Raw genomic sequence first — 144,179 nt, forward strand, 5'->3', positions numbered from 1 at the left:
TTTTTGTTTCTTTAGAAGCAGTGATCTGCAGGATGATTTTTTTTGTTGTTGTTGTGGTAATATCCATACAAATCCTGGCTTGTATAAGTCATTTCATTGCAGATTATTAAAATTATTTTTTCCAATTCTGTAATTGGTTCTCTATTTATTGATATTCTTCTGTATCTAAATGTTTTCTTGATATGCTGGGGGTAAACCACAGTTAGTTAGTTACTTTTAAGGCAGAATAAATAATTGATAAAATTGGTACCTCCAATGGTAACTTATTTTTTATCTCTTTTTTACTTATTTTAGATCTATGATCTATGGATTTTGTTTATTCAGTATACTACACCAAACATAAGAAGCCATTATAATTTTGGAAACTCAAATTGCCAGAATTTGGCAATGAAGTGGTTCTACAACCTTTTGACACAATCCCATTTGTTCATGGGTTACATTTTGGCATAATAAGATTTTACAATTTCATCTATGCTATAGCTTAAAAACAATCTTTTCCTTTGGAAGAACACAGGTTTCTTTACTAAGGAATGATATCTGCACTATGTTTCATTGCATTCAGATTATCATTGTTTCTACACTCTCAACAGACAGAGATAAGAAATACAGATTTTTCCACATCAATTACACACTCAGCTACTGAAGCGTTAAGTATTTGTATTGAACAAGTTTTAAAAATTAATGTGAGTAGAGCTTACATTTTTATTCAAAAGAGTGGTCCGAGCAGAGGATATGGTATGCCTTCTCTATTGTTGTGCCCAGGAGTTCCACAAAGACCACACTGCCAAACAAGCCGAATTCATAGCAGAGTCCCTGTATTGAAGAGCAGGTCAGCGACTGCCTCAGTGTCCCAACATTGGGTTTTTGAGAGCAGCCCTGAGTGCTTAAGGAGTCAGGTTTTTAAGACTTGGTCTGCATCCTGATTGGCACGCAGGCTGTCCAGGTGCATCCCGGTAGGGTAGCAAGCAAGCATGGTACAGAAGCAGAATTTTACAGTTAGTAGCTATACGTCACACCTCTTTGTTTTAATATTTTCCCCACCTGGTATTTCTTAAAGCTCAGTCCAGGAAGTTGGTACTTCCCGGTTTCTCAGGGAGTTAGTCAAGCAAGAAGTTAGTGAGTACTTTCCCATCTATCTTGGGAGTGAACCAGACTTACTCCATTTTGTTGAGGGCTTGCAGTCTAGAAATTTGCCAGTAGTTCACTGGTATTTTTCTACTTTAGCCTAGGCCTAACACTATTAGCTGATGTTTACTTTTATATCTTTCAGAAGTATTTTAAATTTTTCTTGGAGATTTCTCACATTTCTTGCTCAGTTTATTTCTAAGTATTTTATCCTTGCTTTATTTTTTTGCTATTATAGATGAGTTCTCCATTATGCTTCTAATTTTTTTGTATTTATAAAGAAAATTGATTTTAGTAATGTTAACATATATTGATTTTGTTCTAATTTTTTATTTTATTTTCGGTTTTATTTTATTTTAGCTTTTGAGATAGGGTATTATGACCCCTTCAAACACAAACAATTTTCATTTTCCCTTTCAAATCTTACATATTTAATTGATTATTTTCCTGATTTCATTTGATTATACTTCTAATGTAATTTTATATAGAAATAGACAAACTGGTATTCTCTTTTGTTCTTGGATTTTTTTAGGAAAGGTTTAATAGTTCAACACTTAATGATATTAAGGAGTATTCATTCATTATATTAACATTTTAAAAATCAGAAGAAAATTGCTATATTTTGTTCAATGCATTTTTAGTGTCCAAAGAGATCATGTATTTTTCCTCCTGTATCTATTATTACAGTAGATTATTTTAATGTCTGTCTTAATACTGAGCCGTCCTTGCCTTTCTAGAATAAAAACCACTTTAGCATGATATTGATTTTTTATTTTGCTATTTTTTAGTATTTTATTTGGAATTTCTCTTCATTGTTATTTATGAGTAAGATTCATGAATAGCTTACTTTGGGGGACAAGTGAAGTCATCAAGTTAAATTTGACACTTTTTCAATGCTTCAGGAAATTATAAATAACATTGAGAAGTTTGAAGTTTTGTACAGTTTAGGTAACAATGAGAAGTTTGAAGTTTTGGTAGCATCTAAACTCACTACTTTGGGGGTTGGTATCAGTAGCTCCTTGATAACATTTTCTACTTTTTTAATGGATATTGGCTTGTTTAAACTGCCACTCTCACAGACACATCATAAATAATATGGGCATTTTTTAGCCCAACCAAATTGACACATAAAATTAACCATTAAAATTGAGAATATTCACTTAAAGGGAAAAATCTAGAAGCAGGAATACATGTTAGAAGATTCTAAGTAAACAATGCTGGGAACAATGGTGTCTTGAATTGGATTTGTTTAGTGAAATCCATGAGAAGTGAATGATTTATGGATATTTTGAAAGAAGTGCTAACAGGTCCCAGACTGATTAGATATGGTTTTGAAAGAAAAAGAAAATTCTTGGAGGCCTCCATGGTTAGGACATGTGAAACTAAAAAGAGCAAATTGGGATCCACTGAGATGTAAAAGGCTGTGAATGAATCTGCTTATTTTGTTTTGATTTGTTTGATATAAATTGGGGAGTTTAGAATTGAATTTCTGGATATGTTTGACTTTAAGATATCAGTTAGATAGAACAAGTGGGGCCATTAAAAGGAAGTTGACTGTATGGAATTGAAATTTAGAAAAAGAAGTCTGGGCTACAGTAATCAATTTAGGAATCATTTGCACATTGATTAAAGCAATGAGACCATTGAGGGAGTGTGTACAGATGGACAAGAGAAGTGAACCAAAGACTGGGTTCTGTAGTTTTCCAAATTAAGTTTATGGAGAAAAGTGGAAGTCATTAAATCATACTAAAAGACCAATTAGGGTCAGAAAGAAAACCAAGAAAGTTCCGTAAATCAAGTAAGAAAATAAGTCAATGAGAAAGTAGAGGTGAACTACATGAAATGCTGCTAATGTCCCTGACCTTAAACTAGAAGTCATCCTTGGATCCAACAACCTTGAAAAGGGCAGTGTCGCAGGAAGGGAGGAAGGATGCAAAAGCTCAAATGGGTAGCACTTAGAATGAAAGATTTGGAAGCTGAATATAAACTATCTATTCAAGGATGCTTACTGTAAATGAGAACAATAACTACAACAAAATGCAAAAATAGTGAGTGAAGTGGGACCAGGAAAATGGAGTGTGTGTGGGCATGCTAAGCACATTTACATGTTTATAAATAATAACATATTTGTTTTCTAATTGGATTGCTCAACAGAGAGCTACCCATTGATGACTGCAAAGAGAGTGACAATAAATGCTCCAAGTTAAGTATCTGGAAGGATGGAATACGGTGCTAAATGGAGGAGTCGGTTTAGATGGGCTCACAGAGGGTTCACCCGGTTAACAGTGGAGAAGGCAGAGAGCGTAAGTGCATATGCTGTTTTCTTTTTTCATTGCTCTAATTTTCTCATAAAGTAGGATATAACATCATAAAAGTTGTGAAAGTGTTTTGGTAACTATAAAGAACTGTTAAGGTTATTGTAATTTTGTTTCACAACAGTTTGCTTCATGAATTCAACCTATTTGTTACCCTACCACACACTGTGTTTCTGATGGGCAGTTTCAAAAACCTTTCATGATTACCATCAGTATGAGGTGCAAACTCAGAACATTCAAGGCCATCCAAATCTAGTATACTCTGAACATTACATTTTAGTATTTTTTCCCATGTATTATGTATTCCAATTACATGGGTGCACTCTTCAATATCCAAATAATCTATGGAGAATCAGGGTTCTTTTATTCTGCAATTCTTTTCCATCTTCCTACCCAGTTAATCTCGCAAAAATTTAGTTTGAATTATACATGCTTCAAAACATGAGGGTGTTCCCCAGTCCTCTGGGTTAAATTCGCTAAGAAAAATGTAACATATTGGTGAGAAGACACATATTTCAAAAATGAAACTTGGTTAGAATCTTATGTAACCTTAAGCAAGCTTCTTGCATGAAGAAATAGGTTTAGACTTCCTTTTTCTCATCCATTAAAAAAAAAAGATAGTGATGGTAAGATATAACTTAAAGTATTTTTAAAATTAAATCAAAATATGCTAAAGTTAGCTACAGCAAAATATATTTCTCTTCTTACCTTGCTATGTACTTATATATTCACATGTGATACACCCAAGATTTATCATATTTTTATTGTAACCAGGTTCTAGCATAATTTCTTAAACCTCAACAAATGTTTTATGTTTTGCAATAACTTGATGTTTTGAAATAACTTGAAGAATAGTGGTATTTCTTAATATTCAGTGCTACTATTTAAAGAGAAATTACTAGGGCCCCAACACTGTATTGTTTGTATATCATAAATATTATCACCTTTATCTTCACAATAACTGAATAAAATAGGCTGAACAATACAGATAGAAGTCTGACCTAGATAATTTAAATAAATGGCTCAGTTTGCAAAAGTTTGTGGTAGATTTGCACATATATCCCACTGATTTCAAAGCCTATCTTCTTAATAAATGATTCCTAATTATATCTCTTAAATTTGAAGGAGGAAAGTTTTCAGTGAAAATAAAGGAAGAGAAATGAGTAATTTAGGAGTTGTTATATAATGAATCTCAAATGTATTCGTTTTGTTTGTTTGATAGGCCTGGTAAAATAAATGTATATAGACATCCATGTTTTTCAAAATACGTAAATAATGCTAATTCAATATTTTTGAATCTATTGAAAAAGGACACAATTTTAAATGTTTGGGGGAAAAGGAGAGCAAAGCAATGAATAGCATTCCACCTCACAACTGAGATTCAAGGGCACCAAGCCAGCCGCACAAAGGTTATCATTTTGATAGCATACAAATATTTAGTAGAAACTCGCGTTCAATGTAACACAATGCACTAGTTTGTTATAAATATTTTTTTCCCCTGAAATGTTCCCTTAGGGACGGCAAGATCTGTTGTTCAAACACTGCCACCCACATCCATATGTATCGTCTTCTCTGCCAATGTTTTTTAGTTAGTTGTTTTTTTGTTTTTTGGGTTTTTTTGCTTCAGTTTGTTGTTTTCCTTTGGCCAGACATAAACCTTAAACAGACTACACACACACACACACACACACACAGAGCACTTTATATCATTTGGCACATATGATATAACTTTTTTAAAAAGTACTTTCAATTAGAGTGGAATTGGGAAGGCTTGCCTGCCATACTTGAATTCATTGCTGGCTACTATATTTCTTAATAATATGAAACGGGACCTTCTAGAATCTAGATAATTATTATGAATAACACATTTGGAAACCATGCCAAATTATCACTTCCTTATGAAGGAAATCACTTATTTCTTTGGAAAAAACCTGCCTTCTTGGAATAACTGTTTCACTCTAGTTTTAGCACATTGTTTGGCAGTTTATTAAAACTACAAGTGGGATTCGTCTAAATAGCTTATTTTGCTTTAACACTAGATTTCTGTTAAAGCAGAACAGATCATTATATTCATTCATCATTATTTGACTATAAGCCTGTTGTAAGCCAAAAATCGTCAATACTTGAGGAATAAATAGTAATTGAGAGGAACAGAAGATTACATTTGAAGGGCTTATCAAGGTGAGAATGAGACACTTCAATGCCACTTCTTGCTTCCTTGTTAGGGTATTTGCCAAGCTGAAGCATTTTGAAGATTTATTAAAGAGGGCTTCATGTCACAGGACTTTCTTCCGTAAAGATGTTTACCTAAACTCATTCTTATGTCACAGAGTTACTCTGGATGACACTGACTTTTTCCACCTGAACTGCAGATGATCAAGAATTCCACTTATATTCATGAGATCAAGTGCAATCGCTAAAGCCATATCATTTATTTCATTATTCTATTGCATCTCCTAATTTCTTCCTTCTAGTCTGTAGAAAAATTTATGAGGGACGGAATAAGGAAAACAGAAAGGAACTGGGTTCAAAAATCTTGAGATAATACAAAGGACTATAATAAAAATTCTTTCCATAATAGTTTCCCTCAATTGGAGTCCATAGATTCTCTGAGATAAGCAGATATACCCTGGGGTATTGGAATATTTTCTGCTAGAAAATATTCTTTTAAAGTATAGGTTTTCCTTCTTAAATAATGAAAACTTTTAGTTGTTACATGGAAACCGAAGTAACACCATAATTGTAGGCTAAAGAGAAAAGAATGCAGATAGAATTAATATGTAAATGGTGCCTTCATTCAATAGACACCAGGGTACATGTATTAATGAATGTTTTACAACAGGTCAAAAAGAGATAAGTGGTGGGAGATTTACATCATTATAAGACGCACAGCAGTTTAGCAAAGCCAAACTGGAAAGCACCTGCAGTCAGTCCCTAAACAATGTACTGTGCCATAGTCACATTCACATTTCGATAGCAATTTAATTTCAGCAAAACTAAATCATTCATCATCTTAAATTAACTGTAGTTCATCTGCGTTTTCTTAGTTTTGTATACCTACGTTTAAGTGAGTTGTGATTTTCTATTAGTTTTCTTTTAAGAACTATTAATATGTGGAATTCATATTTAGTTTTATATGTGTTGTGAAAATGAACATATTAACAATATAAACAATTTGTTAACAACACGACTTTTAGATATATTTTCCTTTCAGGAAGGCGAGGTCCTTCACAGAGATATTGAGAAGCCCTCCTCTAAAGCATACTTTCAAGAAATTGTTCAAGGCTTGACAGCACTTGATCATTTGACTAGAAAGTTCCCTATTAATACAATTTTCTAAACATATCACAGTCTTTTAGGAATTTTGGTCTTGGATGCATTGCTTCCATTTCCTAGAATTTCATTCTTTCTCAAAATTTCTCTATGCCTTTTTTCATTGTACGAACTCCTATTTATTCTTTAGGAGTTCTTTAGGAGAAGTAATTACCTCCTGTGTCAACTGTTTTGAAAAGGATGTTTAGAGGAGTCAACTAAACAATACGTTGGGTACAAAATTAATTCAGTTTACATTTCCCAACATGGTCCTTTACCTTTTAAAACTACTCACTCTGTCTTTCCTTCCCTAGTATTCAGGAATGCTGAAATGATGTTTTTCAACTGTTAGAAATGAGAACACATAAGAATTGAAGAACAATATTTGAAAGAACGTTTTCCAGTGGCTATTAGTCTTGGCTTTTTTATTGTTGTTGTTTAATTCTGGAATTGTTAATATAGACACATATACATGGATATATAAATTCATTGAGGCACATATCTATTTTTAAGGGTACTTTGGTCTTACTATAAGTTAAGAAGATTACTTTTACTAAGTAAAGCTCTTCCTAAAGATATGTGATATATTATATTTAATATCTTCAGGAAGTTATTTCTTATACCTAAAGTACTTTGCAAATTGCTGCTGATTAGTAAGGTAATGTGTATAACTTATTTGATTTTGCCATTCCTGGATGGATATATATCTCAAAACATCATATTGCATGCCCATATATATACAATTTATATGCGTCAATTTAAAAAACTAATAGTAAGTGTATAGTTATATTACCTTTTAGGTTTCAGTTAATGACTCTATCATTTTTCATTTTTAATTAAATTGATTCACATATGAATTGTTCCAACATGAGCTATTACTGAGAATTCTTGTGGAATTTAAAAGTTCACGTGCGCTAAAAATACAATAAGTTTCTTATGGGAATAAGATTAAAGAATATTTTACTTTCCTTTGAAAAATGTGATTGAGTAGTTGTTAAGTTGTAGGAGTTGAAGGGAAATCAGAAATTAAGTGCTTTTTCCAAATAAGATAATTTAAAAAATAATGCCGACTTTGCCTATGGATATTTAATTTAATCCTATGCGATTATTTTATACAGGCATTTAAAGCTGTTTTAATGAGCTTCGAGAGAGAAAGAAACTAAACACTTGCATTTTTTTCCTTGAATTTTCCCTCCCTTAGCATCTTTTATACTTATTTTACTTACTAAGCTTTTTCTGTACTACTTTAAAAAAATTCAAAATAAATAACTACCTGTATTTTTTTGTTATTATAAAATTGTCGGTTTGCTAACCCTTTCTTCCCTCCTTGCTTTTTAGTTCTAAGCAAGTCTTTTCAAGTTCTTCTCACATTTCACCACCTCATTCATTTGTAATCCCTTTGTAATTTCCAGGTGCTTGGTCTCTTGGGTAGCATATGCTACCAAGCTGAAATCATGTACAGTCAAATGCCTAATGCAATGCTTTCAGTGGGACGCAATTGTAAATGATTTTGAGCATAATCTGAGGAAAGGTCAATTCATTATTTTAAATCAGAAATAGATGCATTATTGTAAATCAGAAACAGTTTTAAAGGCACTTTCTAAAAAAACAATAATTTCTTTCAGCCTGTTGATATAACTTTGAAAAAAATTCTATAGTTTTAACAACAGCCTTACATCCATAACAAGAGTCAATTATACTAGGTGGTATTGACTGACGAATCTAATAATGTAATAAAGATGTCAACCATGACAGACTTGGTTAGTTCAAAAATAGGGCAAAATGCCCTTTCTTCCACAAACTTGGCTAATGAGGAATATTGCTTGCAATGTGATGAGACCTGTCAAGTAAATTTATGACACGTAAAATTCATTAAGCTTTCAAGTATTTCTTTGGAGTTTGGCAGTGTGGGCAGTCTGTAGTGTACTCTCTGTGTGTAAGGAATACACAAATTGAATGGGGTGAGCTGGCTAGTAATCAGTCCACATTACAATTGATTAATTGGAAATATTTCATTTGCTGTATCCAACTTTTATCTAGAGTGTTCTTTAGAGAGTTCTGTAATTCACATTCAATTTTTATGTTCATGTGCAAGTTCTTCTGGTACAATTCAAAGAGACTCTGTTGAAGGGGAAATTAGAGGCTGTGATTCAGAATTCAGTGAGTCTAGTCCCTGCAGAAACTTGGCAGAGGATAGAATCAGTTCTTGGGATGCCAAATTTAGTGGCCCCAAGCCAGATGCTAATTTTGAATGCATGGCACACATCACTTTGTGTCTCGATTAAGCCATGTCTGTGAGTCTCATGTAAGCCAAGCCACAGATTTAATGCAATGTACGCATTAGCGTTTAAGGCATCGTTGACCTATTTCTGGCTTTAAACATGTGACCAAAATCTTTTCTGTTTATGTTATAACTTTGATCTTTTTGCAAATAGGTAAATAAGGAATGTTAATGACTTCTTGTTATCTATGACCTTCTAAATTTTCATATCAACTTTATTTCTCATAAAGGCATATTCAGAAAGAAAAAACTAAGTTTACCTAAATGTAAAAAGAAGGTAGAAGTACAAGAAGGTAATTTTTTTGCTTCACTTACTTCTTTTTTTATTGTTGCAGTTTTTGGCTGGGGACAGGTTTGAACCCACCACTCTTGGTATGTGGGGCCAGTGCCCCACTCCTTGAGCCACAGGCGCCGCCCCACTTACTTGGTTCTTTAGTATGTTAAAAATGTATTCATAAAATTATATATGTGTATTAAGTTAATGCAGGTCTTAGAGAAGACTAATACAAATAATGGAGCAGAGAAAACCAAATGTCAGTGCATAAAACTGGAGTAAAATGTTATATTTGATTATCAATATTTTTGCTTTATCTATATCATACTGTTATTTTCTCACCTAAGTTTTTCCTGGGGGGGTGGCAGCAGAGTCTCAAGCTGTCACCCTGGGTAGAGTGCTGTGATGTCAGAGCTCACAGCAACCTCAACTCTTGGGCTTAAGTGATTCTCTTGCCTCAGACTCCCTAATAGTTGGGAAACAGGCGCTCACCACAACACCTGGCTATTTTTTTTTTTTTATTGTAGTTGACTTTGGCAGGCCAGGGCAGGATTCAAACCCACCAGCTCTGGTGTATGTGGGTGGCACCCTAGCCGCTGAGCTACAGGTGCCCAGCCTCATCAAAGTATCTTAACGTTTCCTTCTGCTTTCAGAATTGGGAGGGGAAAGTTTTAAGCAGCAGTACCTAAGCCTACAGAAGCATGACCCTTTCCACATAAGTACTTTTGGCATTGTTCTTGTTTGGAAGTCATTTATAAATATATATATATATATTTTTCCTAAATAAAAAACAAAACAACGAAAAGAGAATTTTAAAATGGAAGTTGGAGCCACTGATTAATAGCAGGCTGATGTACTATCTTAATGTACTGACCTTGAACTACTACAACTTGCTCAGTTTGTAGACCAGAGCAAAAGAAAAAGCAGGGTGAATCAGATAAAGCTGGCTCTGAGAGTTACAACAAAGCGTGGAATTCTAGTACCTCTATTGTCTGAGAGCCATACACAAGATAACAGCTACACAAACAATTTAAAGAAAAAAATCAACCAACATATGAGAAACCTGACTTTTTGTTCAGTAAAAAAAAAAAAAAAGAAAGAAAGAAAAAGGAAAGCCCATTAGTTAAATGATTGATTTTGTGCTTAATTTTTTTCTCTTGTTTTCCTCATTTGTGTGCCTTTTTAGTGTGTTTTATGCAACTCTTGAGTATTTAATCACCATTGGATACTTAAAAGAGAAAAGTGAGGAAAAGGTAAGGGCAAAGTTAGAAACCCCTTTTGAATTGTTAGCTTTTATTCCAACCAATCTTCTTCTGAGACGGAAATAATGTTGCCTTTTTTGGAGTAAGGGTGGGGGTGGGGGGTGGGGAGAATTCAGGGAAAATTATAGCATTGTTTTATAACCTGCTTGCATTAGCCTAAGGAAAACACAAATAGAAACTGAAGAAACTTCTGAAGCAATAGTATGAAAAAAGTAATGTTTTCCTTTAATATTGGGTTGAGTTTGGATGGATCTGGTCTACGTTCTAGGGAGCATGCTCATATATAATGGAGATGAGATTGGGGTGGCCTGACATCTCTTAATTTATTTATTCTACTAGTGTAATGCTAGCCACCTCCTGTTTTTATTATACCAATTTAATGCCAGCCATTTCCTGTTTTCATTAGACCATTGTAATGCTAGCCTCCTACTGTTCTCATTAGTGCAGGACTGTGTAATGGCAGCCACCTCATGTTTTCATTATAACAGAGCTGTATGGTGCCAGCTGCCACTTGTTTAACTTTACTGAGAAGCATTTGACCATGGACTACATACTTCCACAAGCTAGTGGCAAACAGGGTAAAGGCCTCCAGGGTTCTGGTGAAATGGTGGTAAATGCTTAAGTGACTTACTGCCTATTAATACGCAAAGAATATAGTTGCATGGTTGGGAAACTGCAGTAAACATTAGTAAATCTTTGAACTGTTTTGTTAATGTTATTGTTTTGCTGTGCTTTGTTTTAGAATAATTTGTTTGACAAAGACCCTCCACAGAATTTTGAAGTTTTTTGCTGTGGTCCTTGTGTGGATAGATTTCTATTCCTGAGAAGAATCCATTTGCAAGAATGAATAACATTTATTGGGAGCTTACTATATATCCAAGAGGTTCTAAGCTTTTCATGTATTACCTCGTGTGTTCCTTGCAATTACCTTAGAAGTTAGTTATCATACACATTTTATAGATGAAGAAACTAAAGTACATGGTGGGTACATAATGCACAGACTAGCAAATTTTCTCTGTAAAGGGCCAGGTAGCATTTATGGCTTGGGGAGAGTATAGTTTTGCTCTAATAACTCAAATCTGTAGCTGTAGAACAGCCAAAGATAACACCTAAACAAGTGAGCATGGCTGGATTCCAACAAGTCTTTATTTACAAAAATAGGTTAGGGGCTGGTTTGGCCTAAAGGCTGTATTTTGCCCAGTGTTCAAGGTCACATTGCTAGAGAGTGGTAGGTGAGAGTTATGATTCTAATTGAGGTAGTCAAGCTACAGATCCCTTGACTTTAACTGATATTCTCTACTTCCTCTCTGTAACTGGAAATATTAATACTTACAATTCCATTCATTTAGAAACCTTTAATTGTGCAGTGATAAAAATTTTCGAAGAGAAAAATGTATGCTTTGATTAAATATATGCTTTAAGGATTTTACTGTTTAGTTTTTAATATTTTTATAGTTTTGTCCCTAATGTTTTTACTTAGAAGCATCTAAGAATTATGTTCAATAATAACATATATAAAAAATTTCTTCTCGATAATTTAGGGAGTTTTTGACTAGGGATAAAAAAGCTTTGAAATATATTTTGACAAACATTTTCTTTTTTGTGTGTAAAGTTTTTATAGAAAAAAAATTTTTAAGTCCAGCACTTTGTTGAATTCAGATTGCCATATCATTAACTTTCCCAAATAGGGTAATTGACAGATGTGTATAAGTTTCCTGAAGTGATTAAAGGCTGTTGAAAATTGTAACCTGTCATGTTCCCTGGGAAAAAAAAGTCCTATCCATTTGTTACAGGACTCTCTAAATGACTGTAATGAGTCACCTTTAAAATGGCAGCTGTCACCCTAGAATTTGAACCTTGATACAGGAAAAATTGCATATATATGTATACACACATATTTAAAATGATGCATGTATGTTAACAAAAAGGTTATATATATATATATATATTCCCAAATGTCATGCTCTTAATAACAAAAGAAGGTGAGGAGAAAAAAAAAGGCTTTATTATGTTAGCCTGTGATCTGTAGTTTGAACTCCTATCTGTTGGAGACCAAAAAAATCAGGTACATGAAAGTGATGTTAAAGGTTGGTAAGTCATTCTTTGTCTGCATGTAACTTCTCACTTGACTTTTAACCTTTCTCAAAATGGAGACATCCTTATAGTGAACTTTGTATGGCTTCGCATCACATGTAGAAATTTCTTTTATTGAACTGCAAGGGTAAAGACAGCAAGAGAAACAGAGAGAGAGAGAGAGAGAGAGAGAGATCAAAATAGAAAGCCAGTACACTCATACATGAAGGAAGACAGCATCAAAAGTCAGGATGCCCTAACCTGGCTGCCAAATTCAGTGTTGCCAAGTGGACATGGGTGGATGAGATGTTTCTAATATTTATTCTCTTCTTCAATTGTTTCTCTTTTCTCTCTTAGTTTTGGTGTTCTATCTGAAATAGGGCAGGTGGAGTTACAATGTCTGCTGTAAAATAAAATGCAAATTATATTATACAAATAAACCAACCATTGGGACATAAATTAGCCTGAACAGTAGTTGTATATTACAGTTATAATGCTTTTTAATACAAAAAGATACGTGCGAGTGTGTGTATGTGCTGAGGAGGTTACAGTCTTCCCTGGAAGGATGCCTCCAAGGCCGAGGTTGTGGTTTTCTCTTATGCCTCTCTGTGAAAGCCTCTGTCTGCATTTCAAAGTGCTCCCGGTCTATTGGTAATGCCAGCATTCACTATAATGTATAATAACTTTATTTTTAACACTCTTAATGCATATGTAGCCAAATAAAATCCAATCTCTAATGTGGATATTGGCTATGGTAATTACTATTTATATTAATTAGCCTGTCAATGTGCAGACTTTCAACTCTGCCACTGGAGTTCTTGTCACCTTTTTAGCACATTACCATTATTATTTTAAAACTAGAGTCACTTCAAGTTCAAATTCATAAAATGTGCATTGGAACCGCCTACCCTGCCTTACAGCATATGTGTCAGAAGAAATAAAACTTTTAAGAAACCATTTGCACTCACCTTCCCCTCATCTCATTTAGAAAGTCAATCAGACATTTTTGGCATTCCACGCATTACTTTGAAAAATTAAAATCAATGTTTATGGTTGGAATATCCCTGGGAGATCCACACTGTTCTCTATTCATTACACAGCATTCAGGTTATACATGGTGACCGAGCTTCAGCTTAAACATCGTCATTTCTTGATCTGCCTCCACCCTATCATCATCACTTTCCTAATATTTGGTCATCACAAACTCCCAATGTCATTGTAGAATCAGATTTCTACGCACTGTTCATACACACTATAGACAGGTGAGGTCAGGCTGGGGATAAATTGTTCATACCAAATGGCCAATTTATTGGCCGATTTCTCTACCAAGAGAAGACAAGATCTTTGAGAAATCAGTCCCAGAGGCAGAATCTTTTCTTTTCTTTTCTTTTATAGTTAGGGAATTCTGTTTTACTCTTCTTTCTTAGGGAGTCAGCTTTGCACCTCTTCAACAGACCAAACAGTCATCAGATAAACACCCTTTCCTTTCATTCCATGGCCATTTTCCCAATATGTGTGCTATTAGTTCTGAAGAGAGCAGGAGAGACTATTACTATTCTCAGCTACAGGGAGACTCTGGTCCCGCCAATCCCAAGAGAAGCACATACCCATTTGAAAGTGGAGAGAGGAATTGACTCTTAAGGAGTTTAGAAGAATTTCTAGAACTTCTCTCTAAACTCCAGATGAAAACATTTCAACCCAATTGTATTCAATACCTGATAACCCAAACCCAGGGTTGTTCACCCCATGCATTTATCTACATCTTTGCAGCGGTTCTCAACCTGTGGGTCACGACCCCTTTGGGGGTCGAATGACCCTTTCACAGGGGTGGCATAAGACCATCCTGCATATCAGATATTTACATTATAATTCATAACAGTAGCAAAATTACAGTTATGAAATAGCAAGGAAAATAATTTTATGCTTGGGGGGTCACCCAACATGAGGAACTGTATTAAAAGGTCGCGGAATTAGGAAGGTTGAGAACCACTGGCCTAGGGCATGATTTCTCAAGCTGAGAATTATTTGGCATTTTGACAGGATAAATCTTTGGTGTAGGGGGCTGTCCTGTGCTTTGCAGAATGTTTAGCAGCACTCCTGGCTTCTACCCATGAGATGCCAGTAGCAACCACTTCTCTACCCCCATGTCTTAAAAACCAAAATTATCTCTAGACACTGCTAAATATCCCTGGAAGAAAAAATTGTCCCCACTTGAGAACTACTGATCTAAGGCTATTATTCTATATTTTAGTGCCTAAATAATCAATAATTATAGGCTCCTGCATGCATAGAATATTATAGAACCACTAAGACAGGGCACCTTGTCAACCTGTGGTCAGGGGAGAAGGATTTTGGGAAAGTGGACATCAAGGAACAACTTTTAATAATAAAATTATTCCACCAAACAGAATTTACACACCTGATTTCAAGAGATGCTTGAAGAATCTAGGAATATTAAAAGGCAAATTTTCCTGGGTGGAAAATTATTTCTGCCCTTGATCGTCACCTTTCTCTTCTGTCTCTTTGCCTCCCTAAGCTTCAAACATAATTTCAGATTTCAAAGGGAGAATTATTTCTGGGAAGTTGGAAACATACATATAAATACTCTGCTGATGGCTTGAAGCTGAGAATTGCAAGATTCAGCAAAGTTGGCATTGCCTCTGGAGAGTTGGACCTGACCCAGGAACAAGGTGCTATTAGGCAGCAGCTTATAAAGAATGGATCACCAGGCAGCAGCAAGCTCTCCTGGTGTTGTTTTCATGAATTCACATTCATCTTGGCAAGCCTTCTGCAATGCTCTCCAAGCTGGTGAGCCCAACTCAGGTGTCCTCAAGTCTCTGTTCCTTAGGATAGACATTCATGTGACAGCCCCTTAACAACACATTTGGAACAATCCCCAATCTATTCTAACCCACCTTTCCCACCTTCTGTAACTTTACAAACTGAGAATAACCCAACTTTATTTAAATGTCTTTGTACAGGCTGCCTCTCTTCTCTGTTCTTCCAGAACGCATTTCCTGTCCTACCTGAAATGCTCAATTCAAATGCTGCTGTCTCCAAGAAGTTATTACTAATTCACTCCCCCAGCTCTTATTTCTTCCACTGAAAGTACTCGCTCTCTCTTTTTTTTTCTTTTTGCCCACTGAAACTTGTGCTTCTTTCCTGGAACCGACTACAATGTGTATTTAATAAATATCTTACTTCCTCAAAATATTGCACACTCTATACATAGAGACTATATTTAGTTAATATTTGTATGCACCCAGGTGTCAAAAATACACAATGCATGCTCCCTGAATTAGCCCTGAATTGAGTCTGGATTTCACAGTCTTAGGAGGGAAAGGCACAAGAGAAGCCACATTTGACCAATTTTCTTTCCTCCTCTGGATTAGGAACAGAGAGTAAATTTTCGTAGTTGTGAAAAATGAAATAAATAAGGAAGTACATATAACAGTTGAATTTTAGAGATGTTTTAGGAAGAGACACAGGCTGAGAGTCACAAGCACATAATCTCAGAGGTTATCTTCTCTTCAATCAAAGGCAAACATTTCACATGATGAAATCTTAAAATGAGTATTTTTTAATATGTAGGAATTGGTGATAATACAGTAAGATGATTTATTTTGTATCACTTTTTCAATCTTTCAAAGAAATAGCTAAGCACTCTTGCATAAAGATTTTATCTATGCTCCTTCTTCCTAAACTATTTATCATTTTGTGTGCCTTCTTGATAAAATTCATAACACGTTTTGTCAATCTTAGCATTCCGTGCAGTTTGTATCTCAAAACTATTGTTAATTTTTTACAGATTTATAAAAGTAGTTTGGATATTTTCCACCTAATGTAATTATTGGCTAAGCCATGACTACCTCCATAATTGATTTATAATGTGGACATATGGGGGTTTATTTTAATGGAGATATAAATAGATGACAAAGAACATATTTAATTGTTGCTGAGAGAGAATTATGAAATGAAAATGAAAATAAGAGAATAATCTCCTAGGGAATAATAGATAAACATTATAGGATATCTAATTAATACTATGAAATAGAAATTTGATTTTCAAAGAAGGATAAAATAGAAATTAGAAAGTCTCACCTAAAAGAAGATTTTTGGATTTAAGACATAGTGTCAGGTCTTATCATTCAGTGGTAAGGATAATAATAGCAAAATATTATTTAATATTGTTAAAAAGGTAATACTGACATATTTAGCAGACAATAAAACTAATAAATGAAAACCACATCCCATCTATTTTAATTTAGATTTTCAAAATATCAAGTAATTAATTAGTGTAAATGGGACATTGAAATTTATTATTAGACCTCTTGAGAATGAGGTGAAATTCTGTATTCAGTGGGGAGAAATATTTAAATAATTTTTTAGTAAATTAAATTCAGACAAGGTCAGACCAACCTCACTTTTGATTAACCACCTTGAAAATGAGTTTGCTAGCAATTTCAATCTCTCCTTTTCATCCAATCATTGAAGAAACCAATAATATAATATTTATTCAATGTGAAAGATACAAGCCTGAAATTTAAAATGCATTATTTATAACTTAACCATATAACTATTGCTTAAATTCTTCCTCCTCTTTATTTTTTGATGTTGGCTTTTGAAATCATTAGACCCTCAAGCCTCTAAGTGTGTATATTAACCACATATATGGGTGTGGATTAATTTCTTTTAATATTACTAAAATTTAAGTAATCATTTCCAAGAAACCAATCTTTAATCCTGTCAATTTAGTATATGCAGAACTTTATGATAGAAAGAATTCAATACCGTCTACATGATGCCATTGAAAATATTTAAAGCTCACTGAAAAACTCCACTGTTTCATAATATTTTTTAGAGACCATGTCACCAATGTTATGAAACGTTTTCATAGATAATAATGAAAAACTGAAGGTTATTTAAAGCAAAATATAATTCTCATAATGTCTTCATTAATGAGTAGGAATACAAGTCCTATTCTCAGGTTCACAGACTAATATTAACTTACAAACCTTTAACAGAGAGGTGATCTTTAAGGTATAATACATGACTGTCAATTAAAAAATGATATTAATGGTATAGTTAAAATTTTTTTTCAGATGATAAATTGAAAATACCAGACAGGTAAGTTATACAATGGCGAGATTGTGGAATTCACAAAATCTAATCAAAGGAGTTGAACTTTTAATTCAAGTCTGAGTAAGAAGTTTCCCATCTAGGTGTTCTTGAGTAATTCAGTCACTTCTTTGAGTTTTAGAATCCTTAACTCTGTAATGTCTTGTATATTTTTGAAAGTACACTGTGAATTGGCAAGCAGAATCTATTAGTATTAAGTTAGGTTTGCGAATCACTCTGCTAGTTGACCAAAATGTCACTGTAAAATCCTAAGGGAAGTAAGCACAAGTTTCATAGAAGCAGCCGTCAATGTCAATTTTCTAAACAAAATGCAATGATAATCAATACAATGTAAATTTAAAAAGTGTTCAAAATTTTGTTCCCCCCCCACGATCTTTGAATAACATTACTATGTAACTTTAGGAAGCTAATTTTTAATGTACATCATATTCAAAATTTAGTTTATTAGATAGCTATAAATAATTTTTATGTGTATAAAAAAAGAGTGTGTATTAGATCATTTAAAAGAAAAGCTCAAATCAATTCAAGGCAGAATAGAGGGGAAAGAGGGATCTGAGATGGGGAGGAGAGAGGACAGGGTTAGCAGTATGGCACACCTCTTGCAGTGGGACACAACTATATGAGGGACTTTACCTAACAAATACAAACAGTGTAACCTAATTCTTTGTACCCTCAATGAACCTGAAGCAATAGAATTAAGAAAGAAAGAAAGAAAGAAAGAGAGAGAGAGAGAGGAAGGGAGGGAGGGAGGGAGGGAGGAGGAGGAGGAGGCAGGAAGGCAGGAAGGCAGGAAGGAAGGAGGGAGGGAGGGAGGGAGGGAAGGAAGGAAGGAAGGAAGGAGGGAGGGAGGGAGGGAGGGAGGGAGGGATGGAAGGAAGGAAGGAAGGAGGGAAGGAAGGAAGGAAGGAAGGCGGGAAGGCGGGAAGGCGGGAAGGAAGGAAGGCGGGAAGGTGGGAAGGAAGGAAGGAAGGAAGGTGGGAAGGAAGGAAGGAAGGAAGGAAGGAGGGAGGGAGGGAAGGAAGGAAGGAAGGAAGGAAGGAAGGAAGGAGGGAGGGAGGGAAGGAAGGAAGGAAGGAAGGAGGGAGGGAAGGAAGGAAGGAAGGAAGGAAGGAAGGAAGGAAGGAAGGAAGGAAGGAGGGAAGGAAGGAAGGCGGGAAGTCAGGAAGGCGGGAAGGAAGGAAGGAAGGCGGGAAGGAAGGAAGGAAGGAAGGAAGGAGTGGAGCAAGTAACAGATTGCTTCTTTGTAAATGGAATATTTCATTTGTAAGAGAACAAATAAAGTACCTGTTTTGTGCTAATGGGTCATAAGTCAACCTGGGTGATAGACACTTTGAATACCATATTTTTTTTTTTACAAATACCATATCTTTAATTTCTAATGTAGAAGAGAACATCTAGTATTTTTAAGGTCTAAAATGAACAGAAAATAAGATATTTCCTTGGTGAACCACATGCCACCATCTTCAGAAGCTGGTAACTAGAAATTTGAAAATGGTCAATTAACTGGTTGATCTATATTGATCCTATAGTGACCTCTGAGAATTAATTCGCCTTGTATACTACAAAGAAATACAAGATTGCCCCAGATTTGCATATTGTAGGCATACCTACTTCCGAAAACATTATCTGGGGCGCTTTAACATTTCATTGACATGCACATAGTCTGTAATTAATGAATGTTCCATTCATAATTTCCTGCTAGTGGCAGGATAGCTAGTTACGGTTCTTCATGGGAAGGACTCAGTGCTCCCCCAACTTTGGTCAGAGAATTCAGACAACTCCGCTAGCAGTTCCATCCACCCTCACACTGGACAGCAGTGAATGGCACGCCAGGCACGTGTGTTTTGCTATTCTTAAAAGTGAAATTATTTTCGTGTCTAGGTATGTTAGTATATATAACCAAGGAAAAACTGTAAGTGTTCTGAGGGCAAAATGAAATTGGCTTAGCCCTTCTTGAACCTTGGGATCTTTGTAAAGTACGAGGCATCCGAATGGTGCTTAATGAAAAAGCCAGAAAATTAATGAAGAAAAGAATGCATATGTAAGTTATTTAATCTATCCAAGAAATCTAACCCATAATGATATTCTTAAATATGGAAAAGCAGTGCATTCTTCTTGATAATGTTATGTTACCAGAAAAAAAAAAGCAAAATTAAAACAATAATAAACAGGCAGAATATCATGTTGATTTGGAATTTAGCTGTTAGTGAGAAATGGGATATGTGCACATTTGTACCTTAACTGAGGGAAAATGCAAGCAACCACGCCTGATTCATAAAAAGTAAGGTACACAAGAATTATATAATTATTTCTCCCACCAGATTGTAACTCAGGCACCATTCCCTGTGTAGTGTTTATTTATGGGGCAGAGTAGTCCAAAGCAAAAACACACAGTAGGAATTATTGAATGAGTAGAAAGACAGGCCTATTATTTTAAAATCCCATGTTAAGTTTACTTTAAAATCCATTTTTAAATATTGTATGTAGGGTTCAGAACTTTCTAGAGTTTCAGGTATCCACTAAAAGTATTGGATACACCCCAAGTGTAAGGGGGGACCACTGTATATGTTTCTAACAATCATGTAAAATGATGAGAGCGTTTATAAACTGACTTTGCCAAAATCCTTTGGGAACTTGTACCAAATTATCTTTAAATCAACTGTAAATATTAAAAACTACAAGTATCATTAGGATGTCACCCTTAGACACTGTTTTACTTGCTAACTTTTCAAGGTATCTGAAAAGTTGCTAATCCCCTCTTTTTTTTTTTTTTTTTTTTTTTTTTTTTTTTGGCCAGGGCTGGGCTTGAACCCGCCACCTCCGGCATATGGGACCGGCGCCCTACCCGTTGAGCCACAGGCGCCGCCCAGCTAATCCCCTCTTAGAGAGAGACTAGTGATATTACTATCAAGTAAATTTTTTAAAACATACTATTTTACTGGCAAACAGATAATTAGCAAAATGAGTTGTGATGCCACAGTTGCTTTTCCAAAATAATTATGATCAGAGTCCCTGTGGTATGAATGTGTAACACATCCCTTCTGTGTTAATGAATTCAAGGGAAGGCAACGCCACCATTAGTAATAGCTTTTTATTCGGAGTCCTCATTTTCCATATAGGTCACATTAAACACAGCCATTAAACAATAGCGTTGAGATAAATCCATACAATGTATTCGGCTTTTGTTGCTGCTGTCCTTATTCACCAATCACTTGGTGCAGCTAAGAACCTTATCGAGCCATGGGGTTGATAATGGGAATAGCCAACCTGCAGACACTGGGGCCAGAAAAGTTAGACTTTAATCAGGTCTCATTCAATTATGTTTCAAATCAACACTTCTCGACAGCCACAACTCTGATTTGAATTAATACTCTGATAAATGCTGTCTGTTGTCAAAAGAATATAATTAGACAATAATGAGTGAGCATATATTATGCCAGACTTGTCTATTTTTTGACCTCAACAACTTCTACTCCATTAAACAACAAACAGCTTTTAACCTGGTTTTTAAAAAGCATAATGCTCTATTAGTACATGACTTTTTTTTTTTTTTGTAATGGTGTCATATTTTAAAATGAGCAGTGTCTAGATTTTTTAAAGGGAAGGCATGTTTTACAAGATCTCAGCTAATTTTGGAAAATAAAACAAGTTAATTTTCCAAGCAGAAATTCAATTAATCTATGGAGTAGTGAGCCAATCTTTGTATATTTGCTGCAATAAGAATGTCAGGTTAAGAAATGACATGAAAGCATTCTTTGAAATTGCATGATATGTCTCTTTAATGTTTACTTTGGTATAGATATATCTAACACTGATTCTCACTACTTTTAACTTGATGAAAAGATTATTCACCATTAACATCTGATGAAAAGATTATTTTGTTACTGACTTTTAATTTTAGTTCATCAGTAAGCAAGTTTTACAACTCTGGGTGTCTTACTAAAATTTCTAAGAACTGATCCTTTTTTTTTTTTTTTCTGTGCTTGATGCAATTACTTAAGGACCTCAAAGACAGTGTGGTATCACATTGTGTATTTTGAACATGTGGGATTTTTTTCAAGGGGTTAATATTGGGGAAAGCTGTGAATTAAGACATTTTTTTTCCATGTTCTAAATGATGCTGAACCCCCTTTGAATCTCACCATCTGATCCTGCATCACCTGTGACAGCAAGTTGCTCCCTACAGGTGTGATTTTGGCATCTCACTGGCTTCCTTGGAAGCCGAGCACCAGAGGTCTGTGATAAAGGCAGTTACCTGCCAAATGAATAAAAGTGAGATTCCCTCAATTCAACTATAAAAGCTAAGAGTCCTGACTGCTGAATTACCACCAACTTGTAAATAAATAATCGCTACTAAATACAGATAATGTGTTAAACAGCTAACACTAGTAAATCACTGGTGACGGAGAGCCTAAAGGTAAATCCCTCACACATTGGCACAACCAATCTTAAAATCTTACGATGTTTAAATGTCTTCAGACACATATAGAATAAATTGAACAACTGGTTACTTAACGTTAATAGTGTTTTAAAAATAAACCCTACTCTCTTTGTTGATTTCATTTACATACTGCTTTAGATTGTACGAAGTGGTTATCTGTCTAGTAAGAGAGAGGCAACACTTGGTAAGACTAAATGGAAATCAGTTTTTCAGCAAATTTCAGCTATCAAGCTAAATGAACCTTAGTCTCCTGGCAAAAAATAACATCATGTACAGAGATGACACATTTTAGATACATAAATTGTCCAAAATACAGAGTCAATTAAGTTCCAAGTTCCCTTCTTTTCTAATTTACACATTTATGAATAATAAAAACCAAGAGTAGAGCTTTGGAAAGGCTGTTACTAGGAACCAAAATATAGTTCTCAAGAGGATAAGGCTGATGGGAGTTGTCTACTCTCTCAAAGCAGTTTTGCAAACGAGGTACAATCTAAAATCTTGACATTATTTGACGGAAATATTTCCAGTAGAATTTTTTTGAGATTGACAACTACAAAATGTAATTTAGTTTAATGTTCGTTTTTGTTTTTGTGTTTTTAATGTAAGGATTTTATGACATTTATGCTGTTTCTACACTGGCGTGGTGGCCAGAGAAGAAGGCACAGATTCTCCACCAGTCTGCAAAGAATGCATTTTTCGGCTCCAGTGCACAAACAGCCTTTATTTAACTCAGCACCACATTTTCGAAGGTATGGGCACGAAACTGTTTGTCATGAAGCTGCAAAATGCCAAAAATTTTAAATGCTGAAGGAAAATGTCAATCAAGGCATTTTCCCATCTGCTGCTACTTCTGCAAGTGCTAATTTTATTTTTCCCAATTCATGAAATTTGAGGTTTCTTAGCCTCACATGGAAGTAACTTTGAAACTCGCTAAATGTCACAAGAAAAGGTGTAACCAAAGGAAGGAATAGAGGTGTGTTGTTCTGAAAGGACGCCAATAAAAAGAGGCAGAGGAGCACTGAGATGAAGGAAACACATTTTTGTTAGACCCAGACCTCTTGAAAAACACTACACAATGCAAGTAACAAGTGCTGGTACCATCCATGCATTAAAGCATTTTTCATGTTTTTGAAATATAATGGGAACACACATCTAGACCACTTAAAGTACTTCTGAGAACCAACCAATGGTATGATATCTACATCTACACAGGCAGAAGCTGTATGTTATTGAAAAAATCATGAGGAGGTTTCAGGTATTGGTACAAAGATAATTCTTGTGATTTAGCATGACTTTAATAAAAGCTTCTACAAGGACTTGCACATAAGCATGAGTGACGGATTTTTTTTTTTTTTGACCTTTCAGTTAGCTCCATCAGCTCACTCAAACACATTTTGAACAGATTATGTACTGTAGTACTTGGTAGACTATACATTAAACAAGAGACTTTGCTCTGAGGCACTGCTTCCCACACTCCATGGGGAAAAGGAAGCAGGGAAAAACAAAACTCATAGAGTTCGACAGCTACTGAGGCAACACTTGCCATTTACAATATAAGCCCAAATATTTTTGCAACACAACTATATATTAATTTAATAAAATACACAATATAGCTCTTATACACTCAACAATTTGGCTCATATGCACTGAATCTGCAATAAATCAATAAAAATATGTCATTTGATGTAAACACATTGAATCTTCTTACATTTGCACATTTAAATGGTCATGTGATTTGTATAAGACATTTTCACTTTCCTGAGCTATTTTAGTGTCCACAAATGAATAAACATACTAATCTTGTTAATTTTCTTTGAATTACAACTCAATGGTTATTATTTTTCAGAACTTTTCTATGTCAAATTTAAAACATACTCATCATGATTTATCTTTTTTGGACACTAAAATGCTAAATAGGCATTTTAAATCTTTAAATTGATTTCTCCTTTAATGAAGTGAATTTGTCTACGTGTGTGCTGGACAAAATGGACTATCTCTTTTTACACTTAACTTTTATACGACATGAGGTGTCTTACAAATGACCAAGTTTTGTTTGTTTGTTTGTTTTTGCTTCTGACTAATGACATGGAATGTCCTTTGTGTTTCTATGTGTGTCAGGGAACTTTATACAGAAATGTTTACCACAGATATGTGTCAATGTTTGGTGTAGCTTGGACTACTGCAAGGTCTGTTGGCGACTCTCAGTAGAAGCTGTGATGACTGCTAGAAATCCACCACAGATCACAGATGAGGACCCTGCTTTGTCTGGGGTTTATAGGTAAACAGTTAAGTCAGCGTAAATCACGGAGGACAGTCTCAGAGTGATCAGAAATCCTTCAGGTCGCACACCGCACGCCTTCCTAACAGATTGTCAAAAGGTAACGCGCCTCCTCATTTTCCTTTCTCTTCTCTCCATCTTCTTCTCCCCCACTTTGTTTTTTTTTACTCTTCTCATTAAGCAATCCATAATTCTGTCCTAATAGATACTAAGTTTGGTCAAAACAAACCATTGTTATCTCTGAAAAAAGAAACAGCAGTGAAAAGAACATACTTGTGGGCACTTCAGATGTTCACTAAAAGCCTTAAAGCAGCATTGGTCTCTCTTCATCCCTGTCAAATGGGTTGTCACCAGGAGGGATCATTTTTAAATCAACAGAAGAGACAAGAAAATGCCAATGCCTTTTTTTTTTTTTTTTTCACTTTCTCACAGCCACAGGGTCATTTCCCCGGCAGTCCTGCAAAAGCTTATCAATTTCTCTCACAACTTCCTCTGCATCCACGGACTCTCTGCCCCGATCCCGGGTTGGGTGGTCAAGCTGCTCCAGGACAGCACCCATCTCACTGGGATCCCGGCTGCCTCTGGGATGCACATCAGCGAAGACCCTCGCCATTTGGTCGGAAGCCGAGAGGGCAGGGTCTCTTGGCTGCTTACTTGGTGACAGATACTGACTGTCAGTAGGCAAGTACTGATTGCTTGCTTCGGCCAGGGCTCCTGGTTTTGCTTCACAACCATCCAGGGAAGCTTTTGCTGAGGTGCAAGGCTCTATGCATGCCTTGGTTGGGCTGCTCGATGCTGAGGGGACCTCTTGGAGGAGAGGGCTCAGGGCACGTTTGGCTTTTAAATAAGGTTTAACATTGGCAATGAGAATAGTGTGCTCTCTCTTGTCTTTTCCAAATGTACAAAAAGTCTTTTTCCCAGTGGGATTCACAGTTTCGTAAGTCTCAGTCTCAACATTAGCTTCAACTGTGGGTACAAAGAGATTTGTGCGGTAATCTGCGTTTTCAGCCTGATTGGCTGCAGGGAACTGTGGCATCCAACACCTGTCAGAATGACCAAGCACTCGGCATTCATCTGTGCAATTAACACACTCTTCCGGTTCTGCAAAACAAAAGAGAAAACAGCAAATCCAATCATTAGGGTTTCCTTTAGATTTCTGCAGAGGCAGTGATCAGCTCTCCGTGGGCTTGCTTGACCTCTGGTCTCTTAATTAAAAAGGAAAAGAAAACAATAATTAAAACATTTCAGGATGGTTGCATAAACCTGCTGGTTGAGACAATGGTTTAATTTAAGTCTAGTCTCTAGATATTTACGAATTCCCATAGCCTGGAAAGATGCAAGAAATGGCCATTGGAGGATCATTCTCACTAGACTGCTGCATCACTGTGAACTAAACTCCTGGGATACCAGTTAGTCTTCGTTCTGTATAACCCACCCTGGAAACAGTGAACTTCAAAAAAGATTATTTAGACTATTTTTTTCAAATCAAATAACAGGCCAAAAACTAGATCGCAAACTTCTATAGCAAGTTATAAGTTGCTTTTTGAAAAAAATATCTTATCCCTATTTTGCTTCTAATTGTCATTTTGGTGACAGTTATGAAATAAATGGTTTCTTCTCAGCTTACTTCTACTGAGAGTGGCACATGGAATTTTCTATCAGAATGTATTATGAATAAGTTTGTCGAAAGTGCACATTCCTGTTTTATTAGCAATGTATACAGATCATGTAATCCATTTTCTTCACTTCAGCTTTTTGTTTTTGGTGTAAGGACTTGAAAATGGATTTACTCACGGAGTTCAGGGTGAATGACAAATCGTGATTTCCCATTTTAAATAATAAGGCTTTCTGGGAGAATTTTTACTTTTCTCCGTTGACAACAGACATACAGAGAATCTAAATAAACCATATTTTAATGATTCCTATTTCGAAATGAACATAGAAATACGAAAGAAAATTCCTTCGTTCAGACAATAGCTGCATAGTTCCATTGACTCCAATGTTTTAAACCATAACTTTAAATTATACCTTCCCAGTTGTTTTCTTCCTCTACAAATGGTTGTTCCCTTATGTTTAATGATCCTTTGTAAATTAGGAACTTTTACTTTTAGGAGAGGATATTTACAATTTACCTGTGTGTGATGGGAATAGAATTCCCTACACATTTAGGAGCCCTGGGGATTGCCTTTTAATTGATGTTAGAGGATCTTTGTAAATGTTTAGTGTCCTATGCTAGAAAAAGAAGTCCACATGAAAGATATTAAAAGTAAAAAGTAGCAAATTTAATAGCATTGATAAATTTGTGTACTTCTCAAAATCATCTATAAAACCGAATTTATATTTAAATGTACAAATGATTATGAAACATCACAACCTGTTTTATCTTAAAGGTTTTTAGAGTAAAATAATTTCCTATGGGACTAAAATTTTTAGGTTTTTTTTTTGGAGTTTTTGGTCAGGCTAGGTTTGAATCCACCACCTTCAGTATTTGGGTTGGCGCCCTATACCTTTAAGCCACAGGTGCCACCCAGGGACTAATATTTTTAAAGAAAGAATCAAAAGGGTATCTTGACAGAACAAAAGTCCTGTGATGTTTCATAGTATGCATCATTCACACTTGTGAAAAGTTAAAAAAGTAAGTATCTTGCTTCTATTTTAATTTTGTCATTTTTAAAACGAACATTTTCTTAGGAGTGAATTAAATATTCACTATTCTCTCTCTCTTTTTTATTTTTTTGGAGACAGAGTCTCACTTTATTGCCCTCAGTAGAGTGCTATGGTGTCACACAGCTCACAGCAACCTCCAACTCCTGGGTTTAGGCAATTCTCTTGTCTCAGCCTCCCAAGTAGCTGGGACTACAGGTGCTCGCCACAATGCCTGGCTTGTTTTTTGCTGCAGCTTGGACAGTACCGGGCTTGAACCAGCCACCCTCAGTATATGGGGCTGGCACCCTACTCACTGAGCCACAGGTGCCGCCCTAAATATTCACTATTATGTTTATTATGTAATACAGGAAAGAATGCTGAAAAGTAGTCTCAAATTGACCTATGCACCCATTAGACTCAAATACTATCTACAGATTGAGAAGTTGGCTCACATACCAGCAGCAGAAGATAGGCATATCATATCTTCTAGAAAGATGTATTTAAATTATAGCAGTGACCAAAAAAAAAAGAATTTCAGAAAAGTTCATGATTGGGTATTTGTTTTCTTTACCTACACTGAATGAGAATCAGAAATATTACCTTATGCATATCTGCCAGTAAGTGTTAGAAAAAAATAACATCATTTCATTCAACAAGTTTTATCCTTTAAAAAGATAGTAAAAAACTTTACAATCCATCTCACTTGGTAATACTTTTGCATCTTTTAGAGCCATGATTTTTTAAAAAATTCATTTACAACTCTCTTTGAAATATGCTAACATAGTTTTATATTCCAATATTGACTAGCCTTCCATTTCAGTTATTTGGATAGCCAACATTGAATGAATTCAATATGAATTTCAAGGGAGAAAGAGGCAGAATAATGCAGATGTATGAAAGTGTAAATCGACCTTGAATCTGAAACCACCAACATGAAATGATTGTTTGTACTTCACTGCTGAAAATCTGCAGCATTTTACTTGAGTCTTTTATGTCACATCCTGGGGAGCAAATTTTGAGTATTGATTATGATACATTATAAGCTGTTCACCTTGTGATTAGACTGTAATTTTGACAGCAGCAGTTCACAGACAGTGAGGAAAATCGAATGGACACTCCTGTACAAACAGCAGAAATCATGAGCACAATGTGAACGACAACAACCGCCAAGGGTCAAGTTAGACTTTATGAGAGAAGGAGATCATTTCTGAAGAAACATAAATAGATGAATAGGCAGGTACCAAAAAGAAATATAAGTAATAGGCAACAAATGACTAGCTAGACACAAAGAATTAGACCAAAATGGGGAGGGGAGGGGAACAAAGAAGCAAGGGAAGGAGAAAAGCAAAGTGAAGGGAGGGAGAAAAGAGAGAGGAAGGGAGGAGGAGAGATCAAGGGGGATGGGGTGGGAACAGAAGGGAAAGGAAGGCTGTCAGGAAAACAGGGGTTTAGGACAAGGGCAGTTGTACTGGGAATATTTCTGCTGTGTATAACTTCTATTATATATTTTTAAAATGTCCCAAATAAGCTTAATGTGTACACTAAAGAATAAGAGTGTGGAGTATTTTCTCAAGCCCTACAGCTACAAAGGTAGATAATCAACCTGCTCTCTGTACCTTAGGGAGAATGGATCCCAGAATAGATATGTTGAATTATAAACTACATAGATGAAAAAAGAAGCAAATTATCTAGATGGCCCATTTGCATAGATTCAATATTTAAATCAGAAAACAGGTTTTAGAGATCCTGGACAGAAGAAATAAAAATCAAAATAATTGATCAAATATTCAGTTTTCTCTTCAGGTCCAATCTGAGTTTTCTAAGAGATTATTTCCCTTTATTTTCATCCTTTCCCCCTAAATACAAAATAATCTACCTTTCCGAGAAATATGGCATACTCTGAATAGTATGCTGATGAGAGAAACTGAGAGAAACGTGTTTATATTGCAAAAATAAAACATGAGATGCAAATATGTTTATGTTGCAAAAATAAAACAAGTCTGCAGTCCAACAGATGGAGCTACGGGCAGTTCTTCCTAGAGGGGAAGTTTACAGTGTCTAATCTTTTAAATGTATGATTCCCTGAAGTATCATGTGATAATCAAATAGCTTTAAACACTTGTTTAGTATTAAAAATCATTTTCTATATTTCTACTGCTGTATCCATTACACAAGCTCTCAAAGGGAAATATCTAAATGCAGTAACCTTAATTAGTTCAATTTTGCATCTTAATTTATGGTACTTTTGCAAAATATATAAAGTAACTCAAATGACTATAGAGCTTGGAGTTCAACTGCACCATAAACCATATGCACACACACACACATATTGTGTATAATAAACATGTTTATACACAATATGTGTATATGTTTACAATATGTGTATATGTTTACATGTTTATAATAAAACTGAGCTTTTCCTAGGACAAAATCAAAATTTATTTGAAAAATATCTAAAATCATAATCAATGAATTTCTGAATGATAACTAATAGCAATTGCCATGAGGAAAGTAAAGGTGAAACACAGGAAAATTCAGTATTCATAATGTAAATGATAATATAAACAAGGCAATATTTTATTATTGTTAATTATATTGCAATATATTTGTTAGTACAATTGCAATATACTACACTATATATTTGTTTATATATTAACAAAATATATCTATATTAATGCACATATATATAAATATTTTGAATTAGAAGAACAAAGAATGACATTTTAATTTTCCCTTTTGCCTTACACCTATGGCTGAGAAATCAATGATTAGATTAACAGGGTACCAACCTCTAATTTTAGAATTTTATGTAATTAAAACTGATTTGATCATAGAGGTACCCAAAATCTGTATGTTCATATTGTCTGAAATATCTGAAATTTCTCTCTTTCTCTTTAACCTAAACAGTTTAATAATTTAATCTTAAGGATATCAGGCAAGCAATCATTTTGTGCCAAAATATACCTTCCAGAAAATTATGTCATTGTGAAATTATACTAAGTTGTATCTACATGAGGAAAAATATATTTAGATAAAACACCAAATTATCTGCTTTTAAATCATTGGGTTTTAGCAGTCTTCCACAAAGGTAACCGTAATTGAATTTTTACAATGTGACTTTAATTTTGTGATATCACTTTATTATCAATATTGCATAGTGATTTCAGGACTGGTGAGATGTGCCAAAAATTGCCATCTATAAAGTTAACACTTGAAGCCAAAATGAATTTATTTAAATCAGCAAGGATTAAAGAAGACTATGTAGGCCTCTGTCAAACTTAGTTTGCCAAACAATGTGGGAAAATTCATGTCTGTTATGATTTGTGGTGAACACTGTGGGGAAAAACATGTCCAAGCACCACCAAGAAAACTTCTTACTAAGGAGAAATCTACTTCTTTATTCTATTCTGTCTTGCTCTCAATCAGAAATTGATCACAAATCATAATTTTAAACATACTTTCCCTGTCTTCAAAGCACTGTTCAAATAATTTGTGCTACTTAGGGAAATGTTAGAGAACACAAAATGATTTCATCCCCCGTGTTTGAAAGGTATCTGTTTCCTTGAGAGGTCACATATTTGTACATCTGAAAACATGTGTAAGTTTCCAGCACAAGAGCTTCATAGGTGAATTAAATATCTATCTCCAGATTTACATTTATATAAGGAAAAAATAAATGTCCATGTCATAGAAGTTTGAGAACCATAGTCTTGAAAATTAGGACATCAGTGAGGAAGAAGTTCTAAATAGTGTGGGCATGGGAGAAGAGGATTTAAGAGAGAGTTCTGTGCTTTATGACTGTCAACAAAATGGTGTTATTTCTGTTTTGTAAACAGATTTTTTTTTATTTTTATTTTTTGTAAACAGATTTAAACACGAATAGTGCTCCTTTATTAATGTGGTGCCTGCTACTGTTTCTAACAGCATCTTAAAATTAGAGTTGTTTCCAAGTAGACAACTCTATAAATGGAAGTCCATTTTTTATTTGTTCTCATGATTCTTTTTTATTTCTAATTTACCTTCTTTCAACAACGTAAGCTTTCCTAACACCTAATTAGCTGCCTGAAAAAGCAGGGAGCAGGCACCCATCTCTATTTATGGCCTGCACAAGTGTTCTGTAGATTAATTCTAAAGAATCTAAGTTAAGCACCCGTCACAAATCATTTATCTACCTGCAAGCCATGACAAGCCAAAACCTTTGACCTGCAGTTGATGGTAGTAGTTTCCTACTGAAAGGTTTTAATGGTGGAATGGCAGCTTGAATCACTGTCTTTTTCTTTCTTTGTATACACACTATTATGCATATGCATGTGTACACACTTCCCTATGATCATAACAAATTACAACTTATCTACATATATTTTAACATATTAGAGAAAAATATCAATACTAAATCTCATCAGAATACAGTCCAACATATCTATAATAAAATAGATTTTTCTTTCAGTAAGTTGACATAATTTGCAGCATCCTGTAAACTGACACTCTCTAATGTAAAACAGTTCTTCCTTTTTTGGTCACATTGATTATTATTTACTTACTGTCCTTTGCCATCCTATAAACCTTACACTTGTTATGGTGATCGGGTAAGTCATTTCATATAAATGGCAGTTTCACACATTACTTCCACTGTGACTTCTCTGTCCCATTTACTAATATACAACTTAAAAATAAGCCCTCTGCTTTCACTCCATCTCACTATGAAAAGAGTGAAAAGTTCACTTTCAATAGTATTTCCAGAGGCAGTTCTAGAAGTTAAATCAGCTCAAAATATTTTTAATGTGTCCGCATTAAAAGGTAATCTAGTAATATAATTTTTCACATTTTTCTACTTCTAAGCGATATTTTAGCATCATTTCAATAGGCTTGCTTTATCCCTCATGCAAGGAATAATGGAGATGGGTTTAAAAATGTGAAGAGGAGAATAAATTACTTTATTGAGCTAAATGATCTTTCTTCTATTACATTGTATCTCCCGTATTTTTCACCTATAGACAGGAATCTAGGGTGTTTGACAAATCATGTAACAAATATACAGATACACAGATGTGGGTTATATTTTTGGTACTTTAAGAATTTTTTTTTTTTTTTACTAATCAAGTAACAAATATACAGATACACAGATGTAGATTACCTTTTTTGTATATTTTAAGAGAAAAATGTACCTTGTTATAATATGCTCATTTAATGAGGATGCTTGTTTGTATGTTGTCAGTGATATAACAAAGAAATACCAGATATAAGACTTTATAAACCTAAATTATTTTCAAATAATTGGCTTCAAAGAATCAAAATTTTAAAATGTCATTCATATAATAAAAGTACTATGAAAAAAATGCATATATTTTTGGGTGGATAGACTGCCAATCTGGCTTTTAGATTTTATGGTAGTTGTGAAATGTCATTCTATTTGCTTTAGATAGGCAAAGAACACAGTTTGAAGAGGAAGTTATTATAATACTATCAAATAGTCAAACCGTGGCAGCTTTGAAGTACCAATCCTCTAGCATGCACCTGCACCGCAAAATGCGTCTGAATATATTGCTGTGACTGCATTCACAGCACAGACCAGAATCCACTGGCCTATATCATATTCAAGTGAATCCAATCACAGCTGGGTTTCAGAACTGCTTGGAGCATTTGCACTTACTATGCAATGCACCTGCACACCTTCAGGGATGGTTTTAAGTGTTTTTGACCCTTTGGACATAGTAAAATGTCTCCCAGAGTGGAATTTTCTGGTGTGTATATTGATAGCACATACATAGTGCTCTGAGATACAGACAATTTAAAGCAAATTGAAATGAAATTCATGTTAAGGAATAAATCAAGACAGTATAAAGAAATTTGATATGGAAGTGTTAGTAATACAAAACAACGAGAATCTAAACCATGTGTTGGAAATTTATGGCACAAATATAATTTGTGTCCCATGGCACACTGCTCTGAGATTAACATTTAAAATCCAGTTGCTCCCTCGGCCAATCCCACTCTATGCAGACAGCCACCACCTGGGGCAGTAGCAGATGCTTGAAAGTAAAGGCAGAGGGAAATGGGGCCATCTCCCTCCTAACAATTTCCCTTAGGAGAATTGACTCTGAATTTCACTACTATACAGAAGGTGCAAAAAAATGTATGCACACCCTAAGAAATTAAAAAAAAACAACACTGTATTAAAATTGTAATACTCAATATGTGCCAATAACAAAAGAAGAATACACATCATATTGAGCACCTCATGTAACTGCAGAGGTCAAATGTGACTTCTGGTGACTTGAGTATTACAAACTTAATATACATTTTTCCTTTCTTAACATGCGTATACATTTTTTACACCCTCTGTATACACCATTAGAACAGAGGTTGTATTTTCTGAAAGAAAAAGACTGACAGAAACTCTTAAAGAAAAATAATACAACTCAAAAAGACAGCTCAAGTTCTATGGGTGCATAAGATGTGTGTAGTTCAGTTAATGACATTTTATTCAATATTTTATAAGGTAAAAATGCCTTAAACACTGAGTTTGAGTGCAAAGTTTTCAAACTTTTAAAAGCATTTTGAATACAATGTTGTAAAACAGGTATTGTGTCAGATAGAGGTTTGTAGTAAGGGAACCTCAGTCTATCCACCTTTAAAATTCTCAAGTTTGTAAAATTACATCTTCACCAATGAGTCTAAACTTTGAATGGAATCTACGAAGTAGATTTGAAACTAGTATAGGAGAAATAATTCATGATCAATTACATTTTAAATTGTTATATGAATATCAAGCATCAGAACATAGAGAAATGTATGTGTTGTAATATTCTGAAAGGCTTTATGCAATGGGTGCTTGATCTGTGATTCAAAGACTGATTGGGGTTTGAATAGATAGTGGAGACCTGGGAGAGTGTGCTCCAGGTAAAGGGATTAGAAAGGGGAATAATAACCACATTAAAATGTGCACCTCACAGGGCAGAATGAAACTAGTTTTATAGGTCAAAGAACTGATGCTGCAAAGCCAGAAGTTGATAGAGTAATATTGGAAAAATTGGCTAGCATCTGAAAGAGGAATGGAAAATTTCTGAGAAAAGACCAAATTTACTGGAGCAAGCAATGGATCACTAATACAGGCATATGAGTAGTTTATCATATGTTTCTTAAATTATTTGGGTGCTTGATTAGAAAGGTAATGGACACTTATGAATCTACAAGTGGGATGAGCTATAGTAAGTAGTATCCAAATCAGCATTATTTCTGAAAACAGATATGTAGAGTTTGGGTCACAGTCAGAGTATCTTCAGTAAACACAGTAAGGCCAACCATGAGTCATTGGTATGGTAATTCCAGCCCCAAACTTGCCTTTCACTTGCCTCTCATCCCATTCAGAAGTGGGAAACCTGTGGTCTCAAGGTCACCTGTGGCCCTCCAGATCCCCAGGTACAGCCAAATCCAGACTTCACAGAACGAATCCCTTTATTAAAATCCATAGCCGACACATTGATCAGGGAAAAATTGCAAACATTCCTGGTTAGAACTGGAACCAGACAAGATTGCCTAAATCTATCAATACTGCAATCCAGCATAATGCTAGAAGTCATATGACAGTGACCCACGAGTATCCAAATGGGTAAAGAAGAGGTGAAACTATGACTCTTTGCAGAAGATATGATTTTATATCTGGAAAGCCTCAAGATTCAACCAGGAGAATACTGGAATTGGTAAGTAAATTCAGCACAGTCTCAGGTTATAAAATCAATGTCCACAAATCAGTAGCTTTCATACATGTGCCAACAACAATCAAGCTGAGAATCAAATAAAAAACACAGTACCCTTCATAGGGTATAGGGCATCAAAAAGAATGAAATATCTAGTAATATAATTAAGGAGGTAAAAGACCTATGTAAGAAGACTAATGAAATATTGAAGAAAGAAACTGCAGAGGATGTAAACAGATGGAAAAAATCCTGCTTGTGGATCTGCAGAATCAACATTGCTAAAATGTCTATACTACCTAAAGTGATTTACAGATTAAACGCAATTCCTATTCAAATACCAGCATTCATTTTTACAGATCTGGAAAAAAAAATAGTTCCACACTTTGCATGGAATCATAAAATACTTTAAATAGCCAATTCAATTTTATGTAATAACAAATCTAGAGACATCACTTTAACAGACTTCAAGCTATATCACTGAGCTATACTAATCAAAACAGCATGTTATGGCATTATGACAGAGGCATAGACCTATAGATTAGAACAGAGAACCAGGATATATAACCATCCTCATATCTGATATTTGAAAAAGTATACAAAACATATACCGGGGAAAAGAATCTTTGTTCAGTAAATGGTGCTGGGAAAACTGGATTGCCACAGGTAAAGGACAGGAACAGTATCTGCACTTCTCACCACTCACAGAAAAAAAAAAAATCACATCAGATAATAGACTTAAACATAAGACATGAAACTATAAGAATACTAGAAGAAAATGTTGTAAAACCTCTTATAGATGTCAGCCTAGGCAAAGAATTTATGAGGAGATCTCAAAAGCAATCACAGCAACAAAAAAAATTAATAAATGGGAACATGGGCAACATGGGTTGTTTCTGCACAACCAAGGACACCATCAACAGAATAGCAATCTACAGAATGGGAGAGGCTCGTCCCCCATAGGTCAGTGGGTAGGGTGCCGGCCACATATACCAGGGCTGGCGGGTTCGAACTCGGCCTGGGCCAGCTACACAACAATGACAACTACAACAGAAAATAGCTGTGCGTTGTGGCAGGCACCTGTAGTCCCAGATACTTGGGAGGCTGAGGCAAGAGAATTGCATAAGCCCAAGAGTTTGAGGTTGCTGTGAGTTGTGATGCCATGGAACTCTACCAAGAGTGACATAAGGAGATTCTGTCTCAAAAAGAAAGAAAGAAAAAAAAAAATGGGAGAAAATATTTGCATGCTATCTTTCCGATAAAGGGCTAATAAGCAGAATCTAAAAAAGAACTTTTTCACTTTCAGTAAGAAAATATAAAACCACTCCATTAATAAGTGGGCAAAAACATGAATGAAATTTTTCAAATGAAGGTTGACTAATGGCCAACAAACATGAAAAAATCCTCAACATCTCTAATTATCAGGGAAATGCAAATCAAAACCACAAGGAGATATCACCTAACTCCAGTAAGAATGGTACTTATCAAAATGTCCCAAAGCAATAGATGCTGGTGAGGATGTGGAGAGAAAAGCACACTCTTATTTTGTTGGTGGGACTGCAACTAGTACATCCTTTATGGAGATACTTTAAAGAACTAAAAGTAGACCTACCATTTGAACCAGCAATCCCACTACTACGTGTTTAACCAAAGGTGTGTGTGTGGGGGGGACACATTTTATAAAATAAACCCAGCAGCACAATTCACAACAGCAAAGATGTGGGAACAACCCAAGTGCCCATCAACATACGAATGGATGAATAAAATGTAACGCGTATCATGGAATACTTCTCATCAATATATGAATGGATTAAGAAAATGTGACATATGTGTATCATGGAATACTTCTCGGCCATAAAGGAATGGTGACCTAGTATCTTTTGTAGCAACAAGATGGAATTGGAGACCATTTTCCTAAGTAAAGTATCACAAGAATGGAAAAACAAACACTGGTTGATCAACACTTATCTGCATGTATGGAAGAAAAATTCAATGGAATTCAAGTAAGTGGGAGGGGGGAGGAGATGAATAAATCATACCTAACAACCACATCACACACTGTTTGGGTGAAGGGCACAATTTAACTTTGACATAAAATGTACAAAGGCAAACTATATAACCAAAATGTGTGTACTGCCATAATATTCTAAAATGTTTTTTTAAAGTACAGAAGGACCACCTTCCTGCAGCAGCCACCTCCTTACATTGACTTAATTTTCACAGACTGGATATACACCTATGTACACAGTGGAAGTTCATTATGTTCAACACCTCTCCTATGTTAACTAGTTTATTACAATCAGTCCCTTGGGTGGCCAACTGTTTCCTGACATTTGAATTTGGTCAAAAGGCCCCACTGAAGCATGTGTATGAATTAAACTGTTATTTTATATCATCAGTATAAAGCCTCAATTTAATAATTGTGCATTAGAAAAATATTTCTTCTTCCTACATCTACTTTCTTTATTCCATTTTTCTATAATTTTCTATTATTATTATCCAAACATAACATTGCATATGATCGCATATTTACAATATTAAAGGATTTTTTTAAAAGATAAGAAGAGAAAGAGTCTGGAGCAAAACAGATCCTTTAGGTATTTAAGAGAGAGGTAAAAAATACAAAAAAAAGAGAATGACAACAAATGAAGTAAATGGCAAATCTCATTGAAAGAATAAACAATTAAAAGGACATTGGTGAAATTGTTTTCCAAAATAAGCATTTCTCTTTTGGATGAAGAAAAAATTATAATTCCCCATTGAATTATATATTCCAGCATTGCTCCCCACCTCTTACTATTTGATTACTCTGCCTCACTGAAGCCCCAGTGCCCCTCGAAAGGCAAGGTACTGCAGTGTACACTTTGGCATTCCATTCCTCGAATGCACAGGATACATTCAACATATACTTCCAAATTTGAACAAAAGTTTGAGACTGAGGTAAAGGAAGATTAAATTAAAAAGGTATTAAATACGATGGGTAACCCGCAATAGGAACGTTATTCATTGCAAATTGCTCATTTCAGTTCCATTCAAGCCCGTAAGGTCAGGTTTCAGAATCATCACAGGACTCAAATGATGTTGTGCATAATAGCTCTCTATTGGTATGAGATACATATTGTTTACAGTAACTTCGGATCTGTCTGTTTTTTTTTTTTTTTTTTTTTTTTGTGGTTTTTGGCCGGGGCTGGGTATGAACCGGCCACCTCCGGCATATGGGACCGGTGCCCTACTCCTTGAGCCACAGGGGCCGCCCTCGGATCTGTCTGTTAGACTCAATATTTATATAAAAAAACCCAAGGTCTCTATTTACTATTGAGGATACTATTTTAAATTATGAAATAAATAAATCCTGCCTGACATACATTACATTCAAACGCGTAGGTCAGAATATTTTCCCCTTAGGGGAGTTTTTAAAACAATGATACTGTTATTGAAATCAAAGTCTATATATATTTAAATAATCACCTCTTTATAATTTTAAATGATGGAAAACCATATTATCTTGAAAACCTACACCTCACCATGTATAGGTTTCTTTCTTCTCCCCGAGGTCTCTCCTTTGCACTGCTGTGTCAAATGATAGTTTTTCTGTTTTGCTTTAACTTAGCTGTTCTCTGTGTCTCTTACTTTACCTGACAGCTATCATCAACACTTGCATTCTTTAATAAGTCCTTGTAATTTTTCAGCCTTGAAGGGGTTAATGCAGCTTTCAAAGGAACCTGATTTACATGCAGTGAGAAACCTATGCTCTGGCATGCAATAGTTAGCAAAAGCTGTATGGTTTACAAGGACAAATTTAAAATTCTAGCACCTTAAATAATACTGTGAATTACAGACCCAAGACTATTTAAGTATGCTACTATTCTTCATGTTCAGAGAGGATATTTTCCTTATGCTTTTATTGCCTCTGTGAGCTAACTCCATCTCTGATAATGACACCATTTTTGATGACATGGATGAATGCATCTAAGATTCAAGTCATCCTCCTAGCAAAGTGGTAATTCCGTAAGGAACGTCAACAAAAACGTGCCTATTGAGCCAAACCCTTTTTAAAAAGCAAGGAAGATAGTCTTATTAGTGTTTTTCTCTGCCTGCTATCTGATTTCTACTGGGATATATGTTTATTTGCCAGTTTAAATCCCATCGTTCATCTTGTTTCTAACACTTCTTATTTTCAATTGCTAGAAACAAACAATCGGTGTCATTGTCAGCATTCATAGAAAATATAGTTAATTCAGGTGCAGCTAATCTTCTCCTGGTTATTATTTAGTAATCAATAGGATATGGGAGTCCCAGGAGATGAATTTCTTTTTTTTTTAACTTTTTATTTATTTATTTTTATTATTATTATTTTTTATTTTTACTTTTTGCAGTTTTTGGCCAGGGCTGGGTTTGAACCCGCCACCTCTGGCATATGGGGCCGGCACCCTACTCCTTTGAGCCACAGGCACCACCCAGAAGATGGATTTCTTAAGAAAGATTTTAATATGTTAATGTTTTAATGACATTCTAAGCTCCAAAATTATTTATTAAACTCATAGAATTCTAGAGAGAGACTTAAAATTTCAATTGTTACCTTTAATCAAATTGACACGTGCAAATCAGCAAAAGGATGCCTTGCTCAGACCAGTATTTTTAAAAATATTTTTAGAGAATAAGTGATCCCTGTAAAAATCACTTATATTAGAAAAATTTAAAAATAAACCAAAGCCAAGTATTTTCAAAGTGTATGTGCACAGGCATGCATGGGTGTACACCCACACACACACACAAACTCAAACAATAATAAACACATATTTTTAATAAAAATGCCTTTTACGAAATAAAATCCTTCTGAGAGAACTATTAAAATTGGTAGCATCCAAAGGTAACCTTAAAATAAAGTATAGGTTGTTTGAATGGAAACAGTTTGGCCTTGATCTTACTATAAAACAGAACTCCTGCTACCAAGCTTCTGAAACCACCACTATAATTGCTACTACTATTATAGTCAATAATATGTAGAAAGAAAAGTAGAATTTCAAATAAAAGCATTCCTAATTCTATATGAAATCAGCACACTCTACCCCATAAATGCATTAATGTATACATGATCTATGTGTTTATGATTTAATTAAAAATACATAATAAATAAATAAATAAGCTGTTCTCAGAATTACCTCTGTAAAACCACTTCATTCTTATTACCTGTAAGTGTGCATTAAGTTTATTGGAAGCTGTTTTTTTTATCCTGTATGATTGGGTCATCCCAAGAATGAAAATTCAAGCAAAATCAATACACTCAATATCCATGTTCTAGAGTAAATATACAGAAATGTCTCTTATAGTGGGTTTTACTGGCAATGACAAGCCATTTTTCTAGTTAACAGCTTTCAGATTTTTTTAATCATTAAAACACACTGAAGCAATGAAGAAATTGGTAAAAGAGGTCAGAAAACTCAAATATTAACAGGTGAGGGATGTGGCCCTCTGGATTGTCCTGCTTTGTAATCAAACTGAGGGTCAAAAAACTACTAGAGAAGCCTTCTGTGAATCACAGTAAAGATAAAAACGTGCTTTTTAAGAAAACAGTTCCATACGTAATGCAGTCAAAAGTTGTCTACAGTGGTGTTTTAAATACTTTATCTATGAGAGAATTTTCTGTGATTCAACTGCTAATCAACCATACCCAAGCAAAGAACAGATGATAAAACTGAAGTTTATTCCCCAGGAGTAACAGTAATAGGGAAATGAAAATAAATACATGAGCAATTATTTTATTTTCAAACTAGTAATCAGAATCTAATCTAAAAAGAAAGTCTTATTGATCACAAGGAGAATTCATTAAGACAATTTCTCTTAATTTGAACATGCTATATTTAAGTTTTTCCCTTTAAAAATATTTATGCTCAATCTTAGCAAGAAGTAATTTTTTGTTGCTGCCAAAGCTGTTTTCAATTAGCTTTTTAACAATTTTTATCCTCATTGCTGAGAAAAGGATGAAATACAAGCTATTCAGTTTGATGTAAATAGCCATTCATAATCTGGCCCATAATAATTCTTTCATCAATTTTATCATTAAAAAAAATAAACTTAAATTTTAACAAATCAAATTTGTATATTTGCTTTCACGGAAATTCCTTTATAATGTTGAGGAAAATGTTACCAATATTCTAGCTGAACCCTAAAATTTCTTTAATAATTTATAAGTCAATTGAAGAAGGTGGAATCTTCTACTGAACACATAATTGAGATCATAAAGTCTCTCCTCAAAGGAGAGAACAACCATAATTTGAGTCTAGCGCTAATCTGGAATTTGTAAGTGACTTAATTTTTCAGTTCCAGATGAATTTTTTCCCCGACCCAAAATTATCTAGTTCTAAAATTCAAGGTCTATCCAGACATGGAATAAAATTTAATTATTTTATTGGGTAAATTTCCATCAAAATATTTTATTTTAATGCTATTTATTAAATGATAAAAATCCATGTGATCACAAAGTATATTTATTTAGCTACTTCTTTACTTCAAGAATATTTCCCAATGGAAAAATGATTTAGATCAGTAGTGCTTGGCAAATATAAACTTCATATCCAGGCTTCTTATGGAGTATAGTTGTTTTAATACTAAAAATAAATATATTTGCACATAATTTTCTGTAACATCTCAAATATAAATGATTGTTACATTAAGCATTTTATAAAAGAGGTATTCTTCTAAGATATATAACCCTTTGATCTATTTATTGTTCACAAAATATAAAGAACTGATATCTATGAAAACCATTTGTTTGGGAGATAATAGTGATTTAAACAAAAGAAAAATATGGCTATTGTAATTACATTATGACCTACACACAAAATGGTTGTATTACATATAATAATTCTATCATCATAATAAAATGAATACATCTATGTAAGAAATAGGCAAGGATTACCTTGAGTTGGCCTCAATAAATGCATTCTAAATTGAAGAGTTTTACCACGGCATATTTTAATAGAAAATATTTACAAGTTTAATTATCTTGATTATTTTGATACTGTGAGGAATAAAGTGTAAGTTTTGAAATGACAGGTTAACTTCTGATATGTCATATAATTATCACTAAAGAAATGCAATTAAGGGCGGTGCCTGTGGCTCAGTCGGTAAGGCGCCGGCCCCATATACCGAGGGTGGCGGGTTCAAACCCGGCCCCGGCCAAACTGCAACCAAAAAATAGCTGGGCGTTGTGCCAGGCGCCTGTAGTCCCAGCTACTTGGGAGGCTGAGGCAACGGAATCGCTTAAGCCCAGGAGTTGGAGGTTGCTGTGAGCTGTGTGAGGCCACGGCACTCTACAGAGGGCCATAGAGTGAGACTCTGTCTCTACAAAAAAAAAAGAAATGCAATTAAAAAGTAAACATAAATATACTTATGTATGCACCCTTTGTATACATGATTAAAAAATACATTCCTATGGTAAATGGAAATGAATAGAAGGGGCCTTCCCTAAAGGCAAAGATTTTTGAGAAGCACTTATGGACTATAAGCTTTAATCAGCCTAACAACAGCTTCTGGTTTTCCGGGTGCTCAATCACATTTCCCAGCTAGTTCAGTATTTCACGTGGGTAAATGGCCATGGTTACACATAGGTGTGCACATGTGTACACACACCAGTGAGCATTCACATACCCTTGAGCAGAAAATGGATGTCACACAAAGACAGATATTTAAGAGCATGTGAAATAAGGTAAATCTAAAATGCCTTATTTTAAGGCATAAATTTTACCTTTGAATTTAATTTTTTACAGAATTAAGAAAATAAAACTTCTTGCCAACTAATTAAAATTTAATCAATATGAAATCATAGCTTTTAAAGGTAACATGGAAGATTTTTATATAGATCGTGTGTGTGTATATATATGCATGCACGCAGTCAGTCACATGTTTTCCAACTACCCACTTTATTACCCCAAATCAGGCATAAGTATAATTTTCCTAAATGTAACACTGTCTGTTTAAGGCCTTTGCATATATTTTCTCTCCAATTTCCATTCATTTCCATATTAGAATTAGGCAATGTTTTCTCTTTTTCTGACATGAATAAAACAACACAAATAAATACAACAGTGATTTTTAGATTGCTGTTAATACACATGTTTATTTTTCAAACGCAGCAACAACCTGATAAAATCACTATCCAATGGCTTGTGCCCCTCTCATGAAGTGATTAAACTACTCAGAAACTCCTCCAATCTCTCAGAAGCATTCAAGTGAATCAGAGACCTTGACTATACACAGTCCAGACACAGAATAATATAATATTGTAAGCTAAAATTTCACCTAAGACAGATACATAGCAAATTCTTTCATGTGTTTTACTTAATTGTCCAGTTATTGCAAATGTTAATGTGTTTACCAGATTGCCTGAGTCTCATCTAGAGCATAATTAGAGATCAGCGTACATTGTTAAAATGTATTGCATTCAGATTTTTCTTCAGTTATTATAAGTAATATGAATTTAGTTCTGCCTTATCTTAAGAGAACTATATTGGGGTGATATATAAAGATCTTAAATGTAATGTGTAAAGAAGCCTTTTACATATTTTCATAAAACAATGTCACTGTTATGACATATAACTGACTATCCAAAAGGAAAGCAGAATTTTGGCAACCAGTTTCTCAAGTGAAACACAGTTCTTCAGGTGATAACAGGGAGCAGCTTGCTCTATACCCACAACTTCAAGGAAAATAAATAAGTCCTCCTTTTCTGTGATAGCCCACTTTCCATTCTATCAATTTCTTATTTAGCATTCCCTACACTATCTCCAAAGTGAAGTTAGCATAAGTCATAGACATTTTTACATGAAATAGTTAAGAATTGGCCCACGTAAAAGCACTTAATAATATGAAAATCCCAATATAAATGAATATTTAGATTCTTGCTTAAACCCTTAACACAACACAACTTTTCCTGAGATACTAATAAACAGCAGTGCAGAAATAATAAATCACTTACTATGCTATTTTCTTTAAAAGAGATAAAGTCTACAAGTTCTGCATGAGCAATGCACAGTTTTATGAGTGCCATTATCTAACAAGTAAAATGCGGACCACAGAGAAGCTAGCAGATGAAGAAATCGCTCACCTGGAGGAAGCAGGTCAACAGACTGAAGTCTAGTTGTGATGGTGTGTAGGGTGAGGATAGCAAAGGAAAGCAAAGTCGGGAATGCTTGAAAAATAAAATATTTTTAGTTAACAAATAGAAAAACCACGTGGGAAAAAGGGCCAATTGAATTATGAATCCTCTCTATTAGGTTTTATGTTAAAATTCTTTAGATTGATTAATACCTGAAAGATGTGGTCATTAGTATTTCCAGAGACGTATGACATAGTCTTACTGGAAGAAAATCATTTGGGGAAATATTTACGTTTAGATGAGATGAAAACAGTGCAAAACAAAGCAACCCTATGAATCTCTAGGTCAATGGGAAAAATACTTTCATGATGCATTAGTTAGTTTAAATAAAATAAATGTTTTTTTCTGCTGTAATGGATAGCTATAAACAAGCAGTCTATAAAAAGGCCCAAACTATCTATTCTATAATTATACACTGGGTACCATGGTTTTAATTAAAAAGTTTGCTGCATCTTAATAGTTACACAAATATGTTGCCCAGAACTCCAGACATTAGATTATTTATTATTTAGTACTTTACTTAGTCATCTAATTTTTTTTTTTTTTTCTTTTGGCCGGGGCTGGGTTTGAACCCGCCACCTCCGGCATATGGGACCGGCGCCCTACTCCTTGAGCCACAGGCGCCGCCCTAGTCATCTAATTTTTAAGGGCGTATTTTAGTAATTGTATATATATATTTCTGTAGTAACTTCTACAATTTTTTTTACCTGACATGAAACATTTATGTAATATAAGACTAAGGAAATGCTGTGGTATATATTTTTTTGTTTTCCTTTTTATAAACACCTAACTTAGCATATCATGGGCATGTATAATTGATTTACTTCTTAGACTACAAAAAAAGGAGCATTTTGTTTTGCAATAATGTTGTTGAAATGCACAGTGAACATGAGAAATCAATTGCTGTCTAAATGTCCTGCCAACAAAAAATGCCTGTTGTCCAGCAAGAGTAACTTTATTTTTAAAATAGTCTTATTTTTGCGTTGCAATCTTTATTCAACATCTGTTGTTTGCCCCTCCCTGAAATATAATTATGCAAGATTCCAATGTAAAACAGGTTGAGTAGTTAATAACAGGCAGCTCAAACATTTTTTCTCACTGTTGTCCTGGGAATATTTCTTTCATTTTTTTCCCCCTTGGCTTTGTGTTTAATTTGTGTTATGTTTCTTTCCTATTCTTAAAGTATACTCCCACAACAGATGGAAACACCTGGAAATAAGTCTGCCTCATGTACATGTTTAAATTAGCTTATTGTAAGATACAGAATATACAGAATCTTTGTTGAAGAAAAGAAAAAAAAAACGCTATAGGTTACTTTTTACTATCTTCAGCCTAAAATTTTGAAAGGGTATTAGTTCTCACCAAAAATATGTGAGGAAACTTTATAGTTTGTGAGTTTCATTTATTCTTACATTTTTTTCAAAAACTTATTTTTTTTTCTGTATATGACACTATCCTTTTACATTTTCAATCCTGACAGCAGTTGAACATTTTTATATACATTGACCATTTTACTATAAAAGGCCCTTTACATTCACTTGATAAAAATGCAAAGTCAGTCATTACTATGTAATTTATTTCCGATGTAATCAAAATATTTCACATATTTTTATATAGTATAAAGAGTCGCATAAAATTAGAATTTCTTTAAATCAGAAAAATATACTTTCTTCAAACTGGAGGAAAAAAAAAAAACACCTGTAGGCTGTACACCACGTTGGATACTGTCTCCCCCCTCTCCCACGCCCTGCCAAATTCATGTCAAGACAGAACAGGAGAATAGGACCTTATTTGGAAATAGGCTCTTTGCAGATGTAATTTCTAAAAATGAGGTCATGGGTCCTGTTGGATTACAGTTGGCCATAATTCAAAGATTAGTTAGTTCCCTTGTATGAAGGGAAAACAGAGACACAGAGAGAGTCATGGAGGGTAAACAGCATGGGGCCACAGGCACAGAGACCCAAGGTCCTCTAGGATTGCTGGCAACCATCAACAGCTAACGAAGCGTCCTCCCATCGAGCCATCAAAGACAGCAGGACCCTGCTGATAGCTTGATTTTGAACTTCTAACTCCCAGAATTGTGAGAAAATAAATTTCTGTTATTTAAGTCACACAATCTGTAGTACTTGGTTATAGCAGTTCTAGAAAACCAATTTTAATTTTGGTACTGTGAAGTGAGGTGTTACAGTAACAAATTTCTAAAAATGTACAAGTGGCTTTGGTATTGTGTGAGGGGGGAGAAGCTGAAGTAGTTTTGAGGTGCTTGACAGAAACAGTCTGTCCTGAAGATAACTATTGGAAGAAATATGGGCATGAAGGGAGATTCTTCTGAGGGCTCAGAAAGAAGCAAAGAGAGATGTAGAGACAGATTTTTATCATTGGAGAGGTCATATCATCATGAACGGAATGTAGGTACAAATATAAACATTCTGGTGAGGTTTCAGGTGGAAATTTTTTGAGCACTAGACAAAAGACAATCCTTGTAATAAAGAGGCAGAAAATGTGGCCACATGTGTTCTACTACTGGGTGGAAAATCAAACCTGTATCAATGTACTTAGATTTACAAGTAAACTGTGCTATGTGTGGTAGGGTTTCTCCTTGCAGTGTGGGAGCAAAGGAATATTAAGTTGAACAATTAATTAGGAGGAAAGAGACTAGTTTAAGAATGAACTGCAAAGCGGAAAGGAACCAGCAATGGATTTAAAAAATTCTCTGCCATTAAGCCAGATAGCATGCTCTGGAAACAGACCCAAAAGTGTGGGCACATGACCATTTGCTAAAGAGATTACTGTGTGACCAGATAGATCTGGTTCACTTTCTCAAGAAAACTCAAGATATAGAGATGGAGCTATCTAGGAACAATCTGTGGCAAACTATCTTGTCTAAAGGTGTGGATCCTCCTGACGGAGAAGACCAACAAGGCTTTTGAGGACTTTATACAAGCAGAAGCACTTCCATCTTGGACTGAAAAGGACAAAGATGGGACGCAATGGAGTAAGAGCGATTAGCAAAAGCATGCTGAAGCCTTGATTTTCAATTTCTAGTCACCAGGACTGCGAGAGAACAAATTTCTGTTGTTTAAAGCCCCCAATCAGCTATATTATGTTACAGTAGCCATAGGAAACTAACATAGGCTGCTGGAAACAAAACTCTCAGATGCAAAACCCAGATAGCACCATCAATCAGTCAGTCAACAAACAAATTCATAAATAAAAAGTAAAGTCTGGACAAGTGTAACAAGAATAAAATGATAAAATTAAAATATCTTCTAGTGTATGATTCATAAATAAACAATTTAGCAAAAGCTTTCAATACGTACGCCAGGCTGGCACTGTTCCTTTCTTTCTTTGGGATGTCCTGCTGTTCTCCGGCTCTTGTTCTCTCCCCACCCCCAAATTCCTCTCTCTCACCCCCTGTTCTCTGCTCTCTTCTTATTCTAGTCTTGCCCCCTAATTTACTATTTACCCCGTCTCTAATATAAAATAAACGATACTTTTATATTCTAAATATATATTTATTTTTAAATCTATATATATATTCTAAAAGTACATATATCTATATATTCTCTCTCTCCCTCTCTCTCTCTCTCTCTATATATATATATATATATATATATGTGCCAATAAAATTGATGCTGCTGGCTATAAATCACCCAAGAAACATATATGCAGTTGTTTCTGTAAAATTCTTGCAAATTAATTTCTCTTTTGCATATATACTAAGACTACTGAGGCTTCTCTTTTCAGCTGGCTTGATTTTTATGTATAGTATATCACATTTTTTTTTTACTATATGAAAGGCAAATGTCTATAAAATTTTCATATATAGTAGTGAGTTATTAAATAAAATGTGTGACAGAACAAGTGAAAAAATGTGTATGTAAGTGCATAGGTATTTGGGTTAACAATCAAAAAAGATCAGCCCCTTGTAAAGAGGACGCATGACTTCAGACTATAAAATAGCCTCCGCCGTGTGCATGTTCTTAGTCACGAACTGAATATGGTTAGTGAAAAAAGACAATGTCAGGGGATAATACTCAATATTCAGTATTATATAAAAGCATAAATGAGTAACTTTCCCACTATTTTGGAAAATGAAAACTAAAATATTAAAAATATTCCATATTTAGATATTATTGAGAGACATTTTGTTACATTTTTCATTTAGATGGGGAAAAAAAGATAGAATACATTTCCCTTAAGAAATGTGATGCTAAATGTCACCAAAATATACTGTACATTAACAGTAAGATTTTGGGGGCGGTTTCAGGTGGAAATGTTTTTGAGCATTAGAAGAAAGGCAACCCTTATATGCATTATTGCCAAAGTCATTTATTAAGTTAATTTAGCACATATGTATTCTGTTTCTTTGGGGCTTTATATATGAATATTTAATATTAAGCTATACTTTTTTTTCTACAACATGATACTTTACGAAAGAAAATAAATGTAGTGGGAAGGGGGAAGACTAAATATCAAATAGCTTTGAATAGAAATTGAGTAAAATCTTACTACTGATTAGCTATGAACTGATTTAAAAAACACACATTATTTTGTTACATATATGTATTATATTGTATATCCCACACAAGCATATATACACACACACATTTACACACACATACATATATTTAAAGTATTCACGAGTCTTAGCAAGTGCGGATCATAATAATCAATCCATCCATCTTTATATACTATACCTCAAAGTCTGAAACCTAATGATGTGTAAAAACTAACAACAGAATGTTACACACAAATGCAAGAAAATATTTCTTATTGTTCTCTTATATTGTTCACAATAGAATGTTATTTTGGTTTCTTTAAATTAAAACTCAATGCATATTTTATTGTAGCATAGCAAATTACCCCCTGTCACATTGTTTCAAATAATGCCTTACAAGTACTGTGCCCACATCTTAGGTTTCAGTGCTTTTTTGGATAAGGTTTCAAGTCAGCCAATAGGGAATAACTATTGAATTAAAATTATTCCTAATATTAATCTATCAATCATTATGACGACCCAGAAATGTAATGCAAAATTAGATTAAAAAACAGTTTATGTTATCAGAGCTATACTTAAAGGGAAAGATGCTTGATAGATTTTTGGTTTTCTGTAAAATTTCTGCTGCTTTCTAGACTATCTCAGCAGCAAGCAGATTTTGTTATCTGTAATGCCTCCCAAAAAGTCATGAAGACATAATAAGCCATGTAATCATCATTATCCTTGACAATGGCTACAAAGAAAAGAGAAATCATTTAAACCATTTCACTTTGATGTCAAAACAAAATGGCATACTGACAGGTACAGCCTGGCTTGTGATTAAATTTCAGAGACTACAAACCTATATAGTAGAATTCTCATTCATTTTAGTCTTGAAATCAAAGGACAGATATCTAAGAGTATAAAAATATCCAACCAAGTCAGAAATAAATCTGATCTGAAAATTTCTCTGTGACTTTCTCTAACTCAACAACAATAGCAATGTCAGTAAAAAGAAAAAGATGAGTCAAAATTCTTATGATGACAAAAAGCAAACGACACTAGTGATTTGTGCAATCAAAACTACTGAGCTTACACATTGTTCCACAAATACAAATGAGTTACTTTCTGAAAGTTTATTCATTATTCTGACTTCTGAAATTCAAATTCAAATTTTATTATGTTTAGAAGATCACAGTTACTAAAGACCCTTAGTTTAGTTTACAAAAACATGCTAAATTTTTAGGTTGGCTGAACTTTGGTACTAAGTACAGTTCTAAGAATACTAGCTCGGAACATTAGAAATTTATTCAGTTAATGATACTGAAATGTACAGCACTCAATTATTGGCTATATTTAGCATGTTGTCCAATGATCTCAAAGGGAAAAAAAAGGAATACTAGCTCAGGCTACTTAATTTGAAGTTCTAGTAATTAAATTGAAGTTTTTAAAAAGGATAATAAATCATAATAATAGGATGTGCAGGAAGAAAAGAGCTCATCCCCCACCTGTGATTTCATGAAGATGCATGAAATAAGAGGTTTTTTACTCCAATTTTCTTTGTTTTCCCTTCTTTGTCTTTCTTCCTCTTACCACTTTCTCTCATGCCTACATTTATAAGATTTATTTATTATCCTAATTAGGAAATATCACCTTGGCTTATTTACTAGCCATGGAAAAGTTCTTTGTATCTCCCAAATTACTCACAGACTTTGGGAAAAAAATATTTCATAAAAAAATATTTTAATGCCAACCAGTTCATAACTGGAATGTGTTGGACCTCAAAGTAAGCTGGTTAAATCATATCCAAAGTCATGTGACTTAGAAAAAATTTGTAATGCTCTCAAATTTTAGAGAAAAAGAAGGTACCTTTTATGAACTTTTTAATTCACTTCTTCACATATAGAGAATATTTATGACCTTCAAAAGCCAGTTAACTCTCTCACTTGGGAAATTTTAATAAAAGTAATTTGGTAGTATAAACACGAGGTTCTTCATTATTTTTGTGAGAAATGATAGGTACCACCATGAACAAAAGTAGGAAAAATAAGGAAGACGAGATAAAACATTAAGCTAATCAAAAATTTTTAAGGCAATTTAAGAATTATAAAAACAGAAATAAAAAGAAATCTTATAAAAAAAAAATCTAACAGAGAAAGCAACCAGTAAAGAACATTATGCAAAAATAAAAGAAGAATAAAAAGGAATGAGACCCTGAATAAAAATGCAAGTATACAAAATGATTGTGCAACTTAATCATACAAAACAGAGAGGTGGATCGTAATGTGCAAATTTGATGGGATTCTGTTGGCGCTCACTTGAGTAATCAAAGACTGACAGGTCAATAATTAAAAAGATGACGATATTTGAGATAATAGCTTTCTAAGAATAAAGAAAATAAAAAGAAAATTTCACTTTTTATTTAATTTGGAGAAGAAAAAACAGATCTAGTTTATTTCACATACTACAAACTTTAAAGACACAAATCTGTGAAACAAGACTACATGTAAACTTTCTAATATCTCTTTTGACAAAATAGCAATGCCTACAAGGAATGCATGAGGAATCATGTACATTACAACAATACAGGCCAAAACCATTCACAAGTGCCATGGCTAGTAATTACCTAGGACACTAAAAGATCCTGGCAAAAGATAATCTAATAAATCTGCCATTATCTCTAATACTTCAAATCTGTGCCTTGAGCTAAACAGTTGTCAAAACCAAGCACTATTTACATAAAACTGAACCAGAATGGCGGGAAAACCATGTCAAGGATACTCTAATTCCTTTCTTTTTTCCTTTCAGTCTGTGACATGAAATAGTCAGCTGGCATTTTTATTTTTATTTTCTACAAAGTGTCTTTTATTTTCTTCTCATAAATATATGCTGCATGATGGGACAATGACTGTTCATTTGCGCTGTTGAGCTGTGAAAGCCCAGCTTTGGTAGTGGTGAAGGCCATTCTGCACGCTATCACCTATAATCACTGCACTTCTGTGAGCTGAAAAAATCAACTTCAGAGGGAGAGACAATATGTTGGAATATGTTTTGAATATTTTTCAATGAATTCTATGTAATAGGTAAATCCATTTCACTGTGTCTACTGCCTAAAATTACTAGTGGAAGTAGTGAAAAATACAATATGCTATTTGTTGTTTTTCAGTAACATGAGCAGAAAAAACTGCCCTTAAAATCATCCTCTGTTTCCCAGGAATATCAAGAGAAAGCAATATGATTTTTATCAACCTCTGAAAACTAATATTTGAAGTCTAATCTTACTTTAAACTGTGAATTTATGTGTGATAGGCTCCCCAGCATCAATTTCCCTATCACAACAGGAAAAGTTTGTTCCCACGAATACTTTCCAGAAATGGAATCAGTTGAATCAATTCTGAAATTTTAGAAGTGGATGAGAACACAAAATACAGCAGATCAAAGTAAAACTTTAATGTGATGAAAAATCTGTGGGAATGGTTACACAGACCTTCCACTGCTTTATCAAGCCCGTGAATGTTCACTGTCATTGAATTTATGTGTTCCCCTATTGTGACGTGGCTACCTATGGAAGCAACTGAAGGATATTAAGAATATTGAAATATGTTGTAATCCAGAGTAGAATTATGATCATTTAATTTCATACAATAAAGATAATTGAAATGTGTTTAATATAAAGTGCCCCTGGACTAGGACTTTCAGTTCTGTGTTTTGTTTCTGACCCCCTTTCCAACTTTATATGTAGACTAAAAAAAAAATTTTGTGATGTAACATGAGAATATTAAATATATAAACTCTCTTATTTTATTATGCATTTGAAATAAATGATCTTTGTTTAAAAAAAATCTTAAAACATTTGACTTTTGAATCTGTGTAGAGCATATAAAGATAGTCATTTTTATCCAGGCAGTATGATTTGGTATCAGGTGGTTCACAGTTAACTTTTGGTGGAACAGTGTTATTACAAGCCTCAATAGCAGAAAACGTGGCAAGAAAACTATTCACGCTCGGTATAACAGCTTCTGAACATCAAACATCCTTTTTGACAAGATCACTGCCTTTTTTTTTTCCCATGTGAATTTTATATGTTAGATATTAAACATATGAATACAGATCTAAAAGGGTAACTTTAAAAAACCTCTAATATTTCTTTAGGAAAAAAAAGAATGTCATCTTAGATTTTTTGGCAGAGAATACTCATAAAAAGGTTTGCTAAATCTCCGTTCTGCAACATGGCTAATCTGCCTAAAAACCATTTATTTTATCAATAAATAAGAACTACTCTGTATAGTCATGAAATATCAGAAAAAGAAACCATTGTGAATCCACAGGGTTTTCACTTATCAAAACAAGTTCATGTATCCCTGGAAAGAGAGGGACACCCCAAAACTTAAGCAGATGCTCAAATGGATAGATTGCCACAAAAAGATGGACTCCTTATCTTAATAAAAGCTAATGATCACACTTGACCTAAGTATTTCCTAATGATCTCTTTAAGTCTACTTAAAACTCAAAAAAAAAAAATTAAGAATTATTTAAACAAGTAAATGGGCAATTACCAGTTTGTCGAGACTGTCAGTCAACTGTGGATGTGGGTGGAATTTAAGTAGATGGAACCACTGCCAACCTTTATATTTGACTCCTTTCTTCTACTAACACAGACAACAACCTTAGCAATTTCACTGCAATTTTACCAAAAAAAAGTGCTTTTCCTCATTGTGAATTTCAATTTATAATTCTTTTCTGATTTCTATTGTTAATATTCAAAATGTGTAAAATCTTGTATCTTGCCTGAGAAAGAGAATCACTAACTTGCTTTATCTCGTGTAAATGATAAAAATAAATTCTGGTCTCATGATTAACACTTTGAAATACATAGTCTTATTTGCCGGATACTGTTTAAGATAGGCTTCAAAGAACTAATTCTGGGTCATTTAAAAATAGTCTAGTTATTTTCCTCACATTTTTTCTTTATTAAAAAACATGTAACTGTATTTTCCTTTGTTTAAATAATTTATTTGCCATAATACTGACATTTTCTGTCATTATCATATGTGGTTTCTCAGCTCATTTAATAGGGTGTTCTGTCTTAAAATGTCAGGGCTACAATACAAGTAATTTACATGAAATTATAATTCCACTTTTTCAAACATTTATAAAATAAGAATTACTCTAAAAATAAAGATTTAAATAATTTTGCACCATCTTCAGTTTCTGCTCTGATTCAGGGTCAAGATAGCATTTTCATCAACTGTTATCTGTTGAAAGTTAGAAGTAACTGATGTTGAAACTAAGGGGGTTGTTATAAATGAAATGCACATATTAAGCATTATTCCTTTTTCTTACAAAGAACTACTATTACTGTATTACCAGGTGTAGAGAATTATAGAATTTACACCTTGCATTCCCGTGTAATACTACAATGGAACTTCACCTCTAAAGGGGGAGAAGCTGCTATTCGTTCTGGATCCTGAATACAAAGAGTTACAAGGACTTGATCTATATCAGCAACAGACAAAAGTAAACCAGAACCCAGCGTTTCTGCTTCCTGGTCTATTCCTGTATTAACCAACAAGATACTGTTGGAAGCAGAGACCTTAAATTGCAGAATGTTGCTGAGTCATAATTTCTGAATAAAGTCTAAATTACAAGGATTTTTATCTGTGAGGATGGAAATGATAGATGTAAAGGGCTGGATGATACAAAGGACAGATGCGGTAAACAGTAGATCTGTAGTCCAATATATTGATTGGGACATAACTCTTAAAGGTGGCCCAACTTTTCATTACAAATTAATATTTTCTTCAGAAAAGCTTAGGATTTTTAGGGGGAAATGATAATTGCCAGATATAAGTTTAAAAGTAGCTGATTTGCATTTAAGCAGTTGGAGTAAATACACTTATTTCTCATGAAGACATAATGTTCTCTTAGAAATACTATTTTTCTTTTTGTCTCTCTCTTTGCCTCACTTTCTTCCTTCCTCTTCTCACTTTCTTTCTTTTTATCTGGAATCTCAAATTTACCCTGTGTGCTATTGGACTATGTATGAAAATCTCAATTTGGCAGCATCTGAAAACCAAGGAGTTAAACTAGAACTGCTAAATGAGAGACAAGAATTCACAAAAAGACTAAAAGTGACCATGTCCCTCCTTTGACAAATACTTAATTTTTGAAAAATGTAAATTATCAATATACTTTAAGCTATTGTTTTATACCAGATACCTTACAGTAGAGAGAAAGTAATTCCATCACCCCTTCTTTTTTAGACACTTGATTTTTAATTATTTAGAAAAGAAAAACGTAATTGATTTAATTTCTTTCAGACAGTGGGAAACTTTTCTTAAAATTATATTTAATTGGATAATTGAGATTTTCACTAACTGGAACAAAATGTGTCCTACTTAGCAGGTACCCTGAGCAGCAATCAAGTGGTTAATAAAACACAAAACACTAAAGTCTATGTTGCACAATAGGCCAAGATCTTTCTACTTCTCATCAGGGATTTATAGAAACATTCTGACCCAGCTCTTTGGGCACACAGGAGTTGCTATCCCGATTCAGATTCTTGATTAATATACTCTAGAATGATACGTCTGACAATGGCCTACATAGGATCTCTCTGGAGAATGGGGGGAAAATAGACTATTAAATTGGAACAATTATACTACCATATACTATAATAGGTTATTTTTTTATGTGCAGCAAAATATTTTTTTTTTTTTTTTTTTTTTTTTTTTTATTGTTGGGGATTCATTGAGGGTACAATAAGCCAGTTACACTGATTGCAATTGTTAGGTAAAGTCCCTCTTGCAATCATGTCTTGCCCCCATAAAGTGTAACATACACTAAGGCCCCACCTTCCTCCCTCCATCCCTCTTTCTGCTTCCCCCCCCATAAACTTAATTGTCATTAATTGTCCTCATATCAAGATTGAGTACATAGGATTCATGCTTCTCCATTTTTGTGATGCTTTACTAAGAATAATGTCTTCCACTTCCATCCAGGTTAATACAAAGGATGTAAAGTCTCCATTTTTTTTAATAGCTGAATAGTATTCCATGGTATACATATACCACAGCTTGTTAAAGCATAGGAAAAACACTGGAAGATATTGGCCTGGGGGAAGACTTCATGAAGAAGACTGCCATGGCAATTGCAACAACAACAAAAATAAACAAATGGGACTTCATTAAACTGAAAAGCTTCTGTACAGCTAAGGACACAATAACCAAAGCAAAGAGACAACCTACACAATGGGAAAGGATATTTGCATATTTTCAATCAGACAAAAGCTTGATAACCAGGATCTATAGAGAACTCAAATTAATCCACATGAAAAAAGCCAACAATCCCATATATCAATGGGCAAGAGACATGAATAGAACTTTCTCTAAAGATGACAGACGAATGGCTAACAAACATATGAAAAAATGTTCATCATCTCTATATATTAGAGAAATGCAAATCAAAACAACCCTGAGATATCATCTAACCCCAGTGAGAATGGCCCACATCACAAAATCTCAAAACTGCAGATGCTGGCGTGGATGTGGAGAGAAGGGAACACTCGTACACTGCATGAAGCAAAATATTTTTAAACATGGTGAAAATTTTTAAAATAATCAAATGTCAATCATAAGAAAAGGAACTTCACTTAAACAGAATAAGTTGAAAAAAGAAAAGAAAAAGCTTACCAATTTAAAACTTTATACTTTATTTTTAGAAAATAAAATCAGTGTGTGAAGCATGGTTATTTAACAATAAATTCTATTAATTTTCATAGAATATGTATTGAAAGTTCACATTTCTTTGTCATTTATGAATTAACTAATGTTTTCTAAAACTTTCGGGGCCTGCATTTTTTACCAGAGCAGCATCTATATATAATAAAGCACAGGGATAGAAATGGAAGAAGGGAAAGAAAGTCTGAATTCTCATTGAAATCTTTTTATATTCATTACTCCTTGCTTCTAGTAATTGCTCTCTTAAGTATGCAAAGTGTTGCGGACATAATTTTACAAGTAAGAAGATACATAATTTTACAAGTAAGAAGGTAATTATTAGAATGTAGCAATTATATTTTGCTCTTAGTGTAGACAGAACCAATCTCCATCAGACATTTTTAACAACAGTGTTAATTGGGAAAATGCAGTGTAAGACCCAGACACTTGGACTGATTTATCTATTTCTAGCTTTCAAATCTTGGCAGCCAAGTTAATAGTCAACTATGCCTCATTAAGGTGAGGATTGGTTTCATTTTGCACCTAACTTCATCTAAATAGAAATATAATATTTGTCAATCATTTGGACTTAGTATCCAAGTTGTGTTGCCTATACTTTTCTTGCATGCCATTCTTTATGTAGTTTGCAAAAAAAAAAAAAAAGAAGAAGAAGAAAAGAAAAAAAGTACTTCACTGAATGCTGCAGTATGATCTTTAAGACATGCTCAATTTCTAAGTTGGAAGTATTCTTACAAGGTACTTGACTTCAATTGGTCTTTGAAGACATAACTTGAATTGCAATATAGAAAAAATGAGACTTTAAACACTTAGAAATTTGGAAAATTGAAGAAGAAAATCGGGGATTTGTAAAATTGTGCATTTTTCCTAAGAATATATGCATCTCAAGACACAACAAGAGATTACAAAATGTGAAAAAAGAAAACATGAGAGCCCCATATAATTAGGAATATAAATATTTTACAGGAGGGAAATGACGTATAATAATTTAATCCCTCCTTAAAAGATATTTCTATGTAAGTGAAAGTTAAAAAACAGTGTTGCATTATTATGCCCCTCCCACCACACTAATTGACATTATAAGATCCAAATGATTTTAAGCAACTTGATTTGATTCACAATTGACAAATAAAATATATGGAATTCACCACCATTCTGACCTATCATCTACAAATTCCCTAATATACTGAAGTCTTACAATAAAAAATATAAAAGAACAATGTGATATTTTTTAAATACATGTGAATCTCCAAATATTATTTTAGAGAAAATAGTGCATGTCCTAACTCTTTCATGTACCTGTGAATGTAAGTGAGCATATCGTTCCTTTTTTAAAAAAGAAACCTTTTGCTTTAAATACTATTTCAATTAACAATGAATTACCATATTGGAATGAAAAAAAAAAAGTTGGTCTGCATTCAAGTGCTCACCTTTACCTCTCCCACAAGCACCAGCTTTATTGGTATTTAAAAATTGTGGAAATATATACTGACAATAGACACATCCCTTAAGATTAGTAGTCATGAACTGTAACCTCCCATCTAGGCTGTGTTATGGATTTCTTTTTGTTTATAGGAAAGTTGAGAAATTCTAATGTCTCTCTTTGATATAAAACATTTTTAAGCTTTCTACAAGTACATCTGTGCATTTATGAAAGAAATGGGCATAAAATAATTTGATTATGAAACTGCAAACAAATAAAAATTCAAATGTTTTACCATATTGCTCGAGTTACTGCTAAATATGTATATATATGTGTAGATCATAAAATGTACAATTTGGTTTTTAGTTGCAATGGTAATTTTAAAAATGAGATTCCTTTCTGTATGTTGAGCAGGAAAAACTAACCAGTTTTATCTTCCTCTTTTGAAAGAGAAACAAGGAGACTAAAAATGAAAAGAGTATGCGGGGGGGGGGGGGAGGAATACTTAATTTAAAATAAGTCAATGTTAAAATATAAGTTAATTTGTATTCTTGCCTCTGTTCTAGATTCTATTAGTTCACCTGATTCTGCTTCCTTTCATATTACCTTTTTAGAGATATGTTCCAATAAAGGGGTATGAAATACACACAGCATTTTAAAATTCCCAGATGTAGCTTTTATATATTGAATAAAACATTTAAATTACTCTAAAAATAGCTGAATTAGTTTATGGTACATGTTAAGTCATTTTAACACAAAGGCTTTAAAAGTCTTATTCCAATGTGAACAAAATCACCAACTATCAGCCTAGTTAACCTCAAACATATGGCAATATTAAAAAAGTAGAAATTTAAATAAATTAATACATATATAATTAACCTGTTGGTAAACCAAGAGCACATTAGGTTAAAGTAAACTTCACTGGATGTATGGAAATAAAAACTGCCAGAATGCTTCTGGAGCATGGCAGAGAAATTGAGAATCTCTCATTTATTTATCCATAAAATTGCAGACAATTTAATAATGAGCATAGAACTGTTATTTGAGAGATGAGAATGCTAAATATCAATGCCTGGATAACAGAAAATAGAAGATGAAAAAAATAGAATTTTATTAGCCTGAACCATAAAACATTATCAAGTTGAAATCATCTTCCTGCATTTTATAAGCCTTTTAACTTCCTGTTCTCATTGGCATTTATTAAACCATAACTCACCTTAAATTGGTTTACTTGTATTAGAATTTAATAAGCTCTAGTATACTTTCAATATAGTAAGATGTCGTCTGATATGCATTCAAATATATGTTTGCCTTCAATTCAAAATAAATTATCTTTATCAGTTGGCATAACTTTAATATATTAATTAGGCAAAGGCAAAGTACGTAAGGACAATGTACTTTCATATTGGTAGCAACTAGAATTATTCTATATATTCTACTTTATCCATGAATTAAAATTAAAATAATTTTCTTTATCATGGATTCCCTTTCAACTTACCCATTTCTTCTTCTAAATAAACAAGGAAGATACATACAGCTATTTGTAAACCTGCTAAACTTTTAACTGATGTGTACACATGTTATATCTATGATAACAAAATAGCTTACTTTAAAAAAATTAAAATGTAAATATTAAAAGTTTTAATCTTTAATATATAAAAATAATCACAAGACAAACAAATAGAATAATAGATTACTTCTCACTTTTAATTTCTCCATAATTGTATTTCGGTTTTACTGTATAATCACTTTTGTTCCATTATTTAAAAAAAACAAAAACAAAAACAAACTCTCTATATTAGGATTACTCTAAGTCCAGATTTACCCTGAAAAATCTGTCCCAAAGAACTAAAAGTGCCCCTTTCACTCCCCAAAATTACTCCTTTTTAATATTAAATTACATGATCATCCTACCTAATACTCTCACTATCGGATATGTGTATAAAAATACTAATGAATTAATGAGTGAATGAAGTTCATTCTAAATCAACAAGATTTGGCTTCATTGTTTTATTTTTCACTTAACAGAATTTTGACTCAAATATTTGTTCATAATTACTTCATATTTAATTTGGGGAAATACTTTTCAACTAATGAATTGGTAAATAGTCAAAAAGAGATAAATGTATTATGCTTGCAATGAGCAAAAGAATAAAATTTGTATATATTGTAGAAATTTTGACTGAGGATGTGATTTTTTAATTGCCTACAGGTAACTTAAATTGTTTTCAAAACGATTTTGCAAAAATGTAGATATTGCATTTAAAAACCACAAGGATATCACCAAAAGTTTTTCAGCTATTTAGTCAATTGAAGGACATAAAATACAGTAGTTAGAGTAATGCAATTAGTGAACATGCTATAGTCGGATTATTGTGAAAATCATACCTGGCACAAGGTAAAGACTTCATGACTTACATCACACATAAACAATAGTATGAAGGACTTGTGTTTATGTGTTTGTGTGTATGTGTTTAAGGATCATGAATTGTATCATTTCTTCAACCCCTGAAAAAATGTTCAGTTTTATACAGACGTCATATTCTCTGATCTCAGATACACATTAAATATGTCACTTGCTAAAAATTAATGATTTTGCTCATTTTCACCTTTCCCTTTAGTTTCAGTTGCATAACTTGATAAAACAAATTATATTTATTTATGACTATTACAGTTATGATTTTAAGTTTTCTATATTGCTCTGTCTAAAAACTGAACTCCTTTACACATCATTAAATAATCCCTTCACGTTCTAATTGGATAAAGAACCTTTGAACATAATCCCCTGCATTCTTTATTACATTAAAATGATTATACAGTAATTCTTAAAACTAATTTGTGGAAACACTTCAGCCTAAATAATGCTAACAATACAATAAAAACTCAGCATGAATATGGTTAGGATGCTGGTCTAAAAATTAAAAAAAATATTTTTTCATCTATGATTTCTGAAATCTAATTAAATATGAAATATGAAAATCTAATTATATTTCCTTATTAAGAATATTTTCTTTTGGCGGCACTGGCCTGGATTTGCATAGAAAAATTTTGAGCAATCCATAGCCTACTAATTTTGTTTTAATTTCTTAGTTTTCATCAAGAACCTTTAAAAACATTCATATTCTTTGAAATAGCAATATTGCTCCTACTATCCTTTCTTAAGAAAATAATTAGGGATAATATTGTAAGAGATATTTTAATAGTATATATGTAAGTGTAATTAAAATAGCCCATTATTTATAAAAGAACTTATAAAATGTGTGTGTGTGTGTGTGTGATTTTTACCTAAAATAGAGGTATGTTCAACCACAGTTGAATTGAATAAGACCAATGATTTTCATGAAATTTAGGGATCAGAGATTTGCTGAAGTTATAATATTAAGTGTTAAGAGAAGGGCACAAATTATATATTTGGAATAAATTCAAGTGCATTATACACATATATAAATGCATACAATGATACATATTGAGAAACATGTAAGTGTACTTACAATTGTCTGAGTAAATTTGATTATGATCTATAATTCCACTGAAAGTTTGGTATTTCACTATAAGAAAACCTCATCTAGATGATTCTTTTTCAAAACAGACTACAAACGTTATCAGTAAGACAGTTAACCAGAATTGTGTCCTTCCCATCTTTTATAATGTCTGATACAATCTAACCTCCACTTTCTCCTTTCCCTAATGTCCAACTGGTCCCTTCTGCCCAACCATTCTAGACTTTGTGCTTTTGACTCAGTATGCCAGACAAGTGAGAAATATACTGGTCATTCTGTCTGGAATTCTCCTGCCCATGATGCCACTGGTTGTACTTTCTCATTACCTTCAAGGCTGTCATCCCTCCCTATCTTCATAAGTTGACTAGAATGACATTCTCCATGAGGACACTCATTTACCCTTTCTATAATCTAATTTACTGCAGATACTTAGTAAAAAAAAGTGTTAATGAATGAACTTTATTGTTCAGAAACATTTTTAATGATTAACACCTCATCGCTATCTTTCCATCAGCAACAGCAGGTATACTAGGAATTTGGGAAAGCACAAATACATTTCATCTCTAAGGAATTCATAGCTCTTAACATTATCCATGTGGAATTAATCATGGGCTTTTCTTTTTCTTTTTCTTTTTCTTTTTTCTTTTGGCTGGGGTCGGTTTGAGCCCACCACTTGTGGTATATGGGGCCGGTGCCCTACTCCTTTGGGCCACAGGCACCACCCAATAAATACAAACACAATTTTTCACAAAGATTTTTTTTTTTTTTTTTTTGAGAGAGAGGGTCTCTCTATGTTGCTTGTGCCGAGTGAAGGGGTATAATCATAGCTTAATGCAACTTCTAACTCCTGGCCTCAAGCCATCCTCCTGCCTCAACATCCAGTTGGAACCACAAGTACAAGCTACCACGTCTGGTTTAAAGATCATTTAAATGCCTTAACTACCTGAACTATCCAAAGTGAGAGCCTGTGCATGACCTAGAATGACTTGAGAGATGGGGTGGAGGTGGAGAAGTGATTGGATTAAGCTTTTTCACAGGAGGAAAGATTTTCAAAGATGTTTGTACTTCACTGCATTGAGTGACATATATTAACAGTCTCTTTCCACACAGTTTATCTTGACTAAATACTCTCACAGGATTCCAACCATCCTGAAAATGTTTGCGCTTGAGAGCAGTGAGGGATAATCTGTCATGCATGACAATTTATCTCCACCGAAGGACCTTATTCCACAGCGTCAGCCTTGGACAACAGTAACAATATGAAATGAGAGACACCGCATCATAGAAGAGTTTTAGATATTCATCTTCTTGTAGGGACAAAAATTTTGTTATTCTTTTCAAGTATTCATGGTCAAATTGGGGGTCTGATAGATAACCTGTTTTATCTATTTTCATCATAATGTTATAAATTATACTTTAATCAATCCAAGTGAAAGGCATCATACAGCTCAATGGTGAATGTTAAGCCCTCCTTTTAAAAAGGAGAATTCCTTCATACCTACTCTTTTGACAACACAATTATATCTATATCTATATCTATATCTATATATATATATATAATACAAAGTTGGCTTCTTTAATAAGAATGATCCTAAGGATTCATTCAAGTTTGTAAAATGAAAATTCAAATCTAATTGACTTTTTTTCAATCTAATAGCTACTTCTAATTTGAACACATCAAATCACCTACTAAAAATTCTGGAGCTTCCATTGACATCACTGGTATTGTTTCACACATCTGGGAATAGGTTTTAACTGGCTCACTCTCCAGTCATTAATGGTGTTTTGTGGGTCACTTTCAAATTCAATAATTCCAATAATTTACCATTTTTTTTAAAGTTTCAGAAGTAATTTATTTTCCACTTGTGAAACGGAGAACATAAAGTTGTTTTTAATAATGAATACTAGAAATGTAAATGAGAATAAAATAGTTAACTATCTAAAATTTCATTTTATCAAATGAATTTGGAATTGTAACAATGTACCATTTTTAGACTTCAATTATAGCTATTATTTACTATTCTGAATACATATTAGAGATTCCTAATTAACTGAAAGTCTGGCAGCTGGAAATTTTTCTATTTTACTCCTAACCCTTAGTTTATGCCTTAAGAGGACATGGCTCACTATATGCTTATGAGAAAAAGTTCAAATAAAAACCAAACTATTCATAACAGAACAATTTGAGAAACAGACTGAGGTGACAGTCTTGGCTCAAATATTTCAAACACTCTGTCCTCACTATTAAGAACCTTCTCGAGAAAATGATTACACTTTTATTTTGCCTTGAAAATAGAAATGTCTTCTTTTACCTTATCCACTTTTGTATAATCTGCAACTACAGTTTTTAAGTCTAAACCTCATATTATTTTCCCATGCCAGATTTTGTTTAATATATTATAAATCTCTTTTACAAATTAGCCAGACTTTCTCTGATAAATTTCATCTAATTGCCAAATATTATTTATTTGTAAACTATCTCAAATCTTTATCTCGCTACTAATCATCACATAAATTCTGGTCTTTATTAATTTATATAGAACTTAGATCCAGACTAACCTCTTTAATATCACATTTTCTGTCCTACAAAAGCCTTGTAAAGTCACTAAAAATGTTTTCTTAAGTGACTGTATTAATTGTGTTACGCTCCTTCCTACATATTTTCAATGGTTTCCTACTGATCATTAAAAATACCAAAATTCTCAGTATAACAGCCAATATCCTCACAATTTGGTCTCAACATTTTTATGCTAGAGTTAAGTAATTTTTAAAAATAAACTTTTAATTTTAGAATAGTTTTAGATGTACAAAAGATTGAGAAGCTACTATAGAAAGTCCTAGCTACCTCACATATAGTTTTTCACAAATAATAAATAAATACTGATTCATTATTTCTAAGTCCAGATTTTATTCAGATTTCCTTAGTTATTAGCTTATGTCCTTGTTATGTTCAAGAATCTCTTTTAGGATTTCACTCCTTAATGTTTTAGTCTATATGAAAGGAATAAAAATTCCACCCTACAGCACACACCTTCAGATAAGATAAATTTTTTTCTTATATTCTTTCTACACCCAATTTTTATAGCAGACTCTCAAGCATTCATTAATGGTCACATGGTAGTCTAAAGTGTTTTTTATACCGATATGTCACTAGCACAACATTGAACCAGATATTGTTCCCAAAGCTTCGAATAATGTAAACGTCAACTGGGGAAAAATAAGCTATAAGAGAGCAGAAATTAGATTTGTTTTGTGTGCAATTTCATCCCATAGTGCCTTATACGTGCAAGTGTCTGCCACAAGTGATCACTTAATATAAACCTTATTTGAGAAAATAGAAAAGAATATAGACTGCTTTGAAGACACGGTGATGCCTTATACATGAGGATAATTATTACTAGATTTTTACCTTGTATCATATTTTAATAGATATTGTATATTAAGAGCATAAACATTGTTATCAAGAGATGCTTATAGTACTAAGGGACCAAATTACTTTTCATTTTCCTCAAATAAATTAGAAGCAAATTATAGATAACATACTAATTACTACCATCATATCTATTCATCTCTGAATTTTTAATAAGGATTTATATCTCAACACACTATTGACACTAGGGATTTATATGGTAACACACTATTGACTCAACTTGAATTTTAGTAAGATGTTGAATCAAAGCAAATACAAATCTGACTTATTTTTAAAACAGCTCATAATGCAGAGAGATTCTCCCCATGATAGAATTAATGACTATAATATTTTACAGAAGTGGATTTGAGTAGATTGACATTGAGCTAATATCAGAGAAAAATTGGTTACCTCTGAAAAAACTGCCAGCATATCACTCAAACATCAAATGGTACTAACAAATGTACTAAGAGTGTTCAAATGAACTGATGACATGTAACTAACAAATACAGGGAAATGAATATACATATTTGTACTCACTTCATGGTTCCAAAAAACAATTAAGCAAAATATTTGTCCTCTATTCATAAAAGCATAATGCTCATGACATAAAACAAATAACTTGCCCTATAGCTTTTAAAAAGTTTTATTTTCCTGTTCTTTTAAACATTCAATTTTTTAAAATGACAATTAATGAAATATTGTCATATGAACATAGAAATAATTAGGGTAATAAACGATGGGTCTTGAATACTAGTGTGCCCCTAAATCTATAAAAATGCTTTATTATCTATTTTCTTATTTTTCTAAACTTTTAATCATTATGAGTGTATTCGTTTTTTGAACTTCAAGGACAAACCCCTAGCAACCCGGCATAATTTCCAGACACAATTGTAGTCCATTGAGAAATAGTTGATATTCTAATGTAATTTAAAAATTTTTAGAAAACTTTTCAGCTTTCGATCTAAATATATGTGTAGACATAAAATCATGTATTTTACATATATGCATGTGGTTTTAAAGCAGAAAAATATATTTAGTATTTAAACTAAAAGAAAAGTCAAAGGTACATCTCAAAAGAAGAAATCTGGGAGAAAATTAAACTCTGGGGTTACATAGCCTAGTTTTTTAAAAAAAATCTCAATATATTACTGAAGGAAACAGTGAACAAAACATAGTGCTATTTTCCTCAGAAAAAATACAAGAAAGAAACCTGGAAAACTCTAGCTTATGGAGGGTTGTTCCTTTAACCTTTATTGAAGGTTACCTTTATGAAATACATATTCTCTTTAAAGTTTTTACTCAAGGGGATGCTACATCATAAACCCAAAAGATGTACACTTAGTCCCTCTTTAGAAACTATTGAATAAATGAGTACTTTCCTGCTATTCCTTTTCTTAGCAATGTCTTATTATTCCCTTTAGCAAATCTTTTATTTCTATCATTATTTTCACCTCTTCTCAATTGCTGTAGATGAACTTACCTAAACGGATGTTTTTTCTTTGAATCAGTACACAGACATCTAACTGTATGTGTATGTCACAAATAAATGAACTCTACCATCTAGGTTTTCAAATCTAACTAGTACATTGAAAATGTGTCTTCTGGCAAGGCGTGGTGGCTCACGCCTGTAATCCCAACACTGTGGGAGGGTGAGGAGGGAGAATTGCTTGAGCCCAGGAGTTCCAGGTTTGCCTGAGCAAGAGTGAGACCCGGACTCCTAAAAAAATGAAAAACCCAGCCGGGCGCTGCATCAAAAACCCGTAATCTCAGTGGCTTTTGGAGGCTGAGGCAGCAGGATGCTCACAGCCTGAGTCTGAGGTTGTAGTGAGTTAGGACTCCACTGCACTCTGCTCCCATCATAGGGTGGGACTCTGTCTCAGCAACAACAATAGCCCAACAAAATAAAAATAAAAATTAAAAATAGGCAAGGAAATAATAAAAAAAGAAAAGAAAATGTGTCTTTTGGATTAGTAATATGAGAGGCCACTGCACTCAGAGTGTAGTAGATTCTTGAGAAGCCTCATCTAAGGTCTTTATTGTATATACTCATGGGGTAAGATCTTATTTTGGTGATTTGCCTCTTGTGTTTTACAGTGTCAATTTGATTAACTATACTTCTTAATGTGTTTATCACTTACTCAAAATTTTGTATACACTTGATAGTCCAATATTAGTTATAAACAACCAAATGCTAACCCAAACTTTCCCATCTTTCTTTGATATCACATCATATTCTGAGCAGAGGCAGTCACATATTTCAAGTAAACTAATCACAAGTTTCAAAATGGCTTGTGCTCACCTTTTGCTTTGTTCCATTTCTTTTTCACCCATTTCCACTGCGTCATTTGCCTTCTATGAACATGGCATCTGCCATCCAATACTATTCAACTGCCCAACATTCGTAATACTGAAAAATATGACAGCCCCTTCTGACTCCTACTAAGATATTAAGGCCCTTAATCTCCAAGTATAATCATACCCAAGTGTCATTCCTATCTTAATTACCCCTTTCACTGGTTAGAAATTCATTATTTCCTATATGGCTATTATTATTGTGAAATAATGAAGACTCACAAAATTAGAATTAGGTACCTTATACTAAAAATTTGGTTCAGGCACAAGGTAATCTCAGTTACCTTGGATTGGGTATTCCTTCTAGTCAAAATGGGAAAGGCAGGGGCTATCTTAGGAAACTGTTGAAAACTGTGCATGTTAACTGAGAAAATTTAAGTAAATAATTATATATAATTTAGTTCTGTTTAATAGTTTTTACATAATTTAGTTCTTCAAGAAGTCTTTAAATATTGTTATCCGCTATTGACAAACAATAGAACTGCCTTAAGCTTGACGTGTTATGTCACCTACCCGATCCTTTAACATTTATCTAATGTCTTCAAATGTCTTAGCCCACTGTCTTAATGCTTGATACATCCTTTTTTTTTTTTCCTTTTAAACCGAACATTGGGAATCTAATGGAGAGTAAGGGAAATATCTGTATCTTTTTCCCACATGGAGTATGCCGACTGCTGCAGGTGCAAAAAATGTCTCAGCACTGGAAGCCTCTTTTCTTAAAGAAAAGAAACTAAAAGACCTCCAGCACTATGTTTCTGGTGTAGAGTGAGCTAGCAGGTTTGACACAAAGGGTTTGTAGGCCAGAATTAAAAGTTCAGATTTTTTTCAGATCAGATGGTATCATTCAGTTGAAATGGTAACAGCCAGATCATCAGCTGCAGCCACAATTATCTAAAAGTACTTGGTGCAGGGCTTGACACATAGTGGATTTTATTATATGTTTTAATTGGTGGAGTAAAATGATATAATTTACGTCTCAAGGAGATCATCTTTGTGAAAATTGTTGGTGATTAAATAGTGAGGCCACAAAGGAAACAGGTGAGCTGAGAGAGTGCTGTGAGAAAGAGAGGGAGCCTACGTGGGGAAATCCTCTGAAGGTAAGTGAATTGAAGACATTTCAAGTCTAATCTGATGGTGGTAACAACAGAACTTAATGACTTAATGACAGGTAACAACAGGACTTAATGACAGACCATGAGAAACAGAATGGACAAAAGAGAAGTTTCTTTGTTTCTGAGGGGAGAGACTAAGTAAATGTTAGGACTATAAGAAGGAATTCTGTAATACTTCCTCTTTTAGGAAGCTCTCTAAGAGAGCTCGAGATGGAAGATGAAATGCTGGCAAGTTTGGGAAGGAGAGAAAAAAAATAAGGTAAATGGAACTTGACTAAGTTTTTTTGTTTTGTTTTGTTTTCATAGTTGTTCATTTTAGTTGTGCAGAATTTGGAACAAGTACCTTAAGAACCATGAAACATCTTTAGAATACAGATGGACTAAAATATCTTTCACATTATAGATTCTCAATAAAGTACAATTAAATTTATTTTGAGAACATAGAAATCTCTGAATAGCTCTAAACAACACTAGTGCTAGAACGTAATAAATACAGCAATTAGAAATGAAAATTGTCTCATCATATCTTGTTTTCCCCAGTGGTTTTATATTAATACGCTAAGTCTTCTACATGTATATGAAGATGAGTTTTTGGAGTATATGGAAATTAAGTTATTTTCTAAATGGTAGTAATGTGTTAACACAGAACTTTTGTACATTCTGTCCATTTTTAATAAAACTGGCCAGAGTTCTCCCATCCAAGTACTAACCAGGCCTGACCCTGCTTAGCTTCTGAGATCAGACGAGATCGGGCACCTTCTGGGGGCAAGACATGATTGCAAGAGGGACTTTACCTAATAAATCCAATCAGTGTAACCTGGCTTATTGTACCCTCAATGAATACCCAAAAATAAAAAAAAAAAAAAAAACTGGCCAGAGTTAACTGCAGAATCTGTAGCAATAAAATAGAAATTATTCTGGGTATAGGCAAGTTGTCTATATAAGCACCAGAACAAAAGAAAAAAACAACTCCATGATATGAGTTAAACAGATGTTAAACAAAGCAAGACAAAATAATACTAAAATAATCACAAATAAACAAATGACTATCAGTGGTGCTTATTTACCTTTTATAAATCTATACATTCAAGTTTAATTCTACTTTCAAAAGTTTCAATTTAGAAATACTAGTATACTTGTCCCGCAAACTCTCCATTGCACATTATTATTAAAGATGGTAAATGAGCAAAAAGAAAAAAGAATGGAAAGATTACAGGCATGACATAATACAGACAACTGCTGTACTGCTAAAGGAATCAGTGTGGGCAAGTTACTACTTTAATGCCCAGGATTTTTATCTATTATACATGATAAAAGCCATAGCATCAAGTTGTGTTCACAATTATTTAAAAGTATTTGGTACAGTGTTTGACACATAGTTGTTCAGTGATATTTTTTCTTTCAGTTACCTGTTACTACTAGATGATCTTTGTTATTTTACTCAATAATTTCACACAGTTTGTTATATATTTATACTCTTTTACTTAGTAATTACATTTAAGGTAAGAGTTTTAGCTCTGTTGCAAACGCGTGTAGGTGGTGTTCGTGAGTACAGCGTGCGGCGCTGTCCGTTACATGCGTCCCTGTATTATATACACTGACATGAAACCATGTTTTTATTTAACAGATGTGTCACGGTAAATTTGATTTTTGTAGCTTTTTGTAAATTATTTAAAGTGCTGTAAAAAGTATTTTTGGAAAATATTTTCACTTTTGTAGGGCGTCCCTAACTGCAGTTTTCTGTGGTCTGCTTTCAAGTCTTAGATTAGTAAACATTTGGTTCTTACCATCATGGCCAGGTTCACAGACACGGAGGCCGCTGCTGTCCAGTAGACCGCTGGTGACAGTGTCCAGTGGTACCACCGTTCAAGCCGAGAGAGACAGGAGTCGCCCTCGCCAAGAATCACTGAAATGCCCAAAGGTGTCTTTTGGGAAGCTCCCAGGACAACACTTTTTGTACAAAGGACGTCCCACCCCAGTCCCTTGAGGCCAGAGCACGTCTTCTGAAAACGGCAGTCACAGCCTTCAGCTGGAAAATGTTTTGAAGCACAAAGACCAACCAGCACCGAAGGGCCGGGCCACTTCGGGTGGAGGCCAGGAGAGCCCTGCTGTGGCTCTGGAGCCCCAGTTGATTAATGTCTGTCCAGTCACTAGATGATTCTAAATCTAAATAAACCTCTTTTTATATGGGAAAAAAAAAAAGAAAGGGAAAATCAACTGTGATTAACATCATAAACAGAAATAGATGATATTTTATATTGTATAATCTTTCTTCTGAGCTATGTTTATTGCTGAGAATAATTTCAACCAAAAATTTCTTGGGCACACCAATTAAATTACATGGATTTAGATACACAAATTATGAAGTATTAAACACATCCATGCCCTTTTGAAACTTGATGAATAATCATCAGTTTGATCATTGAACTCTTTGCCTTTCCAATTCTCTCATCTATCATTAACTGATCATTCTAAAACAAGAAATCAGATTAGATAACTACACTCAAAAGTTTTTAACTGGCTGTAAAATCAGATTTAAACTCTTTAGTATGGTATTCTAAGTTCTTACTAATCTGACCCTAACCAATCCTTTTAGTCCAATTTATTTCCATTATAACTCTACACTCCATATTCCAATACAAATATTTCTACTTAGTTGCCAGTCCTAGATAATGCTTGACATGCCACTTCTTTAATTCTTTGATCACGCTATTATCCTACATTTATACACTCAATTTACTTTTTTAAAAAACCTTCTCATTAATATAAGTGTACAATTGATTAGATTACATTGTTTGCATTTGTTAGGTACAGTCCAAGTTGTAGTTCAGCCCTTTACCCAAGATTCAATTTAGTTTTTGTCTGATAGTCCTAGTCCACTGTTAAGACCCTATTAAAATTTCAGCTATGGTAGAATCTCCATACTTGACCACCTACATACAGTGACTATCTCCTTAAGTTGACCTAATTTTCATAGACCAGACATGCACCACATATTATCAGTATAGTAGGCTTAGAGTCTCATGTTGATCACCTCTGTATGTTGACAAGTTTGTTACAGTCCCTTGGGTGGTCAACTTACAGAGGTTCTATTGTAATTTGTGAGGTTATTCCCTATTAATTTCTCTAGCAGAATTAATTTTATTTATATTTATGTTTTGTATTTACCTAATAAAATTACAGCTAAGACAGTGAATTAATATTCTCACAGACTAAACACCTTGAAGGTAAAGACAATAGTGTCATATACATAAGTGCTGAAGTAGTATTTACTAAATTAATTTATCCATGTCTAATTAATGGTAATAAGATTTGCCCCTGAACAAGAGTCACAACATAATCCCATGAGTGAAATAAAAGTTCTAAGGTTTATATTTACTTAAGATACCACCTATTGCTTATTGTTTCTAACAGGATAGAAGTATGTGTACATCACAAAGTTATTCTGTGTTCATTAACATTTTCTCAGGTTTTTTTGACATCTGTCCTTAAATTATTTACTATTAGCTTGTAGGAATAAAAGGTCAGATGTCTCTATAAAGAATATTATATAATGAATACAATAATTCAAATTAGTAAGGAAATGGCTCAGAACAAAAACAAAATGAAACAATTTCATTTTCCAATATGAATTTTCAAAACCTCAAAGAAAATAAACCAGGGCAGACAAATCAATTTCTATGAAATATATATTTTGTTTCAAAAATAAACATCAGAGTGGGGATACATTAGTTATTGGTCTGCAAATCATGTAAGGGCTATCTAAAATTATACTATACTGCTATTAAACATTTAAATGTGCCTAGCCTACTTTTTAGCTTCCAAAAGTAAATATGCACCATATTAAAACTATTATGGGGTAATAAGCTATTTAATACAGCATTACCCCATAATAAAATAAAATATCTTTTCGGTATTAAATATGAAATAAGATCCCAACTGCACAATTCTATTATGATTTCATAGGCTACTGTGTTAATTTCTCTTAGTGGTAGATAATATTTTTCTAATTATACTACTACTTGAATCATCATCAGTATAACTTATTGTTAAGAGTCTAAGAAAAGAAAAGCCCTAATATGCAAATTAAGTATAAGTCTACACAGTTCTTATCCATAATTTAAAAATAAAAAAAAATTGTATCTAGAAGTTATTTTATTACTCATTTGGTGATAAAACTGACTTGAACTGACACAAGCTGTTTATATTATTTGTTAATACTATTTAGTGTGAATGTTCAGATTTTTCGCTACAAAATGTTAATGCATTTGATTATGGGTCCTGCCAGATCCCAGCGGGGATGCTACATGACATATACATATGTAAGGTATCACATTCCTAAAATCTGAAAAATTCTTCCTCTTGAAAAGCATCTGGTTCTAAGCACTATAGGCCTATTTATCATAACATCACCTTTCAAAAAATTCATGAGAGCTAGGAGATTGGAAAGTAAAGAGGGAAATAATTTTAATGTGTTACATCTTGTTTGATTTATGTTCCTGTCTTGCTTTTTACTAATTACAAGTAGAAAAAAATGGCCACTGCTCTTTTTGACAGATTTGTATCTCATGTAATTTCCTAAACTCCCTTGCTTCTTCAAATATCTGAGTGTCATTTATATAATATAAATGCTTACATGAAATAAGAGATTACTGAACTTTGCCCTGAACTTTATGGAGAAGATTAGAGCCAGCTATTATGAGCTTCCAATCATTATTTTGCTTTTCCTTTACCTTTGTTTGTCTTTTCTAGGTTTATTTCTCATTTCTTTCCTGTTTGTCTTCACTTTAAAACTGGTATCCCAATTATGCTTCAAGGAATATCCTGTCTCTAATGCCATCCTTTCAATCATTTGCAGGAAAGTAGTATTCATGTTTCTGAATAATCAAAGCACTTCCATCCATAACCCCGTCTTCCCTCTCCCTACCCACCTGTGATTCTCTTCTTTCTCTTCAGAATTACTTGCCAGGCTTGAAGCAGCAGGGATCTTTCTGTCTTCAATTCCTGACAGTACTTCCATATACATACATTTTTAAAAAGTGTATTTATCATGCACAGCATGAAGTTTTGAAGTATAATTTGCACTGTGAAACATTTAAATTTTGCTAATTAAAAATTATATTACTACAGTGGCTCTTGCCTATTATCCTAGTGTTCTGGGAGTCCAAGGCAGGAGGATAGCTTGAGCTCAGGAATTCTAGCCAGCCTGAGCAAGAGTGAGACCAGGTCTCTACTAAAAATAGAAAAATTAGGCTAATGTGGCAGAAGCCTGTAGCCCCAGATACTCAGGAGGATCACTATCACCAGCAGTTTGAGGTTGCTGTGAGCTAGCTGACACCACAGCACTCTACCTGGGCAACAGAGTGAGACCCTGCCTCAAAAAAAAGTATTACCTCACATAGTTGTTAGTTTTTAGGGAAAACACTTAACATCCACTGTCTTTGCACTTTTTCAAGAAAACAATAAGTCACCATGCTGTAGAGAAGATTGAATGAACTTACTCTCCTTTCTAAAACATCTTTTTCCATCTATGTATCCTTTGAGTAACACTCTTAAACTCTCCACTTGTATGAGAAGAACTTTTTTAGCTTCTACATAGGAGTGAGCTCGGGCAGAATTTGTCTTTTTGTGCCATGTTATATCCTTTTGAAATCTCTTTTCATCACAACTTCTCTCATGGAGATGAAGAGTGACCTGCCAGTTGTCTGACTAAGTGGTTCTTGAGCCCCATTTTCTTAGATTTCTCTAAAGAGCCAACATTTTTTCTTCTTGCTTATCTTTGGCTTCCGAGACAATATAGCTTCCCATCTCCTTCCCTTCCTTACTGACCATTGCTTTCTTTTTTTTAACTGAAAACACTTCTTTCTATCCATTCTACTCCAGATAAATCAAAGAATTCATAATCCGTCAAGCATTATATGCATTTTTCATAGTCACGAGTTTCTTCCGTTTCTCAAAGTACGAATCCTGTTCATCCCTTGAATCCTAGTTCAGAGTTTATCTCTTGTACGAACTATTCATTGAGCAATTACCAGTATTTTACCCATTCAAATTAATTTTTTCAGACCTTGCTATTTATACAACAATAGCACATTATTTCTATATTTTATTATATTATTAGTATACATCTGATTTCCCTTAATAGACTATAACTTTATTGACAAAGTTTGCTAGGGAATTACATCTTTATTGGAATATTACCTCCACGTGAGCAGGAATATTTGTTTTACTTACTACTTAATCCTCAATACACAGAACAGTGCCTGGTCCATACCAGAAACGTAGTAAATATTTAATGAACAAATACTCAGTGATATTCAGTGCTCCATCTAAGATAGTCTCATATGCATAATATACATTAAACAAAAATTTAGAACTTCAAAACATAGTGTTCCAAGTAAATGTTTCTTCTTTCATAGAGTTTGAGAAGTCAGCTTCTGAGATTGACATCACTTATGTCAGTGATGCCAGATCACATATTTGAAACTACTACTATTTGAACTAAAACAGTACCCGCTCGGTATCATTTTGTTTTAAACAAAAATACTGTTATCTGGTTGATATATTGATTTAAATTAACTATCAATTACACTTGGCTGGAAATCAAATACAAAAAACTTGCAGGCTTCAGTTAAATAGCTCAACTAGTGGTCTTCAGATTTTTGAATGCCTGCAAAATATACCGAGTATTTTTCCTGGAAGACTGAGCTATTATTGAACTCTTCCTCTTCCTGCTTTCTAAATGTTGTATTCTATAGGATTCTTCCCTGCATCCTATTCTCTTTTCCCCCAGTACTCCTTCTCATCAACTTACTTTGATTTAAGTATGATTCTATGCCAATGACTCCCAAATTGATGCCTCCTGACCTCTCTAATTGCCAAACTGTAATTACCAGCTGCGTCATATGGCTGCCTGAGACTTTTCTAATTAACCAAATCTAAACCTAAGCTCTTCTTTCTATTGCCCAGACATTGTCACTTCAGTGAATTCCCTGTATTTACCATCTTAGTAAACTGAACCATTGCCTACTCAATTACAAAACTCACAATCCTAGGATTCAATACCACATCAAGTTTTATGCTACCTCCCTGTTTTTGAAGGCTTTCTCAGGTATCTGGATAACCAAATTTTTTTTTGCTTTTCTTTCTAGTGTCTCTAAAAAGAGTTTCAAAATTTCCACATTATTGAGTCAATTCCAGTGTACATAAAAGCATTGGTCATCTGTAGAAAATGGATAACAATAAAAAATTAAAGCATTAAATAATTCAAGTGATCCATTTATTTGATCATCAAAATTTTTGTTTGTTTACTTTAAAATGTGTTATCCTCAAATCACTTTCAAATAAAATACTAAGAAGTCCATTAGACTTTTAAAAGTAGGCATATATCAAAACAAGGTTTTACTCTCTCACTTTGTTCTTTCCTGCTACCTCTTCACTATTCTGGGCCACATTTTGTCTAGGTTTGGACTATTTCCCAAGCTTCCTAATTGTCTCCCTGTCTTCCTAGGCATTGCCAGAAAAATCATCTCTTTAAAATGAAAGTCTGCACTGTTACCTCCTGCGCACCCTCAATGGCTCTCTATCAGGTCTCACATCACTGGGCTTCTCGCCACCTCCCAAGTCTCATATCTGCCGTTCCTAGTCTCACACATCGCTACTTATCTGCACCCAACAGCAACTTGACATACATTGCTCCACTTCATCTGTGCTTCTAAGAGCTTCCTGTCATCTTCCCTTCTACAACTTCACTTTGCCAAGTGAACAGAAGGGTCTGCTCAGATGTTACCTTCTCCAGAAATTTTCTTTGATCCCCTAAATCTGGCCTGGGTTTTCATTCTTGTAACTCCAGACTTATCTCCCACTGCACTGACCTCACAGTTTCTATGTCATATTCTCTTACTACAATATGAACTCTTTGAAGACCCAGTCTGTGCCTTAGCTCGTCCTTTTACCCTTTGGCACAGTGGTTTTTAAAAAAAGAAAAGAATGAACAAGTGAATGAATAAATGAATGAAAAGCTCTCCTGCAGGTACCATTCCCCAGTATAATATGCAAAGTATAAGAAAGTAACAGTCACAAGAAGTGTAGCTATTGTGCATAGATTGAAGACCTAGTGTTTGACCTAGTGTTTTATTATAACATATATGTTGTGGGTTGAATCATATATGACCTAGAGTTTGATGATAACAAAGTAGTGCCAGTAACTAAATCAGTAATGATAGATCCATTTTGTTGATCTTTTGGAACTTTTATTAATTGTATGCTAAAAATCAAGAATCAAGGTCTCAAACATAGCTACTTGCGTCTTCATATTTCCTTCAGATAAGGAAATAATGGTATTTATTTGGTTTATTTAATGGTATTTATTTGGCTGCCCCAGATCTGATGTGCCTGTTAGGAGATTTTAAGGTCTCTGTTTTGTGTATCATAGAATGGAAAGAGCACTAGGCTGGAAAACTATAAAACTGGGACTAGTATTTCTTCTGGCCTAACTGAAGATGCTATGGAATCTGTTCTCTTACCTATAAAATGAAGGAGTTTTAATTTAAAGTTTTTGTTACCTCTGTGTTTTGTAATAATGGCTTTTAAAAGACCAGATAACTTTCAATATTGGAACACGTGGTCAAGTGAAGTAATAAAAAATTTCTGCGATAAGTTTAGACCTACTAATTTAACTAAATTATTTTCTTTTTTTCTTTTCTTTTCTTCTTCTTCCTCTTCTTCTTTCTTTCTTTATTTATTTTGAGACAGAGTGTAAAGCTGTCACCCTGGGTAGAGTGCTGTAGTGTCACAGCTCACAGCAACCTCAAATTCTTGGGCTTAAGTGATTCTCTTGCCTCAGCCTCCCAAGTAGCTGGGACTACAGGTGCCCTTCACAATGCCCAGCTATTATTTTTTGTTGCACTTGTCATTGTTGTTATAGCTGGCCCAGGCCGGGTTCGAACCTGCCAGCTTCAGTGTATGTGGCAGGCACCCTACTCACTGAGCTACGGGCGCCGCCCTAAATTACTTTCTTATAGCTCTTAATTAACTGATTAGCTGAGAGCTAGTCTGAATTTTCTGTTTCAGAAAAGTATACATGTAATATAGGATTTTATTTACCAAAAGTAAAATAATATTGCCATTATAAAAAATAAAAAACTACAAAAAGTAAAATCCCTTGGTTGTATTGGGATATTTGACAGAAAGAATAATTCTCAGTCAGGAGTGGGTACCTTTTTGGGGCTTTGGGGAAGACTTCCAGCATGCGCTAAGTGAAATGTTTTAGCAGAAGTTGTTGTGCGTACTAAAGGAAGAGATTTTCAAAATGACATTGAACCTATAGTAAATCATACAACATTTGTCAGGAGGCTTTAGAATAAGAAAAAAAGAAATGGAGGATGATAAAATCCCTGTCTATTTTTATGATACCAGCTGCTGGAATCCAGAAACAGATGTTTGCATTTGTGAAAAAGAGATGTCATTGAAACATTTAAAGGTAGGTGAACTAATGGACAGTTGTGAAGTTTGATAAGCAAAAATAAATTGAAGCTGCTTACAATTTGGTAAATAATTTATAAAAAAAGGATTAAAAAGTCATAAAAAACAGCACAGGAAGGCAGAAATATTGACAATAATGTGCCATTAGATAAATGTATTCTAGTAAAAACTTACAGGCCTTGAAAATAACATGAATTCTTGGCACATACTACAATTTTACAAATACTAAATGCCATCTATGTAAATTCTAAAGCAACAGTGCCTTTAAAATCTGTAAATGATTTTTTCTGGCATTAAATATTCAACAGTTCCTTTCTCTCTCCACCCTCCAATACGACAGTAATTTTACACTTCCTTCCTAAGTCAAAATTAACTATTGAAAAGTTTACAGCAGCATTTCTTTCAAAAATTATTCTCAATGATTGGCAGATGGCTCCTGGGAAGATGGACACAGTCATCACCTCTCCTTTTTACTTCTGTGGAAGTGTTTTTGCTGTTGCCCATTATGGGAAGGTTTGGGGACAGAGACTGCCTTGATTGGAAGTGTCAGAACCGCAGCAACCACAGAAGAGAACACGGAACAGGAACTTGAGAATAGAAAAGTGCTGTCCTATCCTGCTACTTCCTATTCAGGCTCAGTTCTAGGGAGAATTGTAAAGTAGGTCAAGTTTGTGTTCAGCACCTTAATCCTCTGGCTCAGTCACCTCCTCTTCAAATCTGAATGTGGTTCCACACTCACCCCAGAGGGCAAGAGCCTTAACTTCTATTCTCCTATTTCCCTACTTCAGTTTTCTTAAATAATTCCTTCACAGTAAAATAATTCCTTCCCACAGTTGTGGGAAGCATCTTAAACTATTTCCTTTCTAAACATAATTAGAAATCTGATAAAATTGTAGTCATTACACAGTGAATTAGGGATCGAGAATTGAGGGAGTGGGATTCAGAAATTCCACCAAACTCTGAAATTATATAACAGAATTGCAGTCACTTAAACTGACCTAAGTCTGCTTTGATTATGAAGCTAACAAGCAAAATTCAAATACTGACATTACTTTCTATTATCTTCCACAATGTTCTCTAGGAAGAAGGAAGACAATCCTTAAAAATGCAATTTCATTTTATAACTGGAATTCACTAATGCAAACCCAGAATTTGATATTTTTATTATTCTCTATTTTCCCTGGATTTTAAAATTATATTTTAATCAGGGATCCCACTGTGAATTTTTTTACTTGTAATGCAACTGAAAAAATCAGATTTTATAACAGTAGAAAGAGGAAGAAAGTCGTAGAAATGACTAGAAAATTAGAGATTACAAGGCCATTGAATAAAATGAAAATGAGAAAGAATTTGAATGGAGCAACTCCTGGGAAGCAGAAAAGTCCTTAAATCTAGTCACAGCGGAAAGGAATGACAGTTGGCCACCCAATAGGAGTGTTATACATGGTGCTGTTTCCACTGCCACCCCTGGCACTGACTGTCGACGGAATAGAAATGCACAATTCTATTCCACTAGCAAAGATATCACAAGACTGATTATCCTCGGAAAACAGACAACTATCATTTGGTTATCAATAAGAAGCTCAAGAAAATTGCTGGTGAGGATTTATGAAGACCATATACATGGGGCGGTGCCTGTGGCTCAAGGAGTAGGGCACCAGCCCCATATGCCGGAGGTGTGGGGTTCAAAACCCAGCCCCGGCCAAAAACTGCAAAAAAAAAAAAAAAGACCATACACATTATTATTATTATTTAGGAATCCATAGAGAGTACTTAATTTTAAGAAATAATTATATCTTTTTATGAAGTAAAAGTTATTGCTAGCAATCAAAATAATTTACAGGGCTAATGGTTAGAAATCCAAAGGAAGATAATATGTGAATAATTTTCTGAGGCATAAGAAGTAAGTTGGCTTCAAAAACTCTTCAAAGAGTTTTATTCTTTATAAAACTGTTTGTGGTTGTTTTTTGCAGAAATTACATAAATATTTTTATTAGTTTTTAACATAAATCAGGGTTTCTTATAACAAAAATAAGAAACAATGTATTTTACTTGATTTTCACATATTTTGTCACTTTTGTTGAGCTACAAGCTATTATTATATCATTTAGCTTTCTAAACTTTGGATTTGTTTTATCTATCTATCTATCTGCCTATAATATTTGGTAATCGAGTATATAGAAAATCAAAGTAATAGAGAAGGAAGGCACAAAAAATGCAATCAAATGGAAAGAAGCTAAGTACATTCTTTGAATTCCTACTGAAAGAAACTAAAATACCTTGGTCTATTAAAGGATTGAACATAAAATCTTTAATTAATCTTCTTTATGATGTAGTACAGTGCATCATACCTTCAATTAGATGCTGAATCCTTTCAATTACCTTTGCTAAAATAATGGGCAATACATTACCAGAGCTATTTGGGGTGATTAAACTGTTAGTAGCACAAACACACAAATATTAGGAACAGAACAAATCGAAAACAAATTAACTATACAAAAGAGGAAAACATTTGATATAATAAAATAAATCTTAAAAGTCCCAAATCATTTAAATTGAAAACAAATAGTTAAATTGAAAACAAATTAACTATACAAAAGAGGAAAACATTCGAGATAATAAAATATAACTTAAAGGTCCCAAATCATTTGGTTCTTAAGAACCAAATCATTTATAAAGGAAAACCATTATCAGCCAATAAGGTATTATTGAAGATGTGAAGATTATTTTTGGAATTGATTTTTGTTTCTAAATTAAAGAAATACCGCAATTTAAAAATAAAATGTCTTTCTAATATGAGATCATTTAAATAATAAAGAAACCTGAATAAAGTTATACAAAAATGTAAAATATAGTATGCTACTAATTTTTTTTTAAAGGGACCCTCTCTTTCTAATTCCTATACTGTTCATCTTTTTTTTAGATTTTTTTAATTTTAATTTTTACATATACATGTGTTAATTAGGTTTCCATTTTTTTCTTGCCTTCACAAAATTAAAAAGACTTAAAATTTAATAACAATAACAATGTTTAAGATAAGGATTAGAAACAATACTGATTTTTAATTAAATTCTATGTAAGGCACTGCTACAAATTTTTAGTAAGAGAAAAATAATACACAGGTTTCCTTTTTCTTTAGCTCTTAGTTTCTGCCCTAAGAAGAAATTCACTTTTGTTTTTTAGGGTGTTTTTAAAGGTATGAAAATTAGAGCTTAACATTTCAAATCTACATGCGATTTGGATATGCTTCTTATAATCTGTCATTTGGAAAGAAAGTTGTTCTTTATATACATGTATTGACCAGGTTGTAGGATTGCCTCTTATGATGCTTTTCAAATAACTTAACAGAATATATTGACTGAGACAATAGCTGCTTACTTCTTCAACATTTAAAAATACTTTCTGAGGAAGTGCTCATTATGTGTCTAGTATTGTGTGAGAGGGCAAGCTTGGAAGGCTTTTTTTTCCCTTAACTTCTAATACTGCCTTCAATACTTACAAACGAGGAATATTTAAAAAGTTACTTAATACCATTAAGCATGAAATTAACAGTACTTACCTATGCTGTAAATGAAATGAAAATTAAAGAGGATAGCATTTTTTTAAGCAGTGAGCAAGGTCAAGTATAACTGCAATATTGAGTTAATAGCACCATCACTAAGGAATGATCTCAGTCAATGTATGTGAGCTTTTTTGAGCTTCTCCTTGGTTTCCGCACATGAACTTTTCTACGTATATTTGATATCGTAATAGTAATGAATCAAAATAGTTATTTAAACAAATTCTCCCACTTGGAGACACAGTTGTGTATAAAAGACAAAAGTTTTGGCCATGTGTACATAGGCTGTGTAGGTTAATAAATTTTAAATTAGTTCAGTAGTCTTTTATGAAGGATTAAAAAAAAACTTTCTAGAGTTTTCAGGTTAAATACACTAATGTTGGAATAAAGTTTGCACGGTTTACAGTCAGTGATAAGAACTCAATAAATTCTAGTTCCTTCTCCTGAATTTATATAGGTAGACTGATAGACATAAGCATAGATACATAGGTGCTTGAAAAACTGACAGAAAGACCAACAAATGAAGATTTGGCATACATGATGGACAGTGATGGATAGGGGAGACAGATGGCAGAGATGGATGGGAGAGGAGATGGGCTGAGGCAGAGAGAAAGAGATCTCCCATCTCTATCAGTCACAAATGGTTATTTGAAGACAGTCTCTAAGTCAAGTTTATTTTTGATATTCCGGAGCAATCTAACTTATGCTTATATATTCAGAGGGTTTAATAGATATTTATTCTATAAATAAGACAGATCAATGAGGTATTATTTTAGCTAACTTAAAAAACCATTTTTTAAAAGTGAAAGACAGTCTTTCACACATAATTAATAGACTACCTAAATAGAACTTCTTAGAGTCCTTATAATTTTTCCATATTTACTAACAGGGACGTGTGCAAATTATTTACTTTATAGGAGACATTTCTATTGGCATTTCTTATTTTTTTTTTTTTTGTTGTTGTTGTTGTTGGCATTCTTACTCTTAAACTGACAATTTGGCATTCTTTTAAGAATGATAACCATCTTCCTCAGACTTTACTGTTTGATACCTAAATTGAAAAAAAAAATATTTTCAGTATAAGTTGCATTTTCATATAATAAATAAGAACACTAACACTCCTTTTTTTCTCTAGGAGAACATACATCAAATACATTCCCATCAAATACATTGCTCAGTGGATAAAAAGAAATTAAAGAGATATTATTAGCAGGTTGTTCTTTTCTATTTGTTCATTTGTTTTATATGGCGTTTTTTTATTAACAAAGTTTCTTAAGATATGAAAAACTCTTTACTTACTCTAAATAACTTTATAAGTAGTAGGCAATGAGTTATCTATCAAGCACTTTATTTATTATACACATGGATGTAGCTATCTCATGCAGTGTATTTACATCAAGACCCAACAACACTGTTATTTAAAATGTCTCAAATATTTATATAGGTTATAATATCACAGAGCCACAACCTATCATGACCATTTAAGTCACTACAAAGTAAGTATCCAAATTTTCAGGAAATGTGAATATTGTACAAGTATTAAAATTATTTCTATTCAAAAATAATTTTAAAACAATATAGCATTGCCACACATAAAGTTGCCATGGTAAAAGATCCTGAAAAAGTCACTAGTCTAGTAGATATTACTTAGAAAACAAGACTTTTTTTGAAGTCAATCTTAAAATAAATTCAGTATAATTATATTCAGTACAGAAATACTAATATATACCATATAGTTTTATTGGACTTTCTCAGTAAACTATTTCGAAACTAAAATCCAAACTGAAAATAAACCAACACTGCTAAGAGCTATAAAAGTCCAATCAACTTTTCATTTCACTTAAAAAGTGTTGAATTTACTAATTTACTACTGTAAATTAGCATGATATGATGTAATAACCTTATCTAGCTAATATGCAATACAAGCCATATTTCCTTTGTTATGAAATTCAAAATAGGAAAAGTTAGGAAATGTCCACAAAGTAAAAATAATCAAGTGACTTTGGTCAAGTTCTTATTTTAAGTTTAAAGACCAGTACCCATGGCCTTCTTTTTCCAGTTGTGACTGTGATATTTAATAGTTGCTTTTTGTCTGGGGCATTCTTGGGATTTGCTATTTCACTGATATCTTATCCATGACCCATTCCACCGTGATAAACTGCAACTCTAGTACTAATAGGTTTATAATGATTGCTCAAGTTTACACTTTGCAAACATTGGAAGACTTCACTCACCTTGTTCAAGTGGTTGGCTTTTAGTTGAAGTAGTTTTCATCTTGAGTGCCTCCCTAACAGACATGTCACAGCAGGAGCCTTTGTTAGTGTCTTGGTCACTGTCAGCCTGATCACTGTCCCCGTGCCCACTGTCTCTCAGGCTGGCTCTTTCTGGGTCCTTAAACGTGGAGCTACTGAAATACATATAAAGAAAAAGAAGAGAAAGTGTTGTCTCTACTAGTTTGAATCTGAAGTGTAGTCTCTTGCAAAGCAATTTTGACATGAATGCAAATAGGGAAGCTGAGAAAGTTATTTAATAGGCCTTACCTTTGAACAAACTGCTGCCTGCTGCCCATGTAATTGGGCTCTGCGGGAAAATTGTCTGTCTGTGAAAGAGAAGGAAAAAAATACGTATAGTTGTACACTGGACAAATCTCCTGCAGAGCAACAAGATTTCCTAGTGGAAAAATGATTAATAATTCAAAAATTCTCTTAATCTTCAGGTTTGTACATTTTAATTAAATTGGAAATTGCTGACATGTAATTATGTACTCAGAACAATTAAATGATTCCGGTCCACAAATTACCTGTTAAAGTAAACAATGAGCCTGTCAACACTGGCATTCTCCTTTAGTACCACTATGGATAACACTGTCTGTGTTGTTCATTATACAGATATAAAGATTGAATATTTGTGGGACGAGTGGAAAATGACACAATTTCTCCTGATTAAAAGTGTGAATTATTTAATAATACTCGTTTTTAAACATAATTACATCATCTTCTTGGATTATATGCCTTTCTTGATGTAGTATCAATTTAAGTCATCTGCTCCTCAACTAAGGAGACACAGAGCCTTTCCTTCAAATATGTTACTGATACAAGCATATCACATATGGTTGAACTCATCTCTGTAATTCAGCCTCAGCTCCCTCCCCACAATGGAAATTATTTCAAACAATCCAACAGAAATTGGTCTTACTTTCCAGTTATTATAAGCAAAGCAAAATACAAATAAGAAACAAAATGGTTACTTAAAGTATTGAGAGTAAAGACAGTGAGAAACCAGGCTTGATTTTGTGGTTGTTTTTACTGCTTCCAAACTGACATGGAGGTCTGCCAACGAGAACTGAATTCTCCTTGTATCATGGAACAGAGTCTTTTGGGAAAAAGAGACTGGATCTTTCATAGATTTCCCTATACTGTACATTCATACACATTGCTGCTTCTTGCAGCTGACTCAATGACAAAGCTTTTCCTGTTTTCTGCATCACTTCATATCACACCATTGTACTCTGAAGCAGCTATGGATTTGTACAAGATCATCCAGCATACAAGTATCAGTGACACAGGGAGCATGCAATTCATGAAGCAGAGGGCCCAAGGTAAGGCTTAATGTAGTGCAATGTGTGCTTGCTTTATAAATAAGACTAATTTAAAGTAAGAGTGCTCTTTTTCCTCCCATATAATAATTTAAGGTATTTGACTTTGTGAATGATTCCTGGGGAAGAAACAAGACGTGCTAAGATAATAACAGCTATAAATGTTGTTTAAGTTTCATTGCCAATGATTGGGGCAGGAAAAACCCTCACAATTTCTTAATGTATGATTTTTTTGTTGGCAAATGGCCTTTATCAAACTACACGCAAATATTAAGAGGAATTGGTAGATTCATTGCTCACTTCTAGACATCTTTAGCTAGTAGATAATAGCAGATATTTTCCAGTTTCTAGATTCAGTGGAGCATCTTAATTTTTGTTTTAGTAACGACAAACTATCAATTTCTAGGAATAACTTGATCTTCTAGTAAAAGTAATAGCAGCAACTAATGTCATTGGCCAAATTATTTGCAAAAGGATTTTGAAAAATTTTAAAACTACGGTTGTTTAGAAACTTCGTATTTTAACTTAATGAACTCTAGTTCACCCCTTGAATTGGCCAAAACATGTATCCAAATCATTATTACTGTCAATTAAAAGCTAAGCATGAGTGTCTTAGCACAAGTCAGAAAAAGAGAATCCTGAGTGTCAAGAAAAGAGTGAAATGTAATATGAAATTTGAAACTCTAGTGAGAAAATATAAGCACTATTTTTAAGTAACTTATAGAACTTGTGATTTTAATGATTGCAATTAGGAGGATTCTCATATGATGTGGATTCCCATTCATTTAGACACAAGAAGACAGACTGAAGAAACTTTTCCTCCTATCTTAGTAAAGACAGTATGACACCTTTTGGGTGTGGAACACAACTACAAGAGGGACTCTACCTAACAAATACAAATGTTGTAATCTGGTTGTTTGTACCTTCACATTAACCTGAAAATTAAAAAAAAAAAAGACAGTGTAGAAAAAAATTGGGTATTATTAAACTCTAAGCAGTTGCAATAAAATAATATACTTAAATTAAAAAATAATTTTTTCTTATTGACTGAAGAGCTGTTAAAGAGTTTGTATATACACACAGAGGTGTATGCATTTTATATGAAGATTTTATATATACATACATATGTGTGCACACTTGCACATGTATTTAAGTACCACAGTGTGTGTTATATGCTGGACAGTGGTATTGCTATCAAATATGATTTTGATGAAGATAGGAAAACAAGAGGAAAGGAAAAAAGAAGGGAGTTTGGAAGGGAAAGGACGAGAAGAAAAATAAAAACAGAGATAAAAGCAAGAGAAAGAAGGTGTGAAAGAAGAAAAAGAAATCTGAAATAGGAAGAAACAGAGTGGAGGCAGGTAAAAATAAATGTAGGGGGAAAAGTTAGTTTTAATTATAGAATTTCCTTTGAGAGCAAGACACGATTGTAAGAGGGACTTTGCCTAACAAATGCAATCAGTGTAACCTGGTTTCTGGTACCCTCAATGAATCCCCAACAATAAAAAAAAATAATAATAATAAAATAAAACAAAATTCTAAAAAGAAAATTATTGAATTTCACAAAATACAATTTGAAAAGTTTGCAACTTAATTAGTAACATTACCAGAAGTTTACTAGTAATGCCTGCCCTCATCCATTAAAGTAAACAGGAACATGAGAGAACGTGCATGTCTATAATTACCATCATGAAATAGTCTTTTGGCTTTTAAAAAACACATAACAAATTCACAATAAAAACAGACTATATTTCTAATATAGAAAGTAACATTTTCATTATCTAGGCTCCAGGGTGTCTGAAAACTCATTTAAAATAATATGAATATGAAATAACAGTATTTACATAAAAAAATGAAAGATGGGGAAAAAAGCCATATGCATCACAGCATCGTTTAATTTAGAAGTTAGAAGAGCTTTCAGAGATTTTACAATATTGTACTCTAAAACTGAGTTGCTCTTTATATATCTATACTTCTTAAATTTTAAGTCTTGAAAAAAAGTAAAATTGGAGATTAGACACTTCTAACTTTTTAGGTCTCAACAGAGTAATTAAATATGAATATTTACAGTTCTTGAAAAACCTTTTCATCTTTCAAACAAACTAATAACTGCGATGTTTTTTCCTCAAATTCAATTTGAACACAGTGAATTTTAACTATTACTTCAAAAAACATATAAGTTATTGAGCATTAAAAAATCATATGTATGTTGGATTGGTGGGTAGTCATATAAAGTCTTTCAAGGACACATTTTAAAACCTTAGGGTATGATGGTGTACTTTATCTACTCAAAAGTCAGTAATAAATGCAACAAAAGTTGTCTTTTTTTAGTGATTATTTGCTCACAACAAAACAGATGTGAACTATCATAAAACTATATCCTCCTATTTTTGTCATTCTTTGTTATTTTGTTTCTTAAATATAATAAAAATTTAGATACTCTTTCCTTTGTGTGGAAAATGAATAAGCAAACACTTAAAGTGAATAAAATCTACAGGATATAAATACTTTGATTTTTTACCTTTATTGCTCTACTATTACTCATAAAATTGTAATACATATTTAAATGATAATCAAAATGAACATTTTTATCAGCAGTATTTAATAATAAAGTATGCTTACAACATGCCATATTCTATAGCTTTCTCATCCTATTAGAACTCCGAAACACAAATCATGATTAAAAAAAAACCAAAAAACAAGTATCTCTGAGAAAGGTCAAAAGAAAGCAGAATGTCCTTTTTGGCATTTAGTCGATGGGTAGGTTAAAAGCCCAGACTTCATCACTATACTCCATATACACAAAAGGGAATTTAACTTGTACCCCTAAATCTATTAAAACTTCAAAAAGTAGCAGGGGGAGCACTTAGTGAAACTGCTCTATCTTTGCTGAATTAAGAAAAGCTCTTTATTTGGGCAAGTAGATTAATTTGACATAATCAATTACTTGCTTTTAAGAATTGCATCTGAAAGTTGATAGTAGAAGTGGTGAAAAGAATGTTTTTCCTAATACAATATTAAAAATAACATTTTTTTTTTTTTTTTTTTTTTTTTTTTTTTTTGTAGAGACAGAGTTTCACTTTATGGCCCTCGGCAGAGTGCCGTGGCCTCACACAGCTCACAGCAACCTCCAACTCCTGGGCTCAAGCGATTCTCTTGCCTCAGCCTCCCGAGTAGCTGGGACTACAGGCGCCCACCACAACGCCCGGCTATTTTTTGGTTGCAGTTTGGCCGGGGCCGGGCTTGAACCCGTCACCCTCGGCATATGGGGCCGGCGCCCTACCGACTGAGCCACAGGCGCCGCCCTAAAAATAACATTTTAAAAGTATATCTATTATTTGATAAAATTCAACATCTATTAATGATAACAAATTGCAGCAAATGGAATAGAAGTAAATTCCCTCAACCTTATAAAAGGTATCTATAAAAAATTGTAGCACTAGCATCATACTGAATGTTGAGAGAGAGAAATCTTTCCCCTTTAGCAAAGAGGTCCACTCTCACTTCTGTTCATCATTGGACTGAAAGCCCTAACTAGTTAAAAAGGTAGGAAAAATAAATACAGGACATAATAATTGGAAAGAAAGAAAACAGTGTTTACTGATAATATTATTGGATTTACAGACAATATTATTGGTTAGACAAAAAATAGCAAGCAGTCAAAAGAAACTAAATTCCTTTGAACTAATACATGAATTAAGCAAGGTTGCTACATTTAATGTTATCACAAAGAATCATTATACTTCTGTATTCTAGAATGAACTGAAGGAAATCAATTTTCAAAAGCAATACATTTATGCTAATTTTCTAACAATGAAATACTTAGTAAATACTTATTTTTGAAAATGTATACATCTGTATGATGTTTACTAATATAATGAAATAAAAAAGGCTTAGATAAAAGAGAGATATATCGTGTCTATGCATTAGAAGACTCAACATAGTAAAGATGTCAGTGCTCCCCAAATAATCTGCATATGTAACATAATTCTATCAATTTCCCAGCAAGATCTTCTGTAAATATACATGTATATTAGATTATTACTAAATGTATACAGAGAAACAAATGAACTATAACAGCTAAAACAATTTTGAAAATGAAGAATCAAATTGAAGGAAATCACAGTATATTATTAAAAGACTTACTATGGAAGCCCTACTAATCAAGCATGCAGTATTGCCAAATGAATGAACACAGAGATCCATGGAACAGAAGAGACTGTCCAGCTGTAGAACCACACAAATATAGCCAATTGATTTTTTACAGAGTTGCAAAGACAATTCAATAGATAATTCAGTAGAAATGAACTAGACCTACACCTCACATTTTACACACACAAAAACTCAAACATGGGTCATAGATCGAAACATAAAGCATAAAACTGTACAATTTTAGTACAAAACCTAGCAGAAAATCTTTGTGATCTGGTGTTAGGCAGGTCTCAGACACAAACCAAAGCATGAGTCATAGAAATAAATGCAGGTTTTGCAAAAGATGGTATTAAGAGGATTTAAAAACAAGCTACAATGTTTGGGAAAATATCTGTGTGCAGATATATAAAGAACTTTCAAAACTAAACAATAAGATAAGACTTGGAAGATTTGACACTTCACCATATACAATACATTGATTGTACATGAAGAGACATTCACTGTAATTAGCAATTATGGAAATGCAAATTACAATTGCAATGAAATATCACTATGTATCTGTTACATTATATAAAAATTTTTAGAATTAACAGTATTAAGTGCTAAGCAACTAGAATTTTCTTTAGGGTAATAGAACTGTTCAGTACCCAGCTTGTTTGATAAAACTACCAATGTACAAAAATTCATAGAACCATATACCTCAGAATGGTTCACCTTACTCTATGCTAACTGTAAGAATAAATAGTAATACCAAAATACATTTACATTACTATCTGTTTTATATATATGTTGAGGATTCTTCTGTCTCATAGAAACAATTACAAAACAAGTTATTTTATAAAATGTTCCTCAATAAGGGAGGCGTCCATGGCTCAAAAGAGTAGGGCGCCGGCCCCATATGCCAGAGGTGGCGGGTTCAAACCCGGCCCCGGCCAAAAACTGCAAAAAATAAAAAAAAAATTAAAAAATGTTCCTTAATAAAGTGTGTTTTAAAAGGATACTGTGCCAACTTCTAACACCTATGTGGAAAGCTCATATTCATTTGGACAGAATACAGATGGATTTGGATATAAATATCTGTTTAACCACACCAGCAAATCCACGCAGCAGCTCTATAAGTCAGTCACCTTAAATGTGAACTATTTAGTTCAACTTTTTTTTTTTACTTTTTAGAAAAACAAAAATTTTATTAAAAAAAAAAAACTTGTGGGGCACAAGTGCTTTTGTTACATGGATGAATCATATCACGCTGGCGTCAGGACTTTCAGTGTACTGATCACGCGAACAGCATACCTTGTACCCAGTAAGTAGATTTGTATCCCTCACCCTTTTCCCTCACAATCGTGAAGATATGGAACCAACCTAAGTTTCCATCAACTTTTATTTCATTCAAAGATTTTCTTCTTGCGTTCAACTCCTATTTACCATAAAATAAAACCATAAAACAAAACCTTTAAATAACAATTTCAGACTATGTTTATTGCAAAAAAAAAAGAAGTTTCTCTTTTAATATGGGAAAGACACATGATTCAATAGATTATTAAGAAGTGGGATACATTTTTAGAAATGATGATTTTTTTTAAATTTTGAAAATACCATAAAAATATTTTGATTCGACCTTTGGAAAAAAGTTAGTAGCATGATTTATAAGGACACAAAAGACATGTAATACAAAATGATTGGCAACTGAATTGTACCAAAGTGTGTGCAAAATATTGTCAAAATGTTTATTACAATTTTGGCAATAAAATTGGGATAATACTATTTAAATGTGTGATGAGATGTTTTAAAGGAGATAATGTATGCAAATTTCTTAGTTACATAATACAATTCTCATTACAACTTTTTAATTTTTTAAATATTATGTGTTGCACTATAATGATCATGAAATAATGATAACTGGATGATTATATAATAAATTTTAAATATTTCAATTTCTAGAAAATGAGACACCTGTGGGATGAGATAAAGACTTCCTCATTTTGATCCTTATTTCTAATGGATTTCTAAAGGTAAAAAACCCAGAATCTTTAAATATATCCCCTGCAAAAGGAAGAAAGAAGAAGAATGAATAATATGAGCATTAATAAACTGGATTCTATGGTCAATGTTTCACCACCATACATACCATTTACGTAAATGTCACTAGAATTCAGTCTGTGATTAATTTAATCACATTCTGATAATTATATATATAGATAAATTTGGTGCCAATTAGTTATTATCATCTTTATACTGCCTGTTACGGGGTTATCAGATAGTCAGGACATTTCCTATGAAGGAAACAATAGGACCCACCAAACAGCTCTGGCATTTCCAGAATGGCTGAGTGGGGACCTTGGGGACAGCGGATTATAAACTGTTAACATTCTTGATGTACTCTTTTGTCTTTCTCTATTTCTTCAGCCTAGTGACTAAATTTATTTCACGGGCATATATTTATACCCCCAAATCCACCATTCATCAAAGTAAAATTCGCAATCTCTGAGATCTAATTAGGAATTACAAGGTATGGAAAAAACAGGAAAATATCATTCCTACCTGGGAGAGAAATCAATAAAAATAGACCCAGGAATGAGAGAGATGATAGCATTAACTTACAAAAACCTTTAAGGATCTATTAGAAATATTAAAAATATGCTCTGGAATGCAAAAGCAGGAGAGCGTCTCCTTAAATTTTGTACTTTAAGTACCACCCTTGCCTTGCATTAATTTTGATCCCACAGGAGAGGAATAGAAGATAAAAAATGATTCAAATGAAACTCCTAAAAATAAAACATTATTTTGGATTAAAAGCACCTTGCTGAGACTGGCAGTAAATCACATACTATGGAAGAAAAAATGCGGCATTGTACATCTGGTTCTAGAAGTATTTACCTCAATTTTTGTATATAAAATTAAACTTATTTTTTGCATCTATTTGTAAAAGCTTTATTTAAGTGAAACATTGTTTTTATAAATTTGTAAAATACTACAGAGTAAAAAGTTATGACCAATATAAATAGGATTGCTCACTGGTTGAACTGTAAACATGAAGAAATTTTTAATTCTAGATGTATTAACCCGGAATAAAACTTATGTTTAAAAAATCTGTATGTCTTTGACTCTTCGAAGTGATTCAGAGAGCAGCTTACCTTTTACATACTGACTTGGAGTTGGAGGTGTAGTGAACCAAACAGTGTTTTACATAAAAGTAAGTAGTTCTAGGTGTGGTGTTAAATCATATAATGAAAAATTCAGTTAGATTTAGATGTTCAGTGTTTTCCTAATCTGGGGGTACAAAGAAGTGGAATTCTGAAAAGTCTCCATAATTAGGAGCCTTTGATTGCACACATTGATGTTGTTGGGTTCAAAACAAAGGAAAACAAGTTGAACTTCTGCCTTAATTCAAAGGGCACTGCTCTTCACATTGATAACAAGCATTCTGTTTGCAGCAGACTCAACACAAGGGAATGTTAAGAGGTGAATAATTCACTTTAAGCCTTTTCATACCGACACTGCTTCTGATAGTTTTACCTTCAACAGAATATATGGTGTGGTTCTTTTTACATTGCTGAAGTAGGCAACAGCATTTTAAGCCACCACTTATAAAGTTATCTGACAGCACCTATGGCTCTGGAATTTTTTAAGTGCATGAAGTATGGTAATAACTGTATTTATCAGTGGTTTTCAAAATAATACATTTTATTCAAATATAGTGTGGTCAACATTGGTGTTTTGCTACTAAAAGCATAATAAAAACATGGGCTATTCTTGCCACAGTGAGCAAAAACCAACATTCTGCTAAATTAAAAATGGGAGGACAGGAACAGACTATCTTATAAGCAAAAATTGTAAGTCTACCAGTCTACAAATCTGACAGATTTGTTTTAAGTGATATGGTGATATCTTAAATCTCTTGCAAATGTTAACCCTTTAAAAAAAGATGGTAACTTTAATAATAATGTATGTTCCAGAATTTAATTATATAATTTATGAATCTTGAAGATCATTCTAGTCAAGAACAAAGAAAATTAAAATAATCCAATGGTGAAATGAGTGCTATTTGTTATCTATAAAAGCACATAAAAATACAGAATGTTCCACCTTCTCTCTATAAATTTCCTGAACCTTGAATTCCAGGGCCAACCAAGGTCCCACTGAATTCTGGATGTCCTTTCTCCTTGTCATGGCAATAGTGTTGTGTCATCAATTTACATGTTAGGAAAGAAAACATGCTTAAGGACTGCTAACTCCAGCATCTTTAATGCATCTTCACTGTGGCCAGCCTCTTCATCTCGGCCCTAACCATTACCTCGTATCCCCTTTTAATTCAGGTGGTAGTGAAGGAAGTTTGGAGTTCTTTTCTTTTCTACTTTTTAGCTCTTTCTCAGACAGACTTCTCATGCCTGAAGACTTTCCTTTGCTTTCTTCCTTCCAAGCTCTTTTTCTGTCTCTATTAGAACACTGATGAATTTTCCAACTGAAGAATTATCTAAAACTGGCTTCGCTATTATTAGGCCTATAGGACTAAAAATTCAAAGTGGCCAGTGAAAATTCATTACAATTCTGAAATTACTTCTAATATTCTTGACATATAAAGAGAAAAAGAAAGAGGAAAAGGAGGGAGATAACCTAGTGATATTATTATATTTATTATCTTTAGGAATGCTGAGTCTTCCGATGAATAAATTACCTTAAAATCTTATTTTATTAAATTTAAGGAACTTGCTAATATGTAAAAATAAATGTTTACAAATTGAATTATTTAGGTTCAAGCCAGTTTTTAGTCTAATTCATTTGGCTATTATGGAGAGCTTTGAAACTATGCTCCATTGAATATAAACATATGTTGAAATGCCATTGTGTAAATTCTGCACTGGGATATTTGGAGTATGCTATCTTATATTTGGATCTACAAAACAGTATAAATGTATTAATGTTTATTGTTCATTCTTCTCAATTACCCTAGGAGACACAGTGGAGTTATTGTCCAATTTTTTTTTTTTTAAACAGAGGAACTGCAGCTAAGTGACTTTCGTAGTTTTGTCCATCGTGCAACTAATTCATTATAGAACAATGACACTTCCCGGAGCCTGCCAGCATCAGTCAGTTGCTGTGCTGTCTCTCGGAGATAATGGAGAAAAATAATGAACCATCTCAATATTTTTGGAAATAAATTGATAAGAAATTAATGCAACTTGCTTTGAAAATACTTTTTTAAATTATTTTTACATACTAAGTAAAAACAGAACTACCATCACCCTTAATAACAAGATGGCTCTTTGAAGGAATCTGCTATTCTTTCTATATTTACATCATAAATTATTTTAATATGCCAATCCTTATATACAACTCTAATAACTACATTTTTCTTTGACCCATAACAATAAAAGGTAATAGTGGGCCATTTATTATCAAATAATCTAATGCATGCAGTGTGCTTAACCATATGATTACTTACCATCATTATACTCATATAAATTGTCAAAATAGTTACTTCTGAATACCCACCTTTTAAAGTGCAAAAGAAATTTAACATAATATATTCATTGATCGATGGTTGTATAAAATTCCCAAACAGGAAATAATAACTAATTTAAAGATGATCCAAGTGTATTATAGACTGGAAGTGTGTTACATGCACATATTTCATTTATTTCTCACAATATACTACAATTAAAGACTTTAAAAATACAATGATTTGGTAAATATAATTTACCAGTCTTGAGCCTCAAAATAATAAAGCCAATTAGAATATAAAATAGATTATTATGTAGATAATAGTTTGCATTTTGCAAATGTACCAACGAGTTTAGCATCCTATGTGGTTTTATATCAGTTTTTCAAAGACACAACAAAAAAGAGGAAATTCAAGGTGAAATGGACTGATGCATGTTTAATTTTTTTTTGTTAACTATTGATAAGGATAGAGAACTTTTAAATCTTTATGATTACAAACAAATCAACCAATATATATTTATAATAATTACTAAATAGTTTGGCAAACAAATCAGTCAACCAGTTAATCAACCAATATATTTTATAATAATTACTAAATAGTTTGGATAAATTTTGAAGTTCTCAACCTTTTGTATAGGTTTTCTCCTAACTCCTTCCCAGAAAAAAAAAAAATTTATAAAAGTTTAAATTTCTTTAAAAAATAGCCCATTGTATCTGCATTTCTCGCTTTAAAACAAAATAGTAATTAAAAAAACAAATTATGGAAATTTAGGAGATAATACAAAGTAATAAAAGATTTATCCTCAGAAATGACTCTTCTAAAGAAAAAACTATTCCCAAATTTGAGGAAAATATTAATCATTAATCAAATTTATGACTTAACTCAATAGAATATTTATCACTTTCTCTCTAAAATATAAGAATAAATATTACATTTAAAATGTATCATTCAATGGCAATAGTCTGTTTTAGCTGGGCTTTTATACCTGGAATTAAAGCAAAGTGTCTTTACTAGCATTAACATATTTTTATGTTATATTAAACATTAGCACAAAATGAAATGAAATATCTCTACTCTTTATCAGACTGTCACATAATATCTAATTCAAGCATTGCCGGTTCTTTCTTTTTTGAAGACTTTAATTCTAAGAATTTTCTCTTTAGTGAAAGAAGTGATTTTATTTAATGACAATCACTTATGAGACAATAGGCCTGGATTCTTCTGTACTAGTTTAAAAAAAAATCATTTTGACTTTGTTGGAAACTGTTTAAAATCGACATGATAGAATTATTTTACTCATACCCACATGCACACCATGAAAAAAAAATTAAGAAATATCATTAACAGTTACTAGGGCCTTACAACAATGGTTATGTCATGGTCCTGTTTTCTGTTTGTGAAAATAAAGTTTTATTTACTTATTGTCTATAGCCGCTGTCATGCTTCAGGGGCAGAGTGAAGTATTTACAGCACTTGTGACGGGAGACTGTATAGGCTACAAACCCTAAAATATTTGCTGTTAGGCCCTTATCAGAAGAAGTTGTTGACTTTATGCCTAGAAAAAAAGAAGTCTCAGTTTTTAACCATATAACTAAAATTTGTAGTCTGCTCACTCCTATAGATAAAATATTAATGAAGAATTTTTTATATATGTTCCATGGTTAATTAGGTCATAGTTTAGAAAAACACAAAAATCATATTTCTTTCTCTGCAGAATTGACAGTTGGAAAGCACTTGATTGAAAACAATTCATATTTTTAAGTAAATTTCAATGTTAGGTGATGTGCAGCATGTTTATATCCAATTCCAAACTACTTAAAGCTGTGGAAACTGTACCACCATGGGAACACTTGAAAACGAACAAACCAAAAAACCCACTTCTACACGTGAAGGTTCTTGAAGCATATCACAAATTCCTCTAACGTGTAGTTAGAATAAGAGTAGACAGCCGTTCCTTTCCTGAGCCATTGCTCTTCCACGGCTGGTGCAAAGAAGTCCCTCCGACACCTGGCTTTTCTCCTTTGTATGCTATGCTTCCTTACCTATGTTGCAGGGTGATCTCACCACTGTATTGCAACATCATCTCCAAACCTTTTCTTTCCTTACAACCTCCCCCATTATAATTGTTTATTTTTTTATGGATGGGGAAACTAAGGTCTGTGGAATTTATAAAAGGCAAGCTGGAGGCTCCAATAGGAGTAAGCAATATGAACAAGTTTCTTTTAACTCAAATTTTGTACTCTTTCAAATAGTATATGCTCCAGCTATCTTCTGTGCCTATGGGTTTTCTGTTCTCTTTATCATCGTCACATCTATTTTACAGGTTTATTACTCTCATTCTAATAATGCTCCCTACAGTGTCTAATACCAGGTCACACCCCCTGGAATGGCTTTGTTCTAGCACCACTCAGCTCTAAATTAAATTAAACACAAATAAAAGCAACCATGTCTATAGGACTATTTTAATTCAAACCAAAGAATCAAAGCCAGTCTTATGATTAAATCTAAGAATCTATTTAATTAAATAAATTTAATAAATTAAATCTGAGATTAAATCTATGTAAATCTTGGGCTTTTCTAGAGTACCCTAAATTCAGAAATACTTCTGTTACACGGGACCAAGCATCACTTCTTGACCTTTTGGCTAACATCAAATGGACCAAGGTAGAAAGTCTCTTGAAACTACTCCTGGTATCCCACAGAAAAATTCCATGGCAATGTCTTGTACATAGATCACAGCGTAATTTTTCTATGTTTAAGATGTGGAAATCTTAAACAATCATCCTCCACAGTGATCTTCAGTCCAGGAACTAAATTGTAGTTCTCCCTACCAGCAATTATTCATGCTATATAATATTCTCACACTCTACAGGTACCTTGTTATTATAAATGCACATCCATCATGAGAGTCCAAGTGGTTTAGGAGTAAGAACCCTGATCTCTAAGCCAAGATAACATTTGTCCTCTGTTCCTAGCCTGCTGTAAATACATGGATAATGTCTGTACTTCAGTCTCCTTACAGGAAAGAAGTATAAATGAAATCTGATGCTCTCACATGAATTTAAATTTCTAATATTAATTATCTTACAAGAGGCCTTTTGCAGAAACTGAAGTTTCTACATGAGGTGAGTGTTTCTTCATGCATGAACTCCCTGTATAAAAAGCACAATTTGTAAGGAAAACTTAATAGCATTTCTTCATGTCAGAGTTTATTTTGTTAATTTAAGATGTTTGGCAAGGTAATCTACCCAAATTGGTCACTTTTCAAAACTGTCTACTTATAAGTAAAACAAAAGTGACCAATTCTTCTTTAGAGTATAAAATGGCAATTTCTAATATAATTAATCAGCATCCTAATAAAATTACATTTTTATGTTCATAAGCATTCTGAAAAAAATTCAATTCTACATACAATTGTTAACATTTAAGCCAGCTGAATTTTTTTTTAACAGAGAATATCTGCATATCCTTTCCCTAAAGTTTACTGCCCTAGAATGATGGATATTATTTTCTTTTAACAACAATAGCAATGATACATGTTAATCTTTATTCAGCATTTAGTATTGACCATATTCTTCACATGAATAAAAACATTTCATCTTTAATTCCTACAACAGCCTATGATGGAAATATTATACCTTATAAGAAAAGGAATAAAAAATGTTAAGCAAAAATGAATAGCTGATTTTTTTCTTTTAAAAACCAGGAAATCTTGGAAATAGAACCACAGTGTAAACAATTTTCCAGAGAGTCAGTGATTAAAAAATGTTAATATATCCATGGATTGACCCAGAATTCCACTAAAAATTGTATAACTTTAAGTAAAATGCAGCTTAGTACATACAATTTCTTGTAAAAATCTAGTTCTGCGTGTGTGTAGGTGCACATATGTGTGTGTGCACCCATGAAGCAGAAAGATGTGCAGGTTTATGATTCCCTTTTCAAAGCTCTTTCACCCAGACATGTTCTGTAAACCCAAACTCTTTCATATTTTAGAATGATATTTTGATGTATGTGACATGTATTATCTATCCCAGCTGGGGCTCACACAGCACCTCATTATTAAGCATGTTAATATCTCTACATGAAAAAATTAATGTTCACATGAGATAAATAAAGATTATAAATCATTTTAAATTGGGTCAGAGCTTAGTCCCTTGGAATTTGTAACTAAAGAGAAAGAATTATAGATTTATGCTCTGAAAGGTTAGCAATTGCTACCTCTGGTAGTAAATTGTAGGCAATTCAACTTTATAAATGTAACTTTTTTTATTTTCAGTCCACAATTATGTAATGAGCTTTTTCTGTATATCACACACTGTTTTAGATATTTTTTATAGAATTTCTGCAATAAGTAAGAATTCCTCTGAAAAACAGAGAAAAATTATAGTCATCATTTTAGAAAAGAAATGAAAACTGAGTCACATAACATATTCGAAAATTTGAGATTATTTTAATATAAAAACATATAATTTTGCATATCAGGGTTTTGTAATAGTTATTTTGCCAAAGAGCAGAGTTTCTTTTTGTAGAGAAATTATTAATATTGACTTGCTCAAAATCAAACAGGAGAGAAGTAAGGGCCCTACAGTCAATGTAGGCAATGCATCCCTGGGGGCGGACTACAGATTCCCAGTTCAGTGATAGAGTAGTTGAAATCCAAACTAGCTTAGCAGTGCCTGGCTCTCAGCTACACACTTCTGCAGGCACAAGGCCTCAGAGGAGTAGCTTCATCTCTGGAATATCTGTCATTGTACAAGAAAAACAAAGGTCTAGAAACTCAAATATTTACATCTAACTATGCTTAAAAATTTATCTTCTCAGGTGACTTAATTCTATGTTTTGTTTTTTAATTATGTCACCTTTTTCTTGGTGTATTCAACATACTTTTGTAAAAATGTAAGAAATAGAGTTCATAATTTTTCCCAAAAGAAATTGAAAAGCAAAAGACTTCTTGTTCTCCTCTTGGATAGCATGTTTTCTTCTTTCTTTTCAAAACAGGAAAATCATGTTATATACAGCTTGAAAAATAGTTCCACCCCCATCCTTGCCTGAAGGTGCATGAGCTTATTCAAATAGAGTCAGGTAGTTTAGAAAAAAAACACGCTTAATATAGAGAAGATAAATTATGAAACTCTTCCCCTGCTGTAATTTGGTTTAAGGATCCCAATACCCTTTTGCTCAAGAGGACAAAATATCACACATATAAAGTGCATATTGAGTAGTGTACCCAGTAGCATAGTGCATAAATAGCTCAAACGCTAAAAGCATTACAATAAGCCCTTCTCTTTTATCGTAGAACCAATAAATAAACATAATGAAAATCATGACTCATTGTTACATTACTTGGTATTACCTCTTTTCATTAAAAAAACACACACACACATGTGTGCATTTTAAATAATTTCGTGTAAAACGACAGTAAACTTTGCAGTGGAGATGATGTTGAAAGAAATATTTGTGAAGAGCAGATGCATGGTCTTATGTGTCTTATATCAAGATTACGATAAAGTACAAGATGTCTAAGCAATAACTACTTCACATCAAAATTGTACCTAGTACCCAAAACATGTACATTATTTACTGGTTCTATGTGTTTTCTCATATCATGGAGTCGATAAAATGCAAATTAAAAAGCTTTAGAAAAAGCTTCCCTGTCAATTTGCCCTCGGATGGATTCTCCATTTCCAGTGTTCCCTGTTGATTTAATGTACTAGATTATATGAACAATACTGGCTTGTAAATAAAGAATATCTGAATTCTATTAATGGAGATACGCTGCCAAAACAATCAGCTTCGTACTTCACACATTTCCAGTATTTGGAAAAGCTTTGAAATGGAATTATAAGGTTAAGCTGTGTACATCTGGCTCATCACTATATAAATATTTCAGAAATTTGATCTCATAGGATGAAGGAACACCTGTCTAATCACGACTCTTTTCCAAAGTACATGAACTTCAGTGAGCAGAGCAATACACAAACACTGGCAAGAAATAGTGATCAATTTACATAATATACTTATGTTAGACACATAATTTTATCATATATCACCCTTTTAAGGTAAGCTATAAAAAAATCCTAAAATGATTCAATGGTTCTATAATTATGTTGGAAAAAAAAAAAAAAAGTTGGGTGGTGCCAAGGATTTAAAACTCCAAGTAACCACCTGAAATACTTAAAACAGTTGTACTAATGTTTTTCTTATGCCATAGGTATGAAATTTTAGTATCATTGAATGTTGTTAGGTATAATTCTAGTGGAATATGGATCCAGAGAATAATTAATGCAAGGTAGGGGTTTGTGCATAAAATAAAACTTGAACATAAAACTTGAACAGTCTAGTTAACAAAAACCGTAAAAGATGTTGAACATCAGTTGCTTTTAATAAGATCCAGGATTAAATAACTATGTTGAGTCTTTGTCAAATATACACAGGCCCATTAAGCTCGCTCTTATTTTTTTTCAAATACTGTTTCAAATATTGCCCGGGTGCCAGTGGCTCATGCCTGTCATAACAGCACTCTGGAAGGGTGAGGCAGGTAACTTGCTTGAGCTCAGGATTTTGAGACCAGCCTGAGCAAAAGAAGAACCCTATCTCTACTAAAAATAGAAAAAACAGCTGGGTTTGGTGGTGGGCACCTGTAGTCCCAACTACTCTGGAGACTTAGGCTAGAGAATTGCTTGAGCCTATGATTTTGAGATTGCTGAGAACTATGACGACTCATAGCACTCTACTAACGGTGATAGAGTGAGTGACGGTGTCAAAAAAAAAAAAAGCAATTAGGTTTAAAAATGCACTGAATATCGCTCTTATCAAATTATCTTCAAATGTTCAACTTGAAGGCACATATTTTTGAAAGCGCGTCCCCGCACTGCCAAAGGTCAATGTATCAAATTTCCAATATATTCCTGGGAGCAGATGGGTGTAATGAAACCTAATGATTGAATTTTAAATGCTTTCATGCCTCTTTTATCTGTTTCCCAAAATGTTAATTCTCCCTTAATGCTATACCAGGATTATAAGTTTATTACAACTAACCAATTAAAATGACACCTCCACTTACCAATGGTTTATATTTTCTGGGGATATTGGATCAGAGCTCCTTTCCTTCTCTCCCCACTAGAGATTTTCCATCACCATCCCACACTTGCAACCAACAAAACCCAAACTGTAATATCATTAAATAACAGATATTTCCTTACAGATTTGATTTCTCTAGTTAAATAATGAGCATTTAACACAAATATCAAGTTTAAGTTCACTGAGGCTCAATGGTACATTTCAGAGGTTTCTTCTTTTTTTTTTTTTGTAGAGACAGAGTGTCACTGTACCGCCCTCGGGTAGAGTGCGGTGGCATCACACGGCTCACAGCAACCTCTAACTCTTGGGCTTACACGCTTATCCTGCCTCAGCCTCCGGAGCAGCTGGGACTACAGGCGCCCGCCACAACGCCCGGCTATTTTTTTTGTTGTTGTTGTTGCAGTTTGGCCGGGGCTGGGCTTGAACCTGCCACCCTCGGCATACGGGGTCGGGGCCCTACTCACTGAGCCACTGGCGCCGCCCTCAATGGTACATTTCAAATAAAAATAATTTCAAGGAATTTGTTGACTAAGTTTAACTATCAAGTTCAAATGGTTTATGAAGTGAGTGTATGATGCCCCATAATCATATCATTGTATACAGTTATGATTTAATAAAAAAATTAAAAAAAAAAAAAAGTTCCTTTCTTTATGTGATGAACTGCTACATTAGCCTATTTTAGCCTGCATATTCATAAACACAGAAAGAATGTTTAGCAAATAGTTAAAAAAAATAACATTCTATTGTTTTAGGAGAAGATGGAGGATTTTATCTCCGCTCTCTCTGGCTTAAAGAACAAAAAGAGGGATTCATGAAGAGTTTATTTTATTATTTTCATATAAAAGAATACCAACATTCTACCACTTAAAATATATGCTCAAACCTATATTAAAGGAAATTGAAGAAGCTTTTTATTCTAACTAATAAACAAAAGTTTCTTGCCTATTAATCTATTAATTAAATTATTAGATTTAAATATTATATCTATTAGATTTAAATATTAAATCTATTTTTTAAATGCCAATTATACCCCCTAAAAAGGGCAAATTAGCATACTCTCACTAATATATTCATCACTACAAAAAGTTTGAAACAGGTTGTGTTATGGTGCATTACATCACTTTCAATAAACATATTGGACAGTGTCCTTCTGATTCACTCGTGCAAGTTCCGACTTGCTGGGCTTATCCGTGATGCTGAGAGGCCTTCATTTGCTTCCATCTGTGTCCATTTTACACCTCCTGATTTTTGTGCATCTCAAAACTTTAGTAATTATCCACTAAAAAATCTGATCACATGAAGATAAAGAGTGAAAGGATGGAGAACAGAGACTGGGAAGAGTAATAGTGGATGGTGGGGAAATAGAGAACTGAGGTAAAGGATACAGACATACAGTTACAGAAAAAGAATAAATTCAACATTTAATAGCAGAGCAGGGAAATCATAGTTAAAAAAAAAGGTATTGTACTCAGGAGGTGGACACCCAAAATACTCTTGACTAGATCACTACATGTTATATACATGTAACAAATTTTCACACAGACTCTTTAAATTTGTAAAATATAAAAAAATAAAAATAAAAAAGAAGCATGTTTACCTTTTACTTTTTATACTTGTAAATGTAAACCCCTTATAACAAAGACCAGCGCTGAAAGAGTCATGTGGTCATAACATGTTCTCAAATCCTGCTTCCATTGTTCTCTCTTGGTTAATTACTCCCCTTCACTGAATGACAGCAGTACATAATTAACCTTTCAGGGAACATGTTTTCATTTACCTATGTATGTATATAAACCATAATACATTCTCAACTCTTAATTTCAACTTTCTATGTTAAACACTTCTATTCACTGAAAGAAAGCAGCGCATGTTGCATCTCCAGATTTCCAGAGAAGCATGTTTACATTTACCTTTTAAAAGTGTTTATGTGAACTTTTGCAATAAGCCTAAATGCTAAATGAAACCTGTAGTAATGACTTGACCTCAACTCTTTATTGCAACCTTACTTCTATGTTTAACACTTCCATTCACTGAAATAAAATGTACATTTTAAAGATGGCCTATGTTACTTTTCATATATATGACTTAATCCTGTATATATAAAATATATATACCCATCATCAGAAGTACAAATGCCAAAAGACACATTTGTAATAGCATTTTCTTAACTCCTGCTATTAAAAAAATTAAATAAAAACTAAAAATGCCAACTATAACGCTATTTATTCCAACCCATTCCTATATATCTTCGTTATGTAGAATCTCGTATATGAACCCCAGGTCACAATATTAATCTGGTAATAAACACTACCATGCCCAATCAACATACGTATCTGAATTTAAAATATATATATATGTATGTGCACATCAGGTATAATTATGCAAGGTATGTAAGTAATTCTGTAAAAAGTACATTTTCTGTTGCTATGTCCCAGAAAAGAGACCAGATATCAAAAGTAAAAATAACAGAATTAGAACAGGTGACAATAATACAAAATAATAATTTCTTTCTTTTTCTTTCATTCAATATTATGTACTTTGTATGATAATTTTGAAATATTTAACCGATGTCTCAAAATTTTTAGCAAATGATACATGTTTCAAGTTTGATGTAATGACTAACAAATGCTTGCAAGCGGGTGTATTTACAAAACTTTTACCAATATTATTTGGAAGTTACATTTCCAAGTGATGTCTAAGCTGTATTCTTAAAAGGAAAGCAAGTATGACAGTTTAAGAAAAATTCACACGTTTGGAGAAATGAGTAAAATGCAGACAGATTATGGAATATTACAGGCCCACTCTCTGGTAGATAAGAGTCTGAGAGATACATGTTCCCAGTATATAGGCCTCTATAGTTCTTTCTATAACATGCTCAGCTTGATAGTCCCTTTATCTAGATTGAGTAGGACTGATTAATAATATGTTCTTTTTCAAAAAATGTCAAATATTTTCAGGGTGAATTTACAGATGGACTGAACTGTAATGGTTAGACAAATGTGTATAGCTTAATCTTTCAGAAAGACTCTCTATTATCTATGAATGTTGAAAATGAACCCTAAACATTTAAATTACATTTTATATTCTTTTACTCTGTATCTCACTACTCTGATGAATGGGGATAACTGGTTAACTCATTCTGCTTAAAACCTTTATTCTGTCAAAGCTCCTCATTGCCTGATATGGAATTTGCAATTAAAACGTAAAATTCAGATAAATAGTAAGTCCCAGCAAAGTGGCAAACTATTTCAATTAATAGCTTTTAAAATGATATCTTTATTTGTTGAATTAATGATTATGATTAAACAACTCTGAATATTGTAGATATATTTCAAATAGCAATACTGAAATGGACAACAGACATTTATATCAATCCTTAGTTTTTGTTTCTTTAGTATGTGAACAAAAATTTCATTACTACCTACACGAGATAGATTCTGAAATTTTGAGAAAAAGTTTGAGTTAGTATATTATTCTTACACACACCTGCTAATTTCCAATGGTGACATTTTCGTGCAGATTACCACATAGCAGATGGTAGATACTAAAGTGGTAAATTATGAAATTATATATCAACAAATAAAAATAAATGTAATCCAAGAAAACTATTTTGGGTTTAATATAATATCAATTCATCAAAATAATCATATAGGAAGAATGTATATATACTTTATGGAGCATCTACACAAATATAAGTATTTTAAAAATTAACTAAAACAGACAAAATGATTACATTAAGTTCTTAATAACTTATTAGGGCTGAGTGGTACTTGTATAAAGCATATCAAGATAGGAAGCATTATTGGCTGTTCTTATATATATATGCATGTGAGTATGTGTTACATTATTAAATATGTATACATATTTAATATGAACAGTTACTGTGAGAGCTTGAGATTCATTATTATGAATCTTGATCATCTTTCTCCATAAGCTTGTGATTTTATTAATAGAATTATATAGAAATTTTCACTGCAGTAATTTCAAAGGTGATAACTATATATATTTTAAAATATCAAAATATGCCACATTCAAATATTTTAACATATTTATATTAATATACATTTTCACCTTAGTCATATTTAAGTTTGAATCTAAACTAAAGCATGTATTTGATGAGTTATTATTGAAAATTAACTATAGAAGTCTCAATTTATTCACAAAGAATCCAACTTTTTAAAAATGCCTACTATTTACCAGAAATGATGCAAATTTCTTTCTGTTATAGTGACAAACAAGGTGGATGTGGCCTCTGTCTTCAATTATTTTGCTATTATGACAAAATATCTTCGTTACTAATAGAAAGTTAAAACGTTGACCCAGGGGTTTAACATTGTGCAGACTTAATATCACTTCTTATTTTGCATGTAGATCAATTAAATCTTCATTAAGAGTGGAGTACACACAACAATAACAACAAAAATGAGTTGAAATTTAGGGCGTTAACTCATGTGTTAGTGATCCAGTCTTAATATCCTTTTTATTGCTCTTTAAATTTTTAGACATCACATAACTGTGGGTTCAAGCATAGACTAAAAATACTTTCACAGCTTCTGCTGGATTAGATATCATTTTACCACATTATACTTGTTACCTGCTAGTCTAAATCCTGCTTTCTCATTGTTGCCAAATGGTGTTACTATCTTTTACTTTAAACTTGACCGAATAACAGAGGAGAGCTATGGAAAATATCCACTCTTATGCAAAAAAATCCACTCGTATGGATTTTTTTGCTCAAGGCAAAATGTAATGGCTGATTTGTGGATGTTTAATTCTAGATATTTACTACAGAAACATGGATATAACCTTTAACCAGAGCAAACAGAACCCCTCTTATAAGCAGGGGACACCAAACCTAAAAATGCACAAGGAACGGAAAGATCCTGGCAGGAATTAATCTGCCATTTTCACACATCTGCCCAAGGGAGGTATTGTAATTGCAAAAATTTACTCTAAGACTGCTGAGACTCATAGTAATTATGTTTCTTTTTTTTTAATAGAAATAGCCACAGGTGGTAACAAATTGGGTTTGGAGATGGGGAACTGGGCATGCATTCTAACCCAAATTACTATATAATTGTCTTGATTATAACAAATCATGGAAAATCTATTGCTCAAAATCAGAATGAAAAAAAAAAAGTCTTCCTAAATGTATGTCTTTTTTAGTTTCTCTCAACTTGGGCACATTGCTTCATTTGTTGATATTAGCTCATCTAATATCCAGGCAACACTGTAGAATAAGCTATTGCCAATGGCCCTTAAATATTCCTGTGGGGGTGGGGGGAATTGTTTAATAGGTTAGTTTTCTTATTTCCATCCTTATTATCATCTAAGGATAAATAGTAGCTTCACTAAGAAGGTCAGGACCTGTAAACTTAGCTAATAATTACCATTCGTGCATCTGCCAGCACTAAAAGTGAAAGGTTATAATTCTTTTTTTTCAAGCTATGCTTGAAATACGCCTTTCATATTTATCTGTTCTCAAAAGTTCTGTATCTTACTCTGTGCTTTGGTTCATGTAGTAGCGCAAAAATAATTTTATTGTTTCCTAAAATTATAAGTGCATTTATTATTATTATTATTTTTTTTTTTGAGACAGAGTCTCATTATGTCTCCCTGGGTAGAGTGTTGTGGCATCACAGCTCACAGCAATTTCAAAATCTTAAACTTTATAGATTCTCTTGCCTCAGCCTCCCACATAGCTGGGACTACAGATGCCCACCACAGTGCCCGGCTATTTTTGTTTGCAGTTGTCATTGTTGTTTAGCTGGCCAGTGCTGGGTTTGAACCCGCCTGCCTCGGGGCATGTGGCTGGGGCCATAACCACTGTACTATGGGCTCTAAGCCTGTAAGTGCATTTCATGCATACTGTGCCAGGTTACAGTCAATGCATTATCTACAAATTTTCTTTTTAATCAGGAATCCTGATTTAATCAACTGATAACATAAAATAAGGCATTGGCTAAAACAAAAAACAAAACAAATTTATTAGTGTAACCAAAGGTTGTGCAAGGCTTCAAATAATAATAAAAGCAAAGCTAACAATCAGTCTTGCTTTGAAACTATGTGAAGGTTTGCATGTAATCCTCAAGCTTACCATAATGAAAATGGTAATAAAGATGGATGATTGATTTATATTTTTGTATGACTTATAACTGCTCTTATTAATATACTTAATGCTGTAACCTTATTTGGGATATGCTATTTTAAAATAGACACAAAATCGCAAAAACAAAATAGAAAGCAAGAATTCTGTGTCCAAGAAGACACTGTAATAGAATTAGCCAATATTTAGATGATACTATGGATTTTTGTGTTTTCATTTGAATATCAGAACTATGGAAATTAAAATAAATTATTTTTACCATTACTCAGAAGGTTTGTAGTTTATATAAAGATGCATCAATAAGCACTTAGGTTTGAGATGGAAAGTATCTTCTTTGGAAATGAATTCCCTTCTTTTCTAAAATACTGAGATTATAATTTTTTAAGGAAATTTTGCTAACAGTTTAAGCATATTTCTCAAACATTCTGATTTTTTTTGCTTTCATTTCATCTACTGAAATGACATCAGTAAAAATAACATAGCTCCACTTTTGCACATGTGGTTAGTTCTTCTGATGGTAATCAAAGGTGAATTGCTTTGTAAATTTGGTTCTGCATAAGCAATTGCTCGGCTGCTGTGAAAGAAGAGCACAAATATATCACGTATTCAGTCACAAAATAATCTCAGTATACTCTTAAAATATGCTGTGTGAAACATAAAATGAACAGCTTTTAGCAAAGGTATTTATATTAGGGACTATGATTAAAAGGTAATGTAAATGAAAGGTAAAACTAGAGTTTTAGGCTTTCAAAACTCATGAATATATTTATTCTGTAAATGTCAGAATTTGTCTGAAACTTTAATAGTCTAAAATTACATTATTATAACAATAGAAAAAATATTTAGATCCCCCTAAACATTGCTGCATACGATAAAACACCTGTTGCATTTTCATTTTAGAAAAGTGAACTGTTGGAACTTAGAGTATAACAATACTTTCATGAATATATTTTTAATTTGAGTTTTATTGAATTGGAGAACATGAAAATTCTATATATAGGTATAATTAAATTGTTGCTTAGTAATAATCATAAAGAATTCAGTGAGAAACACTATAAAGAAAAATATCAAATCACGATTTATGCCTAAATTACATTTTTAAAATTATCACCAAAAAAAAATGAAGAAAATATATTTAAAGCACCATAGTTATTGGAAAGAAACTACTTATTTAATAATGTTGTATGTTAAATCTGTTATCTTAAAGCATATGTTATCAAAATGTCATTGGAATCCTTCAGAATATAGTCATTGCCTGCATTTTGTACTAATTCAATTTACAAACATGTAACCAGTTTTTCTTAAAACAGTATATATCTACACAACAATTATGAATGGATAGTTTTGAAACTTGAAATTGATTTTTAATGCTCTTGCTTTCAAATACTACAAAGGCTGCTTTCAGCTGATAAAGAGAGTAAACAAGAAATTGCCCTTTAAATGGTCTCTTTAATATGTTCCACCAATTAAAAATCAATCAGAACGATTACAAGTTCAAAAAATATTAAATATTGTTCAGATAGGGTTTATTTCAGTACCAAACAGATGCTTACAAGATTATATTTATCTTTAACTTGCTCATTTTTCATAGAACATAAATATGGTTCATGACTATTCTACTAAATTGAACCATAAAGAAAATAAGATAATATGGGTCTTTAAATATTTCAAAATGCCTGAAATAAATTTATTTCTAATACCATTAAATTATTTTAATATATTCCATTCCTCTAATCAGACCGAGTCTATTTATGTAGATTAGTTACATCTAAGAGTGTCATTTATCCAACCTGTATTTATCCTTTGATCACAAAGCTTGTTAACTTAAATGGTCTTTTATTGTTATGATTCGTTTTCCCATAATTATGCTGTTTAACTGCCTTATTTTTTGAATAAATATATGCAAACGCGCCAATCATATTCAGCACAGTTATGCTAGAGGCTCAATGAACTGTAAGAACCATTTCACTACAATAAAACTGCCTGGAATAGATCCAGGCCAGGGCCTACAAATACCAGTAATCAGAATGTCACTAGGACCAGAACAGGCAAATAGAAGTGTGTCACAAGTATATTAATGGATTTTCTAAACACTGTGTGAAACCAGTTTTATAGTTTATCACTAGAAAAATGTGGTGCATACAAGAGAAAAATACCACCCACACAGCCAAATTGTACATCTGTATTTCGTTACAGGTCTTTTTTCTTTTTCTTTCTTTTTTTGGGGGGAGAGGGGCTTTACCTTAAAAATATTGGTCTTAATATTTCTGCAGTAGCAAGGAAGCAGGAGCATCCTTCTGCTTAGTCACAGCAGGGATGCTGATGTCATTAAGAATTTCTTTATTATAGATAATTTATTTCAGAAGACCAAAGGATAGCAATATATCACTGTCAAAGCTAGTGGTGAAAGCTTATGACTAACTATAAAATACTGTATGCCATTGAAGGAAGTTCTTGTCCAAGTCTCCTTTACTAAAATGGGTTGACAATAGATGTGTAGGTTTGACGGATTTTAAAAGTAGGTGGTGGCAGAAGTTACACTATCTTCAAAACCATAAACAAAATGAACTTTGTGCTATTCTCTAACAAATATACAGACATTGTTTGAAGGAATTTGACACAAAAAATCCCGTCCCTAATGGCTTTACTAAAATATGACTTTAAGGTAATACCCTCTGGGATTTATTAAACAGAAGTATCACTGAGGGGAATACATTCTAGAGCAATGACTAATGTCATAATTAGCGGGTGCATTTGTAAGAATTTACCCACTATTGAGTGTCTTACAAGACTTACCAACATTAGGGAGTTAAGTTGTACTTCCTTACTGTCATGAGCCCAGTTAGAGTGGCTGCTTCTTCCTCTTGTTATTTCATCATCAAGCTAAGAGTATATATTCTCACAAAGGTTCTCTCTCTCCTGACATTCTCCAAAAAGAAATTTGGATAAGATTTCTTTTTCTCTTAATGTACACAGGTTCCAACCTCTTGCCCACTGAAGGCCAGTTGTTCTTTAGCTCCTTTTCTCTAGAGTCTATGACAATTAGCTGTATCTTAAGAAACTTAACGTTATTTGAAACTTTAAAACAGTTTTAAAGTTTTAACTTATTTTTAAAGAAAAATAAAAGCCTGTCATTCCCTAAAAGGAGAATTGCTTTTGAACTAAAAAGCATAAAAATGGGCTAATATTTGTACTTGAGAAAGTATTTACATACATTATACTGAAAAGATAAAGACATATATGTTAGATGCATAATTATATCAAAAGTTTTATTTTTCATATTTTTGTAAATATAGGCATAGCCAACTTTCAGGGCAATGCATCCATGTAAGTCTTTATTAATCTTTAAAAAATAAAATATTTTTCTTAATGTATACTTTTTATTTTTATAGATATAATTCTATTTTGTTATATTTTGTTAGTATAAGCAATACTAACTGAAAAATATGAAAACTGAAACTTGAGAATAGTACTTTAACATGAGAAAGTCTAAATGTTATATTGTTAAACAGAATAAACTATTTATCAGAAGATTTTGAAGCTTTTTCTTTTTAAAATAAATATATTTCTTAGTTCGATAATCTAATATTTGGAATTATTTTAAGAATAATTAATCATTTTAATCTCATATATAAAAAGTATATCTATGTATTTTAAAAAGTGTGTTATATATGATGGCACCAATTTTATGTAGAAAACAACTCCAAAAATATGTGTGTGTGCTGTTTCAATGGCTTGAACAATATAAGCAAAGGTAATAATGGTAATTTAGAAAATTTAAATATCTTTTTGACTAAAAAGTATGCTCACATAAATGAGATAAAAATTCTAGGGAATATTTATCTGTGATCTGACATCTTTTCCTGATTACACACAATCTTAAACAACATGAAGATGCCAGCACAAAAATTCAAAAATCCTTGGCATACATTTATATACGATAATACTTATAGAAATTATATCACTCATACAACCCAAGTAACATTTAAAATTATTTTACTCCTACCTTTTTACAAGAAGAGAGGATTATCATCTCAATGTAAAGATGATAAAGTATTAGCTGGCATTTTAGAAATTTTATTGAAAACTAAAAGCTAATGGATATCGAAGTTATTACCTTATGAAGAGTTATCACATCAATTAATATTAAAAGTAAAGTTCTGTGATTTCAACTTCATATAATCCAAAATTACACTGTTGTGTTTTCATTTATTGTAAAATAGAGAAATTCACACAGATATATTTTGGTGCCGAAATTTTCATAGATGCCCATAAAAGAATAAAAGTAACAATATAGTAAAAATAATGATAATTTTTGGATTTGGTGAGGGATTTAAACCCTTCTCTAAGGAAACTCTAATACTTAACTTGTGCTACTTTCAATGCATACAAAATAAAGAAAACTAATGATTGTATACTCACGTTAATCTGAAGTACCAATAATGCTCTATCTTTTCAAAATCTTTAAGAAAAAAGACAAGTGTACAAACCCTTCCTGGAGGCATGCAACATGAAAGGAACCTTTTTTTTTCTATCAGCCCACCCTAACTCCTATAAAAATAGTTGTATATTTAATTTATGGAAACTAATTAAAGAGTACCATCTTAGAATAAAAATCACAGCAAAATACCTCCGAAAGTATAAATGGTGAAATAAACAGTTCACCCACTTTGTGTCTGTTACTAAAATCATTAATATGCTAGAGTACAAAGTTTTGAAGATCACTATCTTGGGAACTCATCTGAATGAGTCCCTGTAGTCAGGAGCCTCTAATACTAGAAGGAAGTGGGAATACAGTCACACAGTTGATAATGTTGCAATGAAAGATAGACTTTTCTTGAGTTTATTGTTTACAGTGTGATACTTTCGTTCCCTACACTTTAATTTTATTTGGATTGGCTCCAGGCCTTTACCAAGTGCTTAATTCCCTGTTATTTATAAGGCCATGCACATTTATGAAAGGATTTTATTTTCCTAACATTAAGATTCTAAAGTCAACCCTAACCTTAATTGCTTGAAATTGACCTGTAAAACACTGAGTAAGAATGTATTCCTTTTAAAGAGTAATTTTACCAGATCGTATTCTGGCAACTCAATACATTTTCTTCGTTAAGAGCATATTAAAATGACTTGCAGTGCTACATGAAAACACACTGAATTAGTACATTCCAACAAAACTAGAAACTCATCAGTAAAAAGCCAACAGTCTCCTCCCTTCTTAAGGAGGCTTTCCTTGAAAACACCTGTTGAGAAGTCCCCATGACACTTAACAACTAATTCTTAGAAGCCACTATTAGCAGTTATCCTTGAAAATTAGTGATGATCTCTACGTGACTTCAGATGTCATATTTACATAATAAAATAATAAATAATATGTCATATTATTTATTTAATGTCATATTAAATGACATGTTAATGTCATATTAAATGACATGTTAATGTCATATTAACATAATAAAATAATTCACATGGAAATTTCTCCTAGGAAAAATGCCTTTATAAATTTGTTTAACAGTCTTTTTGCCTCACCTACCACAAACCTTGTGCTCCTAATCTTCACAATTAATTTTATAGCTTTAAAAATAACTCAAATATTTAATTACTACTATGTAGTATATTGTATTATCATGCATACTATTGTGGATATGTTAGTCACTAATCTATTGTTTAAACACTTTAGAGGCTGACTGTAATTTATCTGAGAAACTTGAATAAAACCTGAAACAAAATCTCACAGACCACGATTTCTACACCAGCTTACATGATTGTTCAGTATCCATATTCGATAAAAATACTCTTGTTCCCCCCCCAAAGAACCTGCGAACATTGATGTTAACATTTTAGACCTTGTGAAGCACGCAAAATTCTGTGATACTTAAATTTTAACTTTAGCTATAATGCAAACCTTATAAATCATACCATTCCTAATTTTATATTACCACACTATACAAGCATATCTCAACATACTTATTAACTTAACTTCATTCCCTTAACAGTGTGCATCTTCTAAACAACACACATATGCTGGAAAATAAAGATAAATCAAATCTCCTGGCAGTTAGTCCAAGTGCATTCTGTGAATTAAAATTCTACTTTCAGAAATACATGTAAGATTAAAAGTGTGTTTCCTTAGTTGGCTGTATTACATATATATACTAATAAAAAGCACATGAAACAAAATTATGGAATACTTAATTGTTTTAATTTATGCATGGCACTTTAGCACAATGTGCTTGCAGTACACGAGTTTCAAAAAGTCACTGTAGTTAACTTACTCTGGTCTCCATAATTAGTAATTAGATAAACCTGATACATTTAAAAGGAAATTAACAAATTAAGAACTTACAAAGCATCCCTTAGAGGACTGCAAAAACTCAATAGAAACAAAGAGGCCTTTTTAACAGTCTGTGTTCAGAATAGTTCTTGGGCAGAAGCAATTTAGGAAATTGAGCTACTTTGAAAGAAAATTTTCAAGGACTTAAAACTAAAGCTTCTTTTGTGACTTTATGTGATAGATTAAAATCGTAGAAAAGAAGGAATAGCAAGAAAGTTTATCCTTTGCTTTCTGTTTAAATTATGTGTGTATGTGTGTGGGGGCATGTGTATTTGCTTTGGCTTATGTTTTATACTGCTAAGAAGAAGAATCACATTATCATCATCATCATCCTTAAGTAATTATCAGCTTCAAGGACAGCATAATCCAGGTACAGGCATCACTGTCCCTCAAAACCTTTTGAATATATTCATTCAAGACAGTCCCTAAATAGTCTGCCCAAGGAATCAGGCAAGTTGAGAGTTCTACTGCACCAACTCCATTTTTACTGGAAACTAAATGAAAATATAAATTATAGCACCTTAAGTGGAAGATTAAGCATTAACCCTCTGTGACATCATTATAGTTGTCAATGGTAAAAGTATAAAGGAAAATAACAAATACATATTTATAAAATTACTACAGCAGATCTATAAATATGTGTTTTAACATATATCCTTTTTAAGATCCACTAATTATAAAAAATACCAGCTTTACAGTCACAGAAAAACTTTTACAGAAACTACATCTTTTTGAGTGGGGAGCTTCTTTTTCAGTTTTATATAGACCTCAAAAAATCATGATTCCTGATATACAGTAAACACTAAAGGGTGGGATTTTATATTACAATTGAGACTTTAGTATTCAGGAGCATCAAGTATGAGTCTGTTTTATAAGGACATTATACATTTCATACTTTATATGAAAATATATTTGCTAAATATTGGTATTTGGTACACTTAATATGTTAGGATAAGATTATGAATTTTACTGCTCCATTTTAATAATGAAAAAATTACTGAGTCAAGTGTCATCAAAAAGTTATTTGCTTTCAAAGCATAAAATTATGAACAAATTATTTTTCATTTGCCCCAACTAATCTTCCTCCTGAAGTGTCACTTCTAGTTAAGCTCAATTTTGAATTTCACTTACTGCTAGACCAGAGTAATTTGTAGCAACACATATTCCTAATAAGCAAGAATTAAATTTTTCTGTGACACAGCTCATAGTAGATAAAAGAAACTAGACAGTGACTAGATGGACTGAACACAGTACAGTTTCCTGCAATTGTTAGAATCTATATGTACAGGCTGGGTCAGTCATTTAGTTTTGTCATGTCATCAATAACTTTGAATCATACTAATATTTGTTAAATATCACTTAGATGTAGAGAAAATGCACGGTATGCAAACTAGATGCATTCTGGAATTCTTTTTGGTATATCAAGTGCCTTCAGTGCAACTTTGCCTCCTGTTTTTTTAATACCACAAAATGAGCCTGGGACCCTCTCATATACTCTTTTCATTGCTCAGAGATTCCAAAAAAACAGATCAGTATAATTACAGAGCAAAACAAATACAAACTTTCCATAGATGGCCATTAGCCAGAATTTGCATTTATTCCAACTTTTGAAAACGCATCAGAGTATTATATTTCACAGGCTTAACCTCCACTATGGTATTATGCTGCAATTTCAACTGAAGAATAAATGAGATTTATGTTTTTTAAAAATACTTTTTAAACATAAACTGATATTTTGAGGGCTGAAAACTTACTTCACATTGATTCAAACTCTGAATTCTGACTGGATGCTACTCTCTACTTCAATAAGCTAACTTCTTAATATTTGGTCATAAATTTCTTTCATTGGGGCATTTTTTAATGGAATAAAAATTTTTAAAGAGAATTAGCTGAAACATTTTTTTCCTACTCCCCCTAGGAATCCTTTATTATGGAAAGAAAGGTAGACCAACAAATAAAAGTTCAGTAAAATAAATTAAGAATAGTGAATATTGCTGAAATTTTCAAACCTGTAAAAATAAATTTTAAAATGCAACAGAAGTAAGACATTTGCTTCTTGTAGATTTTAGATTATTTACATGGGAGAGGGTATGTGTAGAATGTGATGTACACAGAGTTTCAAAAGGCAAACTATTTTCCTTTAATTTTTTCCCCCTTTCATTGATGCTGGCAGTGTGGCTTGTCCTTGCACCAAAGGTTTTAGGACAGCTCTAAAACCAGTAATAAAGTGAAGTCCCAGTTAGGCTAAAAGTCTCCTACCTGAATTATGGACATCCGAGTGGCAGGGGTCTCGCTTGCATTAGTCCCTTGTCCAGTGAAGCTGGTATGGCAGCCCGCATGCCCCTGAGGGACAGTCAGGTTGTTGGAAGCCGGTTTGAGGTACATCACCTCTGACCGCGGCGAGCTGAGGGGCAGGCGGGTCTGGTAGTCGAAGTACATAGGGGAGGTGGCGAGGGAGGGGCTGCTCACCACGTTCATGACGTTCATGGCATTCCTCTCCTCCACTTCGCTCTGCACCAGCATGATATCATTTTTGTTGATTTTCTTCTTCTTGCTCTTGCCCCCTCCCAGCTGCGGGTGGCTGTACTCGGCGATGCGGCAGTTGTAAGTGCGGATCTCCTTGTTCTCACGCTTGCACTTGACCGCGATGGTGATCATTGCCGCTAGGAGGATGATGGAGATAGTGCTCAGGGTCACAATAAGAGGCAACGACATGTCCCAGTGGTGCTGCTCGCCATTCACCCGGGGTACCCCCTCAGGCAAGGAGCCGCTCACCGAGCGGATGATGAGCTTGGCCACCGCAGACAGGGTGGGCTTGCCGTGGTCAGTCACCTTTACCACCAGCTCCACTACCGGCGTCACGTCCTCCCAGAAGGGATGCAGCGTGCGGATCTCGCCGCTGGATGGATCAATCTCAAACAGGTGGTCGTCGTTGCCATCCACGATCTCGTAGGTGAGGCGCCCGCTCTCGCCAAAGTCGCTGTCGAGGGCGCGCACAGTGCTCACCAGGTAGCCCAGGCCAGCGTTCCGCGGCACCTGCAGCTCGGCGGTGTCGTTCTGCAGGGTAGGAAGCACGATCACCGGTGCGTTGTCATTCACGTCCAGCACCGTCACTCTCACGGTGGCGTTGCTCTCCAAGTGCGCTGGCGCCCCTGAGTCTTTAGCAAGCACTTTGAACTCAAAAGCCTTGGTCTGCTCGTAGTTAAAGGAACGCAAGGCGTATATGGCCCCGTTAGTGGGGTTCACAGACACGTAAGTGTAGATGGACACGTCGCCGATGTGCGAAGGAAGAATGGAGTATGACACAGTGCCATTTTGGCCCAGATCTGGGTCCTGGGCCAGCACTGAACCCAGGTACTCCCCTGGAATGTTGTTCTCATGCACCTGAAGCACATAGAGCCCTTTGGTGAACCGAGGCGGGTTGTCATTTTCGTCCAGAATCTTGACCGCGAACGACTTGGTGGAGTTGAGTGGCGGGGAGCCCCCATCTCGCGCCACAATTGTCACGTTGTATTCGTCCTGTGTCTCGCGGTCCAGCGGTCGGTCGGTGACCACGGTATAGAAATTGTCATAGTTCTCCTCAAGCTTGAAAGGGACAGAACCCCCAGGACCCCCTAGGCCCCCACCGCCGCCAGTCCCTCCTCCGCCTAGGACCCTACACTGCAGTTGCCCATTCTTGCCCGAGTCTCGGTCAGTGACCCGCACCAGGGCGATGACTGTGCCGGGCGGGGCGGCCTCGCTCAGCGCCCCCTGGCGCACGGAGACAAAACCGATGGACGGCGCGTTGTCGTTGCGGTCGATGAGCTTGACAGTGACCTTACAATGGGCTGGGATAGGGTTAGGGCCCAGGTCTCGGGCCTGCACGTCAATCTCCAGCATCCCATTTTCCTCATAGTCCAGGTTGCCTTTAACACGGATTAGGCCGGTCTTGGGGTCGATGGAGAAGAGCTCCCGCACGCGGTCGGGCACGTAGCTGCTGAAAGAGTAGAGCACTTCACCGTTAGGACCCTCGTCAGCGTCAGTAGCATTCAGATCAATGACCACGGTGCCTAGAGGGGCATTCTCCGGCAGTTCTACCAGGTAGGAGGGTGCCTCGAAGACTGGGCTGTTGTCGTTAGAGTCAATCACCTTCACATTGATCTGCACAGTGGCAGAACGTGGAGGCTCCCCGCCATCCAGGGCAGTCAGCACCAGCGTGTGGTGGTTTTGTTGTTCGCGGTCCAGTGCCTTCTGTATGACCAGCTCTGGAAACTTGGTGCCGTCGCCGCGGGACTTGACGTCCAGTGCAAAGAGGCCGTGGTCGTCGCGTGTGAGCAGATAGGTGCGCAGCCCGTTTTCACCCGCGTCGGGGTCGTGTGCGCTGGTGAGGGGGAAGCGGGTGCCTGGGGCTGCATTCTCCGAAATGTCCATTTCAATCTGGTCGGAGGGGAAGGAGGGCGCGTTGTCGTTAATATCCTGGATCTCCACCTTGATCATGCAGATCTCCTTGTCGTTGGCGAACACTTCGAGGGACAGCTGGCACTTGGCATTGTGGCGGCACAAGGACTCCCTGTCGATGCGCTGCTTGGTGTAGAGGAGCCCACTGTCTGCATCCACGTCCAGCAGGTGCGGCGCGGAATTCTCCAGCACCCGGTAGCTACCCGACTTGCTGCGCCCGCCACCGCCGCCGCGCTCAGGAGGCGGAAGCCCTGGCTGCAGTCGAGCATCCTTGCCAATGTTACCGATCACCGTGCCGGCCCCTTGCTCCTCTGGCACGGAATAGTTGAGGTTTTTGAGTGTCAGGGCAGGGGCCCATAGAAGGAAGCAGCAACAGATGGAAAGGTACATCCCAGACCGGTGGGGAAGTGGCAAGAGCAGCCGGACTGGAGAGGCGAGTGAGTGAGTGCGCGCCAGCCTGGGGACCCCACGCAACGTGCGCGCGCGATGTGAGCCACAAGTCTATGGGTCCTTTCTTCCCTCTGCACCCAGGCTGCGACACCCGGCAGTCTCTCTTTATTCCGCTCGAGTTCCCCGAACCTGTTGATCTACAGCATCCGCACTGGGCGACGAGATGAGGTGCGGAGGAGCTGCAGGGGCTGGAGCTAGGCGGCGGCTCCCTGCGGCTGGGGGCGAGCCCGGGGTTTTGTCTCTCTCGCCTGGACTTGAGGAGGCTGAAACTTGAGCGTTGAGACCGGCGATCAGAAGGAAATCACGTCTGGGAGGGATGATAATGAACTAAAGAATCCGTAGGTTTTCCTCACTCCCGCTAGGGTGCTGCAAATCCACTCCCGCCCGGAGCCTCCGGAATACTCTTTACATCCAGTGGGGGAGGGTGCGGGAGGTGTGTCTCCAGGCAGATCCGAAAGTGAAATCCTTACTTGCTACTCTTCTTCCGTGATGAAATTGATGAGGATGAAGAGCAACCAAGAGAGTCCCATATGTATGTTGGAGCTTCTTCCGCACGCTGTGAAATGTCCGCTCGCCGCTCGGGCTAGTCTGTTTTCAGGCAGTGTTTTGCTGCATTTAGAGATCTAATCTTGCATTGCTGGCTGAGGCAGTGGCGGTGGCGGACTGCATCTACCAGCCAAGCGCTATTTTTTTTTTTTTCCTCTCTCTCTCCTTTCCGAGCAGCCAAAGGGAGGGGAGGAAATGCAGCGTAAAGAACTAGTGTCCCGATTTGTAGTTTCCTCTCCCCAACAGGCTCCTCCCTCTCTTCCTCGGGTAAGGCTCTCCCCCGAAATCAAGAAAGCCACAGTCTGATCACCATTTGCTGTGTGAGTCTACTGGGAGGGGAAAAATATATAGATATATTTTCGCCTCTGTTCATAGAACACACTCTGAGATTTCTCTACGCCAAGCCAGTAGCCACCGCTACCATCCCATTCTCTCCCCGCCAGCAAGGACTTCTCTCCCTGCAGTTTAATTCCAGTTTGCTTTTCTTCCCAGGCGAAAGGAAATCAACAGGCAACTCATGGTTGGACGTGCAGATCTGGAGGGGGCGAGGGAGGCGGAATAAGAAGTAAGGGGGAGCCACCCCACAGTCTTCACACACACACTCTCTCTGTCTCTCGCTAGAAGGGAAACAGTCTCTGCATTCACAGGGCTGGGCTGTCAAGTGCCTCTCTTTTCTTTCTATTCAGCATCCCTTTCCAATAGCCCTGCCTCCCAGTCCTCTTCATCTAGAAAGGAAAACCTTGGCGAGGAATAAAAGTGGTGAATATATGAAGCAAATAAAGTGTGGGGTTTTTTCTTCAATTTTTTTTTTTTTTTTATAGTAGGAGGAGTGGGCTGGATGAAAGGAACATATCAAGGTTTGGCGTGATGCATTCTGCAGTCTCGCTCTGGCACAGCCTCTCTGGGGCGACTTGGGAGGGAGGGCAGGGGGTGAGGAGCTGCGGGCCCGCAGTGGTTCAGCCAGGGGCGCCTACCCCGGGGAGACGCTTCCAGGGAATGTTAGGCACAGGTCTATCTACACATTATTTCGGGTTCTCGAGGCGCCTCGACATAGGGAATGACACATTCAGAATTGCAGGTGTTCCGATCTGCCGGATGAGTCAGAAACAGCGGAACGAATCGTATTCACTCTCGCCTCATGGTCCTCCCTTCACAGACATTAGTTGCGGCTTCTTCCTAACGCTTTCTCTGACTCACTCTATAGAAAGAAAAACCAGATTCATGTTTTGGGGCAAAAGATAAAAAGCGAGAGAGGGGGAGGAAAGGAGGAAGGTGAAGCTGAATCCAGCAGCACTTTTACTCTACCTCTTTCTGACGGTGTCCGAGGCTCTGGAAAACAAGGCGTCTGCTTTGCTAGGTGTATTTATTTATTAAAAACCTGTCCTGTTGGTTAGGCGTGAGGCACCCCCAAAATCTTTCAGAGTCTTGGGAAAATAATACCAATCAGGTTTCCAGTAATTGTTCCCAGTTTAGCCTCGCATGATAGTTCAAGATTTTCCTCTCAATGTTCTCTGTTCACAAAGTCCAACATCCGTGTGTGTAGTTAATTGTGCAGTCTGTTGTGGAGGTGTTTTTTATTTTTTTTAATTTTAATTCCTCCTTTTCCGTCACGGGTGGTCTCTTTCAATTTGGTGCCTGTCAGGATCACCCCACAGTCTGAGAAAGATGTGCGAATTTCAAAGCAAATAAATCCATCTCCGCAAGGAAAGCAGCGAGGAAATGAAAGGTGAAAATTCAATTCAACAGTTGGAGTAGCGTCTCCCCAGCCGCCCTCTGCCGCTGCCGCATACGCCGGGCTCTCAATTCCTGCTCTCGCCCCAGCGTCTCTTGCTGACTGACTCTATTCACCTCACGCTGCCGCTTAAACATTGATACTGATTCCCTGCCAGCCAATCCGAGTGAGAAGCAAGGCCCTGCCTCCTGGGCCCGCGCCCAATGAGAGGCGGAAAAGAGACTGGCAGGGGCGGGGCCAGGAGTCCCTGCTCTTCGGAGTCATTGATTAGATCAGTTAGATGGGAGACCAGCCCTGCCAGCGGAGTCCAACGCTCCGCTGAGGCGGTGGCGCCCCGGGCCTGACCGCCGGGTCTCCTGGGTCTTTACCGGTAGTAGCTCTTTCTCTGTCTTCCTACGGAAAAAACTTTGACAGCGATTTAATTTTTTTTTTTTTTTTGTCCTACATATACAGGAACGAGAATCGCAGCATGCTTTCGGAATAAGGTAGCTGCGGTCTTCCGGTCTTCCTAATGCGTTTCTGTACACACACGGTCACCATACACACACCCATGCAAGGGAAGTGCAGAGCTGACTTCTCCTGGAGCCTCCGAATGAGGTGCAGAGGTGTGTGTGTGTGTGTGTGTATGAGTGTGCGTGTGTGTATGTGTGTGTGCGTGTGTGTGAGCGCGTTTCCACGGGCTGAGATGTGTATTCCGTGAATGTGTGTGGATTCGAGGGCGCTCGTGAGCAGGTTTCTCTCGCGCCGGTACAAACACGCCGCTAGCAAAGGCAATCAATATATAACTTTCTTCATCCTCGGAGAAAAATCAACTGTCCCCTGCCACCCATGCAAGGAAAGTCACTTAATTATGAAAGTGTTTCAGAAGAAAAGCAGACGTCCATTCAAAGGCCATGTCTCCTCAGAGGAAAAGAGCCTCCCTCTCCCTTAAGAAGAAAGGCTCACTATCAATACAAGCTTTGTAGCTTGTTAAAACTCAAATCTGGCTAAATAATACTTCAGGTTCTATCCTTTTCTGTCATCGTCCCCTACCATCTCAGCCAAGTGAAAGGTAATGCGGACACACAAGCACACAATAGTTTTGGTGTTTTGTTCACCTCCATTCCTGTTGTTAAATTTCCACATGACAATTCGAATTTTATTCGAATTTATTTTAAGACCAAATACCCTTTGATAACCACGTTTGTCAAAGCTCTTTTTCTTTTTTTTTTTTTTTTTTTTGTCAAAGCTCTTTTTCATAGTAGCAACTGAACGGTAAAAAAATGGAGGCAGATCAGGAGATCAAAGATTCTTGTTTTCTGAGTAACACCACACACACACACACACACACACACACTTCTGATTCGCCCACTTCTCCAATTTCAGTTACTAATCTCAGAGATTCTTTCTTTGTAAATTATTATTACAAACATCTGAAAGTGAAGACCTGTTTTCTCCTGATCCAGCAGTTCTGGGAAAGAGTTAAGAACAAAAAAGAAAATTGAAATATTGAAATAGAAAAGGTGAGTGTTCTGATTGCTAGAATATTGATTGCAATTCATAAATACTGAAGTTAAGTTGCCATTTATAAATTGTGAATGACTAATGTACTAGTCTGTAACATGAATCATTCAGGATTCAAAGAAAATCAAATCCAGACCAATTACAAGAAAGTTCTGAAGATTGTTGTTAGGATAATTGCTTAAAGATTCAGGTAAAGGAGCTATTTATTTCCTGGAGGATTCAATGAGATAACTTATAGCTTGAATTTGCTGTCTGATCTGTATCCAAAATTCACCACTCCTTTAAGAGACTCTTAACAGTTTAAAAATTCAAAGACAAGCTCTTTTCACCCAGGCTACAAATCCTAAAGTGTCTTTGTTTTTCTAAATAGGTAGTTTGTCATGCATGTCCTATTGCTAAACAGGAAAGCTAGAGCTTTGTAGAAACCTGGGTTGTTGTGCTGAGTGGGTGCTTAACCAGGATGCCTCGGAAAACTCCATCCTTATACCTCTTTATTACCTCTGTCTATAAGTAGCAGCTAATTTTATATTCATAGTTCTGATTAGACAGTCAGTTACTAATTATTATTTTTCAGATACGACAAATGACTTTTCTGCATAACACAGGAATTCAAGGAACTTCAAAAAATACATCCTTAAGGTTTGCCATAAAGCAAAAAGGAGAGAATGACAGCAATTTCAAGAAAAAAAGTATTAATAGTATGGTTTATTGATTAGCTTTACTTATATGTATTGTTGTTATACAATTAGGGGGCGATTAGAAACATCGTGTCTAAGAAAAGACCCAATGGTAAGAGAAAGCATCCTCACAGATATAAATTTGCTTACCACCCCTCCAGAGTAATTGTGTCACATCGCCCCCTAGTGTATGCAAAAGAACTACCATACTTGACAATCACAAGGTGTCTGCAAAGAGAAGATAAATATTTTAGGTATCTTACTTGTGTTTTATTTAAAGCTGTAGTACTAAATTGTATTGTATAAGACTAACATTTACCTAACATAACTAATTTTAAGTTTTGTATCATATACGTAATTTGTTTTTGAAGAAAATGGTATCAGCTGATATCTCAGTTCCAATTGTTTGGCTTCTCCTTAACCAGACATGACAATCACTCTTAATTTTTAACGATTTCATAAAATGTATTTTTATTTCCCAAATAGGTTTTTGGTTCACAATACAATTATCCAGGAATGTCTTTTCCACTATGCTTAAAATATTAAACTTAATGTTAAAAGAGAGATGATATAAATATGGTTAAACAGTTTGAAAATCTTATTGGTTCTTATACCACACAAGGTTATGGTTACATAGCATGAAGTTGAAGAATCTAGAAGAACTTCATGTTGTGCATAACTAAAGATACCTGAATTCTCACATATCTCAAAAAAGGGCCTGATTATCATTTTTTGTAATTACAAATGATGGTCTCAACCTTGAAATAAAAAGTATAGCTTTAATACACATAACTGCAGATATAAAGATCTTGTGAGATTATTTGAAATATATATGGGTGTTTACACACATTGATAGAAAGTATTTGAAAAAACATATAATATCTGTCTAATTATTGAAATATGCTAATCTAGGTGTGTTTTAAAGGTAAATTGATTATTATGTTGGAATAGCTTCAAAGAGAGAAGTATTGAAGTCCACCTTTAAAGACTGTTAAGAAATTATTAATACTGCTATATTTCTCCAATAATTGATTTAATAGCACTGTCATTATGGAATGATCTTAAACATTCTATTTTATGGAATTTTGTATAATGTATTTAATTTTGCCTCTATTTACTGGGTGTAGTTGTAATCCTGAGAGTTTATACATGCAATCATAATGGCAGCAGTTTTAGCATTCTTCAGCAACTTGCCCTGCTTGTTATATTTTTCATTTTAATAAAACATAGTACTTAAAAAGAATTTTTGATACTAATGTTTTCAGCACAGACATTGTTTATATGAATTAAAAGTGCTTACTCCCCTGTTTTCTTCTCAATCACTTTTGCCATTAATTCTGTACTCGGTTTCACATATTTTTATTTGTTAATAGAGAATATTCCAAATAAATTTAATAGCTAAACTATTTTACACATAATAAGTATGAAATTTTCCAAATCATACTTATCATGTGATTAACAGTATTTTATCAATATCCAGTTCCTTTGCCATTGTGTTTTAGAGACCATTTATTGACTTTTAATCGAAGCTTTACCTTTTAATAAATGTGAAATCCATACTACTAACAGGACAATTGCTAAAATGCATCTTTCTCCTTTATAGTAAATATGAATTGTAATGAAAGCAATGTGTCTTAACCAGAGTTTTTAAAATTTAGGGAAAATACTATGTCATTTAAAAATTTTTGATAACTCAATATTTTCTACATAACAAAAAAATAAGAAAAAGTATAAAATATTTATATAAATGAACAAAATAGTTTGAATTGAATATTAAACTTTCTCCAATTTTTATTAAAATTGTGAACTATTTTTATTTGAAAAATATTTGTCAGGAAATGATACCTTTTAATGTTCTCCTATATTATGTGTATGTCATGATATGTAATGACATAATAAAGTATGTATATATCCATGCCGTCCTCTTTATTATAGGAAGTGTGTTATCACTGAACACACAAAATTACAGATTAACCCTAGCGATGCAATTTATATGTGCGAAGAATTAATTCATAATTGCACAATAAAATTATATAAGCTTATAACTTATATCTACATATTTTACATATTTTTCTAAGTTTGTAAGTCTGAAGAAATATGCATAAATTAATAACCAGTGATCAACTCTTGAACCAAGTGATATGTCATATTATGAAAGATTAGATAAAGTCTAATTTAAGATTTTTATATTTAAATTTTACAATTAAATGTTAGTGTTATGGTTACAACAAAGTGTATGTGAGCAAAGACAAATCAGACTAGAGCATAGATAAGGAATTGTCAGACCTAAAAGTAAATCTGTTAGACTTTCTCTGATGTATTAATACTTATTGAGAAGAGGAGTTGGGCTAAATTGTAAACAAAAGTGATTCTGAGAAAAATTATATTGAGTCTCATAAAGTCCAAATGCCATATTCTTATATTCCTTCCTGTCTTGTCAGCCTGAAGTTAGAGTTCAATTCATTAATCAACCGCACCTCTCTTGCCCCACAAGAAGTTACATGCTGGCTCCCCCTTGTGGTCACTTTGACAATAGAACGAGACATTCGGGCATTTGTTTGGGAAATTGCTTCCTAGGAAAATTAGTTTTGCTGAATTTGTACATTACTTCTTAACAGAAACGAAAAGCTTATGAATGAAATAGTTAATTTATATATGTGGCTCTTGGATCATTCAAATAAAATGGCTGAAGCCGGAAACTAAGATAATAAAATTATTTCATGCACGGTGAAGCAATCCCATTATTTCTTACAGTAAAAAGCATATTAGGACAAATCTAAAGTTGGGAGACCAGTCCTTGGAGGGAACCCGGGAAATCTGATTCAGTAGGTGGCACTCTTTCCTCAGAGTCAGTTTTACAATTATGACCTGAAATGATGTTTCAAAAAGCTGTGTCACAGGAGGTCCAGCCTTTCAGGTGAAGCAAAAACCAAAAGCTTATAATAACTTATGGTTATAACAAGCCACATGCTCCTTTTCATTATTGTAAGGTATTTAAGCAGCCTGTTATATAGCTGTTGCACAGAGATCCATGCGAAGAATATAGGAGAAGTACGCTGAGTTCTTCAAATAGCAAATAAGTATTTTACAAATCCTCTCTGTATTTTAATTATCATCATAATCATTAACCCTCCCAAGTTTCAGCGACAAGGTCTTACATGGATCATTATGTTCTGCTTATGTGAATTCCTATTTTCAGTGAGCCAGGCATATTATTTCCTCTTATCTTTAAAGTAATTTGCAACAGTTCATTGAAAAACCAAGTGCTATTAAACAGCTAGTATCTGTCACCCTCGAAATAGCACACTTTTGTTTTAAGCAAATCACCTTTGTTTAGTTTTTCCCCCAGAAAAAATACATAAACAAGTACACATCCAATAAAATAATTTAAGTTCTTACTTGAGTGATGTTTTTGAACTATGTTAAATGTTAAATAAAGGAATCACTGGCATGAAACATTTGAAAAAGCAGGTCAGCCACTTCATGGCTGAACTGATTTTTGGAGCTTCTAAAACCTAATCTCTAAACTCAGATTCTTGAAGAGTATTGATATCATTCTGAGTCATTGTCACCTGTTTCTAGAAAAGATGAGAGAAAAATATATAGAAAAAAAGATCATAGTCATTTGATCATAGTCAAATTGGTAATACTAACATGTAAATAGAAATATTTACAATATTTTAATTAAACACTAAAGAACTTAAGTTCAAATTTGGTAGTAAAGGAGTGAGATACCCTTATCTCTCACTGAAAGTGGTCAAGGTAGTATACATTTGATACGTGAAGACTATAAATATAGTATTAGACAAAAGGAATTTAGAAGTGTGAGTACTTATTTAAGAGTTGCCCAACTATTTCCAGAAAAACAAACAAACAAACAAAACAAAAAAAAAAAAAAACAGATTAAATTCAGAAACATACTGGCTGTCAGATCCACTTCCCTTTTCTAAATAACGTGATCAGGATATAGGAATCAGAAAAAGGCATAAAATAAGATAAATTTAAAATTGATTTCACTGCTCAGCCATTTACACAAATATAAATTAACAGTATTCTGAAAGTATATCAATAAGGAACAGTGGTAATTAAACTCACAAGAATCTGTCATACAAGAATCTGTTCAAGAATATGCTGAATGCTACAGAACTGAACTCCTTTCCAATAAATTTGATGGTGACCTACAAATTCAGTTTACACAAGTATTTTCATGAACACAGGAATTATATAGACTTCATAAGCATACCCATGGTATACAAACATTAAGGTAACTTTGTTTTGGAAAATTATCAAAAAGCAGCTTTGCTCCACTAATATTAAAATTTTAAGAGAGGTGAGATGCATTTGTGTAATGCACTGCTCTATTTGAACATGATTTAATACTTGAAAAATCTATTTTTTGGGGGAAAAATGCTTCCTGTACTTAAAAGGAGGAGTATCATTTGCAATGGAGAACTTAATCGATTGTCACCATTGTGATTCAACTGAATCTTTCAACAAGCAGAGAAATAAAAGATAGCCCAGGTGCAGTTTTTTCCATTTTCCAATTCAGGTTTAGCAAGGAAATGTCCATTGAGATATAAACATCTTTCTCACTTTGGTGAAAGATGGATATTATAATTCTTTGTAGTTAAAGGTAAAGGACAGAGCATCATGATATGAACAGGCAAGAGCAGTCAGTGAAGGGCACAGAAATGATGATGATTTAAAAGTTTTATGGCTCAGTCAGGCCAACAAATACAAATGAATAATATTCTAAAATTGGTAACTAGAAGGAGTAGGGTGCTGGCCCCATATGCTGGAGGTGGCGGGTTCAAATGCAGCCCCGGCCAAAACTGCAAAAAAAAAAAAAAATTGGTAAGTAATCTTGACTCATGGACCCATCCAAGAAGTTGTGGCATACATTTGAATCTCAAATACATTTCTGATATATTTGCATATAAAATATACATTTAAAATATTATATACTTTTATGGAGTCATTCATGAAGAAGCAACATATGTAATTCCTCATAAACTCCAGATTAGAAGACATCTAAGTACCATCATACATCAAATCAAGTGAGTTAGGTTAAGAATGAAAATACTTAAGGAAAGGAAGTCTAAGTACTCGGTTTAAATGCATACATGAAAACTATCTGTTTAAGATTGAGCGTAGTCTAAAACTTTGCCCTAGTTTCAAAGTGAATTGGTGACTTCTATAATTGTCACTTATTCTTCCCTTGCCTTACATCTTACCAAATTGTCATTGAAATTATCATTAGGAAAATGATGGAAAATGAAGAAAATTGTGTATCAGGCTGAAAAAGAGCTTCTTCTGCCCATTTTGTATCTCTTTCTGTATGATTTGCTGAGTAATGTACATTTTTCCTGAATTTATAGATATAATTCTTTTTTATTTTTGCTAACTCAATGTGATGCCTTTCTCTTCTCCTCCCCCTTCTATGTGTCATTCTAACAAATACTATATATTTAATGCCTGTGATAGGACGTTTACAGATGAACAGAAATGTGAAATTATCTCTCAGAAAAAAAATAAATGAATAAAATCTTAACAAGTGATAGTAAAGAACAATCTACAAAACCAGAAATATAATTAATTTATTCATTGACTGAGCAAACAAAATGTAAATTTTAGGACCTGAAATTATTATAGTGAACAGGCAGGCAAGGAACATCGTTCATTCAAGACCCAAAGTTGTCTGAATTCAGTGTATGCCTGTGGGAGTGAGGTCCCTATTTCCTTGGTGGCCGTCAGGCAAGAGACTTTCTCAGTGCCTGCATTCCTTATCATGTTGCCCCTCCATATTCAAACTAGGAAAGGATGTTTCTTCAAAAGCTTTAAATCTGTCTGACCTCTCCCTCTGCTTCATCTTGGCCTCAAGCAGAAGAAAATTCTCTGCTATGAAGGGCTCATGGTATTAGATTGGGCCCATTCAGATAACTCAGGATAATCTCCCTAAAGTCTATAACCCTAATTAAACCTGAAAAGTTTCTTCTTCCATATAATATAACATATGGGCAGATTTTAGGGATTAGGATTTGGTCATCTTTAGGGAAGCATTCTTCCTAACCACAAAATAATTGGATCAATAAATTATATAGTAGGTGTATGATATCATTCTATTGAAATAGTAATATAAAAATTAATAAAATGAAAACAGTTAAAGTTACACTAAAGACAGAATAAAAGCAGAGCATGTAACTAGAACTTTCTTTAAATGTGTGAATGCACATTTATACACAGAAAAACAGGTGGGGAAATAAATATTAAGCATTTATAAGGATATACTATAAGTATTTATGTTTGGTGATAGGGTGGTGAGTGACTTCTTCATATCTTCTATTTTATAAATTTTATATTATGAATATATGTTAATTATAAATACATGTTATGTAAATTATATATTTCATTATATAATCAAATAGTACAATTTCTCCTCACCAATATCTGTAATTTGTATTACTTCACTACATTTTATAAAAATAATATCAATTGCCATGTCTTCTCCCCATCAGATAAATGTTCTTTTGCACACTAATCTTTCAGTTTTCCAAAACCCTAGTGTTCTACAACAAACAATTGATTGCTTATATTATTTTATCTTGTTTCCCATCATTACAGTTTACTACAATTGTAGTAAATAATTTATCACCCAAGTAGAATAATAGCAGATTTGGTGTAAGTGCATGGCCAAGATTCCTTTTTTATTTTAGTGCATTGTTGGGAAACCAATTAATGGGAAAAAGAAGAATTAATTTATAGGTAAATAAAATAAGAACCCGTTGATTTAGTATGCTGTAACTTAACATTTCAAAGAAAAAACAGATTTGTTATTACTTCCAGCTTTTATATCTGTGACTGATCTTCAGATTAGGCATACTAAATTGTTATATTTCCATACTATTACATATGTATGGTACAATATTTAGTGAATCAGATTAGTTCCACATTAACAAAATACAATTTTTCTTATAAAATGTGGATTAATTTATTAAAATGTACAATTGTCTTCATATTTGTTTAATCAAATACATTTATCATTTATGCTCATCAGCTTTCATGTATCTATGACATAAGAAGTAAATAAGGGTAATTGGTTTATGTGATCTTACTAAACATTTTCAATCAAAGAAACTAATAAATAAATTCATTTAGTAATGCATTAATAAATAAAATCGTAGTACATAATAAAATATCAGCAATCATTTGCACTCTTAATTATATGTAAATTATTCTAACAGTTGGGGTGAAGTGGGGTGGGCCATTTATTAATGATGTTGAAAGGTTATGGGAATAGATTGCTTTTTCTTGACTATCTGGTCCTATGGGCAAGTTAGCTAACTTCACAGAGACTAAATTTTCTCATTCCACAAGTACTAATGAAACATCTGATATTTCTCCTTCCTACATCCATGAAAAAAAGATAATATTTGGGAAAAATTTGCTAAGTCTATGAAGCAATTATCATTGTTACTATATAATAGAGCTAGCAGTCATTTGTAGTTAAATTAGAACAGAAAGAAATATACTTTGCTTATACTATTGAGCATTTAATAATTACAATTTTTTTTTTTTTGGTTTTTGGCCGGGGCTAGGTTTGAACCCTCCACCTCCGGCATATGGGACCGGTGCTCTCCCTACTCTTTGAGCCACAGGCGCCGCCCTACAAATTTGTTTTAATAAAAGATTTTATTATTGTTTTTATTTAAAATTACTAATCTCTTAACTACCCTACCTGTCATTTGTTCTCAAATATTTCAAATGTTTAGAAATCTGTCTTTTGGATTAATATTGTATTTGATTAGTCTATTAAATACTTTGCATATTAATTAACTTGTTTTCAATTCATATGTCTGTCCATAAATAACTAATTAGGTCATATTTTTACTTTTGTTTACTTTTTTCATTTGTTTGCTCTTGAATGTGTGGCAGGATAAACACAGCTATAAAGAGCACAGATAAGCTTTCAAAATGTTACATGACATTTTCCCCAAACATCTGTCAAGTGAAAGGTTAGAATTTTCACTCCTCAAAGAAAAATATATGCCAATTAGCATCAATATTCTGCTATCTATTGAGTGATTTTAGCGATGGGAAATCGACATGCTTGCTGATTATATAGAGAACATTTCTACAGGTAACTTTTCTTGCTGAATATCTACAAGTTCAATCAAAAGGTAACTTCACAGTGTTTTGATAGCTATTTGATAGACACACAGTTAGCTTGGGCATGTGAATTGATTATATACTAACTAGACATATTGCCAAGAACTATCAGTTAATTAATAATAATCTTGCTTATTTCAAAATGCTAGTGGGTACTGCTTTTCTCAATCTGTAAAGAGAATTTGCTATTAGAAGTCCTATGCTTAATAAAATATTTGAGGTTATATTTTTATCCATCACTGAAGTAATGGATATCTAATGTCAGAAAATTGCTGAATATTAAAATTTCTGAATTATTTTAGAATTTAGGACAGGTTTTAATTATTTAGATTATTATTCAATGTAATTTGAATAATATTTACAATTTACTCCTTTGATACAAAACAATATTAATATATAAACTTCTCAACATGTGTTTCAGTCATGTATCTTCTAAAAGCAGCAATACTCTACCAAATATAATGAATCATAATAATCACATTGTTTATATAATTTCTTTTTCTTTCAATAAATAATTTATCAAGTGCATCTTCTCACACCAGAACACTCTGCTTTTGAGTGTATATGTAGAATTTCCTTGGTTACATATATTTTATAACTAACTCTTATATAACAAACTCTCTTTTAATAGGCATATGGATTGATTCTGTTTTTTTGCTTTTTTTAGACATAAAGGGTCTTGCTCTATTGCCCAGACTGGAATACATAGTTCATCAAGAATTCTTCCGCCTCAGCCTCCCAAGTAGCTAGGACTGTAAGAATGCACCACAATGCTTGTATAACTTTATTTTTTGTGTAGATGGAGTCATGTGTTGCTCCATCAGGTCTTGAGTTTGCACCCACAATTGATCCTCCTTCCTCAGTTACCCAAAATGTTGGAGTTACAGGTATGAACCACTGCACCTGGCCTGATTCTAACATTCTATTTTTAGTGTGTCGAAATCGACTTAATAACATATTTTTATATATTTGTGGAAGTAATTTTCATGTGAAATAAATTTAAAAGAAATTATCAGTGTTAATAAAAAATAAACATATTGTACTAAAACCTTGGAAGAACTATATTGTTCAAAACTGTAAATGTCATATAAGACAAATAAAGTCTGTAGAAATATTTCAGATTATAGGAGACTAAAGAGGCATGACAATTTTTTTTCTTTTTTTTATTAAATCATAACTGTATACATTGATATGATCATGGGGCATCATACACTCACTTCATAAACCATTTGACAGATTTTTATCACAGTGGTTAACATAGCCTTTCCGGCGTTATCTCAGTTACTGTGCCAAAACATTTACATTCTACATTTACCAAGTTTCGCAAATACCCCTGTAATATGCACCACAGGTGTGATCCCACCGATCCCCCTCCCTCTACCCACCCACCCCCTTTCCCACTTCCCCCTATTGTTAAGTTGTAGCTGGGTTATAGCTTTCATGTGAGAGTCCCAAATTAGTTTCATAGTAGGGCTGTGTACATTGGGTACTTTTTCTTCCATTCTTGAGATACTTTACTAAGAAGAATATGTTCCAGCTCCATCCATGTAAACATGAAAGAGGTAAAGTCTCCATCTTTCTTTAAGGCTGCATAGTATTCCATGGTATACATATACCACAATTTATTAATCCATTTGTGGATCGATGGGCACTTGGGCTTTTTCCATGACTTAGCTATTATGAATTGGGCTGCAATAAACATTCTGGTACAAATATCTTTGTTATGTTGTGATTTTTGGTCTTCTGGGTATATGCCCAGCAGAGGAATTACAGGATTGAATGGCAGATCTATTTTTAGATCTCTGAGTGTTCTCCATATCTCTTTCCAAAAGGAATGTATTAATTTGCATTCCCACCAGCAGTGCAGAAGTGTTCCCTTTTCTCCGCATCCACGCCAACATCTCTGGTCTTGAGATTTTGTGATATAGGCTAGTCTCACTGGAGTTAGATGATATCTCAAAGTAGTTTTGATTTGCATTTCTCTGATGATTAAAGATAATGAGCATTTTTTCATATGTCTGAAGACCGTGCGCCTGTCTTCTTCAGAGAAGTTTCTCCTCAAGTCCCTTGCCCAGCCTGCGATGGGATCCCTTGTTTTTTTCTTGCTGATGCGTTTGAGTTCTCTGGATTCTGCTTATTAAACCTTTGTCAGAGATATACCCTGCAAATATCTTCTCCCATTCTGAGGGCTGTCTGCTTGCTTTGCTTACGATGTTCTTAGCTGTGCAGAAGCTTTTTAGTTTGATCAAGTCCCAGTAGTGTATTTTTGAAGCTGCTTCAATTGCCCGGGGGGTTCTCCTCATGAAATACTCACCCAGACCAATTTCTTCAAGGGTTTTCCCTGCATTCTCCTCTAGTATTTTTATAGTTTCATATTTTAAGTTTAAATCTTTAATCCAATGAGAGTCTATCTTAGTTAATGGTGAAAGGTGTGGGTCCAATTTCAGTCTTCTGCAGGTTGCCAGCCAGTTCACCCAGCACCATTTGTTAAATAGGGAATCTTTTCCCCACTGAATGTTTTTAATTGGCTTGTCAAAAATCAAATAGCGGTAAGTAGCTGGATTCATCTCTTGGTTCTCTATTCTGTTCCAGATATCTACTTCTCTGTTTTTGTGCCAATACCATGCTGTTTTGATCACTATCGATTTGTAGTAAAGTCTGAGGTCTGGTAGTGTGATTCCTCGTGTTTTGTTTTTATTTCTGAGTAATGTCTTGGCTATTCGAGGTTTTTTCTGATTCCATATAAAACGAAGTAATGTTTTTTCAAGATCTTTAAAATATGACAGTGGAGCTTTAATAGGGAGTGCTTTGAAATTATATATTGCTTTGGGGAGTATGGACATTTTGATAATGTTGATTCTTCCCAGCCATGAGCATGGTATGTTTTTCCATTTGTTAACATTTTCAGCTATTTCTTTTCTTAGAGTTTCATAGTTCTCTTTATAGAGATCTTTCACGTCTTTTGTTAGGTAAATTCCCAAATATTTCATCTTCTTTGGCACTACTGTGAATGGGATAGAGTCCTTAACTGCTTTTTCAATTTGACTGTTGTTGGTGTATATAAAGGCTACCGATTTATGAATGTTGATTTTGTAACCTGAGACGCTGCTGTATTCCTTCATCACTTCTAGGAGTTTTGTAGTAGAGTCCCTAGTGTTTTCCAGATACACAATCATATCATCTGCGAAGAGCGAAAGTTTGATCTCTTCTGACCCTATATGGATACCCTTGATCGCCTTTTCTTCCCTAATTGCGGTGGCTAAAACTTCCATGACAATGTTGAAAAGCAATGGAGACAATGGGCAGCCTTGTCTGGTTCCTGATGTGAGTGGAAATGATTCCAATTTAACTCCATTCAATATGATATTGGCTGTGGGTTTGCTGTAGATAGCCTCTATCAGTTTAAGAAAAGTCCCTTCTAGACCAATTTTCTTGAGTGTTCTGATCATGAAGGGATGCTGGATATTATCAAAAGCTTTTTCTGCATCAATTGAGAGAATCATATGGTCTTTGTTTTTTAATTTGTTTATGTGCTGAATTACATTTATAGATTTACGTATATTGAACCAGCCTTGACACTCTGGGATAAAGCCAACTTGGTCATGATGTATAATTTGTTTGATGTGTTGCTGGATTCTGTTTGTTCGGATCTTGTTGAATATTTTTGCATCTATATTCATTAGTGATATTGGTCTATAATTTTCTTTTCTTATTGGGTCTTTTCCTGGTTTGGGGATCAGGGTGATGTTTGCTTCATAGAACGTGTTGGGTAGTCTTCCTTCTTTTTCTACATTTTGGAACAGGTTGAGTAATATAGGTACTAATTCCTCTTTAAAGGTTTGGTAGAATTCTGACGTGAAACCATCTGGTCCCGGGCTTTTCTTTTTAGGGAGGTTTTGTATAGTTGATGCTATTTCTGAACTTGATATGGGTCTGTTCAACATTTCCACTTGATCTGGTTAAGTCTTGGAAGGTGGCGTGCTTCCAAGTATTGGTCTATTTCCTTCAGATTTTCATATTTCTGCGAATAAAGTTTCTTGTAATATTCATTAAGGATTTTTTGGATTTCTGATGAGTCTGTGGTTATTTCGTCTTTGTTGTTTCTGATTGATGATACTAGAGATTTTACTCTTTTTTTCCTGATTAGGTTGGCCAGAGGTTTATCTATTTTATTGACCTTTTCAAAAAACCAGCTTTTTGATTTATTGATCTGTTGTATTATTCTTTTGTTTTCAATTTCATTTAATTCTGCTCTAATTTTGGTAATTTCTTTTCTTCTACTGGGTTTGGGGTTGGAATGTTCTTCCTTTTCCAGTTGCGTGAGATGTCCCATTAAGTTGTTAACTTCCTCTCTTTCCGTTCTCTTGAGGAAGGCTTGCAGTGCTATAAATTTCCCTCTTAGAACTGCCTTTGCGGTGTCCCAGAGGTTCTGATAGTTTGTGTCTTCATTGTCATTTTGTTCCAAAAAATTGGCGATTTCTTTCTTAATCTCATCTCTGACCCAGCTATCATTCAGCATAAGGTTATTTAACTTCCATGTTTTTGTATGGGTATGCAGATTCCTGTTGTTACTCAATTCAAGTTTTATTCCATGATGGTCCGAGAAGATGCATGGAATAATTTCTATTCCTTTAAATTTACTGAGGTTAGACTTGTGACCTAAAATGTGATCAATTTTGGAGTAAGTTCCGTGGGCTGATGAGAAGTATGTGTATTCAGTTTTGTTGGGATGAAATGTTCTGTAGATGTCTGCTAAATCTAAATATTGGATGGTTAGGTTTAAATCTAAGATTTCTTTGCTCAGCTTCTTTCTGGAGGATCGATCCAACACTGCCAAGGGAGTGTTGAAATCTCCAACGATTATGGAGCTGGAGGAAATCAAGTTACTCATGTCTGTTAGAGTTTCTCTTATAAATTGAGGTGCATTCTGGTTGGGTGCACAGATATTAATAATTGAGATCTCATCATATTGAGTATTACCCTTAACAAATATGAAGTGACCATTCTTGTCCTTCCTTACTTTTGATGGTTTAAACCCTACTGTATCTGCAAATAAAATTGCAACACCTGCTTTTTTCTGATTACCATTTGCCTGAAATATGGATGACCATCCTTTCACCCTGAGTCTGTATTTGTCTTTTAAGTTGAGATGTGACTCTTGTATGCAACAAATATCTGGCTTGAGGTTTTGTATCCAGTCAGCTAACCTATGCCTCTTTAGAGGACAGTTTAAGCCATTCACATTGATGGAGAGTATTGATAAGTCTGGTGGAGTTTTGGGTATCAAGTTTTTCAAAGGTCCAGTGGACATTTTTAATCCTTTCGCCAGTGTGGAAGTTGGAGTTTGATCTGAAGTTTCTGAGTGAGTTTACTTCTGTGGTATAGGATTGGGTTGGTCATTGTGGAGGATAGGTCTGAGAATATCCTGAAGAGCTGGTTTACTTATGGCAAATTTTTTCAACATATGAATGTCATTGAAGTATTTAATTTCTCCATCATAGATGAAACTCAGTTTAGCTGGATACAAGATCCTGGGTTGAAAGTTTTTTTGCTTTAGGAGATTAAAAGTTGATGACCAGCCTCTTCTGGCTTGAAAAGTTTCAGCAGAGAGATCTGCAGTTATTCTAATATTCTTACCTTTGTACGTTATAGTTTTCTTTCGCCGGGTTGCTTTGAGAATCTTCTCTTTCATGTTAACTTTAGTGAAGCTAATTATGATATGTCAGGGGGATGACTTATTGGGGTTGAATCGTGCTGGGGTTCTGAAGCTGTCTGCTATCTGAATTTCAGATTCTCTAGGCATGTCTGGAAAATTTTCTTTCATAATTTCATGCAGAAGGGCCTCTGTGCCCCTGGAGGCCACTTCATCGTTCTCAGAAATCTCTATAATCCTTATGTTGCTTTTTTTCGAATTATCTGAGAGTTCTCTGAGTGAGTGATCCGTTTTTGTTCTCCATTTCTCTTCCTCTTTGAGAGATTGGGGCGTTCGAAGACTTTATCTTCAATGTCAGAAATCCTTTCTTCTGCTTGCTCCATTCTGTTACTGAGGGATTCTACTGTATTTTTCATATCTTTGAGGGCTGTAAGTTCTTGCTTCAGTGTGTCTAAGTCTTTGGTGGTTTTGTCTTTAAATTCGTTAAATTCTTGAGACAATTTTTGAATTTCTCCTCGAATTCCTAATTCCATTTTATTAATCTTTTCTGCAATCCAAATTCTGAATTCGATTTCTGACATCTCAGCCAGTTGTTTATGAATGGGATCTTCAATCACATCTGCCGTATCTTTTCTTGGGGGGGTTGATCTATTCTGGTTATTCATGTTACCAGAGTTTTTCCACTGATTCTGCCCCATGGTTATTTTACTCCCTTTGGTTTTTCCCCTGGGGTTTTATCGAGGGCCCGTACAGTTTTGTGGCCTGAGAAACTGGGGCCCTGTCTGGTGTGGTGGAGCAAAGTGGTTCTGTCTTGTTTTCAGCTGGTTTCTGTTTGATCCTATTGCAACTTCTACTCTGGCTTGAAGTCTCAGCTGTGTGGAAAAATCAGCAATTAAGTCACATCGCCTGCCCACCTCTGTCCCCAGTTGGAAAAGGAGAATCAAACCTTCCTACAACGGCACACCCAGGGCACCACCTGAAGAGTCCTCAGTCTATTAGCCCAGTTCAAAAGGTCCGAATCAACTGTCTCAATCGGCACCTGTCTCGGGTGGGAGAGTTCAAGAGGTCTCTGGGAACTGGATCACAGGGGCCTGGTGACTCCTCTGACACGGCTCACCCCAGTGCAGCGTGGAGTCAGGAGGAGCCACCCAGTAAACAGAGCAGTCTAGGAAGGTTGACGTCTCCTTCCCCACTTTGCCCCTCCGTCGGACCCAGTCACTGGTATCTCTGCAGATGGCTAACCCAGTTGCCTGCAGTGAACAGACACTCCAGGGGTTCGTACCTGCCTGAATCGCAAGGAAGTCTGCCAGGCCCCCGCAGACTGCCGCTATCTAGCAGGAGGAGATGGGGCCTGACATCTTTGAGTGTTTGATGCAGGTGATGGGAAGGAGGTGTTCACTCAGGCTTAGCCCCGTCCCTGATGGATGCTGCTAACAGAACAGACAACTTTGCGGGGTTCTGTCTCTGTTCCTGTCGAAATCGCCTACAGAAGACGGGCTGTTTTGAGTTCAAACGTCTTTGCTGTTGGAGGTTTGCGTCCAATCACCTCTCTGGGTCGGCCCCGCCCTGGAAGCTTCCCGGGTTTGTGAGCAGTGTCAGGAAATCCCCCGCTCACCGGTGGCCTCCTCTGGTTGCCCAGGGAGACAGGGGGTGTGGCCTCAGAATATCCAGAAGTGAGCGTTCTGCCGTTAAAGAAAAAATGGCTGTTGATCTACCTCCAGGGAACTGCTGCTCTGGTGTGGGCACTCAGGCGACCCTTTTCTCCTCTGTCCCGCGCCCCAGAGTCAGCACTGAGCGGCCACAGTTTGTGCTGGGTCCACACCCCTCAAGATATCCCCCAGGAATCAGAACTCTTGAGGGATAGGCCCCCAGACCCCGATTGGGAGTGGGGGGGGGAAGCTAGAGTTTCATTCAGTTTTATGCAACATTATGGCCCGGGGAGGACTCCTGCACTGCACCGCAGGGAAGTGCCACCAAGGCTTGATTTCCCCTCAGCACAGTGCCCTCTCTTTGCTCACGTGTCCCAGAGTCAGCGCTGACCTGACGCAGCTCAGGCACTGTGCACTCCCCTTGAGAAATCACCCAAGGATCCGAACTCCTGGGGGATAGGCCCTCAGACCCCGAGTGAGAGTAGGGGCTCTCAGCTCTCAGCGGGGAAGCTAGAGTCTTATTCAGTCTTGTGCCCCGTAATGTTGCCTGGGGAGGGTTGCTGCACTGTACCACAGGGAAGTGCCGCGAGGTGTGACTCCCCCTCAGCCCGGTGCCCTCTCCTCACTCACGCGCCTCAGAGTCAATGCTGACCAGTCGCAACTCGGGGACTGTCCACTCCCCTTGAGAAATCACCCAAGGATCCGAACTCCTGGGGGACAGGCCTTCAGACCTCAGTGGGTGGGAGGGGAGCACCCGGAGGGTTGCCGGCGAAGGATTCCCAAAGTTTTATTCAGTTTTATGCCTGGCAGGAGAACGCCACGGCACCCCAGTAGGGGAGGTAGGTCCAGTTTTTAGAAGGTCTCTCCCGTGGAGTGTAGTGGGAGGGCCTTTAATTTCTGCCTGTTTGTTTAATTGTGGGGCTCTTGAGCCGGTCTCATGGAGGAGGGGGACTCCCGTCCGCTTGGTGGTGGATTTTGTACCTTTTGTTTGCGTCCTTGGGATCACAGCTTGCCTCAGCAGCGTTGATGTGCGTTCTTCAACCTTCTCTCTTGGTGAGGCTCAAGTCCACCAGGATACTTACTAAATTCCTGTCCCTTAACTCTCCTTCTGGACGGGAGCCTCTGTTGAAAGCTGGCTTCAGTCTGCCATCTTGTCCAGTAGTGAGGCATGACAATTAAATGTAATACTTGATACTAAATAGGATTCTTTACTGAATTTTGAAAATACTACAAAGGACAATATTAGATACAATGACCAAATTGGATCACACCTAGTTGGTTGGACAGAAAATGTACCTACAGTACTAGAGGAAAACACTGTACTTTTAATCATTGGTTTGTTAAATCCACTGATATAGAACTTGTGGATATAAAGGACTGGTTGTACTATGCTATCTCAAATAAGGGACATGGCATCAATTCCTCTATCACCCATACTGAGGGAAAATTGCACTAATGATACATTTTGATGCCAACAACTGTACTGGGTTAAGGCAGTATCCTTATTTCAGGAAAATATACTTTAAAATATGTAGGAGTGAATAGGCATGAAATATAAAAATTACTTTACAGATATTTAGGAAAAAAGCCTGTATATGCCCAACTGATATGTGTATGCATCTATGCATATGTTTATATGTGCACACTGTATAGAGAAGCCAAAGAGAGAAAAAGAGAAAGCAGGCATGGCAAAATATTTATAAAAGATAAACCTAGGAAAGGGCTTATAAGCGTTCTTACTCTTATTGTAACTTTTCTGTAAGTTTGAAATTATTTCTAATTAAAAAGTTATGAAACACAGCACATATTTCCAAATTGCTTTCCATAAAAGAAAGGCCATTTCTTCCTATCCCTCTTATTCATTGTTTTTCTTTTCTTTTAATTTCTTTCCACCCTCTTTCCCTTCCACTCTCTTTCACGTCTTTCTTTCTGCTGCCAAAAATCTATTAGGCGAATTCAAGTGAAGTAGGTTGCCCTGGATTAAGCAGATTCAAGTCAGTGCAGCCTCCATGTAGTGGTGCAGAAGCCTAAAATCCTACCAGAGGATTGAGATAATGGGAAACAATTTTTGCACTCCACGAAGGGCAGTGTAAGTACGAAGTTGGTGGAGGTAGTGTGAATCTGTAGTTTTGCTGTGGAATTGGAAGTACTGGTGCGTACTCAGAGTTATCAACATATAGAGATAGATATCAACATAGATATAAAAATAAATAGGGGTATATGTGTGTGTTTGTGTAGCATACATTTTTGCAGTAACTCATCATAGCATTTGAATTTTGTACTGTTTGTACCATTTCCTTTTGCTTTTTTTAGACATAAAGGGTCTTGCTCTATTGCCCAGACTGGAATGCATAGTTCATCAAGAATCTTTCCGCCTCAGCCTCCCAAGTAGCTAGGACTGTAAGAATGCACCACAATGCGTGGATAACTTTATTTTTTGTGAAGATGGAGTCATGTGTTGCTCCATTAGGGGCAACGTCAGGGGAAATGATCTCTCTTAGCTATTACAATAATCTTCATCCGAGTGGAATATTTCTTTTACACATCTCATCACAGAAATTATCTCCCTAATTAGAGAATTTATTATATTATTGTGTATAAAAAGATTATAGTAGTCTTAAAATTTCAAGGCACAGAGTCATCAGAATTCAATAAGAATTTATATTTATATTTTCATTTTAGGTAGATGGTTGTCAATTTTGATATCTAATGTTAAATTTTTGACAAGATTGATTTTGAAATCATTTTAATACATGTCTTTTAACTTGCTTTATTGTTTCAATTATTCTTAAGAGTTTAATTCCATTTTACTGCAGTGTCAGTTCCACAAATTTTAGCAAACTGCTCTACTCATATGAGGCTTGCTCATATAAATGACTTGATGATACATTTTTAACTTGTGTTATGTTAGTAGTTATGTACTTAATTCTGTTTTAAAAGGAAAAGTCAAAAAAGCATTTGGATTTTAGTCATTAGCTAGATATTGGAATTAAAAATAATTTCTTTATGAAGTGAGTGTATGATGCCCCATAATCATATCATTGTATACAGTTATGATTTAATAAAAAAATTAAAAAAAAAAAAAGAAAGTTAAAAATAATTTCTGAGAACCAAATTGTCCTAAGTAAAAGCACTTGCTGTTAAAAAATTTTAACTATATTTTGTATGGTTTTAATCAATATGATGAAAATAATAGTTATATATACTTTTGTTATAAAGATTCCATGAGTTAAACATACTAAATAAGTTTTCTACTTAAAGCATAAATGGTGGATGATTTGGTTGGTAGTTTAAATTAAATTCTATAAAGTGAATGCCACACATAGGGACATATCAGGCTCTGATTGAATGCCTTTCATCTTCCTCTTACTGGATTTTCTCAAATCCCCTTTTATTCTTTTTTTTTTTGGACATAATATAAATGGCTGGAATGATAGAGGTTATGTTAGAATAGCATATAGACTAGCATAAAGTTGGTTGAATATGGACAAAAATAATACCAACACGTGGTGAACTATAAAAACAAAACAACTGCTATGCAAAAGATTAATTTGTTAACTAATAATGTTAGAACTTAGAAAAAAATTAAATGAGTAATATATTATCCAAGTTTATAGTCTTACCATCAAAATGGAGAAAGCAAATGACCCTAAATGCCTTCAGAAATATGCCAACAAGCTTTTGCCATGTAGGCTTGTAGTTACATTACAATGACCTAAATATAAATTAGCGCTGTTTGTATTCCAATTTAGGAGTTCTATAATTAAATCTAAGTTTATGACCACAAAATTTAAAAGTTCAATGGAAGGCAATATATAGAGGTGATTTCAATATGCAATAAAAACGCTATGCATTACAACATGAAATTTAAAAATATATAGACTTAAAAATCACTTAGATTTTGAAATCTCTTTAATTATAAGCCCAAAATATGCAATAATAAGTTCATCCAATATTGAATTTTTCTCATAACTTTTCCACTTATTTTATAAAGGTAAATTTACTCTTTACTTTTAGCTTCAAGAAATATTGTTGGTCCAAAATATACTTTTAAAAATATTTTGGATTTGGGCGGCGCCTGTGGCTCAGTGAGCAGGGCGCTGGCCCCATATACTGAGGGTGACGGGTTCAAACCCAGCCCCAGCCAAACTGCAACAAAAAAATAGCCGGGCGTTGTGGCGGGTGCCTGTAGTCCCAGCTACTTGGGAGGCTGAGGCAGGAGAATCGCCTAGGCCCAGGAGTTGGAGGTTGCTGTGAGCTGTGTGATGGCTCTCTACTGAGGGCGATAAAGTGAAACTCTGTCTCTACAAAAAAAAAAAAAAATTTTGGATTCAATAGTGAAATTTGTGTGTGCTTTTTTTCTATTTTTAGCATATATATAGTACATAATAAAAATACATATAATTAAAGTGGTAACAAAAGAAAAATAACTAATATAAAAAGTATGACTTAAGAATGATTTTCAACTTTGAAGCAGACCATAGTTGTTTAATATAATTTGCAGGTATCAATTCAGAAAGACAATACACTATGTATTCAATTACGTTCCTTTTTCAGAAAACAGTTTGCAATCAGAAGAATGTGTGATGAGGTTTAATCAAAGATTAGAACTTTTTAATTAAATAGAGCCTTTTGTGAGTAGTCATTTGACATTAATTACTGTTTTAGCTGAATTGCTTTTGATTTATAAAGGGCCGTGAGCATTGCAAAAATTATATTGCATCACAGAAATTGTTGATAATTAAAACAAAAGCTTGTCTTCATCAACCCATCGCACACCTTAAAAAGGAACACCATTTTAAATGTTAAACGGCTGCCTTAGATAAGTAGACTAGAGGATTTTAAAGAAAAAATAACAGATGGCAAGTCATGCCAGTTGCTTTGAATGGGCAGTTTGAAAGTTGTTAATTGTAATGATTTATAAGGTGTTTTGAAGTGTTCAGTTGCACTTTTAAGGGCTAACTAATGGTAAGAGATAGATACGCTGTTCTGAGCGTTCAAAACCCCTATGGGAATCATAAGCCTAACTCACACCATTGCTAGGAATAGAGGTCATCTATCAAACTTAATGCTAAAACAGAAACCGACCTAAAAGTTCAAATAATATTTTTATTTGTGGATTCCTGGAGAATTAAATAAAAGTTGAAATTCTTTGTGAAAATTCAAAATCTAGATAGAATACCCATAGTATAAACTATCATTCATCTCTCTGAGTAATGAATAGCATACATCAAGAATTCTTTAAACTAAAATGTTGAACAAATGAAAAAGATTCAAATGAAAAGGATTTAAATATCAATGAACTAATTTGTCTCAGAGTAACCTAAGAAAAAAAAGTAAGAACCAACAGAGATAAAAGTAATTTAAAAATAATAACGTGCAGTGTTTATGTAATACTACAGTGATTTGATCTGTGCAGACATGGACACTGAGATGTTTTTTCCAGTTAAGACAAAAGAATCATGTATTTTCCAGTCCTGGCTGCCTGATAATAGAGGGCATTCAATTTTAGTACAATTTGCCTTAGGTTAGGGTTATAGTCAGTGGACAGAGTTGAACTAATTGGCTTGCAAACGGATGTCACCCATGCCCTTGGCTT

The 144,179-nt window shown here is 34.3% G+C and overlaps 1 protein-coding gene across 3 annotated transcripts; it reads right to left on the reverse strand.

Moving 5' to 3' along the window:
- Positions 1–20,857: 20,857 nt before the first annotated feature.
- On the reverse strand, positions 20,858–120,993 carry PCDH17 (protocadherin 17). Of its 3 annotated transcripts, none has more exons than XM_053563887.1 (4): positions 116,027–120,993; positions 83,595–83,653; positions 83,289–83,458; positions 20,858–25,601 (listed from the first exon to the last, which is right to left on the reverse strand). In XM_053563887.1, the coding sequence occupies exons 1-4, from the start codon at positions 118,592–118,594 to the stop codon at positions 24,919–24,921; spliced, it is 3,480 nt and encodes a 1,159-aa protein (XP_053419862.1). In that variant the 5' UTR covers positions 118,595–120,993; the 3' UTR covers positions 20,858–24,918. The 3 variants fall into 3 exon arrangements, with proteins under 3 accessions (XP_053419862.1, XP_053419861.1, XP_053419863.1); XM_053563886.1 differs by having other exon boundaries at positions 83,289–83,461; XM_053563888.1 differs by lacking the exon at positions 20,858–25,601 and adding an exon at positions 82,032–82,105 and having other exon boundaries at positions 83,289–83,461.
- Positions 120,994–144,179: the final 23,186 nt, after the last annotated feature.

This window comes from Nycticebus coucang, chromosome 15 (assembly GCF_027406575.1).
Source record: "Nycticebus coucang isolate mNycCou1 chromosome 15, mNycCou1.pri, whole genome shotgun sequence".
In the NCBI taxonomy this organism is placed as follows: domain Eukaryota; kingdom Metazoa; phylum Chordata; class Mammalia; order Primates; family Lorisidae; genus Nycticebus; species Nycticebus coucang.

Excerpts from the sequence above, each read along its gene's own strand:
- PCDH17 (XM_053563886.1), bottom strand. The coding sequence starts at position 118,594 with ATGTACCTTTCCATCTGTTGCTGCTTCCTTCTATGGGCCCCTGCCCTG. Across the intron at positions 83,654-116,026 it reads CTCGGATGTCCATAATTCAG|ACAGACAATTTTCCCGCAGA; the intron begins GTAGGAGACTTT and ends TCTCTTTCACAG. Across the intron at positions 25,602-83,288 it reads AAGCCAACCACTTGAACAAG|AACCGGAAGAGTGTGTTAAT; the intron begins GTGAGTGAAGTC and ends TTTGTTTTGCAG.